At 37.1% G+C, this 144,179-nt stretch overlaps 1 protein-coding gene and 2 long non-coding RNA genes across 4 annotated transcripts; 1 reads left to right on the top strand and 2 right to left on the bottom strand.

Annotated features, from left to right (window-relative positions):
- Positions 1–47,647: 47,647 nt before the first annotated feature.
- LOC149845146 (uncharacterized) lies at positions 47,648–49,203 on the bottom strand. Its single transcript, XR_016430427.1, has 3 exons — positions 49,027–49,203; positions 48,422–48,559; positions 47,648–48,345 (listed from the first exon to the last, which is right to left on the bottom strand). It is a non-coding gene; the product is annotated as an uncharacterized LOC149845146 (long non-coding RNA).
- Positions 49,204–49,361: 158 nt separating this feature from the next.
- LOC149845145 (glucomannan 4-beta-mannosyltransferase 1-like) lies at positions 49,362–54,438 on the top strand. Its single transcript, XM_089997488.1, has 9 exons — positions 49,362–49,589; positions 49,691–49,789; positions 50,130–50,382; positions 51,094–51,204; positions 51,294–51,430; positions 51,537–51,650; positions 52,759–52,958; positions 53,043–53,237; positions 54,279–54,438. Exons 1-9 carry the CDS (start codon positions 49,380–49,382, stop codon positions 54,436–54,438), a joined length of 1,479 nt encoding a protein of 492 aa, XP_089853614.1. The 5' UTR covers positions 49,362–49,379.
- On the bottom strand, positions 51,751–123,789 carry LOC149845144 (uncharacterized). Of its 2 annotated transcripts, XR_016430426.1 has the most exons (3): positions 123,665–123,784; positions 51,935–52,498; positions 51,751–51,848 (listed from the first exon to the last, which is right to left on the bottom strand). It is a non-coding gene; the product is annotated as an uncharacterized LOC149845144 (long non-coding RNA). The 2 variants fall into 2 exon arrangements; XR_016430425.1 differs by having other exon boundaries at positions 51,751–52,498; positions 123,665–123,789.
- Between the last annotated feature and the right edge of the window lie 20,390 nt (positions 123,790–144,179).

Here is a 144,179-nt window from a genome sequence, read left to right as displayed (position 1 = left end):
ATGTAACTCTATTACCTCATGGCTATTAATACATTGATGGGCAGAAAAAATAGTCACCCTCAGACACAAAATTGGCAAATAAAAGACCGACTTGCTTTATAGATAACTGCATTGCAAACTTTAAAAGACAACAAGACACCCCTCATTTTAAAATATTCATTGAAGAACACTCCTTCCACAGTCATGTTATAGACAATTGTTAAAAAATCACACTCAGACACAGGTTACTGCAACTTCAAATGAAAATAAGAAACTATGCACACGTTCAAACAGAAGAGGGTGTGATGCCACTTCTTCGTAGCCATGATTCTGTTTCAAAGTTCACACCAACTTGTAGTAAATTTTCAAAACATCAATTCAGATGCATTCTTTTACATTACGCCTCAAAATTTTCAACTAGTATGGGATAACAAGTAAACCATAAAACCAAATTCATATAAAGCAAAACTCACTCAAATACAAGAGGTTAATCACATTGTTGAATCAATGCATCATCTTTTCTTCACCAGACTGTGCATTAACTCTTTCCAGACTCCCAGAAATCTAAAATCACTATAAAAAATAATAATAACCAAGACCATAGTAGAAAAACTGCATCTTACACTCGGCAAAAAACCGATTTCACCAAAATCACAATTTCAGCACATCCTTTTCTAAGCTAGTAAAAAACAAGCCTCGGCTAGTAAAAAAAATCAGAAATTATGAAACAAGAACACAAACTATATTTTCTTCTCTAATCAAATTGCAAACGAAAAAAAAACAATTGTAGCATCAATAAATAAGGCAATAAACAAGAGATGATACTATTTCATTTTTTTGTTCCTTCTCGAGAATTTGAAGTGAAACTAGAACATCTTAAAGTTTGGTGCTCCAGTGTGTGTGTGTGTGTGTGTGTGTGTGTGTGTGTGTGTGTGTGTGTGTGTGTGTGTGTGTGTGTTTGGGGGTGTGGTGGATAAAAATTAAACAGGATAATGTACAGAAGCATAGGATGCTCCAAACAAGTATATTAGAAACCCAAAACTAACATCATTAGTTCAACACCAACTAGCAGGAAATTGCTCAGAAACAAGAACGATGATGAAGATGAACAAGAAACCCTAATTCTCCACATTTGAATGCACTAACCTCTAAAAGAACGATGAAAGGGAATGAAACAAACGAACGTAAAGGAAAAAGGAATCAGAGAAAACTCACATTGTGGGAAGCATAAACCAGACCAGCTCCCCACCGTGTAGAGCGCCGATTGCGACGACCCCACCTTCTCCAAACCCCCCAAAAACCAATCAACGACAAAATTTCGTAAACGCAGGAACCCAAATCACGGTTTCCCAAAAACAAAGGTACCAATCGAGTTTTACCTTATGTGCGACATCCTTCTCGTTGTCCTCCAGTGTCGAGCGAGGCACACGCTGGGTCAGCCCCGCCATGTAGTCCTCCTCGTCGCTCTTCGAGCTCACCACCAACTTGAGGATGCTGTCGAGGAGCAGCTTGGCGAGGACGCCCCCCGACTTGGTGCCACAGCCGGCGGAGGGGTCATCGCCGTCGTCGGAGATGACATGGACGACGACGGAGTCGACCTGGGGGATGAGGGAGGCGAAGTGCCCTAAGTCACTCTGTAACGAGAGAGAGAGAGAGAGAGAGAGAGAGAATTTAGCACCCTAATTTGATAGTTTTAATCGAAAATTAGCGACGAAATTAGCAAGGGAAACTTTCTGTAGCTAATTAGCGATGCATTCGAGATGAAATATTTCTGCCGCTTATTCATCGCTAAGTTGCGACGGATTTTACGACAAAAATTATTTTGTTACCAATCCATCGCTAATTAGCGACGAATTGGTGACAAAACTTTTTTCGTCGCTAATTTCGCAAATATTTTGAAGGTTAGTGGCAGATAGTTTTCTCTCGCTAATCCAACGCAAATTTGCGATGGACAAAATCTGTCACAAATTTCCGTCGCTAATCAGGATTTTTCTTGTAGTGTCTTGGTTTTGACGCAGTTGGAGCCAAATTTTTTATATTCTTCTTTGGAAGATGTAGTTTTTTCACAACAATATTTCTCATGATCATAAACCGGAATTTAAAAAGCAAAACCACATACTGATAGCCACCATGGACGAAAGTGAGTGAAGATAGCGTTGGCGCAGGCGCTCGATGTTCTCATCAACTTATCGATGCCCTTGATGAGCCCGGGCCTTAAGTCGAGAGGAGAGCAGGACCTTTGAACCCCAGAGAGTGAAAAACAATATCACATATAGTATTGTTGTTGTATAGCACTCATTACACTACCATGGGTCTTTATAGACTTCTGAGACCTCTAATGAGAGGTTACCATAATCATTGGTTACCCTGCATGGATATGATTCATATTCCAACATTCTCCTACTTGATCCATTGACATGGAAAAACACTTTATCAAGGTTTTACTATTATCTCGATTTAATTCTCATATGAATTCATATACTACCATGTATCACAAGAATGAATCATATGAGTCTTGAAGATGAACATCTCTATATGAGATATCATATATTCATGCACTATAATATAATTCATTTTCAGTGCTTTTGCATGTTAAGATTGCCTTTATAAATAGATTGGTCTCTAACCCATTTTATTGGTTCTTTAATATTATTATTTTGCTATTTTCTCTATCCAAATGAGAGATTCTTTATGCAGAATCAACAATACACAAAGTCATATAAAATCAATTTAGCTTCACAAATGTGATCACATTTAACCATAATGTATTGTCATATATCAGAAGCAATCAAACAAACTCATCTCCTTTACATGTTGGGGATATAATCTCAATGCTAGCCCTTTAGTAAGGGGATTCACATTTATTTTTATCGTATTGATTGTATCAATACACACTATATGATTCTCAGTCATTTCTTTAACAACAAAGTACTTTAACTCCATGTGTGGACATGAGGTTGAGCTCTTGTTGTTATTCGAGAAGGATACAACAACTTTATTATCACAAAAGATCTTTAGTGGTCTCTCAATAGAATCCACAATCTCAAGACCCATAATTAAGTTTCTTATCCAAATGGCCTTAGATGAAGTCTTGTATAAATCAATAATTTATACCCCAATGGCTTTCATAAATTCTTTTACTGTCCTGTAGTGAGATATGATACCTCAAATATTTTTAGCCACTCGTGATTGCAAAAGAAATAGACTAAGATTATTTGAGCACTCTCACTTCTCATAAACAACATTTTTAAGCGCTCACACTTCTCATAGATAACCTTTAGAGTGATTGTCCTATTCTCCGTATGAGTGGGAGATTAATCACTCTATATGAGATTTATATTGAAAAAGTAAATCTGAGACCTTTTATTATTTATCTTTTCTAAGACAAGTATAATTGGGTAATTATTGTTTCACTTTTGGTGAAAACAATAATACTCATAGTTTCTTCATCCCTTTAATTTACAAAGAATTGACTTCAATTGGTGAAAATAGTAAATCCTGTAACTAGAGGCAATTCAACATTGTACATTTAGGTACGAACATATTTCATGGGTTGATATATTCACCTACTATTACACCCTATATAAATTTGGAACACAATGACTTACCTTTAGGTAAAATCATTGTTTCATAAAGTCACACACAATCATAATACTGTATTTTACCATGGTCCAAAGAATCTTTAATCAACACAACTCATATCGCTTTGGTGATAGCATGTGTTAGTTAATCGAGATCTTTTACCACAAACATATTCGTATTATGGAGCATGCCTATGCACATATAGTAATGCATGTATATTCAAGATAAAATATATATTATATCATCAAAAATATAAATTCATGCTTCAACTTATATACATGAATAAATTTTAATGAAAATACATTACATATGTTATGAATTTAGTCATAACTCATGCTTAAATATCATGCATAACTTAAATAATATAAAATGCACGTATAAGATATGCAAAAGACATGCTTCCATGATAATACACTTATAAAGCATAAAAAATAGCAAAAACATTCTCTTATGAGTAAAACCTGGGGTCCTCAAGCTGAACCAGTTTAAAAATACTCTAAACTGGTCTTAAACGACTCTGAACCGGTCTTAAACGACTCTGAACCGGTTAACCAAGGGCCTGAACCAGTCCTAAAATAATCGAACTGGTCTGAAACATATACAAAAGCCCATAAACCCATAAAACTGAATGAGAAAAAACTTTGTTCCTTCACTAATTCATGAAAATAAGCTTTCTACATTCAGGAACTAGTGAAAAACTAATAGAAACCGATCAAAAATAGCTTTGAACCGGTCCAAGAATGCCTCATATTGATCATAGAACTGATTCAGTCTTTAAAGGTTTAAATAGTACATGGCTACCCGTCGGGTCGGGTTCCACTGTAGACGACGGTGTTCAGTTTTAAATTGAACACCTTCAGTTTTAATAAAAAAACTGAAGACCCTTCACCGATGCCAGTTTGTTGTCGTGGGGTGGCCTTCGCCAGCAGAACCACCGGTGTCGATGACTAACTGAAGAGGGAGGTGATGTGGGGCTTTCGGTTTCTAATTAAAACCAAAGGTGTTCAGTTTAAAACTGAACGTCGTTGGGTTCCACAGCAGCACCCAACCCAATGGGTGGCCTGATCTGTGTAGATCAAGTATTGGATCTGAGTTTGGGGGACCCGATCCGGATCCAGATTCTCTATTTCGGGTTTCCGCCCATTTAGGGGCAGGCCCAATCCCTGGGATCAGACCCAAATCCATTTGGGGTTCTGGGTCTGGGTCTAACCCGATCAAGACTGGACCGGAGATGGGTGTCGTTGCCGGTGGAGCTATCGGTGCCACTGGCCGTAAGCTGAAATGGGGAGGAGGCAGAGTTTTATGGTGGTCACTGGCTATGGCGTTCGGTTTCTAAGAAACCGAAGGCCATCAGGCCTTATCAGGTGCCCTAATCTGGTCAGATTGGGTATCTCGACCCGATTGCAAGGCCTGATCCAAACCCGTTTTGAGTGGATCAGGTCTCCGTCACATCTCACGGCAGGCCTGATCCACGAATCGAATCCATTATGGATCGGGTCAAGAATCGATTCAAGGGACGGGACCAAACCTAGAACCATTTAGTGTTCCAAGTCTAGGTTTAACCTGATCCAGACTGGACCTAGGATCCAAATTGAAGCCAAAACCATAATACAGCGGGTCCAGGTCTGCACTAGGTCAGGTTCTTGGATTTGACTCATATCCTATTTAGACAAAGTCTAGATATGGATTGAGTTATGGATCCAGATCTGAACCAGATCCTATTTGGACCAAATATGGATCTAGATCAGATCTGGATCATGAGATCCAATTCAAGACCCGGTAATAATTGGGTTCGGATCCAGACTGGATTCGGACTTGGGAGAATCTGACCCGGGATCCAGCTGAATCGGTGGCCCAACGATTGAGTGCCGATATCAATACTGACGACATTGGTTCTGCCATTGAAAAGGATCATTTTGCAAAATATGAATGAGGTAGGGACTAAAATTTAAAGAAAATGATGCTTCTACCCTTATCCAAGGATCATTTTGCAAAAAAACAAATAAGATTGGGATTTATTTGCAAAAAAAAAAGACTAAAATAACCACTTTACCCTTATTCAAGCTAAAAATCCCCAAGGGCATTACTTTGTTTTCTGTAGGTAAAAGTTCCCAAAATTTTCCAGTTTTAAACCTTGTTTTAAAAGAAAGACCATCTTTTATATAACTAAACTCCCGTTCGGTTTCTATCTTTTAAACCTTGCAAACCTTCTCTCTGTGTGTGTGTGTGTGTGTGGACGTTTCTAACACATCAAAGTTTCTCATTGAGTTTGGAATGGGTTGCATGAGAACGTTTCATTAGATTGTAAGAACTGAGCTTCTTTTATATGCAAATCAGAGTGGGAGAGCCAAATCTTGCTTGGATCAACTGATACACTCAGTAAAATTATTAAATCTGAACGGGAAAGGAAGCCTAAAACAAGCAAAATAGTTAGTCCTAAAAAAAATGTGCAGCCAATAAGTGAAAGAAAAGAGGAAAAAGAAAGAAATTTTGTCTTTTCAGTTATTCTCAAATAATTCAACAAAAAAAAGAGCAATCTGATTGCAAACTTCAACAAAGGTAAGGAAAGGAATGAAAGCATTAGCCGAATCGAATATGTGTCATTGACAGTGGTCAGAATTTCACCATGGTTAGTTTGACAGCGTTTCAACGGGAGCACCATTTTTCACTAACGTTGAAAAAGGTGGGGACCGATTTGCAAATTGTCCAAAAGATAGGCACTAATTTGAAAAAAAAACCCAAAAAAAATGTTTAACAGCGCTGTTATATGCCACCGGCCCATTGTGATAAACAAAAGGAATTCAAAGCACCTTGGATGAACTACTATTCAAGGCGGGTTGGACCTCATCTTTCTACCCCTGAAGCCTGAGGATGTCATAGGAGAGGGCTCCCTCTTAACTAGAAAGGAGCCAAAAATGAAGTCTGGATCAAGATGGATAGCAGTCTACATGGATATGATAAATGGATCTGGATCTAGATAAACTTAATATTGCAAAATGAAAGATTAAAAGAAAGAATTTGAAAGAGAAAGCAAAAACAGAAAAAAGGATGGCAAGAAATGTAGAAACAACTATTCTTTCACAAACTGGTAGAAAGAGTAGGCCAAATAGGAGTGAATCAGGTCAAAGTGCGTCACCATCCAAGGTGCATTGGATGCCATTTATCTTGACCAGTTGAAGGGGGGCACCATAGGTATATATAATGGATGAACGGCTACAACAGATGGGCATCTTTTCTAAAGGCCTCAAATGCAGTACCTCTTAAAAATGAATAGCATTCAAGGTTGGTGTGTTCGGTATGCTTCTGACGTTCTCTTTCAGAAAAAAAAATTAAAAAGGAGAGAAAATTTGGTTGGTGGCTTAAAAGGATCAGAATTTTGGTTGGTACAGCGGCCTACGTTTGGTTTTGAAGGTAGGTAGGTGATAGCCTTCAAAGCCAAAGGCAGTATCCTATGCACGTTCTGTGGTTTACATAATTACTGCATTTAAGTATTACCAACGTTCTAAAACGGCTTAAGGACTCTCTCTCTCTCTCTTGGGGTGCACCGCCGGTTCAAACACGTTCGAGTTCTGTTATTCGGGACTTCTTGTTTGGTCCTATGAGTTTACGAAACAAAAAAAAAGGGAGATTATTGTGGCGGGTATAATTATTTTTAGCATGGTGGGTGATATGGACTGAAAGAAACAATATCTTTTTCAGAGGCATCAAATTCAATTTTGGAAGGCTAGTGTATCTGACTCTTAAATTAGATCTACTTGTACTCTGAACTGTGCAGAGTCACCATCTAGATGGTGGCTGTCTTACTCTTATGTTCCTCTCTCATCCAATATTCGGTTGGATGTATTTTGGTAATGTTGAATGATAAATGTTCTCTCTCTCTCTTTATCAATATATAGTAAATGCTGCACTAAAGCAATCCCAACATTATAAGTTATGACACGGGTTAAGGACTTATTCTCTCTGTCTCTCTCTCGGCAACAATAAATACAAGAAGGATTACAGCACGTTACAAACCGGGAAAAAGATGATCCTTGCTCTACACGAGATCTCGCTACCATTATGGATGTTTCATTCATTTATTGTCAAAAAGCTTCTCTTAGAAACTTCATTTCTTGTCAAATGAAACCAATATACTTTCTTGGATGTTCTGTTCTTCTTCACGCTTGGAAAACCTTGATACTGAGTTGTAGATGTTAATTATTTCTTGCATTTACTTGGGCGAGCAAGTCTATCTTGCATTAATTAAATGTAACCTGTGTTGGCTTGATTTGCTCGGCATGCATGACTCACACGTGAAGCTAATAATTGATCTCTTATAAGCTAACTTTACTTTTGAATGGCTTTCTTCTTTCCACAATGACCTCTTATAAATTGGGAGTCTATATGGATTGGGTTTGTTCATTAATACACAACTCGATTGGCAGCCATATGCATTGGCATGAACACCATATATAATGCACGATAAAAACCCACAAAGAACTCAGAAATCAAGCCCTTCATATGTTATTGACACTTGCAATTATAAATTAATGCAAGATGGAGATTAGAATATTGGAGAGGGGTGGAGTTTTCACATGCATCCAAGTGGTAGGATGCCGCTCCTTTGGTAGGGGGAGAGTTGTGAATGTCACCAAGTTCACGGAACGTCACAAGTTCGAAATCTACGTACGGGCGGTATTCCTTCCTGCAAGGTCGAAGCTGGGTGTACTTGGTGAACATGGGACAAACTGGAGACTAGTGAATATGCGGTCGAGGTTTCTTTTTTTCTTGAATTATCGAGGAAGGAAAAAGAAAAAAAAAATGATGAGACTCATGTTTCAAAGCCAACAGTTGGTCAGGCACTCATTTTTCCTTTGGCTGACGCTCAACAGACTCATGTTTCAAACCCTATCTTTTGTAACATGTATATGACGGGACGTTAGGGCAGGTTTGGACACGTGGGTGTTTGGTGACTCGTGGTGATATGACCATCCAATCTCAGTATGCCCTTCTATTGATGTGACATCATTTAAATCTACCAAATCCTTAGGCAGGTAATGGAGTATCGATGTCTCTACCTGTGAGGTGGAGCAATTTTCTCTCTCTAGCCACTTGGTATCTTTTGACCCAATGATCCTCTAATTAAGATGCCCAGCCTATGTCACGTTGCCACTTAATAGTTGCTGTCACGGGCTTAGCAGGTCCCCTCAATGTATAGCTTTAAGTATTTGATGCATTCTCAGGCATACCAGTATTAGATACCCGTGTCAAACTTGTTTCCAAAACTATAAACTGAAGTATCAAACGTTTAAGAAACTGGTCTCAATGAAATATTGTGTCCCATCTTACATAGCAACACATTTTTATTACATTATAAATGAGTATCAAATTCATTTCTATTATTATTTTTTATATTATAAAAATAATTTTATTTTATAAAGGCACTATTTTTATTGAGAATAATAAATATTATAATGTGTAAACAATTATTGTATAGTAATGATTGATTTACATATGTTTAAGCATTTTAATTTATAAGTACTTTTATAAAAAATATTTACTTTGTATCAACTTTTGAAAAACTTGTACAATTCTTTTAGAGACTCGTATTGATCCGTTTTAATACCAAATTCAAACAAAAAACATAACTAAAACTTTTTATGCCCTCACATACCTTACAAGTATAACATATGAGCTGGACAAAATTTTCATTGATCATGATTTTCAAAGAGATTTGTTGAATTTGCGAGTGAGAGTGGTGTGGTGAGTGAGCGTCTGTTTGGCACTCCAGCATTTTTCACAAGTGATGTTTGGAGTTCATGATATGGTCACCTAATGTCAAAGAATATATACCCCAAGAAACCAAGTTACTTATCTTAATTCTTAGGTTATATATGAAGATGGTGTAGCATTCAACTGCTTATAGGATGTGGGCAAGAATAAAAGACCGGGGGAATGCCACTTACTAGGAGCAGACATTGTTGATCTGAACAATGCTTCGTTGGAGGTGAGTTGTCAGTGTTCTCCTCAGCCAATTGACATCTTCGATGAGCCCAGGCTATCAAGTTGAGAGGTGAGCAAGACCCTTCAGCCCCAAAAATTGAGGAAAACCAAAATCACGTAGTCTTCATCACACTACCGTGGTGATTTATTTAGTGAGAGGATTTAGTAGTGGGAGGAGATTCCATGCATGGATAATTATGAAATCTCTTCACATTCTCATAATTGTCATGTAACCAAAACCTCCAAAATAGAAAACCTTTGATGCCCCTGTGTCAATATGGGTCACATCAGGTTGGCACTACAAGAAAAATGCTAATTAGCGACGGATAGTAGCGACGAAATTTTTCCGTCGCCAATTAGTGACGGCTTAGCGACCGTCACTAATCCGTCGCTACGTTTCGTGATATTCACAGATGTAGCGATGGAAAATGGTCCGTCGCTAAGCCGTCGCTACGTAGCGACGGACCAGTTTTGTCGCAACAACACGCTGCGGTTAGCGACGGATTGGGCGACGACATTTTTCCGTCGCTACTTAGCGATGCCGTGAGCGACAGACATATTCTGTCGCTAAGGAGTTGTATATATTTATGTCGGCTTAGCGACAGAATTATTCCGTCGCCAATCCGTCGCTAATTTTCGCGTAAATCTGATCAGAACCCTTTTCCCTCTTTTTCTGTTTACTCTCTCCCGCCCTCCCTACGCAGCCCGACGCCTTCCTCCGCCGCCCGTCGCCTGCCGCCCCGCGTTCCGCCCGAGCCGTCGCCCCGCCGACCGACCGTCGCGTCGCCGGAGACAGGTTCGCCCGCCCTACGCGTTTCAAGAAGGGGATAAACCCCCTGCCTTTCCGGCATGGGGGGTCGACCCCCTGCCGTGCCGTAAAGGGATGACGGCACCGCAGGGGGTTTAAACCCCCCTGCCTTTCCGGCAGGGGGTTAACCCCCCTGCCTTTCCCGCAGGGGGTCGACCCCCCATGCCTTTACGGCAGGGGGGGTCGACCCCCTGCGTTTCCGGCAGGGGGGGTCGACCCCCCTGCCGGAAACGCAGGTGTGTTAACCCCTGCGTTTCTAGCAGGTCAACCCCGACAGGGGGGGTTGACCCCCTGCCGGAAAGGCAGGGGGTTTAACCCCCTGCGTTTCCGGTAGGGGGGGTCGACCCCCTGCCGGAAACGCAGGTGGTTTAACCCCTGCGTTTCCAGCAGGGGTTAAACCCCCTGTCGTAAAGGCAGGGGGTTTAACCCTCTGCCGTGCCGGAAACGCAGGGGTTTAACCCTTGCGTTTCCGTCATGGGGGGTCGACCCCCTGCCTTTTCGACATGGGGTTAACCCCATGCCGGAACAGGCAGGGGGTTAAACCCTTGCATTTCCGGCAGGGGGTCGACCCCCTGCCTTTCCGGCAGGGGGTTGACCCCCTGCCTTTCCGGCAGGTCGACCCCGGTAAGGGGTCGACTCATTGGCGGAAAGGCTGGGGGTCAGTTAACCCCCTATGTTCCGTAAGGGGGTCGACTCTCTACCGGAACAACAGGGGAGTCGACCCCTTGCCGGAAAGCTAATTATTTTTTGTGGCGACTTTTTTTAAAATTGCATTTTTTTGTGCAGATTTTTCAACGGAACCAACTTGTGCTCAGCCACCTGTGGTAAGTAAATGACAAAAACAATGCAAATCGGGTAAATACCCGTGGTGAGTAAGTGATGCAAGCGTATCACATGTTATTTAATTTATTAGATGTAACACTTTATTGTTCGCACACTCACTTAGTTGTTGATATTTAGGGTTGCTTTGTTGGAATTCGGAGATCATGCTGAGCATGATTTTAATGTATGAATATGGAAGTGTTCTTATTTTTAGAGTACGGAGTCCATGCTAAGCATGGTAGTAGTTAGTGAGATATTGAAGTGTGTTTGCTGCAGGTACATGTTTGCCATTTGTTTGATATGAATGATTACGATGTATTGCAATGTTTGATGTAATTGTATCCATGCTTGCATGTGGTTACTTTCAATTTGATTTTGACTTCCATGTGAAATTTTATAATAAAAGCATGCTTCAAATGATTGTATCGTGTCATTAATAGTTTGCACATGAAAATATTAAGTTATCAATGCATGCATCAAAATTCTTGTTATTGTTTGACATAGTATATTGCATGATAAATTTGATATTTTCTTCATCGTAGCATTCTGTTTGTTTTTTTTTTAATTCGTTAGGATACTATTCGTAACATCATACGATAGAATGACTGCAAACCGTGAATGGATGTACCGTATGATAGTGGACAATGAGTTATCGCATGAATATATGGATGGTGTTGACAGTTTTATTGAATTTGCAACGGCAAGTGTCAGTACAGTGGATCCTACAGGTCAGATTAGGTGTCCCTGCAAGATTTGTAAGAATAATTGATTTGTAGAACCTCATAGCGTTAGACATCACCTATACAGGAAGGGTTTTGTGAGTGATTATCAGAACTGAATGTTTCATGGAGAAGAATTTAGAAACGATTTTGATGCACGGGTGAATGTGGTGCACGATAATCCATGTACGGATTTGATATTTGATGCCGCAGGAACAGAACTGGGTTCTGCTATGAGTTCTAGTGATGTAAGAACTGCCGTAGATGAAGAATCACCAAACGATGCAGCTAGTAGATTTTATGATTTACTTAGAGATGCTGATGAACCACTTTGGAATGGTTGTGAGAGTCACACTATCTTGTCTGCAGTTCTTCAACTAATGAATTTGAAGTCCGAGTATAATTTGAGTCAATCATGTTTTGACCGTTTGTGCATGATTGTAAAGAGTATGTTGCCCAAAGATGAGAAATTGCCACAAAATTTCTATCGTGCGAAAGTTATGGTCAACGCTCTAGGTATGGGTTACAAAAAGATTGATGCTTGTCCAAATCACTGCATGTTGTATTTCAAGGATCAGGAAAACGACATATCATGCCTGTCATGTGGGCATCCTCGGTTCAAGCCAAAGACAAGAGGCAATGGTAGCACGAGATCAAAAGAAGTTTCATACAAGTCGCTCCGCTACTTTCCTATCACTCATAGATTGCAGCGATTGTATATGTCTTCAAGGACAACTAAATACATGAGATGGCATGCAAATAAAGTTCGACACGATGAAAACAAGATCACGCATCCTGTTGACGCTGAAGCTTGGAAGCACTTTGATCGTACTCATCAGAACTTCGTAATGGAAGTGCGAAATGTTAGACTCGGTCTATGTACAGATGGATTTAATCCATTTGGGGGTAGATCAACTCCATACTCATGCTGGCCAGTATTTGTAACTCCATACAACCTTCCACCAAGCTTGTGTATGAAACGTCCAAATCTTTTCTTGTCTCTGTTGATCCCTGGTCCGACCTCACCTGGCCAAAATCTTGATGTATATCTAAGGCCATTGATTGATGAACTAAAAGTACTGTGGGATGACGGTGTTACCACGTATGATGCCCATAAAAAACAAAATTTCAACATGAAGGCCGCTGTTCTATGGACAATCAGTGACTTCTCTGCATATGGTATGTTATCTGGTTGGAGCACACATGGGAGGTTGGCTTGTCCGTACTGCATGGAGGATTCCAAAGATTTTAGATTGAGGCACGGAAGGAAGCCTTGCTGGTTTGAGTGCCATCATCGATTTCTACCCAGCGATCATCCGTTCCGACGTCAAAAGAATGCATTTAAAGGAGGCACAACTGAAACGGAAGGTCCATCCTCAAGATTGTCCGCCATAGAGATTCTAAGAAAATTGTGATACTTTCCAGATGTATTAACAGATGCCCGCAGTCCTACACCCTTCTGTGGATTTGGGAAGGATCACAATTGGACGAAAAAATCTATTTTTTGGGAACTACCGTATTGGCCGTCCCTATTGATACGACATAATTTGGATGTGATGCATGTAGAGAAAAATGTGTTTGATAATGTGTTCAATACAATAATGAATATTAAAGGAAAAATGAAGGATAATCCGAAGGCCCGTATGGATTTAAAATTAATATGTAAAAGACCAGAATTGGAACTCAAAGAGTATAATGGCAAAGTACTGAAACCAAAGGCGAAGTACGTACTCGGACCTGATCAAATAAAACATGTATGTCAATGGTTGAGACAACTGAGATTTCCAGATGGATATGTCTCTAACATTGCTCGGGCTGTGAAGATTGACGATGAACAGTTATATGGGTTGAAGAGTCATGATTGTCATATCTTTATGCAACGATTGATACCCCTAGCATTCCATGATATGTTAGACAAACCTATATGGGAGGTATTGTCTGAGTTGAGCGGATTTTTCAGAACATTGTGCGCATCGGAGGTCGTTGTATCAGATGTAAAGAATCTCGAGGACTCTGTCATCACCACTGTTTGTCTACTATAAAAGATATTTCCGCCAGCATTTTTCGATGTTATGGAACATTTGATCATACATCTGCCATATGAACTAAGGGTTGGTGGCCCTGTGCAATATCGATGGATGTACCCATTTGAAAGGTATATGTTTTTTTATATTTGTCTCTTTAATGACAGATATTTAAAATTTGAAATATATATTATTGTCAGATGCATGTTCGACCTAAAAAAAAAGGTTCGTAATAAAGCCAGAGTAGAAGGCTCTATTTGTGAGGCGTACACTTTAGAAGAGATTTCAAATTTCTCATCTATGTACTTCGAACCTCATATTCCAATACGTTACGCATGCTCGTCCCATAACGATGATGGAGAACAAGTAACTGTAGCTGACAAGCTGTCGATATTTCAACCACTTGGGCATGCATTTGGTAGTTGCCGATCAAGGCTATTGACAGATCAAGAGCAAGATGCAACACACATCTATATTCTTTTTAATTGCTCAGTGATCGACCCATACATCGAGTAAGTATATGTATATGCAACTCAATTATAAATCCTTTTATGTTCTATATGTGGATACATGGCTCGGTAATATAAGTATTTGTGGTTTGCAGACGATTTGATCTGGAGTTGCAAAGCGAAGTTTCACATCTCACTAATGCAGAAGTACAAAAAGAACGTGAAACTAAGTTTGTGGAGTGGTTGAAACAGTTGGTAAAGAAGCTAACATAAATTTTGTACTTATAAACAACACTAAGTTACTTAATTGATCATGATCACAATCATTGTTTATGTCTGTGCGTAGGTTCGCCATGGTGATGTTAAAGATCAAGGAATATGTGATTTAGAAAATGGTCCGACCAAAGTTGTGCAATGCTACAACAGGTATATCGTAAATGGTTATCGATTCCATACAAAAGACTACGGTATAAACAAATCAACGATAAATAGTGGCGTGTGTGTCAAGGGTAGCAGCTACGGTGAAAATGAACATGATTACTACGGTGTTATAGAGGAAATAATGGAGTTAACTTACTTAGGCATGAATAACAGGGTTACGATATTCAAGTGTCATTGGTTTGATCCAACTGCAACAAGACTCGACAAAGCTTCAAGCATTGTGGAGGTGAATCATAAATCCAGGTTTGGAACATATGAACCATTCATATTAGCCTCGCAAGCTCAATAAGTTTTTTATACTTCATATCTGAGTATAAAAAAGTCAGATAGAAATGAATGGTGGGCAGTTTGCAAGGTGAAATCAAAACTATACCCCGAGTATGATCAGTTACAGGAAGATGAGTTAGTTGAAGACAGTGATTACTATCAATCAGATGATGTCTATGACTTCGCTTATGGTCACGATGTTGCGCATGGTATGCATGTCATATCTCCATTGGCAGATGAAACATTCATAGAGGAATGTGATCCAAATGATGTACCAAGTGGATGGGCAAATAATGAAGAAGAAGAAGAAGAAGAAGAAGAAGAAGAAGAAGAAGAAGAAGAAGAAGAAGAAGAAAGTCAAACTAGTGACGAGGAAGAATTCTCAAGCTAGTGAGCAAAATCTTATACTACAAACCTCTATTTAAATGCATTGTAATACTTGATGTGAGTTGTATTGCAATACTTGGTGTGAATGATTAAAAATTTTATTTGAATGTATTGTAATACTTGATACGAATGATTCAAATGCATTGTAATACTTGATGTGAATGATTTCAATTATCTGAATGTATTATAATTTATGCAACGAATGATTTGAATTGGTGCAATACTTGATGTGAATGATTTGAATGATTTGAATGCATTGCAATGCTTGATGTGAATGACTTGAATGCTACTTGGTGTGAATGATTAAAAATTTTATTTGAATGTATTATAATACTTGATACGAATGATTCGAATGCATTGTAATACTTGATGTGAATGATTTCAATTATTTGAATGTATTATAATTTATGCAACGAATGATTTGAATTAGTGCAATACTTGATGTGAATGATTTGAATTATTTGAATGAATTGCAATGCTTGATGTGAATGACTTGAATGCATTGTAATACTTGATGTGAATTATTTGAATGTATTGTATGACATATGTTATTTGTTAGAATATGGTTCGTGGAGGTTATAGTGGTCGCTCATCCAGTAGTAGCCAGGCTCAACCTTCATCTTCACGGGCTCCTGTGATAGGTATACCATATAACTAATTGGATGCTTGATTAGTTCAAATGCGCATTCTGAGAATTTCTAATGTATTTTTTTACAGATGATGTTGCGCCTGTACACGACCCACCTACACCAGTTGATCACACAAGTCAACAGCCAACACAGGAAACAGGGTCTTCTCAGGCTGGCACAAGAAGACTCATTCGAATAGTGTATATCGATAATCGACCGTAAGTATTTTGTTTTCAATTATTGCATATCTTTTAAATATTTTATATTGATATTTATTGTGTAACAATTCATGTGCAACACGAGGTTTGAGCCACAAGAAGTAGTACGGGAGATTAGGAATTCACTTCTTCAACATCTACCAGGACCAGTTGCTCAATGGAAAGAGTACCCAAAGGAGGTGTTAGACAGATTGTGGTCCTCATTCATGGTATACAGTTGTTCATCATAGTTAATGTGTTTCATATTTAATTTATTTAAGCAATGTCTACTAACTTTCTGAAAATATTTCTAGGCTTCGAATCGCTTCGCAACTACAGTGGAAGAAAATGATGCAAGGAAGGTGTGGCAGAAGGTGGCTGCCAATCGATTTGCAGACATGCTGCACACTATGATGACTGCAGCAAAAAAAGCATCTGGCGTAGTGTAGTAGATGATCCATTACTGTGGAAGGGCCATGGTCCTATTACTATCAGGAGAGATTACTGGGATGAAATGTGCGATAAGTGGGCGGGAGATGCATTTAGAAATCGCTCTGCGAAGGCTGCACAAAATCGATCGAAGATGCCCGAAGCCCATCTACACACAGGTGGATCTAAGACATTTGGGAGCCACCTAAAGAAAATGGTAACTCATCAATATATAATATTAATTTTATAAGTATTATTGCAAACTTGTGTACTAAATCTTTTGTCATTTAACTTCGCAGGAAGCAGAAAAAGGAGGCAGTGTACCATATAAGGATGTGTTTGTAGAAACACATAAACGGAAGACCACGGGAGTCTTCGTATCAGAGAAGGCGAGAACGACAACGGTATGTATTAATTCTATTAATAATCATTGCAATATATATGCAAGTTATCATAATGTTATCATTAATTATTAATAAATACTTTAAACATTATTTTGTAGGAGGCATATGAGCAACAGATGGTAGAGCGATATGACGATGACGCTACTCAGCATCCATCATTTGATCCTACAGCATGGGTGACTGCAGCAGGTGAACCCAAAAAAGGTCGCGTGTTCGGGTTTGGGAGTAATATGAACACTTCACCAGTTATTGGTTCTTCCAGTTACGGCTCACCGACTTCTTGCGCCGACATAAGCTCCAAGCAGCCGACTATTCTTTCCGGTGATGATGTACGCCAGATCGTTAATGAATCACTGAATAACTACTTCCAATACACCGTCGCCCCCTTTCTCCGAAATAAGATCAAGGCTGCTGTTCAGGATAGGGGATCTTCGATTCCAGGTCCCTCTTAGGTATAATCACATATTCAGTTTTTTGTCTGCCTTAGAACACATATGAGCATAATCGAATCACATATATAACTTTTTGCCTACCTAAGAACACATATGAGCATGTTATAATCACATATTCAGTTTTTTGACTGCCTTAGAGCACATATGAGCATGCTATAATAACATATAGAGTTTTTTTATTGCATTAGAGCACATATGAGCATGCTATAATCACATATAAAGTTTTTTTGCCTGCCTAAGAACAAATATGAGCATGATAGAATCACATATAAAGTTTTTTTGACTGCATTAGAACACATATGAGCATGCTATAATCACATATTCAGTTTTTTGACTGCCTAAGAACACATATGAGCATATTATAATCACATATTCAGTTTTTTGACTGCCTTAGCACACATATGAGCATGCTATAATAACATATAGAGTTTTTTTACTGCCTTAGAACACATATGAACATGCTATATATCATTTATGATAGAATCACATATAATTTTTTTTGCTTTGCTTGCCTTAGAGCACATATGAGCATGCTATAATCACATATTCAATTTTTTGACTGCCTTAGCACACATACGAGCATGATCGAATCACATATATAGTTTTTTGCCTGCCTTAAAGCACATCTGAGCATGGTAGAATCACATATAGAGTTTTTCTAGATGCCTTAGAACACATATGAACATGCTATAATCACATATTCAATTTTTTGACTGCCTTAGCACACATATGAGCATGATAGAATCATATATATATATATATATATATATATATATATATATATATATATATATATATATATATATATATATATAAACTTTTTGTTTGCCTTAGAGCACATATGAGCATGATAGAATCACATATAGAGTTTTTTTATTGTCTTAGATCACACATGAGCACATGATAGAATCACATATAGTGTGTAATTTATTTCATTATATTTTGTTTATCAATACTGACAGTTCTTTTCTTGTGTAGGCTGCTAGCGATAATCAGCGTAGTGGAGCTGAAAGGACAGATAAAGACAATGAACAAGAAGACACACAAAATCTTGGCGATGATTAGAGGACTGTGTTGAAGAAGTTCTATTTTTTTTTATGTTTCCTAATTGTAATTATTGAATTGTAAATAGTTAAACTTCTTAATTTTAAGGTGGAACGATTAATTGTTGTAGATTCTTGTTATATGAAATTTTTTGTGTGGTTTGTTTTTTATTTACAGGAAATATAAATTGTACAGGAAATAGAAATTGTACAGTTCTCGGTATTTAATTTTCAAATAAATTTTTTTAAATTTTTTTTTTGTGTTTGCGACGGATTTGCGATGGAACCATCCGTCGCTATTCATATTAATCTAGCGACGGCATAGCGACGGAAGTAAATCCGTCGCCAAGCTGTGGTCGCCGTTTAGTACCAGCGGATTGGCGACGGAATATAGCGCTCGTTATTCCGTCGCAATTAGCGACGGACCTGGCGACAGAATAATTCCATCGCCAGTTAGCGTCAAAATATTCGCGACGTAAACATACTGTCGCCTCGTTGTCGCTAATCCGTCGCTAACCATGTTAGCGACGAAATGTGGTCGTCGCTAATCTATTGCTTTGTTGTAGTGTGGATTCGATCCAAGGTTTAACATTCTCCCACTTAACCCATGACACGGAAAAACTCATTATCGAGGTTCTTTATTGTTATTTTGATTTAAGTTTCATGTGGGTTTACATGTTGTATTGAATCATACGAATAAATCATACGAGTCGTGGAGATGAATATCTCTATATGCGATGTCATATTTCTATGTACTACAATATCATTTATTTTAAGTGTTTAGCATGTTAAGAGTACATTTATGAATAGGTTAGGCTCTGACCCATTCTTTTTTGTCTTTTTAATATTGTTATACAATTATTCTCTCTTAAAAAAATAAGAGGTACTTTACACTGAATTCAATAATGCACAAAACATAGAGAATTAATTTAATTTTAAAAATGTGATCACATAAAACTATAATGTATTTGTCATATATAAAAAAAAATCAAATAAACACATCCTCATTACATGTTGGAAATACAATCCCGGTGCTAGGCCTTTAGTAAGAGAATCCACAATCATTTTCTTTATACCAATTGTATCAATACACACTAAATGATTCTTTGTTCTTTATTTAATAACAAAGTACTTTAACTTCATGTGTCTACATGAAGTAGAGCTCTTGTTGTTATTAGAGAAAGGCACAATAACTTCATTATCATAAAAGATCTTCATGGGCCTTTTAATAGAGTCTACAATACCAAGATTCGAAATAAAAATTTTAATCCATATGGCCTGAAACAAAGTCTCATATAGAGTAATAAATTCTGCCTTCATGGTGTAAGTTGTAGTTGCAAACTGCTTTCTCCTTTTTTATGATACGACACCACCTGCTAACAGGAAAATGTATCCTATAGTAGACTTCACACTATGGAGACATCTTTCAAAATCTGCATCTGAGTATCCAATGATCTCTAGGTGGTCTACCTTTCTTTAGGTCAACTTATAGTCTTTTGTTCTTTGCAAATAACGCATGACCTTCTTTGTTGCATTTCGATGTGCAATGTCTGGATTAGACTGATATCTACCAAGCATCCCAACAACAAATGTGATGTCAGGTCACATGCAAGTATGCATATATTGCAAACTCTCAACCGCCAAAGCATATGAAATGCTTGTCATCTGAATCTTTTCATTATCATCTTAAGAACAATCCTTTAAACTCATTTTATCCCCTTTTATTGTGGGTGTTAAACCTCGAGAGCAATTCTCCTTTTCATATCTTTTAAGAATTTTAAGGATATAAGATTTTTAAGAGGGGTCGAGTATACTTTTAGTTCTATCATGATGGATCTCAATTTTAAGGATATAAGCGACCTTACTCATGTCCTTCATATCAAAATAAGAGAAAATAAATTCTTTTGTCTCATATAGTAAACTCAACTCATTAGTTATAAGAAGAATATCAATATATAAAATAAAAAATATGAACTTACTCTCACTAGCCTTAAGGTATATGTACTGGTCAACGATGTTTTCATTGAATCTAAAAATCAAAATCACCTGATTAAACTTTTTATACTACTCATAGGAGGCTTGTTTAAGTTCACAAATTTATTTCTTTAATTTGCAAACTAAAATATTTGAGTCATCTACACTGAAACCGGGAGGTTGTTATATATATAATTCCTCTTCCAAATCCCAATTTAAGAAGGTTATTTTCACATTCATTTGAATTAGCTCTAAATCAAAATGAGCTACGAGAGCCATGATTATTCTCAATGATTGAATCTCTTTGTAATGATTCTAGCCTTGTACCTCTCTACTTGCTATTTAGAGCCTGTTTTGGTCTTAAAGACCCACTTACAACCAACATGTCTGATTCCATCAAGTTGAGCTACATAATTCTATACTAGGTTCTTTGCCATAAAGTCAAGTTCTTCTTTTATGACATTGATTCAATGTATCAATTTATCACTTTCAATGAATTATGCAAAAGTTAAGGGATCATCATTAATATCTATGCAATCATTGAGCTCTTGCAAATACACCACATAATCAGGGTGGATAACAGATTTCTTGGTCTTCGTGGACCTCCTTAAAAGTACTACTGGTGGTTCAATTTGAACCTCTACATTATGTTGTTATATACTCTCATTAACAACTTGTTCTACTTGGAATTGATTTTCATTAACTGAATTTTCTCTAGCATCAACCAAATGAACAATGATCAGGAAAACTGAGCATTTTTTCTTTGCAGATAAAGAGAAAGAATATTGTAATTCCTTAAATATAAGACTTTGAGATACAATTATCCCAATAGAACTATATTCAAAAAATCTCATTTTATCTGTTTTCACTATTTATGTTGTATGAGATAAACAATAAAACTTAAAACCCTTTGATCTTTCTGGCTAACCAATAAAAAATTCACTCGTCGTCCTAGGATCAAAGACTTTTATATGTGAGTTATACAATTTAGCTTCAGTCGGACATCCCCATATGTGTATATATGACAAAAAAGTTTCCTACCTATCCATAACTCATAAGGAGTCATTTGGACAACCTTTATAGAAACATTATTCGATATATGCACTGTTGTCCTAAGAGCTTCACCCCATAAGGTCAAGAAAATGGTTGAGTGATTTAACATCGCTTAAACGATCTCTTTATGTAACAACTGTGTTTTTTTAAAATTATTAAATAATAAAAATATAGATTTTTAATATTTAATATCACACGAAATTTAAAATACATGTTAAATTATCATTTGAGTAAAGTTTAAAAAATTGCTAGATACAAAATTAAAATAGATTTAAATTTCATGAAGCCAAAAGTGCTGCTTACCTTCTCATTATAAGCCCAATAGAATTAATGTTCACATGATTATTTTCTTAATTCGTTAATATTAAAATTTAATTCAGTTTCAATAATTTAAATTTTATATCAGAGTATTTTTAATACAAAATAACAATAAATATTTTTTCAAAACTATCCTAAGAAAGAAAAAGCCTGGCTCTCGATGTCGCCTAAGCATCCCGCATATGCTCTACAACTATATATCATGTTTTACCTGAAAACCTATAAAATGGGTCAGACTCGTGAAAGCCTAGTAGGAAATACCAATACAGATAAACTAAAACCAATATATATATAAGACATACTACAATGTATTCAATCATCAAAACAGATAAACATACAATTCATGTATAATTGTTATAACAATTGCATAACAAGATTATATTTCAGAAGCCAATAAATATTTTATGCATGAACAATATGCACTTACCATTGCAGAACATGAGAACTTTCATGCATGAATGACTTTAATTGTCTTAGATTTTCTTTTTACATGATGAATGTCATGCTTATCTAAATACACAAATAATTAAGGTTCTCATTTTTTGGGGTACTACACATACACTACTTGGATCAGGACCACGACTCAAAATGTGTATTCATACAATTTGTAGCTTTACCTTGGTCAGGCACCTTTCACCAAGCGGGATGCTCGGGCAACGTCGAGAGCCAGTCTTTTTCTTTCTCGGTGATAGTTTTAGAAAAATATTCATTGTTATTTTGGATTAAAAATACTCTAATATAGACTTTAAATTATTAGAATTGAATTAAATTTTAATAGTGAATGATATTTGTATTTTAATTCAGTTATAATGATTGATTGTATTGTAACCCGCTCAAAATGTTTAATGCAAAGTGAAAGGTTGCTTCTGCTAATTTTAAAAGAAAAAAAAAGTAAAAAAAATTTAGGTTGAAATTTTGGGGCATTAGACTTTAAGCATACAATTTCTCCTTCTAGCTACACCATTATGGTAGCTACTACCAGACATGACGTATTGAAGCACAATGTCTTCTTTTTTAAAATCACGCTAATGACCATTTCTTTTGCCTCATCTCAATTAAACGATCATAGTATTCTCCACCTCTATCAGATCTGACAACTTTAAAAGTGCATCGATATGTTTCTCTACTTCTCTCTTGAAGTCCTTAAAAATTTTAAAGACTTCAGATTTCTCAAATAGCAAGTAGAGATATATATACCAAGAGTAGTCAAATATAAAGGTGACAAAATATTTTTCACCCCTGCAAACATCCGTATGCATAATCTCTAATTTATCATTGTTGTGTTTGACATCTTTTTTATATGTGGTCTACTTAGCCTTTATGCAGTGAACATATGGTTCTATATTTATGAAGTCAAGGGATCCCAAAATTCCTTCTTTTACAAGTCTTTTGACTCTCTCTTTTGAGATATGTCCTAATTTTTTATGTCAAAGCAAATAGAATTAATCATTACTTAAACCACGTTTATTGCCAATCAACGCATTCTCAATGGAGTAAGATTCTTGGATGTGGAGTTTGGTTCTCAAACGATACAAACCATCACACATATGTCTAGAACCAATATGAATTAAATTTTTAATAATAATAAGTTTGGAGTTTTTAAAGCTGAAAGTAAAACTAAACTTATCAAGTCTTGAAAGTGAAATAAGGTTCTGACTGAAATATATCGACCAAATCTAAAATGAATCCAGACTCTAAAACAACTTTGCAAGTCCCAACATTCTTCACATGCAAACACATCTCATTTTCTGAGAAGATATTTCTTTTATACTTTGTTGGTTTCCTTTTGTTTAGAAATGCTTACAAAGAGTTGGCAATGTGTACAGTGACCTTAGAATCACTCTACCAGTTATTCAATGAAACATGGATTAAATTGCATAAATGATAAATGAATGACTTGTTACCTTTCTTCTTGAGCCATTTCTTATGTTTCACACCATTCACCTTCTTATGTTCCTTCTTCTTACAGAAAAAGCACTTTATAGATGAATCGTCAGTCTGAAATTTAACATTCGCTTGAGAATTAGAACTCTTCCCAAAATTTGTATTCTTGAAGAAACGTTTTTTTGCCCCAGGCCTAGATTTTGCATGATGAGAAGCCATATGTGTATTTTACACCTTCTCACCCTTCAATCTTTTCTCCTTTTCAACACACTTAGTTAAATGGTCATTAAAGGACCACTGATCATTGTATGTGTAAGAGATTTTGAAGGTTTCATATTCTATAGGCAATGAGGTCATGATTTGAGCCTCAATGACTTTTAGAAATTCCTTTACTATCTTGCAGTGAAGGATAACACCTCGAATATTCTTAGCGACTCGTGATTACAAAAGCAACAGGCTAAGCCTATTTGAGCGCTCACATTTCTCATAGTTAGCCTTCTGATCGACCGTGCTATCCTTTGTAGGAATGAGAGCTTCAATAGTTTTTAAAGCTAAATCTAGGTTCATGTATACCAAAGTAAACAATACAAATTTTTTCAATCTAAAAATTTTGATCCGTCAAAAATAAAGAGATAGCTAGAATCATCAATAATTAAAGAACTTGATATTACAAGAATAAAAGGATAAGTCAAATAAATGCTCATACAAGATTCATATTGAAAAAGTAAATATGAGACCTTTTATTATTCACCTTTTCTAAGGCAATCATAATATGGTCATTATGGTTTCACTTTGGTGAAAACAATGATACTTAGAGATGCTTCGCTTGTCAATTCTTAAGAAATTGTTACTCAATTGATGAAACTAATAGATCATGTAATCAGAGACAATTTAGCAATGTATATTTGAGTACGAACATGCTTTATGGACTGATGATGTACATACCTACTATTACTCCCTGTATGAATTTAAAATGCAATGATCTGTCTTTAGGTAGAATCATTGCTTCATAAAGTCACACAATTGCAATACCAAATTTCAATTTCAACATGGTCCAAAGAACCTTTATTCAACACAACTCAAATCACTTTGATGATTATAAGAGTGAGTTGATTGAGATCTTTTATCGTAAGTGTATTAATATTGTAAAGCATGCCACAACACATATATTATGAATTCAATCATAATCAAAGGCAATTTGGCAATGTACATTTGAGTACAAACATGTTTTATGGACTGATGATGTACATACCTACTATTACACCCTGTATGAATGTAGAACACAATGATTTGTCTTTAGGTAGAATCACTGTTTTATAAAGTCACACAGTCACAATACCAAATTTCAATCTCAACATGGTTGAGAACCTTCAATCAACACAACTCAGATCTCTTTGGTGTTTATAAGAGTGAGTTCATTGGGATATTTTACTGTAAGTGTATTCATATTGCAAAGCATGCCACAACACATATTATGAATTCAATCATAATCTCATGTTTAAATATTATGGACAACTCAAAAAAAACATAAAATGCACATAATATCATGCTAAAGTTCTGTATCCATAATAAAAAATACCATATAAAAGTATGAGAGAAATGATAAAATCATGCTATTAAAGACAATAACCGGAATTGGTATGAAAATGACTTCGAATGGATCCTGGAAGACCCTAAACCAGTTCTGGAAAACCTTAAACTGGTCTTGGAAGACCCCAATCTGGTTCTGCAGTTTTAAAGGATTAACAGGGTTCAGTTATGGACCTGATTTGACCCTCCCATGGATCCATACCCAATCTGCCAAAATAGACCTCCGACTCAGGCCGAATCCAAGGAACCAGTCTCGATTTGCCAACCCGGACCCCAAACTCAGGTCAGATCGAAAGATCTAGACCTGATCTAATAGGAATATGGGTTCTGAGTCCGAGTCCTGGATAGGGCCCGGACATTTCAGGCTTAGAATTGGTCCACCATGAACTCCGGTACTGGGTCGGGACCGGCTTACACCTGGTCAGGCTCAGACTCAGTCCACTCAGAACCCCTATACAGGGTTCGAGTCCTGGACTAGGTCCATTGGGTCATCCTCAGACTCGGTCCACCTAGAACCCCTATATTAGGTTCGGGTTCTGGACCGGGTCGGGTTGATGATTCATTGTAGCTACAGTGCTACAGTGAATCCTGACCCCCACTGAGGATTAGTGTTTTTTTTAGGATTACGCCCCCTCCCACTTCCCTTTACCGCCTCCACCGCCAACAGCCGCTGTCAGTCTCAATCGTTCATCGATGGCCAGTCACTGTCGGTCTCAGCCGTCTGCTAGTGACTGTAGCGGCAGAAACAAAAAAACTGAAAAAATGGATAAAATGTGGAGGGTAGGGCTGACTCTGACTTTATCTTTGCTCTCGGTGACTCCTAACCGGCAGCGACCAACCCCCCTCCTTGTTGGGTCGTCAGTCGACACCTCTCATCTTGTTGCCAACTTTCAAATTCGTACGAGAGTTCAACAAGGGAGAAGAATCTGCCGATGATTCTTCACCCCCCTCTCTCTCTCTTATACGTTGGTGGTCTGCATTGGTTACTGACGTTGATGTCCAGACCCAACTGGTCATCGATGGTTAATGCTGGCTCAAACTCGAGCAGCATGGACTCAATAGGAAATGAGAGAAACGAGAGAGATATTATGGCACGCACGACATGGACGTCGACACACCCGCAACCATTACACGCGCAACGAAAGCAATGTGGAGTGGGCCCATAACCCATTGTTAGAATAAACAACCAAGGAAACACCACTTATCGAAAGCGACCATTGTCGATCGAACAATGTTTCAATGGAGGTGGGTTGTCGACGTTCTTCTCAGCCGATTGATGCCTTCAATGAGCCCAGACCGTCAAGTCGAGAGGTGAGCAGGACCCTTGAACCCCAGAGATTGAGAGAAACCAAAATCACGTAGTCCTCATCACACTGTCATGGTGATTTATATAGTGAGAGGATTTGGGAGGTTTCCATGCATGGACAGTTGCGAGGTCTCTTCACATTCTCATAATTATCTTGTAACCAAAACCTCCAAAATTGAAAATCTTTGATGTCCCCGTGTCAACAGGGGTCACATCAGGTTGGATCGGATCCAAAGTCCAATACTTTCATCTCAATGAAGGAATAAGATTGATGTCATAACGATGTTCTATGCCCACAAATCTCGTTGGGAAAATCTTTCATTATCTTCAAAAATTTGGCTTTTCTTGGAAAAGCATTGGATATAAAATTATAAATATGTAAAACTATCATAAACGATAATATGAAAAGTTAAAAAGATCAATTATAATATGTCAATCTTGCGTTAAAATTACCGTTTTTTAACAGCAGAGTAATGGCCATTGAAAATATCATGTTAACATTGCTATATTTTCAAAATATCAACAATATTTGTGACCATGAATTCTAATAACCACCATTAGTAACCAATTTTGCTGTAGTGTAATCCATGTCAGTTGTACAAATCCTTTTGCCTCTAATCATGATTAATATGAGCCTCACGTTCATCATCGCTTTAAAGGTGACTTATTAGTGTCGAAGTATTAAGATAAGCAAAAAAAAAGAGTTCCAAAGGCAATTTTTCTTGATCTAATTAAACTAGCTAATTACCGTTCCTACTTCTTTGAAAATATCTGCGTATATTAAAGGTGAAAGTGAAATTTACGCATGCACCAAAATGGAAGGCATCTTACTATTTGTTCTTCTCATCTGTTTAGCCCCCCTTGAGAAAGCGACGTGCCACTTGCCTACGCATAGTTTAATGTTAACTACATAAACCAAATTGTGCCAAACACTGCTAATTTCCAGTTGTCAAGATACTATACCTCTCCTACTACGTTTACTTGTATTCCATGCCCTTAATATCTCTCACTTGATTTACCATATCCTTTCACCTTCTTCAACTTCTTGGTGGCAGGAGAGGAAGAAGCTATATATTGCATCTACACCACGTTTGGATCTAGGGCACCATAGAAAATGGTCATGGGTAGTGATGATCAAGAATGCTATGACTCGGATGAGTGTCAGACTCCTTTGCGCAAGCATAATCGCGAGTGCCCGCCGGCACCTCGAAAACCGAGGCCTGCACCTCTGCGGAAGATAAAGGACATGTCAAAGCTTCGATTGATTGATGTCAGTTTCGACGAGCTTCGGAGTTTGTTCCGGCCGCTGCACCTTGATCATCAGCCGGGCGCTTGCCAGAAGCAGAAAATAATGAGATGTGCCGCAGAATAAGCGATTGGTGTATCTCTAACATGTGATGTAAGGGAGTTGCATTGTTAATAAATCTGTCACTAGATATTTACTGCAATTTCCTTGTCCATTAATTTGCTGGTGTTGTTTGAAGGGATTGAAACTGAGCTCTATTTTTTGACGTGCCAAAGAAGTGATGATGATCTTGATATATCATACCCAGCTAGGTTTTGACCCTGTGTATTGATCTCCACAGGTGGCATATATGGTGTTCTTAAAAGGGAGTGGTATGGTTTCAGAGCTTATAATTAGATAGCTGTTGTAGGCTAGCCACTTTTATGGGGTACAACATAGTATTGTTGAGCATGATTGTGGAAGCACTGCAACCATAGTCACAAAATATGACCTTTTCAAGGATTGGTATCATACTAAAAAAAATACAAGAAAAATCATAATATTTGCTTATTTTGAAAATATCATGTTTTTAAACTGATATTAATATTGTAAAATCATTTTTGCCTAGTCTTTCTTGTTAATTATATTTTCATTTTTACTGTTATTTTATACGTATTAAATATTAAAAATCTCATTTTCTTTCAAAATATTGCAAGCGCTTCCCTAGTTTTTGATGGGTTTCGATTAATGGTCTTAATTAGGGTTTTTTAATTTGGGGGCTCTAAAGCTAATATGAAAGGTTCTGGTCCAAAAATGGTCAAGTTAGGTTAGATGGGTCATGTAAATCGGGAAGGAGAAAAGGGAGGCTCAAGGCTGGTTTGTAGAACAGGTTTTTGTTGCTGTGGTAACAGTAACAGAAATTGCAGCAAGAACGAATGAAGGTAGGTGATAGGGTTAAGTCAAAGGCCATGGATGTTAGGATGATAGGACCGAGTTAAAGCAGCCATTGGATATTATGATGCTAAGATGTTAGAAAGATACAGCGGGAAATCTCTCATTTTAAATGAGTTTTTCAAATAAGTCCTTATATCATGTATCTTTTTTCCAAATCATCTCACTTTCATGGGCAAAAGTATCATTTCACTAAGCATAAACGGTTTGCGTCACCTACTTTGACGAGAGTTCACCTCAATGAAGAATTTGACAGGGATATGCAAACGGCAAGGGTTGTTTTGAGATTAGGGATAAAAATAGAGACTAATATGGGATTAGCCCATAAGGCAGGGATGGATTTGAATTTTTTTTTTTAAAAACCGGGCTAGGAGTGTATTTTGAAAAACCTGGTGGGGCAGTTATTTCAACCATAAACCTGGTTTATTGGGGGCTATCCCCACCCATTGCCGTAAACCCTCTCTTCCACCCTCTTTCCCATACTATCTCCTATCTCACCAGCATCGCAATATTCCACTGTCATAGGGACATGCCATGTTGGGTGTGTGTCCCTAGTGACATGAACAGACATGCCTGGACACACCAACGCAGACACCTACGCGTATGGCCACTAGTTTAATATTTTTAACAATATTTTAATACTTTTTTTTATATTTTCAATAAATTTGTGTTTTGTTGTGGGCAATTTAAAAAACACACCTTAAGTTTGGGTATTAACCTAAAATGTACCTAAGTTTTAGAAATTTTAAAAAAGAGACCTAAATTTTTGCATCGTTAATAGAAAAACCAATTTCTATCCATCTAACCTAGGTTATCACTAACCCAAAATGAGCTAGTTAACCCTTCAAAGACCTCTCTTTTCTAGGTGCATTTATGAAAAGATGCATATTGTGGGTAAAATAGCAATTCTACATCACATTTTAACAACAAACTTGATGATAGTACCACCGTGGGGATTGTCCGCATGGCCAACATGTAGTTACAAGGGTGCTGAGATGAAGACACCAGATCAAACCCTTCTGGGGCACGGGTGTGTCCATAGCTTTTAGAGGTGGGCCACATAAGACAGGGTCGTCGTGGGGCCCCACTCGGGATTTTCCTTGCTTCAGTGAGGGTTCCTCATCATAAAAAAAAATAAACTCGACGATAGTAAACTCCTAGGCCTTTTTAATTAACCATGATATTTTTTTATTAATGCCCAAGCTTTTTAAAGACGTGAGGTGAGGCGTAAAGAGGCTTTTTTCAAATATATTAGCAAGGCATAGCGAGGCAAGTCTCAATATTTTTCAAAATTAAAGTTTAAAAAAAATTAATAAACACACAACTACTGAAATAACCAGAAAAAATTAAACAAAGAAAATATTGTATCAAATTAAAAAAAAACTTAAAACATAAACTAATTTTTGGTGTCCCTTTTGTTCTTTTTAAGAATTTTTTTTTGAAAAATGACCATATTGTACGACAACTATGACACATTTTTTCTAATGCCTTAAAATTTCTGAAATTCGGCATTGTCCAAAACCACAAATAAAAAACTTTTTAGGACCTTTTTACCCTTTGCACAAGTGAACCTCACAAAGTTTGCACGATATATATTTTTGCCTTTTGGCTAAGGCAAAACCTCATATTGCACATATTTTTTGTGGTCCTCAAGAAGCAAAAAATTATATTATTTATGTGGTCTTTTCTATTAGTCATAAAATCACAAATATCTTAGCAAAATCACATATTTTATACCAAAGTCGTGAGAAACTGTGTGAACCTACTTTCTCATTTCTTTAAACATCACTTAAATGTATGTTTATACCTATTTTTTATGGTATTCACAAAGCGTGCAAAAATAAGTTCCGTAAACTTCTTTATGATTGTAACTTTGTAAATAATGAAGTAAAATCATATATTTTATACTAAATTCATTGGATATTGTGTGAACCTCATTTCTCTTTTCTGTAACCGTCACTTAAATATAAAATTACACCTATTTCTTTGTAGTCTTGATGAAGTGCACAGATATAACTTATAAAAACTTATTTTAATCGTAACTTCAACATAATAAAGTAAAATTGCATATTTTATAAGATCACATATCTAATTGTGCAAAGAGGTGCAAATATGTTACTAACTATACAAATACCATAATAAGACCTTATATCTAAATGTGTGATATTCTTTCATGTTTGCAGTTTTTCTACAAGAATAAATGCGACTCTTCGAAGTATAAAAAGCAATTTTCCGCTCTCCAGAGCTATTTTTCATATTCAAGGGCTTCTCTGTGTTCTCCAACTTTCTTGATATTCTGCAAAAAAAAATGGTGACTTTTTCAGCAACTATTTTCGGCCACTTTTTTGGTGATTCATTGATTGCACTTTATCGTTGAGTTTTTCAGATTCATCAACAACGCGTTTTCTGATAAGCACATTCTTAACGATGAGTTTTTTCAGTAAGCACAATATTTCTGACAAGTTCTTTCGATAAACACATTCTTAATACGATGGGTTTTTCGGTAAACACAATATTTTTGATGAGTTTTTTTATAACCCTTTTTCTCAATGTTTATAAAATACTGATAACACTAAGCCTGCATATTTCAACATTTTTTTATATTATTGCATCTCCTCTCTTGTACCTCTCTTTATCCTCCATAAAAAAATATCCCTATATTCGATGCATTGAAAAATGTAAGAAACTATAGCAATATTAGTTTACCCTTATAAATGTTGGGTTTTATTGACACAATTGAATAGTGGTTCAACTGCTTGGTTTAATGGCTTCAGGATCTCGCTTCTACCGTGAGACGACTTAACCACACCTTGGTGATGGCTATGAACTCTTTCATCTTCTAATGACTAGAGGCATCCCCAATTTCCTTTTTCTTATTTGATACAATTAAACATTGTTTGATGATTTTTAAGCATATTTTTTAATTAGCTTTTCTGGAATGCTTGATTTTCTCTAAATTGCTTTATTGACAGTGGTGGTGTTGCTAATTAATGAATAAATTTTGTACTTTTTAGTGTTTTGTATATTTTAATGTCAAAGGTAATAATTTTATATCTATTGCAAGATATCTTTTTAAAACTTCTTAAAGGTCAATCTATTACGAGAAAGGTTTTATGAGTTAGCTTCTATTACAAGTAGAGTTTGCAAAATTTGACACAATATGGTGACTGAGATGTTAGTATCTGAGGGGCCAACACCCACATCATCTGCTAGTGTTGGAGTATAACATGAACAACCAAAGAAGAAAAACTATATACTAGGTCATTCTATGTACTATAATATATGTAAGAAGCTTGACGTATGGGTAGAGAGGAAGCATGCACTATGACCAAAATACTAATTGTCCGACATTTACCAAAAAAAAATGCAAGTTCAATTATCAGTCACCCATAAAAGACCAACATAAAACACTTGAAATATTGGCCAAATTGAAATTAAAAACTCTCGCCTGGCTTAAAATTGATGTAGAATGTGCAAAAAATGCTGAAAAGTTTGTTGCCACAATCATGTCTCTCATCCCGAAAGTATATAAGGATGGAGAATTGAGGGGGGGACTCAATAAATAATAAGTTTGACCCATGTGCTCACTCTAAGATTATTGTTAACTTCAATGACTTGATAGATGAAGCTGGAGATGCGACCACGAAGAATGTGCATGATAAAGGGGCAAAAGAGGCACTTCAGCAAGAGGAGGAGGCACTTCAACAAGGAGAGGATGTGAAGAAGAAAGTGCAAGCTCTTAGAAAGAGATTTGAGTGGGAAAGAAGGTATGGTGCTCCTAGACATGTACTTTGGTCAATTATTATTTTGTGTATACATGTTTCTAAGATATTTGCAATCATTTTCTATTTTATATTCAATCATTCATTAAATTATCATATATATTGTATAAGCTACAAGGCAAGGAGAGTGATCTAACATGCCACACCAGTGGTTCATATCTCAATTAGAGAATGCAAAGGATGGGATTAATCATATGCATTTTCAAAAATTTTTGTAGATCACACTATGGAACTTCAATCACCCCCTCTTAGAGGTCGTTGTGCAGTTCTGAAATGTTGCAACCAACACATTCCAGTTCGAAGATATTAAGATGAGGATTGCGTTGGAGTACATGACACAAATCATTGAATTTAAATGTCATGAGAAACTAGTAAGTGGACATCGGTGAAGAGATTTCAAGTACATGTGTGATATTTATTTGAGAGTGAAGGGTAATGCATTCTTAGGAGAAGGACTGAAGTTATCATGGTTGAGAAATCACTTTGACCCCAGCATCACGAGGAGAAACTATCGTGTGTTGGATAGAAGGCCTATATCGGTAATATCTAAGATAAGGATCTAAGAGCATTCCTACTCTACTTCTTAGGCACATGTGTATTCATTGACAGTGGTGGAAAGTTGATTCATAGTTTGTATATTTAACTGGTGAGAGACTTGAATTGTGTCAACCAATACATATGGGGAGGAGCTGCAATTGCATACCTCTATGCAGGTCTAGGTAACATGAGGACTGAAAGAATAAAATCACTGACATGTTGTTTGAGGTAGTTATTCCTTCATTTGTATATAAACTATTGATTTAAACTAAAATATTATTTAACATAGATGATGTAATATACTATGTATTAATATATGTTAATCCTTGTATGAATCCCTGCATGTTTAGATATGGGAGCACATATCTATTAGAAGGCCCCTAAGAGGTCACACTCCTAAATTTTCATGTATTGTAATGTAAAGTCAGTTAAGCAACAAAGAGGGGACTGACGTCTAGTAATCACATTATCAATAGTGCCCATTACTTGAATTGAGAAGGCTGGCTAGGAAAATATAAGTGTTTTTTATAATATTTCATACTTGTTTATAAGGAATGCATTATAGGACTAACCATGAATGAAAATTTTTTATGCAGGTAAAGTGGTGGCCCAATGAAAATACAGAGGAAAAGGAGAATCAGAATGTGGTTGTGCAATCAAAGGTCATCGCGAGGATGAACATTTGGTTGCACAACATGAATGAAGTTGAGCGCAAAATGGCCAACTAAGTGGTTCGATAATTTGGCTTTGTTCAGCAACCAACTGATCGCCCTAGCACAGTTAGCAAAATCGTTCTGTTGACAATAAGGGATAGGACAAAGGATTACCCCATCTTATTCTTCTTCGAACTTGAAGACTAGAGTGATGATAATGAAGACATCAACTTTTTCTCCATGGTACTTGTCAATGATAACAAGGGTGTAGCTGCTTAATCCCATTATTTTATAGGCAGACCCTCTAGAAAGAGGGTCATTGAGGAGGAGGAGGAACATAAGTTGATGAGTCAAAAGCACAAAATGACTACAAGTAGAGCAAATGCAGTATTGGCTCTTGCACATAATGAAATTCGCATGGTGAAGGATATGCTTGCTATAAAGGAATCCATTATACATAATCAAGTTAAGTTTATCGACAACTATGCTAGGGTCAACGATAAGCTACGAGCATGCCTGAGGCATGTACAAAAGTGAATAATGTTTTGTAATTATAAATCATTGTAATTAAGTAAACAATGTTTTATAAATGTTTGTAATATAATTGTAATTGAATTTTGATTTCACAGTTTAACTTTGAATAACTATAATTGTTTAAATGTATGTTGAGAATGAATGTATGTAGTTTTGAATATTACATGTGAATTATATATAGTTTTAAAACATTTTATAAATGTATGTTGAATTATAACAAAAATGTATGTTGAATCATAACAGGTGAATTGTAACGGAAAATGATAGAATTGCGATTTTAGAGAACTCCACAAATAATTGTTGTGAACAATAACCAAGAGTTGCGATTTTTTGAAATTCTATGATAAATAGTAAGAAAATATGCACTCTTCCTATAAAATATGTAATTTTACTATATTATTTGCGAAGTTATGATTAAAAGAGGTTCACATAAGTTATATTTATGCGCTTCATGAGGACCATAAAAAATAAGGTGTGAATATACATTTAAGTGAGGATAACAGAAAGGAGGTTCGCAAAATTTATTTGTGTGCACTTCATGAAGACTACAAAAAAATAGGTGTGAACATATAGAAAAGAGGTTCACACAACATCCAACAACTTTGGTATAAAATATGTTATTTTACTTAGTTATTGGCGAAGTTAATATCATAAGGAGGTTCACAAAACTTGTTCAGAAAATAACCGTACCGTATGACAAAAATGATGCGTTTCTAGAAATGCCCAACAATTTTCACTGTTATCCCCATGTCCAAAATTGTAAATATTGAGTTTTCAAAAGTTTTTTTTACACTTTGCACATGCGAACTTTCTAAATATATGTGAATTTCCTCTCAAATATGTAATTGTTTTTTTTATAGAATAGTCTATGTTCTTAGATCTTTATCCCTTTGACCCAACATCGAATACTTGTATTTTTATAGTCATTGGAAAGCTGAAAACATGGGCCTATAACATTTTGTTTTGAATCAGAACTGAAACTTTCTAGGTTTCCCATTTATGAGTTCTAATACCGGAAAATAAGCTTGGTCTGCAAACTGGACCACCCAAATATTCTATCTTTCAGTGGACGTTTTTGACCCAAAAAAATAAAGGATTTTATAAACACAGAAAATAACAAAGAAACTAGACAAAAATACTTTTCCAACAATATCTAAATTGCTAGAAAATGATGAACAAGTGCTGAGATACATCCCTGATAATGTTCCAAAAAAAGAAGATAAACGGGCATAGTTGTGCCAAACTCAGTTATTGTATATTATTTTCGGCCACCTACATCAAAAATCCAGAAAAACAATAAAAAGAGCAAACAGATCAACACATTAGCTTTCCAACGTGACCAATATCGTCTTGTTCTAATAGCGGTTTGAGAGAAGCGTCCTCTAGAAGATAGATTTTTTGACTGTATCACACCCACTCACTAAAAGGTAGATTTTCATGATTTTTTTGTGAACCTCATGAAGTCTGCATAAAATATAAAAAAAACAATATTTAACAGAATAAGGAAGTTCACATATATTTTATGCGAGGGTGAGAAAGTTCACATATATTTTATACAAATATGAGGAAGACTGCATATATTTTATGTATACTTCATGTAGTCTTCTTCATAAAATATATGCAAACTTTCTCAAACATGGATAAAATATATGCTAACTTTCTCATCCTCACATAAAGTATATGTAAACTTCCTCATCCATGCATAAAATATATGCAAACCTACTCATCATGCATTAAATATATGTGGATCTCCTTATTTACGTATAAAATATATGTGGATCTCCTTATCCACGCATAAAATATATGTGAACCTCCTCATCCACATATAAAATATATGTGGACCTCCTCATCCACGCATAAAATATATGTGAATCTCCTCATCTACGCATAAAATATATACGAGCCTCCTCATCTATGCATAAAATATATGCGAACCTCCTTATCCACACAAATATTGATTATTTTTTGCTTATATTTTATGTGAACTTTGTGAGGTTCGCAAAAAAAATCATGTGCATCTACTTTTTAGTTAGAGGGTGCAATACAATTGAAAAGTCTTTCAGAGGACATTTCTCCCAAACCGTTCATCAGATCAAAGCAATCTCGGTGGCATTGGAAAGCTAAAGTGTCAATATATTAGCTCTTTTTATTGTTTTTTGGATCTTTGATGCAGGTGGCCAAAAAATAACAGAATAACTGAGTTTGACACAACCATGCCTATTCATCTTATTTTTTTGGAACATTCTCGAGGATGTATCTTAGCACTCGTTCATCATTTTTCATCGATTCAAATGTCATTGGAAAGATATTTTTGTTTACTTTCTTTGTTTTTTTCATGTTTCTCCAGAATTCTTTAATTTTTGGGTCAAAAAACAATAGTAAAGTCTATCATAGAGAAAATTTGCATATTCTTAGGAGGTTCAAACTTGCGAAAGTTAAAATAGTTATTTTGTTACCTAACATTTGCGATTTTGGTCATTGGGCAACTTTTGGCAAATATTTAGTTTTTTTGAAAAACATGTTATTTTTTGACATATAGTACAATTATTTTTTGAAACTTGTTTTTTGTGCACTTTGTGAAGACTACAAAAAATAGGTGTGAACATACATTTAAGTGACAGTTAAAGAAAGGAAAAATAAGGTTTGTGCGGTTTACCATGACTTTTGTATAAAATATGTGATTTTATGATTAACAGAGAAGACTGCATAAATAACATAATTTTTTGAATCCTCCTCTTCTCGTCCCTTCCTCTTTCCCCCCTTCCCCTTTGCATTCTTCTTCTCCACCACCACCTTCTCCTTATCCACCATCGTTGTCATCCCCTTTTTTTTTTCTCCATCCCTAACCACCCCATTCGCCAGACAATCGTCGCCGGCCACCTTGGCTGCTGGCTGGCAGCCCTTCCTCCGCCCCCCAGCCCATCTGCATCTCACTTGCCCCTCTCAACCGGTCAACCACGACAAGGCACTGGCCGACAGGATCCAAGCTGTAGTGGTGAGTTTGTGGATGAGGGCACAATGTAGGGAAAAGGTAAAGGAAAAAAAAAGAGGTCCACCCTCTGTCTCTTTCATCTTTGAACATTTTTTTCACTTTATTTTTCTCTTGCTACACAAATAAGAGGACTTTTTATTTAGAAAAGTTATCATATCAATTTTTTTTTCCTATGAGAGTTTCTCACTTCCAATCATGCTGTAAGCAAGAATTGTCCATCCTTTTGCAATCATTCGCTTCGATGAAATTCTTTCATGGATGGGAGAAAAGTTAATGAATGAATTTGGTACTATCATACCAGACATCTGTTAGGTTTCCCTCCTTATGGGACCCATCTATCTTGGAAATGGATCGTCTGATAACTGATCATTTATGGTATGATCATTAGATCGATGCACATTCATTATCGCGGCAGAATTCCCAAGCAGGATGCTTGATCTTCTCAAGGATGATTTTTTATATTCGCTAGATAGCGATTTATAGAAGTCCTCTCAGCTGAATGAAAATTCAGTTGTTCAGAGTTTTGAGGATCAACGATTTGTTGATGGCAATTTTTGGTTAGTGTTTCGCTGGATAGCTATTTGTGGCTTCGCTAGATAGCGATTTGTGATAAGGTGTTTAGACGCACTGTAGCTTATGGATGACGTTTAGTCTTCCGCATTAAATGCGGGTCTCGTTCTCTATTTATAGGGGATATAAGAGAGAGAGAAGAGGTGAGCGGGAATATAGCAGGAGAGAGTGTGAGATACAATTTTAGGGCACCAAAAGGGTGTGTTGTGAATAAAGGCAAGAAGTGCTATTACACTTCTTTCAGGACAACTTCGTGAGGCTGGTTCTTCAGCACATTTGTTCTTTGTTCTTTGTTCTTCCGTGAGGTATATCCTCTTTGTTTATTTTGTTACATCTTCGTGTGTTTGTAAGGACTTATGTTCTTTGGCCACTTTGTAAACTCCATTTGAAAATAGTGGAAGGTGTTGACCTATTTGTCGTCGTGGACATACCTCAGTTTGATAGGAAACCACATAAATCTTTGTTTGCTTCTTTTGTTTCCGTTGTTGATATATTTTCTTCCATTGTCATCAATATATTGTTTTCATCAGTTCACACCTGTGGTAAAGCCAAAGGTTTTTTTTCTTTTCCCAACATCTGGTATCAAAGCTTTGGTTCATTTAGTTTTATTTCGTTATATTTGTGTGTGAGCCATGGAAAGCAACGTCAGGCGTATGATTAGTTTGAATGGCACAAACTGGATGACCTGGAAAACAAAAATGGAAGACCTCTTAGTTTGTAAAGATTTGGATGGACCTATAGAGAGTGATAGCGGCAAACCAGAAGAGATGAAAGATGATGAGTGGAAAAAGCTAGACAGGAAAGCTGTCGGTTTCATTCGGCAATGGATTGATGATAGTATTTTTCATCATATATCCACAGAAATTTCTGTGCATGGTCTTTGGACCAAACTTGAGAGTTTTTATGATAGAAAGACGATAGTGAATAAGGCCTTTCTATTTCAAAAGCTTGTGAACCTCAAATATAAAGAGGGCAACTCTATTGCAGAGCATCTAAATGAGATAAAAAGCATTATAAATCAGTTGGCTACAATGAAAAACACTTTTGATGATGAGTTGCAAGTCTTGTTGCTCCTTAGTTCCCTTCCTAAGAGTTGGTAAACCTTGGTGGTCATAGTTAGTAACTTTGCACCTGATGGAACGGTAACGATGAGCCAAATTACTAGCAGTCTGATGAATGAAGAAACAACGAGAAAATCATTAGGCCTTTCTCTCTCCGAGGCACTTGTGATTGAAAATCGAGGGAGAAGGAGTAAGAGAAAAACTTCGTACTATCGTGACAAATCCAGAGGTCACTCACACTCGAGTTTAAAGAAAGACATCGAGTGTTATTATTGCCACAAGAAAGGGCACATGAAGTGGGAGTGTAGGAAGCTCAAGTTCAAGGAGCAGAACAAAGAGAAAAGCTCAGAAGAAAAGCAAAGTGCTACAACCGCAGTCACAGATGGAGAGCTCATGGTTATCTGTGATGGTACTAGCAGCAATTTGATCAATCAAGATACTGATTGAGTAATTGATTCTAGAGCTTCATTTCATGTTACCTTGCGGGTTGATTTCTTCACTTCCTATTTGCAAGGTAATTTCGAGAATGTTCGAATGAGAAATGAAGATGTGTCAAAGATTATTGGCATATGTGACATTTGCTTGGAAACAAACGTTGGTTGCAAATTGTTGCTCAAAGATGTTAGGCATGTACCAGACATCCAACTAAATCTGATCTCTGCCAGAAAGTTGGATGATGAAGGTTACAACAACACCTTCAGTGATAGAAGGTGGAAGCTAACCAAAGGTTCCATGGTGGTAGCAAAAGGAATGGAGACCTGATCTCTCTACACTTTGCAAGCAAAGATTTGCAAGAGTGTTGTGAATGATGTGGAGAATGGCTCGTCCACAGAGTTATGGCATAGAAGGCTCGGGCATATGAGTGAGAAAGGACTGCAAGTCTTGGTCAAGAAAGAGCTCCTAGAGGGGGATGAAGGTACATCCTTGAAACCATGTGTTCATTGCTTTCATGAAAAACAAAATAGAGTATCATTTCATAGAAGCATTACATCTAGAAAATCTCATGTTCTAGATCTGGTACATTCTGATGTGTATGGACCTTTAAAGGTTAAGATACTTGGTGGTGTATTATATTTTGTGACTTTCATTGATGATCACTCTAGAAAAGTATGGGCTTATACACTGAAAACTAGAGACCAAGTTCTAGATGTATTAAAGCATTTTCAAGCTATGGCTGAAAGAGAAACTGGTAGACAGTTGAAATGTGTTTGCTCGGATAATGATGGCGAATATATTGGGCCATTTGATCAGTATTGCATCAATCATGGCATCAAGCATGAAAGGACAGTAAGGATGACACCTCAACAAAATATGTTTGCTGAGAAAATGAATCACACCATTCTTGAGAGAGTTAGATGTTTGTTGTCACACTCAAAGTTGCCAAGATCCTTTTGGGGTGAGGCAATGAGGACAACAGTTGATCTTATCAACTTGTCTCCTTCTTTTCCACTGAATGGAGATGTTCCAGAGAAAGTTTGGACAGGGAAAGAAGTTTCCTATGATCACTTATGAGTGCTCGGTTGCAGAGCATTTGTTCACATTCCAAAGGAAGAGAGGTCTAATCTTGATCCAAAAGCCAAGTAGTGCATATTTCTTGGTTATGGCCATGAAGAATTTGGTTACATATTGTATGACCCTATTGATAAAAAGGTTGTCGAAAGTTGAGATATTGTCTTCTTGAAAGATTAGACCATTGAAGACATTGGTAAGTTTGAGCCATCAGAGTCCAGTACAGAAGATCTTGTTGATTTAGATCCCCTTGATGCATCAGCTATTCATAATTTTGTGGAGGAGATGCCATCATCTCATAATGATGCAGAGGAAGGAAATGTTGAGTCAGAGATTGAGGGGGAGCAGACACCCCAAGAGCCACTTCCTCAGACTCTGATAAAAAAGTCTACTAGAGAGAAACAGTCATCTAGGAAATACTCATCAAATGAGTATGTGTTGATTACAGATCAAGGTGAGCCAGAAACTTTTCAAGAAGTTTTGGAGAATGAAAATAAATCTCAGTGGTTTAAAGCAATGAAAGAGGAAATGAATTCATTGCATGAGAATTACACCTTTGATCTGGTAAAGCCACCTAAAGGGAAGAAGGTGTTGAAGAACAAATGAGTCTTCAAGCAGAAGATTGATGGGAATAACTCTCAACCTAGATTCAAGGCACGACTTGTTGTGAAAGGTTTTGCTCAGAAGAAGGGAGTTGATTTTGATGAGATCTTTTCACTAATTGTGAAGATGTCCTCCATCCGAACTGTGCTCGGTATAGCAGCAAATATGAACTTAGAAGTTGAGCAGCTTGATGTAAAGACTGCATTTCTGCATGGTGACTTGAAACAAGAAATTTATATGAAGCAACCTAAGGGCTTTATTGACAAGGATGAAGAGCACCTTGTCTGCAAGCTGAAGAAGAGCTTGTATGGATTGAAGCAAGCACCAAGGCAGTGGTATAAGAAATTTGATTCTTTCATGAATGAGCATGGATATTCAAGAACCTCCACAGACCATTGCATGTTTGTGAAAAAATTTTCAGATGGTAACTTTACCATCCTCTTGCTTTATGTTGATAATATGCTCATTGTGAGCCAAGACATCAATAGGATTAACAAGCTGAAGTTAGAGCTGAGCGAGACCTTTGTCATTAAGGATTTAGGTCCAGCAAAGTAGATTCTTGGAATGAGAATCGTTCGTAATAAATCACATGGGTTGATCTGGTTATCTTAAGAGAATTATATCAAAAAGGTTCTTGAGAGGTTCAATATGGATAAAGCAAAGCATGTTAATTGTCCTCTTGCAGGACATTTCAAACTTAGCTCAAGTCAATGTCCTGCAAATAATGAAGAAGAAATCGAGATGCAAAAAATTCTCTATGCTTCGGCAATAGGTTCTTTAATGTATGATATGGTCTGTACTTGATCAGATATTGCTCATGTTGTTAGAGTTGTTAGTCAATTTCTGTCAAATCCAGGGAAAGAACACTGGGCAACAATGAAATGGATTCTAAGGTATCTTCAGAGCACTTCGAAGATGAGTCTGTGTTTTGGAAATGGTGAACTTATTCTTGATGGGTTCACAGATTCTGATATGGTTGGTGATGTTGATAGTAGAAAACCTACTTCTAGGTATTTGATTACTTTTATAGGGGGAGCAGTTGCATAGCAGTCAAAATTACAGAAATGTGTAGCTCTCTCCACCACAGAAGTTGAGTTCATCGCCATTACAGAAGCAAATAAGGAATTATTGTGGTTGAAGAAATTCTTGCAAAAGTTGAGCTTAAAGCAAGAAAGGTATGTTCTTCATTGTGATAGCCAGAGTGCAATTCACTTGAGCAAGAATTTCACATTTCATTTAAGATCAAAACATATTGATGTTCGATACCATTGGATTCGAGATGTCTTGAATGACAAATTATTGCAACTTGAGAAAGTTCACACTGATGATAATACATCAGATATGTTGACTAAGGCATTGCCCAAGAACAAGTATGAGAAGTGTCGGTCTCTTGCAGAGATGGTTGAAGCCTCCACATAAGTCGGGAAGGGGGAGAATTATTGGGTTTCCCTCCTTATGGGACCCATCTATCTTGGAAATGGATCGTTTGATAACTAATCATTTATGGTATGATCATTAGATCGATGCACATTCATTATCGTGGAAGAATTCCCAAGCAGGATGCTTGATCTTCTCAAGGACGATTTTTTATATTCGCTGGATAGCGATTTGTAGAAGTCCTCTCAGCTGAATGACAATTCAGCTGTTCAGAGTTTTGAGGATCAACGATTTGTTGATGACAATTTGTGGTTAGTGTTTCGCTGGATAGCTATTTGTAGCTTCGCTGGATAGCGATTTGTGGCTTCGCGATTTGTGATAAGGTGTTTAGGCGCACCATAACTTATGGATGATGTTTAGTCTTCCACATTAAATGTGGGTCTCGTTCTCTATTTATAGGGGATATAAGAGAAAGAGAAGAGATGAGCGGGAATATAGTAGGAGACAGTGTGAGATACAATTTTAGGGCACCGAAAGGGTGTGTTATGAACAAAGGCAAGAAGTGCTATTACACTTCTTTCAGGACAACTTCGTGAGGCTGGTTCTTCAGAGCATTTGTTCTTTGTTCTTCAGTGAGGTATATCCTCTTTGTTTATTTTGTTACACCTTTGTGTGTTTGTAAAGGCTTATGTTCTTTGGCCACTTTGTAAACTCTGTTTGAAAATAGTGGAAGGTGCTGACCTATTGGTCGCTGTGGACGTACCTCAGTTTGAGAGGAAACCACGTAAATCTTTGTGTGCTTCTTTTGTTTCCGCTGTTGATATATTTTCTCTCATTGTCATCGATATATTGTTTTCATCAGTTAACACTTGTGGGAAAGCCAAAGGTTTTTTTCTTTTCCCAACAACATCTTCGTAAATGACAATGTGTAGTCCAGAACTAGTTGATTCAGAGACACCTGCTAACTGTTTGACGGAATACCTCAACGGAATTATTCTGCTAGATGACGAAAACCGATGCTCAGCCTGATAGTTGCTTCTTCTCTGACATGATTATTTCTTGTTTTCTTCCATTTCTTGATTGTGGCAAACAAAAATCATGCTAACGTCACAAGGAATCAAAGTGCTTTAGATGCTTTGGTAAATAATTTGATTGTTGATATGTATTCAGTGTTTGGAAAATTGAGTATTGTAGGTGAATTATTCAGTCACATTGTTAGGAAAATTGTCTCATGGACTTCAATGATCGTTGGTTGCACGCGGAGTTTGTTTTAGGTCAGAAAAACATAAAAATCATAAAAATCATAAAATCAAGTTAGTTGTCACTCAAACAGTGATTTAATTAGGTTCTCCACTTCACCCAAACAACAAAACCGAGCCTTCAAGGTTTACAAAAACCAGGTTAAAAAACAAGTAAAAAAAGGTTTTCAGAAAACTATGTCTTTCATGATGTCATCCAAACTGGGCCTAAAGAAACTACTCTGGTGTATTGCAAACATTTAGATGTTCACTATTGTTCCTTTCCTTCTCCCAAGTAATTTAAGTTTAGATTAGGGATGCAAATGGGTTGGACTCGGGTCAGATCTTGGTAATACCGAATCTGACCTAATCGGATTTGGATTCAAGATTCAAAGTCAGATGATCAGCTAAAGCCTAATCTGGATCTCACCAGCTTAAAATCTAACATTTACATGTATTTGGATTTGGTACTTAATTGGACTCGAACTCGGATTCAGATAAAAAAACCAATACGAGTCTAGATCCGATTATTAATCAGATCCTATTTTGGCTACCAGATCCAACTAATTGGATTCATATTTGGGTGGAATGTTGGATATTATCCGACCCGTTGACATCCTTAGTTTCCATGATAATTCCACCTATTCTTGGACAAGGTGTGATTATATGTAATCACTATGTTTTAGCAAGAAGCATTAAAACACTTATATAAACACCAAAAGTACCTTCTTAGTGTTAGACAGTAAAAAGCAAATTGTATACCTTGGTTTTCTTCCGATAGTGCATCCTATTTGGCACGTGGAATCCTTTAGATCAATCCAAATTTTTTGATGTGAGAGTATTTTCTGAAAATGATGGTACTGTATGAAAAATATGATTTGTTTAAAAAAATGCCCTGCAATTTTTACTATTCCTCCGATGTTTAAAATCGCAAATACCCAAATTCACTATGACCTTTCTAACACTCATGTGTGAAACGGGAAAACTTCTCACGATATATCGCTCCACTCCTCGGGTAATGCAAACAACCACTTAAAAAGAGTTGCACACTTTTTTTTGTGGACATCACAAAGATAGCATAAAATTTATATGTGAACTTTCTATTAATCTCGAACTTTGGAACATCACATATATGTCACGAAGTTCACAAATACTTTTATATGAACCTCATTTTACTCTCAATCTTTGGAACATTGCAAAAAACTCACAAAGTTCGCACATATTTTATGCAATTTGCAAATAATTTATGTGTGAACTTTGAAACATCGCACATATTTCACAAAGTTTGCAGATAATTTATGTGTGAACGTCATGAGTATAAAAACTGAAACACCGCAACCAAAATATTTTCGCAGAATTTGTTAGGGTTATCTGTGGTCCCCAACCCGTGGTCTCCAACCTGCTTGTCGACGGTGACTTTTCTGGCAGAACTTTATTCTCAAGTATTCTGGAATTTTCGACAGAGTTTTTTTTGGTAAGCACATATTTAACTACTGAAACAGTTAAATTTTTTTTAACACAAATTTTTGTCATTTGTTTCAACGATTCGTATGCTTTTATTCCATCATCTAATTTTGTTGTTTATATTTTGAGGAACTTGTACAATAAACATGGTATATTGGCACAATGGGTTGTTTTTTTTTATTTCATCCTCTACTAATTAATTGTTCAGTTGCACAAACTAAGTCAAGATTCATTATATTTATCGCTTTCAACCCATCCATGCATTCAACATTCTTGCATTTTCAACATTCAAGATTATACATATATGCAAAAATATAATAATTACACCTATATCTCAATCATAAATTAAAACTTGTACCTAGCTTTATCATTGACTTGCCGACATGATTCTCCATCTTTTGTAATGATTTTTTGATCATGCACAATATCAATTATTTGTTCTTCATTGCTTGTATGTTAAAGATCCATGTTTTTTAAAAAATTGAGCTTGATCGATGGTGCTTGAGATAGATGTATGTTCTCTAAAAGATCATTATTTTATTCATTAACTGCTTCTTGATAAATAACCTTTCTTCAATTTTGCAAACAACTACGTAAACATTACCACTAAATAATATGGATTCTACATCATCATCATCATCCAAGACATCTATCCATAAATGTTGGCTATCTAATTTGGCATCTTTGCTAAACCGAAGGCTAATTGACTCTTTCACATATCTAATTTTAAGAGACATCAAAGTTACAAATATCTTATAACTATTATTTTTTGAGACCAATATAGATCCCAAAGCAGAGTGATCATTGCTACAATAGTATATTGTAATCCTTTCGGAGGCCATCGTTACGTGCCTATAATAACTACACATATATCATTTATCTTCAGAAACTAACATATGAGAAAAGGACATCCATATATATATAAATCATAAACATAGTAAACCCTAAATGCTAAACACACATGAAAATACAAAAAAAAAATGAACAACAATAACCAAACACAAATAAATATATACATATAAACATTCACACATGTTATTGTTAAATCGTGTTTCAAAAAAATTGTGCTTAAAAACATTAATTGGTTCAACAGTTAAATATGTGATTACTGAAAAAAAATGTTGTCAAAGATTAATACTTGATGATGAAGTCCCGCCGAAATAGTTGCCGAAAAAGTCACCGCAGGAAAGCAAGATGGGGACCACTGGTTAGAAATCACAAATAAACCTAAAAATTCTGGGTTGCAGTGTTTTGGTTTTTATACTCACGATGCACATAAATTATCTGTGAACTTTCTGAAATATGTGCAATGTTCTGTAGTTTGAACAAAGTTCGCACATAAAATTATTTGCCAACTTCATGATATATGTACGAACTTCGTGACATATATGCAATGTTCCAAAGTTCGAGATTATCAAGAAGTTCACACATAAATTTTATGGAACCTTTGTGATGTCTGCAAGAAAAAAGCATGCAAAACTCATTTTAAGTGCTTGTTTGTGTTACCCAAGGAGCAGAGCGATATACCGCAAAGTTTTTTAGTTCTACACATGAGATGATTAAAAAGGTCATAGTGAAGTTGGGTATTTGTGATTTTGAACATCAGAAAAATGGTAGAAATTGCAGGGCATTTTTAGGAACAGGTCATATATTTTGTATAGGTCATTTTCACAATTATTTTCATGTTCCAATTTGTTACAACAAAGGTTGCATAATTTGACGATCATAAGCAAGCATCTTAGAGATGCAAAAAATAGTCACTTCCTTGATTATTCTTACTATTCTTATTGTACCCAATTATCTTTTAGGCATCATTCTTTAGGGTAGATTAGAAATACTTGATCGTTAAGTTATTGTTAGGATGTTCTCTTATGAGTGGAGTTTGCATCTATTATGAGATTAATAACACTTCTATAATAGCAACCATAGAGAAAAGCAAATAAAACTTCTACTATTTGCCTTGCACTTGAGGCTTTTTGAAGTTGGTCATAAATGTTGTTTCGGATTCATAAAATTTAAGCACTTAAGAAAATCTGGACGCACAAATTGCATAAATCCAAAACGACAATTATGACCAACTTCCCAACTAGTAGTTCATGTAAATTGCGAAAAGCAACCAAGCCTACTAGATCATAGATGCAAGAGAATAGCTAAGAAAGAGGAATTCATCATCTGTATTGAATAGAAGCGACCCTTTCTTGGCACAATTTAGTGCATTATGATTGGAGGTCATAAAGCAATTAGTTGCTTGGATCTATCAAGTATTGTGTTTAAGACATTTTTTCTCTCTAGGTCTTCAAGGTCCATATGATGGGTCTAAGCAGTTTGGGTAAATTTTGGATTTAGGGATGTCAACAAATAGGATGCTATCTGATATCAGAACTGAATCCGATTTCAATAAGTCAGATACTGTAAAGCAAATGGAACATGATTAATAATTAAACACGGCTGACGATTTTCAGTCCGAGTCTGATGGATATCTGAACCCGATTACATAAAAAGTAGGATTCAAAACTGTCCTTGCCCATCTGAATCCGAATAGCCAATGTCTTTCGGTAAATGGTACATCCAAACCGAATCCGAACTGCTTTAAATGCCTAACCACCTTCATTCCTTGAACTAGAACTTGATGGTCAAGACCACTCACATGAGAGAGCAGATCCGCAACTTTTTATGTAAAACGCCTAAAACAGAAAGCTACACCTGCCCTGTGTTGTGGGACCCACAGCTACTTTTGAGTATCAAACAAGATGTGTCATAGCTTTTGTTGGCGTCTCACATGAACATTGTGTAACCCACAGTTTTACCTGATCGCTCTCGACAGGATGGTCAGAAAAAGCAGCTTTATTCGAGACCATCCCCACCCTTCTAAGCAGCGTTATTGAACAATTTTCTAAATTTGATACAAAGCCTCTAAGTTCTGAATTCCCACTTTCTTTCTGCTCTTCACTTTTTTATTTTCTTCAAGTTTTATGCTGCTTTCCACGTTGTAACACATCCATTCATCTTTGCATGTTTCTTGAGCTGTTGGTATAAGTTCACAGGCTTCCAAGTGCGCAGATGGAATGCTTTTAATCCCATCCCTATTTCTGGAATGCATATCTACCAACCTGTAAGCATTTATTGTACATTAGACCATAAAATGGTATGCAATACCTACACCCCCCAACCAACCATTAAACACACCTTAGCATATTAGCAACATCATGCTCTGTGCTTCTTAACTGGCATCCATGGTCTCAATTCTTTCTTTTTTCTCATGTAAACATGCACATACTTACACGTAGAAGGCAAGGAATATCCTCAGGAATCAATCTTCTGGCACTAGAGTACAAAAAGAGATGATTTAGTCTACCCAGATGGATGAAGAGGAAGCCAGTGCATCAAGGCAATTCATGTAAGGACACAAGGGAATAACTCCATATGCCAACTTAACAAAAGTAGCAAGACTCCTCTATCTTTGACATCTATGCCTCGGATGACACCACTTTAATTCAAATTGTAACGGTCGAGTTCAGGATCATACCTATCCTCATAAAACCCAGGGAAGACTTTTACCCAATGACCATCAATAGAGATTGTCCAAGAGATAAAATTAAAATATACAAATAGCAACTATATCTGCACAACACAACGAAGTCAAAACTTATTTAACACTATTAAGACAGTGAAATGCATCTGAAATTCGGTATGAAAATCGATGTCGGTGGGACAAAATGGCCATTTGTTTAGCACTAAGAACTCGCCCTCTGCATGTCGAACATGTGTCTCATTAAATTCACAATCCTCACCTTCAGACAGTCTGCCACCTGAGTGCATCAATTTGCGTGCAATCGTCGTGCCAGCTCAGAACCCTCCTGGCCATTTGTCTATTTAAACAAATCCTATTCATCCTTCAGATTTCTCGGCACCGGTCTCTGAAGCATTTTAAGGAAAGAAGAAAGGAAGAAGGAGAATTCTGTGCAAGAAATTTCATCAGCTTTAATTTGCAAAATTAGCAGTTCCCTTGCTCCCCTTAAGCATTGAAAGGATAAACATGGGTAGGCTATTTCCAGCCACCAACTTGTTGCCACATGACCAGGGTGATGCTGCAGAGAATTTTCGATTGGTGTGGAGAGAAATTCGAGTGCCACTCATCGTTCCAATGTTAAGGATCGCCATATGGATTTGTGGAGTGATGTCTGTAATGCTGTTTGTTGAGAGGGTCTACATGGCTGTAGTGATTGCTTGTGTGAAATTGTTGGGCAGAAAAAGGTACACCAAGTATAAATTGGACGCTATAAAAGAGGATTTAGAAATGAAAGGTTCCTACCCAGTGGTTCTTGTTCAGATACCTATGTTTAATGAGAAAGAGGTAAAAAACATTTTTACCTTTTAAGTTTGCTATTATGGAGTTCTAATTTTAATTACTCATTTGAATCACAAATATATTATTAACAATTTCACTATTTTCAGGTGTACCGGCTATCAATTGGAGCTTCATGTGGACTCTCATGGCCATCTGATAAAATCATAATTCAAGTTCTAGATGATTCAACTGACAAAATGACTAGGGTATGACTCCAATCTTGACTCAACCCACACAAATAAATGGAAAAGATCTCCCAATTTGAGGCACTTGGCAAAGTTCACTAAAGGCATGTACTGACCCATCCCCAAGCCCATTCATAATGAACAGAGAAAGCACCCAAAATCCCTTAAACACAAGCTGAATCAACTAAGTCAACACTAAATCAGTTCAATTGGTGATCTGGTTTCTCTTTCAACATCTTATTTTGCTAAATGATTAGTTTATACCTAACTTTTAACAACATCATGGCTCATAAACTTCTTTGATCAGAAACTATATTCCCTTTTAACTACAAATAACTAGTTGTATTTTGACATTTAACAGGATTTGGTAGAGATGGAATGCTTGAAATGGATGAGCAAGGGAGTGAATATCAAGTATGAAACGAGAAACAACAGGAATGGTTACAAGGCAGGGGCACTAAGGGATGGACTTAAGAAGAATTATGTTAAAGATTGTGAGTTCGTAGTTATATTTGATGCAGATTTCCAGCCAGAGCCTGACTTTCTCTCTAGGACAGTTCCCTTTCTTCTTGGCAACCCAGAACTCGGCTTGGTTCAGGCACGATGGAGATTTGGTAAGTAATATATAACTATGGTAAAGATGAAAGCTGACCCCAGTGAGCAGGTTACTAACTAAGATCAGTCAAATAGTTTCTTGTAGCCAGCATCAGAACAGGCCAATAAGAATCAATGTTGTGAAGATGGTTAAGCTATGAGCTTTGCTGAATCATCTTCAAACAGGTCAGAGTGTCACAGTGACCAATCTGAAGTCCAGTAGCAACACCAAGCCTGATAAATAACCAAAGGACATTAGCATCATAGAAAAATGGACTTAAACACATGGTAATGCACCATTACCGAAATCTAGTCACCATTTCATTACTGAAATTCACTTAGGCAGCAGTATAATTGACACAAACCATGAAACCTACTTTAGTAGTTGTAAACTGCAGCCAGCTAAGTCAAATTAGCAACATTAAACCAATACTCATTGGGCTACTTAATTGCCACAAAACTAAACACTAACAGTGGCAATTCTGGAATTGTACTCAAACCTATAATGACATAGTCTACTGACTATGATTTTGGTTAGTTCTGTACATTATATCTAGGTTCCATATCAGGCATTTTCAGGTTTAGTTTCACTAAAAAAGAAGCAGGCGTTCATCACCTTGCTAGAGTTTCATATCCCATATCTTTAATGTATAGAACTTTGAATAAATCATTATCACAATAACCACCACTATCACTGATAAAAATTGTCAATAATGTTACTTTAAATGCAGTGAACTCAAATGAGTGCTTAATGACACGTCTCCAGGAGATGTCCCTAGACTACCACTTCAGTGTAGAACAGGAAGTAGGGTCCTCAACATATTCCTTCTTTGGCTTCAATGGTAAATGAACCAACAAGCATATTGCACAATTCCTCGTCATTTATGTTTTTCATGTCAAAGCCATAAATGCAGAGAATAAGCAATTGCAGGCACAGCAGGAGTCTGGAGAATTCAAGCCCTTGTCGATGCAGGTGGATGGAAAGAAAGGACAACTGTGGAAGATATGGACTTAGCAGTTAGAGCCAGCCTCAAGGGTTGGAAGTTTGTCTTTGTGGGTGACCTCTCTGTGAGTTTGTCTTTTCAACTTCTTTTACTTTATTGCTCTTCAATTATTTGTTTTCCCTTATTAATGCATTTATCAGATAGTCCCATAATTAAGAACAAAATGGCAGGTTAAGAATGAACTACCCAGCACATTTAAAGCATATAGATATCAGCAACACCGATGGTCATGTGGGCCTGCCAATCTCTTCAGGAAAATGATGAAGGAGATCATCTTGTGTGAGGTATGTGCTTAAACATCTGATGTTGCCATATGTTTATAGTAAAACCTTTATAGCCTTCCGAAACATTTTATTGATAAAATATACTAAGATAGACAACAGATTTGTTCAACACAAGTTTACTTTATCAAACAGGGCCAACAGGGGATTTAGTTTGTCACATGTTCATCCCAGTTGCAAAGTAATCATGTGGTTGGCTGCCTGCATCATGAAGTAGCAACTAGTTCAGTTTTTATACAACTGAATAGAGAAATTCTCAGCATAGAATCAGTTCAAATGAACCTGACGTAGCTTTGATACTAAAACTTCCAGAATTGTGTAGGACATGAGCAATTAACCCAAGAACGCTTAGTGCTGCCTCCACTGAGCTGACTCATGACACAGCTTTGTGGTGACACTTAACAAAAATCCCATGAAGAGGCGTGACTCTTCGAAAAGAATTTAAGTATCATCCAAGATCAAAACAATGGTGATGGATCCATGGGCTATCATCACGAATCTATCATGTGCATCTCTGGCTTTAGTAGTACTGGAGTTGGATACATTGTAAAGGACTTTGCTGAAAGATATTCATTCTCTTTTCTTCTTTTCTTTCTTCCCTTTACCACTTACTGTGTTATTTACAAAATACTATGTTATACAAACATTCAAATGCAAATTAGGTGATTTACATTGTTACAACTAATACTGAACTTGACCAGGAACCCAAGCAAGTCTTGCAATTGTAGATTTATCTTCTTTAGACATCTTCACTCCAAAACAGCCCTTTACCACTCCTTGCCTTATGTAAGTTTGGAGTTTGATCCAGATCAACTGCAGTCATAGTGTGAGTCCGAGGACCTTGAACCAAGCTGCAAGGATACCAAAAACTGGCTCTTGCAAGTTGTAAAACTCTCAAGGTAAAAGCTGACTTAGGTAAGATAGGTCATAAACTAACCTACATAAGGGTATAGAATAATAGTTCTATGGAAAAAAAATTATGCTAATGCTTTAATGAACAATAGTAGCAAAAGTAAATTATCAGAATAAAGTAGATAAAGTTAGGTAGAATTATTTCCTCCATTTGAGATGAACAGCATTAATTTCTCAAATTTGTTATTTGGAAAAGCAGAAGGTGTCCATGTGGAAGAAATTTCATGTCATATATGCATTCTTCTTCATACGGAAGATTGTGGCCCATCTAGTAACCTTCTTTTTCTACTGCATCATCATCCCATTATGCGTGCTGGTTCCTGAAATACATCTTCCCAAATTTGTTGCAATCTACATTCCTTCAACAATCACCATTCTGAATGCCATATGCACCCCAAGGTATGCACTCAACCTCACTCAGATAATAACTATATTGTTTTCCAAGAAAGAGGCATAACTCTCTGCTCTTTTGGATCTTAATAGATCACTTCATTTGGTTGTATTTTGGATACTCTTCGAAAATGTAATGTCACTGCATCGAACAAAGGCAGCCATCATTGGACTAATAGAGGCAGAAAGAGTGAATGAGTGGGTGGTCACAGAGAAGCTTGGAAACACAACAAAGCAGAAGACTAGCATCAAGACAAACAAGAAGCCCCGATCACGAGCTGGAGAGAGGTATCACTAGTTTTGGAACAAATTTTATTGAAGGGTGCATTACGCCAGTGTGTCCCACATTGATAATCAAGTAATTCTTAGGTGTATTTATGTTGGATTTTGTTGGAAAAGACATGATTGACTATCAGCATAACCCACTGAGACCACATAGGTACATACCATGTCATCTAAGTCAAATTAATCTCATGAGTCTTCATCAAGTGGACCCAAGTAACTAAATTGAATAACCAAACAAATTTTCTTATACCAAGTTTTCGATTACAAAACCGCTATAAATGTATGTATCCTTTCCAAAAACTTGAAGGATTTTTAGACACTGGGTCAGCAGCAGTTTCTGCAATGTGTTAGCAGAATCAGCTTAACAACAAACTCTAGTGGGTTCAGCTGCTTCTTCACATAGATATGACCAATGTGCAGCAGCTGAGAAACAAAGAAAGATGAGATACAGTAGTTCAGGGTCTCTTCTCTCCCACTTGATATATGTAATATATATATATATATATAATGGGTTTATCTAACATTAAACTAGTTATATTTAACATTAGATGAATTCAACCTTATTAAAATGACAAATCCTCCTAAAAGAATGGCACTTTTGAAAATGCACGGTTATTTTTTGAGGTCAAAAGGTTAACTTTAGATTCATAAAGTTACTTTTTTAAAAAGATGTTTGACTTTTCATTTCCCTCCAAGTTCAAAAGACCTATAATGCCCAAAAAAGTAGCCATGCATTTTAAAAAATGTCATTTTTTAAGGGTAAATTTTAATATGGTTGAATGTAGCTAATGTTAAACACAACTAGTTTAATATTAGATAAAACCTACATTATATATATATAGAGAGAGAGAGAGAGCAACTCAAAAGACAAAAGGCAATCTGAAGGGCTCGATAAAACCTTGCCAGCTCACAAGCTTTTCTCAAGTTCTGTAGTGGGTGCAAAAGTCTAACCACTGACTTAACCCTAGGAATTAATTCTTTATGTTTCAGAGAGAACGTAGTTTTTAAAAACATTGTCTAACATTGGTGGTGTTCAATTATCAGGATTCATACACTGGAGATCCTGATGGGACTACTCCTCTTCTACTGTGCAATCTATGATCTCTTGTTTGGTCGTGATCACTTCTATATCTATCTATTCCTACAAGCTGCTGCATTTCTTATAATTGGCTTTGGATATGTTGGGACGTTTGTGTCCAACTAAGTAGTAACTGTGCCTAACCAACATTGATCCTTTCAGAGATAGACCTCAAGTGTGTATATTGCATGTCTCTGGCACTTGTATGTAAAAGCTTCCAAGATATGCGAAGACAGCGACCTTGACTTAGAAATTTTGTGTATCTATACACAAGATAATGAAACATCAATGCTGTATGCTGTCTGAAAATGAGAAATGTATCCTTGTATCCATCTCTATGTGACGAGCAGAGTCCATATGTGGGAGCATGTATTTCTTGTGAACAGCTAATCCATGTGATTGTATTACCCCTTTGTGAATACCCTAGTGCATGCGTTTTGTATCACCTCTTTGTGAATATCCTAGTGCAAGTGCTTGTATTATTCTTCCATGAATACCCTGAACCCATGACCGATTTTTTGTGTGTGCACATACACATGTTTTGCTTGCAGGTGTCCATGTTCATACGCTAGCGCATGAGAAATGTGTCCATGCCATAGAAACAATGACAGCATTAGAAGCAAGAGATACAGTAGATAAGGTCAAAAGTGCACCACCATTAGCCATTGGCACAAAACCAATTGCTGGTTCTCGAAAGGAGGTCAAGAGAAGGTTCCATGATACTAGATAAGCAGGCTCAATCACATACCAATCATGTGTGCATATAGAAGGTAAAGAAGACATAGAAAGAGATACAGCCAAGTCAAATAAACAAAATCTTAGTGGAGATCCAAGCACAAAATGTGATATCTAACATATCAACTATGGAAACTGATTGGTGCAGCAAGAAAGCTAGAAAAGAAAAAACTCATAATATTAAATAAATGTTTATCGAGCCTAAACACAATAGACAAAAGAACATGAAAGCATAAAGAAAAGAAAACTGCCTGGCAGTAACACATACAAGACCACACAACAGAGTGCATTGTAATACACTCACTCTCCTATGTGTGATCAATAAGAGTTTGTGAAGGAGAGGCTTCGTGCGCGCCACAGAGAGAGAGAGAGAGAGAGAGAGAGAGAGAGAGAGAGAGAGAGAGAGAGATGAGTTTTTCCATAATCATCCCTACCTTATCTGATTTTCCAAAATCGTCCTTACATTTCAAAAGGTTAGGACAAATGCATTCTTCCATCATGTGACATCTAGTTACCTTAAGGATGATTTTGCCATGGTTGGTAAAAAGGGACGGATGATTTTGGAAAATAGGATAAGGGAAGGATGGTTTTGGTTTTGCCTTATGAGGGACGATCATGGATAAAGATATATACTACAAAGAAGGGAGAATTGTTCCAAGATATTTTCATTAAGAAAATGAAAATCCAGATTAATGCCTTCAGCAATCACATGAATATGCAAAGCATATGGTGCTTATTACAATATAATGCATTACGATTAGCCAAAAAAAAACCAAGGTTAGCAAGTAAATGAAACATCTTTAGCAACATTTTTCCTAGCTATATAGTCTACCTCAATTCACAACTTATTGTTTCTTCGACCATCATAATACAAATGAATTATTTTGATGTTACTTGCAGATGGAAAGCCAATCAGGAATCAGGGGTCTTGGAACAACCAAAAGAGAAGAATAGCTAGACTTGGTCTCAGGCATGGACAAGAAAGCCTATTATATCAGGGTTAAAGGGGGAAAAGAAGAAGATATTCATGGTCATTTACAATTCATAATGGCTGAAGGAGTGACCGATGATAATCAAAATTTACCAATTCAATCCTTAGTTGGGAGTTGGAGATCCATTTGTTGATGATGTGATGTCAGTGTCACCATCCATCATATCATTCTGGGCAGCTATGCAATGCAAATGAATTTGCAAATACTTGCAAATCCTTTAGCTAAGTTGATTTTGGAACACAACAATACAATTTCAGTTAATAATCAGTTGCCCCTTGCTCCTGACAAAGTTGCGGACTTCATCGGGTTGCACATTGAAACTCACCTCTTAGATGATATGTAGTTAATGGCTGATAAATTTGGGAATCAGTCTTAAATCAGCTCAAATTGATGTAGCAACTGGTGATTAGAGGCAAGTCATCATCTTCTTTTTTATACATGAAATATGAAAAATAGCTATAGATTTAAACTCCATAAGGTATCTTGTGCAAGTTACTAAACACTTACCAGATTAAGTAGCTTTAAACTTTAAACCTTGGTAAAGAGTCTGATAACTTTAAATTACAACTTAGGGCTCACTAAGTTATCCAAGTTGAATGAACATGAGTTGATATGTGATTCAACCTAATCACAGTTGGCTCGCTGTTTCATCCATGCTTCCAGCCAGTGAGAGCAGTCTTAGTAAAACTCAGCTATATCTTTGTTAAAACAAGTTTACCATGACATGTGGCCAAGAGGATAGCCAACATGAGGAAATCAGCCAATTCAATTGAGTGGCTGAATCCTACCTCCTCTTCTCTATTTTCTTATATTTACTATCATAATAGCTGGCATAGTCGCTTTCTCCTCCTGGCAAAGCTCCAACTGGAAAGAAAAGGAAAGAACAAAGCATAAGGGAACACCGTGAGAAGACCAAGATCCTTCATGTAAAACTTATGACAAAGGAAGGTCTTGAGATCTTTGATACGTGACTGACTACCCCTGTTGTAATAATGTCGTCAACATAGACAAGAATCAATGTCATATCAGAATTATCAACATGAGTGAATAAGGAGTAATCACATTGACTACATGTGAAGCAAATAGATTGAATTGTTGTACTGAATGTCTCAAACCATGCCCTGGATGCCCGCTTGAGCCCATAGATGGCCTTTCTTAATCTCAAGGTTGTCTTTGCAACACCACCTTCGGGATAATCGGGTGGATGCTCCATATATACCTCTTCATATAATCTTCCGTGAAGGAATTCAAAAAATATAAATTTTCAATTATATATATAATTAAAGTGATAAAATTGTGAAAAATATATTAAAATATAGGTGACGTCAGCTGGGTCTGGGCGTGGCCCAGAACCCACTGGCAAGAGCTAGATGAGCCAAATATAATTTGAATTTTTTTTCATTTTTAACCTTTAAATTCAAGCAAAATTCAAGTTAAATTCAGGTGAAATTCGAAGGCAAAAATTAAGGTGAAATTCGTAATTCTGAGCATGTTAGTGACCTGTCTTTCTGAAATCGGGTTATGATTCGCCCAAAAATCGCATTTTTCAAAAATGACTCACCTTTATTTTTGCCTCTTTCTAGATTGGATCAGACTGAATCCGCTCCATTTGATTCAAATTAATATGAATCTGGACCCAGTCTAGGACCCATATTAACTAGAATCTGGTTGAGGTAGAGTCCATATAGATTTAGATCTTGGATCAAGATCTCCATCTAAAATTCATACATGGTCAATTTAAAACTTTAATATCAATTTAAAATTTAAATTGGATAAGGTAGAGTTCTACTTGGAGTAGAACTCTACTCTATGGAGTTTTCCAAAGGGGGGCAACACCCTATGGAATATTCTTTTGAATATTATATTAAATATAATAATAAATAAGTAACTTAATTAATTAATTAAAAAAAAAAAGATATTATCTAGAGGATAATGTAGAGTTCTATATGAAGTAGAACTCTACTTAATAAGGTCTTCTCTAGAGGGGACGCCACCTTATAGATAAAAATTTAATTAGAAAATAAGAAATAAATAAATAAGAAGATAAAGTATTAATATAAAAAAGGGTTGGTCTCCCCTCTCTCCAGAAAATCGTGTTCTAGAGTGAGAGGGAGAGAGTTAGAGAGAGAGTAAGCTAGAAAAAAGAGGAAACCCCAAACTCATGTGAGGAGAGAGAAAAGAAAGAAAGAGAGAAAAGAAGCGAGAAGGACAAAAAAAAAAGAAAGAAGAGAAGAAATCCAGTTTTTTTATACATTGGTCTTTTTTCTACGATACGATTGAGGTACGGGTTTCTCTCTAAGTTTTTACCGGAAGGAATAGGTAAAAATATGATTCGTGTATAGGTTTGAGGGAAAAGAAAAAATCTGATTTTGAAACAACATATATTTATGTATATGTGTTGTCGATTTTGTTAGATTAATGTATTTGTATCATTATTCACATATATGTCGATTTTCCTAATTCATGTGTTTGAAATTATATATGCAAATACATATTCAGACCATCAATTTTATTTGTTTTTGTACATGCATATTACCATGTTCATGATTCATGCATCAAAAGTATGTTTATGCCATAGATTCAGTTGGTTCTATCGATGTATTTGAGATATACATGAAATTTTAGACTGTTGATTTTGTTGATATGCATATAGCTAAATATACATGTTTGTCTATTGCGCTGATGTATAAATATGAAATTTTAGACTGTCGATTTTGTTGATATGCATGCTTACTGAAATTTTGCAAAAGATGCATAAATCACCTTTGAGATGTGTTGGTGGTCATATGTGAACCACTATGAGCCGTATAGGCCAGAAGCATGTGTTGCTCTACATATTATTGATTTTATTTATACATAGCAAAATTTATTTTTGAAAAGTTAATAGTTTTTTCAAAATTAATTGCACTATTATATTTTATGGGCCAGAGCTTGAATTTGGTTTTGCATGTTGATTTGCAAAACGGTTCTTTTGTAAAGAATTTGAAAATATTTGAAAAGGTAAAAGACACCAAACAGTGTAATTAATCTCTTTCTTGATGTTTCTTCCACAGTGTGCGAATCTTGGATGACGATTTTGGAGAACCATGAAGATACTAAAACTGCGTATGTGATTGTGTCTCTAAACCTAATATGGTGGTTCAGCTCCCGGCCACGGTTTTAGGAAGATTCAGCCACTTGCCTATAGTGTTGTTGACTCAGCTGTAGTTATTGGTATACCAAGAAAGTTGCGTCAATAGATGTTAATTTCTCTGATGTCTCGACATTAAATGTTGATTTCTAATGTTCTGATGGATGGTGTTGATTCCTGCTATCGGTCGAGGAACGAGTGTGAAACTTATTAATAAAATACAAATTGTGTGTTAAGCTACAACTGAGAACCTAACTTGGACTTCAAGAATTTATACACGTTTTAAGTATCTACGGGTTTAAAGAAAAATAAAAATTAAATTTGTATGCATTTAATAGAGACATGCATGCAAAAGCAACTCTGATAAATAGCCTAATAAGTTATTCATGCATGTACATTGAATCATGTATATTTACTGTTAAGCATTAGTTCATGCATTCATGCTTATTATGTTTCGCATGATATTTGTTATTGCATGATATTTGGTTAAATGTTTGAATGGTAAGTTGATTGTGATAAATTGTTGTGATACTCTTTTGAAATTTATGCATGAGTTTGGATTATACTATTTCCTTTACTCTTTAGATTTTTAGAAGAATTCGTATAAAAGACTTTAGTTTTTACCCGTTTTCATAAAACTGTTTTACTAGTTCGGATGCTCGGTGATGTCTTGACTTGCTGGATGGAGACTGTGAGTCTTATGACTCGTTTTTGGTTCTCTGACAGAGTGGCTCATTATGATATAGACGATTTTTTGTCTTAGTTTATTTTAGCATTATTTTTATTAAATAAATAAAGCTGATGCTTCTTCTTTTGATTCAATGCACTGGTTTGTGATTTGGAATATTAAATCTATGATGCCCCAGATCTTTGGGTTTGTTTGGACAATTGTTTTTAAAAAAATATATATTCTATTATTTTTATGAGGGTCAGTTGGGGTCGTTTTTTAACTCCGCCTGGGTATAACTGTTTAGTTATACACCATCGGTCCTAAGCCCGGATAAAGGAGGAGGGTTGCGGTAGGCCAGTGACAGCCAACATTAAAACTTGTTGAGATTAAGAGGTTTTTAAGTTTAAGGTTTCTTAAAAGTAGGTTATTTGATATTTCTTGCTTAATGAGGGACTTGTATGTAATTTTTTATAATAGCCTCTCTCTATTTAACATAGAGATAAGCCCTAATAAAGGTTAACGAGTTTTCTCATCTCTCTCTCTCTCTCTCTCTCTCTCTGCCTCAGTTTTTGTGCATCTCATCGGAATTTTTACATGGTATCAGTGTTGAATTATGTATATATAAATATATATATATACTTATATATATATACATTTGTATATATATATAAGTATATATATGCATATATGTATATATACATAATTATATAGCTTTTTCCTGTTTTGTATAAACCAAAAACCCGATAGGGGTGTTTTGGTAATTCCATATGTATTTTTTGTTTTTTACTTTTCTTTCTTTTTCGCCTTTTTCTTTTTCCTTTTTTATTTCCTGTTTTTGCTTTTTGGAACCATAAAGGGGCCCCACCCATCTAGTCGTTGGGGCCCCAACAGTCATATTTATGACCGTTGGGGCTCCCAACGACTAGAAGGGAGCCCCCTTTATGGTCCTTCTAAAGTGCTCTCCTCCTCTATAAAAAGAGTAGGTTCCCCCTTGTAAATGTATGGGTTTTTACACCCTTCTCTTACTTTCTTCAATAAATCCAACTTATGACTTTAAGTCATTTTCTATATTCTTGAGTTTTTGTGTGTGCACATTTGGTGTTTGTGTTCTTGGCTCTTGTAATCACTCTTAAAGAGTGACTTTTGCCCTATTGGTGCTTCCGCCTCTTTTCATTACACGGTATCAAAGCTTGGTTGGTGATTGGGCTTCTCTTTTGTCATCTTGGAAAGCGTGCCTCTCAAAGTTTTGAAGAAAGGAAGTATATTTGGTGCCGATAGAACGTGACTCTAAAGTGGAGCTCTCTTTCAAGCTAAATGGGTCCAACTATCTCATGTGGGCCTCCGCTATGGAAAATCATCTAAGAGGTAAGAAACTTTGGGGCTTTGTTATGGGAACTACTCCCGAACCCTCTCTTGTTCTTACCAAAATTGAAAATGAAGTTGAAAAGACTTTAGATGGCGATGAGCGCATCAAAGCCATTAATGAACATCAATCCAAAATCGAGGATTGGGAAAGTAACCATGCCAAAATTTTGGCATGGTTTATGAACAATGTAGATCTTAAAAATTGTGCTAATATTGCCAAGTTTAGAAGGGCCAATAAGGCTTGGTTTTTCCTTAAGGGTATGTATACTCAAAAGGATCTTGCTCGGCAATTCTTTTGTCAAGAAAAAATTTGTTCCACCAAACAAATGGATATGAGTGTCCGGGACTATTTTAGCTCTCTAACCCCTCTTTGGGATGAGCTTGCCCTTCTTGAGCCCAAATGGGTTGCTCTACAAGATATTGAACTTAGAAGGGAACAAATTGAAAAGGAGCACTTTTTTCAATTCCTTCATGGACTTCGCCCGGAATTTGAACAAGTGAGGGCATCTCTTCTCCATAGAAGCAAAGCCCTACCTATTGAAGATGCTCTTGCCGAGGTATGTCAAGAAGAAACTCGACTTGGCTTGAGCATTAGGAATGATGAGGTTTTGGCCGTTAATAGGTCCGGATCAAATGTTAAAGCATATAGACCTCCCCACTTTAACAAAAATATCAATGGGCCTAGAAAGGGGATCATATGCCACTATTGTAATGAACCGGGGCACATTAGACCGGTTTGTCCAAAGCTTAAAGGAAAGGTTGTCGCGGTTGGAGAAAATTCTCCAAAGAAGGAAGAAAGTACCAAAGAAGGAGATATCAAGGAAACTCTTAATCATATCACCGAAGTTCTCCAACACCTTCTCAAGTCTTCTCCTTCAACATCCGGAGCCGCCATCGCCTACTCTTCATCACCTCCAGGTATGTGGATACTAGACTCTGGTGCTTCTTTTCATATGACATCTCATAAAAACTCCCTTTCAAATGTTTTTTCCGAACCCATGTCCTCCTATGTTTCAACGGCCGATGGAACGTCATTAAAAATTGAAAGCATTGGAACACTTGACTTCAAAAATTCTCAATACTTTTTTGTTCCTAAAGTAAGAGTTGTTCCAAAAATTAATTTAAATCTCTTTTCCGTTTCCCAAATCACCGACCATGGATGCCAAGTCTCTTTCTCACCTAAAGATTGCATCGTGCAGGATCTCCAGTCAGGGAAGCTGATTGGGCAAGGCCATAGAAGGAGTGATCTCTATTTTATGGACTTTTTGACGCTTCCATCTAAGTCATCTTGCAATCTTGTTAAAGACAAAAGTATTGGAATTTGGCATGAGAGACTTGGTCATCCAAATTTTGTAAAAATGTCTCTCTTCCCTTTTTTGAACAATACTTGTAAAGACAATCACATGACTTGTAAAGATTGCATTTTTGGGAAATCTAAAGCTACTCTGTTTCCTCAAAGAAGTTATTTTACCACTCGGCCATTTAAACTTGTTCATTCCGATGTGTGGGGACCTTCCCCAATTTTATCTAAAGGAGGTTTTTCGTATTATGTGGTCTTTATTGATGACTTCACTAGATTTACGTGGATATACTTCCTAAGTCGCAAATCTGAAGTCTTCTCTTTCTTTAAAGAATTTCATGCAATGGTTAAAAATCATTTTTTGGGAAATCTATCTATTCTTAGGTCCGATTCGGGAGGTGAATATATGTCTAATGATTTTCAAAATTATTTAAAAGAAAATGGAATTTATCATCAACGTTCTTGTCCCAACACTCCGCAACAAAATGGTCTTGCGGAAAGAAAGCATAGGCACATAATAGAAACTACAAGAACATTATTGATTTCAAAAAATATCCCAAAATCCTTTTGGGCCGAAGCGGTTCTAACTTCAACATATCTCATCAATAGAATCCCTTCATCCTCTTTGAAAAATCTTTCTCCATTTGAAAAACTTTACAATATGTCTCCCGATTATAAAAGATTAAGAATTTTTGGATGTAAATGCTTTGTTTTAACTCGCAAAAATGATAAACTTTCTCCTAGGGCTATTGAATGTATTTTTTTGGGATATGGCGAAAAACAAAAAGGATATCGATGTTTTGACATAATTAAGAATAAACTTTATATCTCAAAAGATGTCACATTCCTCGAAGAAGAAAATGGTTTTTCGCATCAACCAAATAAAAATATTGACTATTCCTTTTTATTTGACTTGTTACCTCAAGAAAACATCATAGATGATCATATTGATCTTAATGAAGATCTTGTTGAACATCCAAATAATGATCAAAACTTAGAAGAAAATGATTCAAGACAAATACAAGTCTACTCTAGAAGGAATGAAAGAAATCCTCCTTGTGCCCTTGAAAGATTTTCTCAAAGTGAGTCGATAGAAGAAACCTCTCAAAGAAGATCAAATCGCATTCCTAAGATTCCAAATAGATTTGTTTCTTATGACTCTTTTTCCCCTAATTATCGAGCATGTCTTCTTGCTCTTTACTCCTTTCATGAACCATCTCATTACAATGATGCTAAACAATATGTTCATTGGAATGAAGCTATGGAGCTCAAACTTAATGCCCTTAAAAAGGCGCAAACTTGAGAAATCATTCATCCTCCCAATGACAAGAAACCCATTGGATGTAGATGGGTGTTTAAAGTAAAAACTAAGAGTGATGGTTCATTAGAAAGATATAAGGTTAGGTTGGTAGCCAAAGGTTATGCCCAAGAGTATGGGGTAGACTATGATGAAACTTTTGCCCCAGTTGCTCGAATGACTAGTGTTCGAGCCCTTATTGCCATAGCTTCTGTTAAAAAATGGCCCATCTTTCAACTTGATGTTAAAAATGCCTTCTTGAATGGTAATTTAAATGAAGAAGTTTATATGGAACCACCTCCAGGTATGAATTTAAATGGAAAAGTTTTAAAATTAAAAAAGGCTTTATATGGACTTAAGCAAGCTCCTAAAGCTTGGTATGACAGGTTTAGTAATGTATTAATCAATTTAGGTTTTTCTTCTTGTTATACTGACACTGCTCTTTTTGTCAAAAGGACAGGTGACTCCATTATTATGCTTTTGCTGTATGTTGATGATATGATCATCACTGGGAATGACAAAAAGGGAGTAAATGATGTTAAGTCTATGTTAAAAGATACTTTTGATATGTCTGACCTTGGTTATTTGAGATATTTTTTAGGAATTGAAGTGGCTTATTCAGCGCGTGGGTACATCTTATCTCAAATGAAGTTAGCTGCAGAAATTTGTACCAAATCAGGAATATCTGATGAAAAGAAAGTGGAGACTCCTGAAGTTATCAATGCGAAACTAAGACTTGAAGATGGTGTTCTTCTTGAAGATCCAACCCCCTACCGTCAATTAATTGGATCCCTCACCTATCTATCCATCACACGTCCAGACATAGCTCATGCGGTTCATGCAGCAAGCCAATTTCAGCACGCTCCTACTACGGTTCATATGGCGGCCGTAATGAGAATTGTGCGATATATCAAAAATACCATCTCCAAGGGACTCTTCTTATCCTCTTCCTCATCTCTTGAATTGACTGTTTTTACTGATGCTGACTGGGGAGGAAATCCCAATGATCGGATCTCAATTACGGGTCTTTGCATTTTTTTAAGTGAATCCCTCATCTCGTGGAGATGCAAGAAGCAGCAGAAGGTCTCCTTATCATCTACTGAAGCTGAATATCGGGCTATGGCGATGACAACTATGGAGATTGTGTGGCTCAGAAGTCTTCTTGGTGACATGGGCGTTCCCATTTCCACTCCCACCAAGCTCTGTTGTGATAACAAGAGTGCGATATACATTGCCAGCAATCACACCTTTCATGAGCGGGCCAAGCATATCGAGATGGATTGCCATTATGTTCGAGACGAATATCTCAAAGGGACCATCACATTGCCATATGTCACTTCAGAGTATCAACTAGCTGACTTCTTCACCAAGGCGCTCCCAACTCCACGATTCATGTTTCTTCTTGGCAAACTTTCGGTCTTTTCCCCGTAAAGTTTGAGGGGGCATGTTAAATTATGTATATATAAATATATATATACATATACTTATATATATACATTTGTATATATATATAAGTATATATACGTATATATGTATATATACATAATTATATAGCTTTTTCCTGTTTTGTATAAACCAAAAACCCGATAGGGGTGTTTTGGTAATTCCATATGTATTTTTTGTTTTTTACTTTTCTTTCTTTTTTCCCCTTTTTCTTTTTCCTTTTTTATTTCCTGTTTTTGCTTTTTGGAACCATAAAGGGGCCCCACCCATCTAGTCGTTGGGGCCCCAACAGTCATATTTATGACCGTTGGGGCTCCCAACGACTAGAAGGGAGCCCCCTTTATGATCCTTCTAAAGTGCTCTCCTCCTCTATAAAAAGAGAAGGTTCCCCCTTGTAAATGTATGGGTTTTTACACCCTTCTCTTCCTTTCTTCAATAAATCCAACTTATGACTTTAAGTCATTTTCTATATTCTTGAGTTTTTGTGTGTGCACATTTGGTGTTTGTGTTCTTGGCTCTTGTAATCACTCTTAAAGAGTGACTTTTGCCCTATTGGTGCTTCCGCCTCTTTTCATTACAATCAGAGCGATAGATCTCGGGAGCGTGATCGATCGTGATCGATCCACACCAACAAAAGGCGAAAAAAAAAACAAAAAGGGTTGGAAACAGGTGTGCACATTTAATTTTTCTTTGCATAGATATGATAACAGATCTGGTGTCTGACTAAAGTCATGACACAGATCTAAGGGACACGATGACTGCGTGTCATCAGGATCGGGATATGGCAGTTTTGAATGGTGCGCAGAAGAAACAAAAGTTTTTTTTTTGTTGGCAATTTTGGATCTGGATGTGAAAGTTGTTCTCTTGCCGTAAATCCTGTGTTGTGAAGTTTTTTTTTTTGCTGTCGTGATTTCTGTGTCTGGGAGCAGCTGTCGTGATTTCAATTTTTTTTTTTTTTTGCTCATATTATCTTTGATCGTGAATCTGGGTGCCGAGTTTGACGTGGTTCTATTCTTCTCAAATCTCATTTCCTGTGTTGTTTTTTTATTACCTGTGGTCGTGAACCTGGATGTCGAGTTCGACGTGGTTCAGTTTTTTTTTGGATCTCATTGCCAGATCTGATCTGATCTCTGTTTTGGGTTAAATAACCCTGTGTAGTTGTGAAAGAGGTTATCATATGAGAGTGAAATACATTGGTTTTCTTTGCTGACATGATTTTATCCCTGATGTGGGTTGAACAACTTTGAGTGGTCGTGGAAATTGACTGACACAAGACTATGAAATATGTTGCTCCTGTGTTAGTTGGCTTGTGGTTGATGAACATTAAAAAAAAAAAAATTAATCATAAGTGATTAAGAGAGTGAATCTGTTTTTCTTTGCAGCAGTATTAGCATCAAATATCTCTCATTCATTATGGGTGACGTTTCAAAATTTGATCCCAAAAATGAGAATATTGGGGAATATAAGGCATTTGCAAATCCCTTTGCGTATGGTTCTTCTGTGAGATTGAATGAAACAAACTATGTCAGGTGGTCTAGAATGTTTATGATGTGGGTATCTGGACATCGTAGAAAACATATTTTGTTGGAAACTGAACCAAATGAAAAGGTGGGAAAATATATTACTTGGGACGAAGATAATGACATTGTTATGTCATGGATCATGAATAGTGTCGAACCTTATATTGCAGATGGTCTAATTTACTATAATACAGCCAAACAGATGTGGGACAATATTGGGACAATATTCAAGATACGTACTCACAAGAGACTAATGTGAGTCGTATCTTGCAAGTCGAACAGGAAATATATAATTTACAGCAGGGAGATAGACCTTGGCCCAGTACTATGCCTCCGTCAAAGCTGCGTTTGAAAGACTCAATGCTCACAGACCTCTTTGTTGTTCGAAACACAAGGATCATCAAGAACAGACTATAGTTGCTCGGTTTCTCACTGGTTTATCTTCAGAATTTTCTGTTGCAAAAGTCCAAATGCCGATTGGATCCGCTGTACCTACTCTTGCTGATGCATATAATCGTCTGAGTAGACTTGCGATCTCTCTTCCCCAATCTCATCTTGTGTCCCAGTCATCTGCTCTCGTTGTCTCATCTGGTTATGGGCGTGGAAATATTCAGAATATCAGAGGACGAGGTCGTGGAAGAGGTATAGGAGGCAGAGGAAAACTTCGATGTACATTCTGTGGAAAATCTGGACATTTAGAAGATCGCTGCTGAGATAAGCATGGCCGACCTACTTTTTTCTTCATCAAAGTCAAATGCTCCAAAAGCAAATGTTACTACACTAGAGGTAACAAATGCACATGATAATATCTCTGCAAGCGACAGTATCACCCTCAGTCGAGCAGAATATGATGAGCTGATAGCTCTTCGCCCTTCAAGCTCCTCCTCTCCTATAGCTGGTGTTGCCTACTCAACAGGGAATGCTAGTAAGTGGATTATTGACTCTGGTGCATCCAGACATTTGTGTGGAAATTCGTTTTTCTTTTCAGATCTAAAAGATATTAATGTTCATCGAGGAGTCTCATTAGCCGATGGGAGTTCCTCACCAGTTGTTGGTCAGGGAAATGTTTCTATATCTTCCTCCTTACAGTTGAAAAATGTTCTGCATGCTCCAAATTTTCCTCAAAGTTTACTCTCTGCTAGTTGTCTTACCAAAGAACTAAACTGTAGAGTGATATTTGATACGATGGGTTATTATTTTCAGGATTTATTGACGGGGAAGAAGATTGGTGGAGGCTATGAAGAACATGGAGTCTACTACCTACATCATCCAGTGGGTAATGTGTATGTTGCAGTGGACCACTACTCCAGTCCTGTTCAGTGGCATCGTCGTCTTGGTCATCCTTCATTGTCAAAGCTTTATTATGTCTTTCCTCAAATTCCTTCTACTACATCATTGCAGTGTGAAGCATGTCAGTTGGGCAAGCATCATCAAAGTTCGTTTCCTTCGAGTCAGAGTCAGTCCAGTCATAAAGTTTTTGAACTTCTTCATGCAGATGTATGGGGTCCTAGTAAGATTCCTACTAGGACTCAGTGTCGATATTATCTTGTTATTGTTGATGACTTTTCTAAGTTGTCGTGGGTGTTCTTAATAAAAGAAAGATCAGAAGTTCCAAGTATTATCAAATCCTTAATTCTTGAAATAAAAACTCAGTTTGAATCTGTTGTCAAGATTGTTCGCATTGATAATGCTCTTGAGTTTAAATCAAAATCCCTGTTACAATTTTACCAAGATCATGGCATTCAACCCCAAACTACCTATGCCTATTCATCTCAACAAAATGGTGTGGCTGAGCAAAAACACAGACACCTACTTGATATTGCACGGACCCTTATGATGCAATCCAATGTTCCTGCAGTATATTGGGGTGATGCGATTATCACTGCTTGTTATCTGATCAACCGCATGCCTTCATCTTCTGTGGGAGATCAAATTCCATTACATATCCTAAAACCTAATGCCCCACTCTTCTCTTTCTCACCTAAAATATTTGAATGTGTTTGCTTTGTACACAAACTTGGCCCTGACCGTGATAAACTAGCTGCTCAAGCTACAAAATGCATATTTATAGGTTATCCAAAAAATCAAAAGGGATATCGATGTTATGATCCAATTTCTCGCCGAGAGTATATCAGTGCGGATGTATCTTTCTTGGAATCCATTCCATATTACTCTAGCACTGGTTCCCAGATGCAAGTTGATCCAACTGAGTCTTTTCCATTACTTATACCTCCTTTTTCTTTGGAGTTTGTGCCCTCATTACCGAACCAAACTTCATCCTCTTCACAATTTAATAATCCTCCATTGGTATATGTGCGTAGAGCTCCATCTCCTCCAGTGCCTTCATCTTCTTCTTCTCCTAAGGTAAGTACTACTGACAACAGTGATCTTCATAATGATGATAACAGACCAATCGCTCTACGAAAGGGGACTCGACAATGTACCTTATATCCCATATCTCATTTTGTGTCCGATGTCAGAATTGGAAATCAGATGAAAACATTTATTTCAGCCTTATCTGTTGAAACTATTCCTCTGAACTATCAACAGGCAGAACTAGATAACAGGTGGAAGCTAGCTATGCAAGAAGAAATGGATGCTTTATTGTCTCAGCATACATGGGATCTAGTTGACTCCTCAGTGGAAGCTGACATTGTTGGATGCAAATGGGTCTATACAATAAAGTACAAATCGGATGGTTCTATTGAAAGGTACAAGGCCAGATTAGTAGCAAAAGGGTATACTCAGACTTATGGTATTGATTTCTTTGAAACCTTTTCTCCTGTTGCACGGATGGGCACCATTCGACTTGTTCTCTCAGTAGTTGTTCATCATGGTTGGAGTTTGTGTCAATTAGATGTGAAAAATGCATTTCTATATAAGGAGACAGTTTACATGCAACAACCTCCTAGATTCGAGGTTGAGGGGAAGTGTCAGAAGGTGTGTAGATTGAGAAAGGCGATATATGGCTTGAAACAAAGTCCACGCGCGTGGTTTCAAAAGTTGTTTGAAGTGATGTCGAGTTTTGGCTTTAATAGGTCAGCGGCAGACCATACATTATTTATCAAGAAAACCAACTCAGGTATAGTTGTTATGGTGGTATATGTGGATGACATCATTCTTACAGGAGATGATGTGAAAGATATTGAAGCCACAAAGGCTCATCTTCAAAAACAGTTTGTTACAAAAGACCTTGGCTCACTTAGATATTTTCTGGGTATAGAAGTTGCCAGGAGTCGTGAAGGGATGGTTTTGTCCCAAAGGAAGTATGTTCTTGACTTATTAAAGGAAACTGGAATGTTGAGAGCTAAACCAGCTAATATACCCATGGACCATAAAGTTCAGTTGTTTGAAGAAGGGTCGAAACCCGTTGACAGCAAAAGCTATCGCTCACTAGTAGGGAAGCTACTATATGTAACTGTGACCAGGCCTGATATTGCTTTAGCAGTAAGCAAAGTTAGCCAATTTATGGACAAACCAACTAAGATACACTGGAATGCAGCTATAATGATTCTCAGGTATTTAAAATCCTCTCCTGGAAATGGGTTATTATTCAAGAAAGGTGAAACTCTGGAGATAGTGGCTTACTTTGATGCTGACTATGCAGGATCTGTAGTTGATAGAAAATCTACCACAGGATTCTGTGTGTTTTTAGGAGATAACCTAATTTCATGGAGAAGTAAGAAGTAAAATGTGGTTGCTAGGTCGAGTGCAGAATCAGAATATAGGGCTATGGCCCAAACAGCTGTTGAATTAATGTGGGTTTGTACGGTTCTGAATGATCTTCAGGTGAAGGTTTCCTCTCCTATGACCATGAAATGTGATAACAAGGCTGCCACATATATAGCGAACAATCCTGTCTTTCATGAGAGGACAAAGCATATTGAGGTTGATTGCCACTATGTAAGAGATATGGTTCAAGCTGGTCATATCACTACCAAATATCTAAAGTTTGAGGACCAAGTTGCATATATGTTTACAAAGCCTCTTGCTAGACCAATTTTTTCAAAATGATGTGACAAGCTGAGCATGATCGATATCTATGCTCCAGCTTGAGGGGGAGTGTTGAGATTAAGAGGTTTTTAAGTTTAAGGTTTCTTAAAAGTAGGTTATTTGATATTTCTTGCTTAATGAGGGACTTTTATGTAATTTTTTATATTAGCCTCTCTCTATTTAACACAGAGATAAGCCCTAATCAAGGTTAACGAGTTTTCTCATTTCACTGCCGTCTCTCTCTCTGCCTCGGTTTCTGTGCATCTCATTGGAACTTCTACAAAACTTACTCATACCCTATGAATATGAACCAATATGAGAATTTCGTTGGGGCGTTCTGTTAAGACATATGTAATAATACATCTATATATATATATATAAATATAGATGTATTCACCATAATACCCGATAGGGGTATTATGGTCTTTTCACAAGTACCCAATAGGGGTACTTGTTTTATTCCTTTTATTTTTCTGTTTTTTATTTTTTGTTTTTTTTTATTTTCTAGAATGTTTATTGGGATACCAAAGGGGCCCCACAATGGAGTCGTTGGGGCCCCCAACGGTCACAATTGTGACCGTTGGGGGCTCCCAACGACTCTATTGGGAGCTCCCTTTGGTCTCCCTTTGCTTATAAATAGGGGGAACCCCCTTGTATCTTGTATTGCTTTTAGAGAGCTCCTCTCCAATAAAAGGGATATTATTTTTATGTGTGTAGCCTTGTTATAAGGCCCTTCGTATATCCCTTGGTGGATTTCCTCTCTTATGCTTGTTTCGTTTGTCCGTGTTGGACATAGTGAATGCATTAGCATTCTTGGATTCTTCCGCATACTTCATTACATGGTATCCGAGCCATACGATCTTCTAAGGTGAAATCGTGTCTCTCTCTGCTTCCTTTCTTTTTCACATCTTCATTTTGTAGCAATGGAAGTCAAGATCGATCTATCATTCAAGCTCAATGGGAAAAATTACATGATGTGGGCATCCCCAATGGAGAATAATCTCAAAGGCAAGAAGCTTTGGGGTTATGTTATGGGAACCGTTCCGGAACCCCAACTTAAGCTCACAAAGATGGAAGAAGATCAAGAGAAAGCACTTGAAGGTGATGCTCGTCTCAAGGCCATTGAAGATTATCATCACCAAATGGAAGATTGGGAGGGCAACCATGCAAAAATCCTAGCATGGTTTATGAATAATGTCGAACTTAAGGTATGTGCAAATATTGCAAAATTCCGTCGAGCAAATGAAGCTTGGTTTTTTATGAAGGGTATGTATACCCAAAAGGATCTTGCAAGAGCTTGTTTTTTGCAAGAAAAAGTGAGAACCACAAAACAAGGCGACATGAGCATACAAGACTATTATAGTGCTCTAAATCCTTTGTGGGATGAATTGACTCTTTTAGAGCCTAAATGGGTGGCTACGGAGGATGTGGAACTAAGACAAAAACAAATGGAACAAGATAAATTGTTTCAATTTTTATTTGGGCTTCGTCCCGAATTTGAACAAGTTAGATCCTCACTTCTCCATAGATCTACGTTTCCTCCTTTAGAAGAGGTTATTGCCGAAATTACTCAAGAAGAGACTAGGCATAGCATGAGTAAAAGCATAGATGAAGTTCTTGCCGTATCTAAACCCGACAATCATGTTAAAATATACAAGCCACCTCATTTTGGTAAGCAAGGGAGTGGTGGAAGAAAAATGATTATATGTCATCATTGTTATGAGCCGAGACATATTAAACCCGTTTGCCCAAAGCTAAATGGGACATTCAAGCCAAAGGTGGCTTCCGTTGAGGAATCCTCCACCAAAAAAGATGAAGGCAAGAACGGGGATCTCAAAGATACTCTTGGTCAAATTTCCTTGGCTCTCCAACAAATTCTAAAGGCTACTTCTTCCACCTCCGGTGCCGCCATTGTCTCATCATCACCTCCCGGTACGTACTCTTGGATTTTAGATTCTGGAGCCTCTTTTCACATGACTCCTCATGAAAATGCATTAACCAACGTGCACACCAACTCAAAAATATCTTGTGTCTCTACGGCCGATGGAACTTTTCTTAAAATAAATGGTATTGGAACTCTCGATTCTAAAAATGTTCAAAATTTTCTTATTCCAAAAGTTAGAATAGTTCCTAAATTAAATCTTAACCTCTTTTCCGTTTCCCAAATTGCCGACCATGGATGTGAAATATCTTTTTCATCCCAAGGGTGCTTTGTGCAGGATCTCCGGTCCGGGAAGCGGATTGGGCAAGGCCATAGGAAGGGAGATCTTTATTTTATGGATAACTTAATGCTTCCAAATACCTCATTTTGTATTTATGTCCAAGACAAAAATATTGAAACTTGGCATAAAAGGCTTGGACACCCAAGTTACTCTAAAATGTATCTTTTTCCTTTTGGAAACAAGTTTTGTAAAGAAAAAGATATCAATTGCAAAGATTGCATTTTTGGAAAAATAAAGTTTATTCCTTTTCCTGTTAGAACCTTTGTGACAACAAGACCTTTTGAATTGGTGCATTCCGATGTATGGGGACCATCTCCGATTCTATCCAAAGGTGGTTATTCATATTATGTTACCTTTATTGATGATTATACTAGATATGTATGGATTTATTTTCTTAACCTTAAATCGGAAGTTTTTAACTTCTTCAAAGAATTTCATGCAAAAGTTCAAAATCAATTTCAAAGTCACATATCCATTCTTAGATCCGATTCGGGTGGAGAATACTTATCAAATGAGTTTCAATCATATTTAAAACAACATGGCATTTGTCATCAAAAATCTTGTCCAAGAACTCCTCAACAAAACGGCCTAGCGGAAAGAAAACATAGACATATTTTAGAAACCACTAGATCATTATTCATTTCTAAAAATATTCCTAAAAGTTTTTGGGCCGAAGCCGTGTTAACCTCCACCTATTTAATCAATAGAATGTCATCTTCAAAATTGAACAATATCTCTCCTTATGAAAAGCTCTTCAATATGACACCCGATTACAATCGTCTTCGTATTTTTGGGTGTAAATGCTTTGTTCTTTTACATAAAAGAGATAAATTGTCACCTAAAGCAATAGAATGTGTATTTTTAGGATATGGTGAAAATCAAAAGGGCTATAGATGCTTTGACTATAAAAACAATAAGTTATTTGTCTCCAAAGATGTGACCTTTTTAGAAGATGAAAATGGATTTGAAATATTGAAAAAACCAAATGAAATTGATTATATGTTTATCAATAATCTTTTAGAAGATTCAAATGATGACTCCTTGAGTCATCCAGAATTTTTAGAAAATACTCATAATAATGATTCTCATGATAATGATGTATCACCAACTAATGGTGACAATCTCCAAGTATACACTCGGCGTGAGGAAGCACAACCTATTGGTGCTTTAGAAAAATTCTTGCGGCTTAATGAACCCCTAGAAGAAACCTCCCTTAGGCGATCTTCTAGAAAATCAATTCCACCTAATAGGTTTGTCTCATATGAAACTCTCTCACCTAACTATAGAGCTTGTCTAATAGCCTTGCATTCTTACTATGAACCTTCCCATTATAATCAAGCAAAAAATATTCCTCATTGGGTTGAAGCAATGAAAGTTGAACTAGATGCTTTAAATAAGGCTAAAACTTGGGAAATAGTTCAACTTCCTCCAAATAAAAAAGCTATAGGATGTCGGTGGGTCTACAAAGTCAAAACAAAAAGTGATGGTTCCCTAGAACGTTATAAAGCTAGATTAGTTGCTAAGGGATATTCACAAGAATATGACATCGATTATGAGGAGACTTTTGCCCCCGTGGCTCGCATGACAAGCGTTAGAACTCTAATTGTTGTAGCATCATCTAAGAAATGGCCTATATTTCAATTAGATGTTAAAAATGCCTTTCTTAATGGTCAGTTGAATGAAGAAGTATATATGGACCCTCTGCCGGGAATTAGTGTTAACCAAGGTCAAACTCTTCGATTATTAAAAGCTTTATATGGCCTTAAACAAGCCCCTAAGGCTTGGTATGATAGATTTAGTGCTATCATGTTACAATTGGGATTTCGTTCATGTTATACTGACACTGCTCTTTTTGTTGAACGTGCAGGTAATAGTATCATCATCCTTCTGCTTTACGTTGATGATATGATCATCACTGGCAATGATGAAAGTGGTATTCTTAATGTTAAAAATATGTTAAAACATAATTTTGATATGTCTGATTTGGGTTTTCTCAGGTACTTTCTTGGTATAGAAGTAGCATACTCTCCTCGAGGGTATATTTTGTCACAGATGAAGCTTGCTGCAGACATATGTTCCAAATCTGGGATTTCAGATGACAAAAAGGTGGAGACTCCCGAGTTTATCAATGCTAAACTATGATTGGAGGATGGAGTTTTGCTGGATGATCCTACGCCCTACAGGCAACTCATTGGCTCCCTCACCTATCTGACTATCACCAGGCCTGATATTGCTCATGTTGTGCACCCTGCAAGCCAATTTCAGCATGCCCCTACATCTGTGCATATGAGTGCTGTGCTTCGGATCATTCGATACATCAAAAATACTTTGACTAAAGGGCTATTCCTATCCTCACTCTCTTCCTTAGATTTACTCGCTTATACTGATGCTGACTGGGGAGGAAACCCAAATGATCGAGTCTCAACTACTGGCTTTTGTGTTTTCTTAGGAGATTCGCTAATTGCTTGGAGATGCAAGAAACAACAGAAAGTCTCATTGTCTTCTACTGAAGCAGAATACAGGGCTATGGAAACTACTACAATGGAGCTTGTGTGGCTTCGAAGTCTTCTTCAAGATATGGGAATCAAAATTACCGGTGCTTCGAAGCTTTGTTGCGACAACAAAAGTGCAATCTATATTGCCAGCAACCACACCTTTCATGAGAGGACTAAACATATTGAAATGGACTATCACTATGTACGCGATGAATATCTTCGTGGGACAGTTACACTGCCATATGTCACTTCGGAATATCAACTTGCAGATTTCTTTACCAAAGCAGTTCCTGCTCTTCGCTTCTTGTTCCTTGGCAAACTTTCGGTCATCTCCCCGTAAAGTTTGAGGGGGGGTGTTAAGACATATGTAATAATACATCTATATATATATAGATGTATTCACCATAATACCCGATAGGGGTATTATGGTCTTTTCACAAGTACCCAATAGGGGTACTTGTTTTATTCCTTTTATTTTTCTGTTTTTTATTTTTTGTTTTTTTTTTATTTTCTAGAATGTTTATTGGGATACCAAAGGGGCCCCACAATGAAGTCGTTGGGGGCTCCCAACGACTCTATTGGGAGCCCCCTTTGGTCTCCCTTTGCTTATAAATAGGGGGAACCCCCTTGTATCTTGTATTTCTTTTAGAGAGCTCATCTCCAATAAAAGGGATATTATTTTTTTGTCTGTAGTCTTGTTATAAAGCCCTTCGTATATCCCTTGGTGGATTTCCTCTCTTATGCTTGTTTCGTTTGTCCGTGTTGGACATAGTGAATGCATTGGCATTCTTGGATTCTTCCGCATACTTCATTACACGTTCCCTACTAAGCGACGCGTTGTACTCTATAGGCCCGGAGGCAATGATAAATGGGCAAGGGTTGCTAGGTCGTCGCCCGGAAGCGACGCGTCACACCGGCGCCCGCGTGTGGTGTCAAATAGGCAAAGGTCCCTCACTTTGTTGGACGGGTGGGGGTAAAGAAGTTAGTCTAAGACCATAAAATTAGGTTAGCCACTTGGAACATAGGGTCTTTAACTGGTAAGTTGGTAGAGTTAGTAGATGTTATGTGTAGGAGAAAGATGGATATTTTATGTCTACAAGAGACCAAATGAGTAGGTGAGAAAGCAAAAGCGATAGAACCTTTGGGATATAAGATTTGGTATACAGGAATAAATAGGAATAGCAATGGAGTAGGGATTGTTATTAGTCGTGAGTTTATAGATAATGTAGTTGAGGTCCGTAGGAAGGGTGATAGGATTTTACTTATTAAATTAGTATTAGGTACGGATATTATTAATATTATTAGTGTTTATGCACCTCAAGTAGGTTTAGATGATTCCATTAAGCATCAATTTTGGGAAGATTTAGATGTAGTACAAGGGATATCTTATGGAAAAAAGCTTTTCATCGGCGGTGACCTTAATGGACATGTAGGCCTTAGTAGGGATGGATTTGAGAGTATCCATGGAGGCTATGGTATAGGAGAAAGAAACGAAAGTGGAGAAAGGATTTTAGATTTTGGTTTGTCCTATGATATGATCTTAGCAAACACTTGGTTTAGGAAGAGGGAGTCTCAACTAGTAACATTTAAAAGTGGGGTTAATACGAGTCAAATAGATTTTTTCCTACTTAAAAAGAGAGATAGGGGTTGTTGCATCGATTGTAAGGTTATACCGGAAGAAAGTGTAGCTACACAACATAGAGTCTTAATTTTAGATCTTAGAATTAGAAAATGCCGCAAAAGGGATAAACATAGGATAGATCCTAGAATTAAGTGGTGGGCACTGAAAGGAGCTAAACAAGGAATGTTTGTAGAGCAGGTAGTTAAGGAAGCTGATTGGTGTCTCGAGGAGGATTCAGAATCAATGTGGAATAAGATAGCGAGTGGCATGAGAAAGGTGGCTAAGGAGATATTGGGTGAGTCTAAAGGCGGTGCTCCGCTAGGTAAGGATACATCATGGTGGAACGATGATGTCAAATTAGCTATTAAGGTTAAAAGAGAGTGTTATAGAAATCTAAGTAAGAGTCGTGATAATGAGAATTTGGAGAAGTATACGATAGCAAAGAAGGAAGCTAAAAAAGTAGTTTGAAACGCGAGGGATAAGGTATATAAGGAGGTTTATGACAAGTTGGATACCAAAGAGGGCGAGAAGGATACTTATAGGCTTGCAAAGATGAGAGATAGGAAATCGAGAGATCTAGGTATGGTTAGATGTATCAAAGATGAAACGCAAAGGGTTTTAGTCAAAGATGAGCAGATTAAGAAGAGATGGAAAGATTATTTTGATAAGCTATTTAATGGAAGTCATGCTCAGGATCTTGGAGACTTGTCCATTCCTTTTCATGAGATGAATCGTGACTTCATGCGCAAGATTCAAAAGAAAGAAATTGCAGAGGCTTTGAAGAAAATGAAATCAAGAAGGGTAGTTGGCCCAGATGGTATACCTATCGAGGCTTGGAAATGCTTGGGAGAGAAAGGTTTAGAATGGTTGACAAATTTTTTTAACAAGATTTTGGGGGCAAATAAGATGCCTAATGAGTGGAAGAAGAGTACGTTGGTGCCTCTATATAAGAATAAAGGTGATATACAAGATTGCACAAACTATCGTGGTATAAAACTCATAAATTATACTATAAAACTTAGGGAGAGGGTGATTGAGTCTAGGTTGAGGAAGGTTGTCATGATATCGGAGAATCAATTTTGTTTTATGCCTGGAAGATCAACTATGGAATCTATACATCTTCTTAGACAACTTATTGAGAGAAATAGAGAGAGGAACAAAGATTTGCATATGGTTTTTATTGATTTGGAGAAGGCATACAATAGAGTACCTAGGGACGTTCTCTGGTGGACAATGATGAAGAAAGGTGTTTCTCTCAAGTACATTAGTATAATTAAGGATATGTATGAAGGAGTAGTAACCAAGGTCCGCACTTCTGGAGGGGTGACAACCAATTTTCCTATAACAGTTGGGTTATATCAAGGATCTGCTTTAAGCCCTTTCCTATTTGCTATAGTGATGGATGAGCTTACGAGATCAATTCAAGAAAATGTGTCGTGGTGTATGTTGTTTGCCGATGATATTGTTTTGATTGATGAGTCTAGAGCTGGGGTTATTGCTAAGTTAGAATTAAGGAGACAAACATTGGAAGCAAGAGGTTTTAAGTTGAGTAAGAGTAAGACAAAATATATGGAATGCCGGTTTAGTAAGCAACGAAGTAGTGATGGGAGTGTAGTGAAGCTTGGTGAGCAAGAAATATTGGTGGATGATTGTTTCGAATATTTGGGATCTATCATTCAAAAGTATGGAGATGTAAATCATAGAATAAAGGTTGGGTGGATGAAATGGAAAAGTGCAACTAGAGTGTTGTGCGATCGTAGAATGCCATTGCGGTTGAAGGGAAAGTTTTATAGGAGGACTATTAGGCCCGCTTTACTATATGGTACAGAATGTTGGGCTGCCAAGAGACATCATATTCAAAAAATGAGTGTAGCTGAGATGCGTATGCTTAGATGGATGTGTGGAAATACAATAAAAGATAAGATTCGGAACGAGGAGATACGTAAGAAGGTAGGCGTTGCACCCATTGAAAATAAGATGAGAGAGAAACATTTACGGTGGTTTGGACATATTCGACGAAGGTCTAATGATGCTCCAGTTAGAAGGATGGAGAAATGGAAAAATATATTAGTTAAAAGAGGTTGGGGTAGGCCTAGGAAGACTTGGATGGAGATGATAGGAAAGGATATGAATGCTTTGAACCTCACCGAGGACATGGCATTGGATAGAAATGATTGGAGGAGAAGGATTCATGTGGAAGACCCAGAATGATTTTCTTTGTTGGTTCATATCGCCGACCCCAATTGTTTTGGGATGAAGGTGTAGTTGTTGTTGTTTGTTGTTGTTGTCAGTTGGGGTCGTTACAGCCACAGCTTGCACCATTAGCAACCAAATGTGTAGCAGCTGTAATAAAACAAGAAAAGTATAGAAGAGGGTACCTCTAAGGGCTACAAGAACACAAACACTGCCACTTATGAGAAAAATGCAAATTCATAATGAATCTCACAAACACAAGCCACTAAAGGGTCATAACATAAAAATAAATAAATGATATTAAGTGTGAAAAATGCTTAGAAAAGCATTACTAATACATGGGCAAAGATCCCCTTTTATAGAGACAAAAAGGAGACAAGAGGGCTAGTAGTTGGACTAGCCATTGGGACTAGTCCCAATGGCTAGTTGGGCTGTCCCAACAGATATAATATACAAACAATAAAAATAATAAAATCATAAAAATAAGTTTACAAATCTGCCCCTATTAGGCAGTCCCTATTATATTCTAGAAAAATCTAAAATGCCCCTAATGTGCATAACCTATTACATGCATATCTAATATAATCACGGTTACCGAAAACGCTATAGGACTCGGTAAAGCGTGCTTCCCTGAAACGCCTTTCGGAAGTACAAAAAGCTTTGCTTCTAAAACGTGCAAGGAAACAACCCTTTTAAATGGGAAGCACGCTTCCCACTCACTTTTCACTCGCTTCCCAATATCAAGAAGTGATTTTTTTGGGGGGGAGGGGCCTTGGAACCTTTAACAATTTTTTTTGCCCAATATTGGAAAATTTTGATTCCTATTCACTTCCCAATATCAAAACGTGCAAGGAAACAACCCTTTTAAATGGGAGGCACGCTTCCCACTCACTTTTCACTCGCTTCCCAATATCAAGAAGTGAATTTTTTTTGGGGGAGGGGCCTTGGAACCTTTAACAAATTTTTTTGCCCAATATTGGAAAAACTTGATTCCTATTCACTTCCCACTCGAATCCTAGGTTGTTTCTCTCTTCGCTTCCGGTTTGCTTCCGAGACGATTTCTGGTTCTCTTCTAAGTTGTCCTGCGTTTTTCGCTTCCACTTCCCAAATCTCTTTTCACTCCTGCTTCCTCGACTGACAACTCTAAATATATATATATATATGTATTACAAGTACATTAACACTCCCCCATAAAGTCAGCCAACTGATATTCTGAAGTGACAGGGCAAAGTGGTAGTCTTCTTAAAAAAAAATCACGTACATAGTAGCAACCTATTTCGATATGTTTAGCCCTATCATGAAATATATGATTGTCAGCTATTTATATGGCACTCTTATTGTCACAACATAGTCATGAGAGTGTCTGCAAATGAACCCCCATGTCTTCACGCAGTCTTATTAACCATACAATCTTTGATATTGTAGTTGTCATCGCACGATACTCAGCTTTAGTAGATGATAATGACACTTTATGATGCTTCTTGTACTTCTAAGATAGATCATTATAGTATTTCCTAATAGTTTTATTCCCTTGGATCATAGTCTGAGCTCTATTTTGCACATTGCATATATGTGCAATATCCTTAAGAGAAGACATTCTCTTAAGATAATCTCAAGCCTTGTTAGCATGCTTAAATTCGGTAAGGCTTGAACACTTTCTAACATACACCCTACTAATAAGCCAAGACAAGATCTGGCATGTCCCATCATCCATTCCTTCCACTTCTCGTAAGTGGTTATAGCTTTAGTCTTTTTATTTTCAGTTAGAGGTACATCTTTCTCACCCTCTACCTTAGTGAGAACTAGCTTAGGTTTCAGATCGGATCCATCTACTAGTCCCCACAACCTTTTTCCCCAAATAAGGTGTTTCATAATAGAAGCCCATGTTACATAATTGAAATCATTAAGTCTTATGGGTTTAATGGTGGCATTATCATTGTCATTCATTTTTACAAAGGCTAAGAGAAGAGGAGAGACAAAAAAGACAAGAAGAGAAGAGAAAAGAGAGGAGGAAAAAGAAAAAACAATATGAGGAACATGAGCACTCCTCCACCAATGATTCACACGATCACTCGAGCACTTGCAAAATCACCAACACTTTTGAAAAAGAGTTTTCAAATAAGCGTTAATACTTCCAAGCTATGATACCATATAAAGATAGGTGGAACACCTTCAAACGTGAACAAAGTATCCACCAACAAGTGCAAAATGCATAATCACAAGTGCTAGAAATATCACAATCACAAGTTCCGCCAAGGGATACACAAAGAATAAAAGTAATGTTTTTATTGAAGAACAATATGCAATAAGTATAACATTACAAGTGGGATGGACCAAGGTTGCTAGACTAGGAAGCAGAAGCGGAAAACAATACAGGAAACATAAGCGAGAAGCGATGCATTTTAAAATGTATAGGAAGTGGGAAGCGAGGAATAAAAAAAAACAATATAAGAATTGAATTGTAACTGAAACGAAATGCAAATAAAAACTAAAATAAAAGTGACTTCTTAATTTTTATAATTTTTTAGTGTAAGAATTAAATTCTTAACAAAATCTAAAAGCAATGACTGTTAATTTAGAGAAAGCACATGGAAGTGAGTGAGAAGTGTGAGAGAAAACAAATAAAAAACATGAAAAGTAGAGTGAGAGAACATATAAAAAGAATAAATAAAGTGTGTGGAAAGCATAGGAAAAGCATAGAAGAATCGAGATTCTCATCAAGTTTCTGAAACGAAGAGTATCGCACTTCCGAAGAGAGTTTCCGGGAAGCGGGCTTCCCACCTATCTAAGAAGCTTCCAGTAACTCTGGGATAGACCCATGTTTATATACACAAGAGGGAGAGAAAAGAAGGCCAAAAGAGAGAGAGAAGACAAGAGGAACAGAGAGGACCAACCCAACAGGTAGATTTCTAGATGTTGGATTCAAGTCAACAAAGGTTGACTTGGTCCAACCTTTTTATATATATATATATATATATATATATACAGTTTTATGTATATATATGTACAATTTAACACATAAAACACAAAATAGATAGGAGGAACTCCAGATATTGCAGATTACATACATGACATGTCAAAGGGGCAATGCCCACAAGCTCAAGAGCAATTGGAATTAGCTTGCAAGATTGCCAGATACTTGTCAACAGCTACTTGTACATCAACTTCATTATCAAAACAACAATACTAAGCTGGAGTAGGACCAAAAGTGATCAAATCAGATGGGGAGTCAGGAGTGGGTAACTTAAGGAAAGACAACAAAAGAACACAAAGTATCAGAGTTGGAAGAAGAAGATGGGATGGAAAAGAATAATGCTTTCAGAGAAGCTAATATGGCAAGAAAACTTGTTCCTTATAGGAAAGAACATTTTCCTTTTTTATTAGTATGGTAGTCAAGAAATGTACATCCAGTAGCCTTGTGTAAGAGTTTGTCTCTCTTATGACTAGGCAATAAAATCTATATATACATAGAAAAACATGCAATAAACAGTAACAAGTGGACACCAAATTGCTTTTTCACAAGCAAAATATTTCTAAGATATGTAAGGAGTGTCCTATTAGTCAAGTAAATGGTTGTAAGCACAACTTCAGCCCAAATTGCTGAGTAGACATGGGAGGAGGTGCAAACAGTCTCCTTTACATGGAGATGCTTCACGAAACAACCCCATTTAACTGGGAAGTGTTAAGCATAACTTTGTGAAAATAAGACAAGAAAGATTGGAACTCAGCCAACATGTACTTTCCTGAATCAAATCATGGGTTAGCCATCTCAGTACCAAACTGAATTTTCATATAAACATGAAATACAAGTGTAGATCATATGAATCAAATGCTTCAGGCTCTTTTTTTATTGACAAGCATAACTGTTGAGCACTGTCACATAGGTGTGGGTGTGGATGCAGGTGTTAAGTTATATATATATATATATATATATATATATATATATATATATATATATATATATATATATATATATATATATATATAATGGTGTAAAGGAGTATTTTGGTTATTTCAGTCTTTGTAATAGGTTGTGCCCATTAAGGGCATATTAGTATTTTTACTTTATTCTTTTATTTTTGTCCCTTTCTGCTTTTATAAGGAGTATTTGGTCAAATACCAAATAGAGTTTTGGGGTTCTTTTTTTACTAGTCAACATAGAGTTGACTAATCAATAGAGTTGTTGTAACAGTCCAACAACTATATTGAGGTCTCTCTCTCTCTCTCTCTTGTTCGTGTATAAATAGGGGGCTTTTATCCCATTTCATTTCCTAATGCATCTTTTAGCATTCATGCTCAATAAGATGAATATTTTTTATGTTTTGTGTTCCTCTTTAGCTCTTGTGTTGTGCGTTTGTGCTCTTGTATTGTCCCTTAGTTGAGGAAGTGGATCAGGTCATGCTGAACATGAGCGTTTTTGCTCATGCTGACATCATGGCCATCCAATTTGCATTTTAAAAAGCTCAAAAGTCAACAAAACCATGTGGCATTCATCCAAAATGCAAACAGAAGGCCATGATGTCCGCATGAACAAAAACGCTCGTGTTCAGCATGACCTGATCTGACTTAAGATCTTGTAAGCCCTTAGAGGCCCTCATTTTGTATTTCTGCATATTTTATTTTATGATATCAGAGACAAGAAATCATTCTTGGTATTTTGCCTCTTTGGGGTCTTGGGATTCTTTGGTTTGAGTTCGTGCTTCGTGATCGTTGTGTGGCTTGGATTCAAGGAAATTCTGTTAGAAATCATGGGTTTTGTCATTCAATCACAAGAACGAATAAAGAATAGAGAAAGAGAGAACGTGGTGGCTACAGAAAATCCCAATTAGGGTATGCGGTATCTGGCCTATCATTATATATAGGCTGGTACAAATATTAGGGTATGAAAATACCCATTACACAACAAGCAAAATTACAATAGGCCATTAATGAACATGTGACTAAATAAACTTGAGTTGGGTCTATGATCCGAGATCCAAACCCAGTCATGAATGACGACTCATTTTCATCCTCCCTCAAGTTGTATATGGTTTTGAACCATGAACAACTTGCCTTTTAACATCCAAAATTGGTCCTTGATAAGCCCTTTTGTAAACAAGTCAGCAACTTGATCAGCAGTCTGAACAAATTCGGGTTCAATTTCCTTCTCTTCGACCTTTTGTCTTACAAAATGTTGATCAATTTCAATATGCTTAGCACGACTGTGGTAGATAGGATTAAACGACATATTGATGGCACTTTGATTGTCACATAAGAGAATACATCTAGATATGGAGAATCTAGATACAGATTCTCCTACTTCTGTCAACAGGTGTCTAATCCATGTTACTTCGGCTGTAGCAGCTGCCATTAATCTATATTCAGCTTATGTTGCTGAACCTGGCAATGGCCCTCTGTTTCCTACTGCTTCATGAGACAAGATTTAGGCCAATGAAAACACAGTATCCTGAGACTGACCTGTGCTCATCTGGATCTCCTGCCCAATCTGCATCTGTGTAAACAAGTTCATGCATGTGATGCCCATTCATACTCTTTTTGTACAGAAGACCACCCCCAATAGTTCCCTTCAAATATCGAAGAATGTGTTTAACAGCTTCCATATGCCCAATATGCGGTTCATGCATAAGCTGAGATACCTGATTGACTGAATAGACAATATCAGGGCGAGTGAAGGTGAGATATTGAAGCATCCCTACTATTCTACGATACCCTGTAGGGTCCTCATACAAATTTCCATCTTGGGAGTTGAGTTTCTGATGAAGTACACTGGGTGTGCTTAGAGGCTTGCAATCTTTCATACTTGCCTTGCTGAGAACATCAATGGTATACTTATATTAGGTGAGTGTCATACCTTCCGTAGTCTTGTCAACTTCTACTCCAAGAAAATATCACAATTTACCAAGATCCTTCATCTTGAACCTGTGGTTCATGAGTTCTTTGACCTGCTTAATATGTTCATTAGAGTTACCTGTAATGATAATGTCATCTACATATATCAATAACAGGGTAACTGTATCTTTGCATTTGAATATGAAAAGAGAATGATCAAGAAGAGACCGATTAAAGCCATATTTCTCTACTTCAAGAGAAAAACTGTCAAACCAAGATCGAGATGCCTGCTTCAAACCATATATAGCTCTCTTTAACTTGCACACATATTCTTTGGAGTTTCCTTCTGCGTACTCAGTGGGCTGCTCCATGTACACTTCTTCCTTCAGAGTTCCATGAAGAAATGCATTTTTCACATCCAGTTGACTGATAGTCCACTGATGCTCAATAGCCAATGATAGTATGATAAGGATAGTTCCAATTTTCACAACCGCACTGAAGGTCTCATCGTAGTCTTGTCCTTGCTCCTGTGTGAAGTCTTTGGCAACCCGTCTAGCCTTATATCGCTCAATAATACCATTCGGCTTATACTTTATTTTATACACCCACTTTGACCCAACCATATTTCGATCATATGATCTGAGAACAATATCCCAAGTGTCACATTCATGAAGGGCCTCCATTTCTTCATTCATAGCTTCAATGCATCTCTTAGAATTCGCTGCTTGATAAAATGTTGTGGGTTGATCTTCCTTACCTAAAGAAGTTAAGAAGAGTTGAAAATCCATAGAGAAATTCTCATAACTAACCCACCTATCAATAGGATGTCGAGAGCGAGTAGATCTTCTGGGAGCAGAGGAATCAATAAAAGAAGAATTCATCTCTTGATCAGAGTTGGGGAGGGTCTCTTTCTCATGTCGAGAGTAAACAATGTCTTTATACCTTTCGGAAGCCAAAGAGTGGTTCTGAAATCACATTGTCCTAAGTCTTTTAGGCAGCATCAGACATGTTTCCCTCATCTCTTTGATTACATTCTGAAGGACAAACATCATCAACACTAGAAAAGAGATCAGAATTCAATCAGGGGTGATAAACTTCAATTTCAGAAGAAGTGTTAGTATTGTGGTCAAAATTTAATTCATCAAATACAACATTCTTGGATATCTTAATACGCTTACTCACGGGATCATAACATTTGTATCCCTTATAATCATCAGTGTACCCCACAAATCTGCACTTCAAAGCCTTATCCTGAAACTTGTGTTGTATTGAACTATCAACATGAACATAATATACACACCCGAATACATGCAAATCAAGATAACTTGGATGAACACCATGCAAAGAAAAATAGGGTGATTTGTTTTCCAAGATATTCATGGGCAATCGGTGAAAGTTTTCCTCTGCACCTGCATTGAGAAAGAGAAGAGAGAGAGAGAGGGAGAGAGAGAGAGATTTCGGCTGTCACGATTTCAGTAAAATGAAATCGTGACCTAACTTGTGTATTTAAGTTACATTACAGTATGGGTCCGGGTTTGGTGTATCCAGACCCGATAAATGTAAAAACAGTTACATGGTCATTACGTGAATCAAGTACATGGATCGGGTCAGATCCTATGCACCTTTTTCACCCCCCCTCAAGTTGATTATGGTTTTGAACCACGAACAACTTGCTTTTAAGCATCCAAAAGCGGTCCTTGGTTAACCCTTTGGTAAATATGTCTGCAACCTGTCTTTCAGTGCTGACAAACTCAGGCTCAATCTCTTTTTCTTCAACCTTCTGTCTCACAAAGTGTTGGTCGATCTCAATGTGCTTGGCACGACTTTGATGTACTGGATTGAAAGACATGTTGATGGCACTTTGATTGTCACAGACTATGTCACAGGGATTCGGCTAGCAGGGTGCCGCACCCGCGTCGACGCGACTCGACGCGGGTGCGGGTGTGGGTGCGGCACCGGGTGCGGTCAACCCGATCCTGGGTGCGTTGACCGCACCCAGGATCATTTAGGTCCTTTTTTTGGATTTTTTTTTTTTTTAAATTTGCCCTCTAAAATGGGCTGCGAAATTTTTTTTAAAAAAAATCAGCTGACAGCTGTTGATGGGCTGCAAATTTTTTAAAAAAAAAAATCTGCTGACAGCTCCTGTCAGCTGCTGACAGGAGCTGTCAGCAGAGAAAATCGGATTTGAAAAGCAGCTCCTGACAGCTCCTGCGATTTTTTTTTTTAAAAAAAAATCTGCTGACAGCTCCTGTCAGCTGCTGACAGGAGCTGTCAGCAGAGAAAATCGGATTTGAAAAGGCAGCTCCTGTCAGTCCTGGCAGGAGCTGTCAGCAGCTGGCAGCTCCTATCAGTCCTGGCAGGAGCTGTCAGCAGCTGACAGCTCCTGTCAGCTGCTGCCAGTCCTGGCAGGAGCTGTCAGACAGCTCCTGGCAGGAGCTTTTCAAATCCTTTTTTGCGTAAAGGATTTTCTCTCTCCCCTTTATATATATATATATATATATATATATATATATATATATATATATTACATTTTTGCCCCTGCCGCACCCCCGCACCCGGGTTTTTTGGAAGTGCCGAATCCCCGCACCCGCACCCGCGCCCGCACCCGCGCCCGCACCCGCACCCATGTGACATAGGTCACAGAGCAAGGTAGTGTGGGAGATCTTTTCTCCTGCTTCAGTTAAAAGATGTCTGATCCATGTGACTTCGGCAGTGGCAGCAGCCATGGATCTATATTCAGCCTCAGTGCTTGATCTAGCGACAGCTTTTTGTTTTCTATTGCTCCAAGAGACTAAATTTCTTCCAATGAAGGCACAATATCCCGATGTAGATCTTCGTTCGTCAGGATCTCCTGCCCAGTCTGCATCACAATATACAGTAATTTCGTGCTCGTCGTGGCCATATGACTGTGGTAAATATATCAATCCATCCCCAATAGTCCCTTTCAGATATCGAAGGATCCTCTTGACTGCTTCCATATGTCCAGTACGTGGCGCATGCATAAATTGAGACACTTGATTGACTGAATAAACAATATTAGGTCTAGTGAAAGTGAGGTATTGTAACATTCCCATTATGCTACGATACCTGGTGAGGTCATCACACAGATCTCCATCATGAGCGCTAAGTTTTTTATGAAGTACACTCGGAGTTCCCATCGCCGACCCCAATTGTTTTGGGATGAAAGCGTAGTTGTTGTTGTTGTTGTTGTTGTTGTTGTTGTTGTTGTTGTTGTTGTTGTTGTTGTACACTCGGAGTTCCCAGAGGTTTGCAGTCTTTCATGCCTGCCTTGCTGAGAACGTCTACGGTGTACTTGTGTTGAGTGAGTGTCAAGCCATGAGCCTGGTTATCAACTTCTACACCAAGGAAATAGCGTAGAACTCCAAGATCTTTCATTTTGAACCTTTGACCTAATAAGTCTTTTATTTCTTGGATGTGGTCCGCAGAGTTTCCTGTGATGATAATATCATCGACATAAATTAATAATAGAGTGGTCACAGGCGGGTTTTTAAAAATAAATAATGAGTGGTCCAGCATGGAACGTGAAAATCCATGTTTCTGAATCTCTAGCGAGAAGCTATCAAACCAAGAGCGAGATGCTTGCTTCAGGCCGTAGATGGCTCTTTTTAGCTTGCATACATGGGTTTTACAATTTTGTTCTTGATATCTAGGGGGTTGTTCCATGTATACTTCTTCCTTCAAATTCCCATGTAAGAATGCATTTTTTACATCAAGCTGACTCAACTTCCATCCATGTTCAACAGTCAGGGAGATGATGATTTGAATCATTCCCATTCTTACAACCGGACTAAAAGTCTCATCATAGTCTTGCCCTGCTTCTTGAGTGAATCCTTTTGCTACAAGCCTTGCCTTATATCGTTCAATGGTTTCATCTGGCTTGTACTTGATTTTGTAGACCCATTTGCATCCGACAACATTTTTATTAGGTGGTCTGGGAACAATTTCTCATGTTTCACATTCATGCAAGGCTTGCATTTCATCATTCATGGCTTCTACCCATTTCATAGAAGCGGCTGCCTGATAATACATGATGGGTGCTTCGTCCTTATTGATGGCAGTTAAAAACAGTTGAAGATCCAAGGAGAAGTTGTTATAACTGACCCACCTGTCAATAGGATGTCGTATGCGGTTTGATTTTCTGGCTGCAAGAGTATGAGAAGGCGCAGGATTGGCGACTGAGACATGATCTGAATGGCTTGATGTTGTTGGTCTCTGTCTAGAATAGACAATACCTTTGTATCAGCCCGGTACTTCCTCTGCATTCTGTGACCCCGACGTCCCAGTGTTCTCAAACATCTCTCCTTCTTATTGCACACAATCTGAGGAACATGCTTCATTGGAGCCAACAAAAAGTTCTGAGCTCAGCCAAGGATGGTAAATTTCAGTTGGCATATTCGTTGTGTCAGCTCCGTGATCAAAATTTTGTTCATCAAAGACAACGTTTCTTGAGGTTCTGATGCGTTTGTTGGTGGGATCATAACACCTATATCCTTTGTAGTCATCTGCATATCCCACAAATCTGCACTTTTGGGCCTTGTCTTGAAACTTGTTTCTCAGGGACTGATCGATATGCACATAGCAGACACATCCAAAAACACGCAAATCATAATAACTAGGATGAGTTCCAAAAAGACAGTGGTAAGGAGACTTATTTTTCAGAACAACCATAGGCAGTCTATTTATCACATGCACGGCAGAATGGAAAGCTTTTGTCCATAGGTTGATGGGAAGATTGTTGTCATGAAGCATACTCATGGCACTTTCAACGATATGCCTGTGTTTTCGTTCAACAATTTCATTTTGTTGAGGGGTGTGAGGACAGGACACCCTTCTTCCTATTCTGTTATTTTGAAGAAAAGAAATAAAATCACGGGATGAGAATTCCCCACCTCCATCACATTGGAAAAATTGAATGGACTCAGAAAATTGATTTTTGACAAGGGAAAGAAAATTTTGAAACAAAGAGAAGACTTCCGACTTATTTTTTATGAAATATATCCAAGTGTATCGAGAATAGTTATCAACAAATATTAGATAGTATTTGCTTTCAGATCCAGAGGCAATTGGGGCGGGTCCCCATACATCAGAACAAATTATCTCAAAAGGTTTTGAAGCTCTCTTATTAATGGAATGAAAAGGCAATACATGACTCTTGCAGGAAATACAACTGGAACATTTGTGACTGTTCTCATCCCTATTGAGACTTTCTTTTGGAATGAGATTATTAGATACAAGTTTCTCAATAAAATGACTCCCACAATGTGCTAACCGACTATGCCATAAGAATGACTTATTACATTCAGAAATACTAAAAACATTAGCAGAAGAGGATGAACACGACTCTAATGAGGGCTTTGAATTCAGGTGGACAGGGCGAACAGCATCACAAGGAGCTTCTTCAAAGACATACATATTGCCTTGTCTCTTTCCTTCAGCGAATGTTTCCCTCGTACGTAGGTCCTTGACCTGCACAGAGAAGGGAGTGAATTCAACTGAAGCATTATTATCATCAATAAGTTTGGAAACAGAGACAACATTTTTCTTAATGTCAGGAGCATGAAGAACGTTTGAAAGAGTAAGAGTGGAATATGACATGGGAATGACAGTTTTTCCAACATGAGAAACAGGATGGTGGGATCCATCTCCAGTGACAATCTTACTTTTTCCAAAATAAGGAATGGGATTAGAAATCTTACCTGCATCACCTGTCACATGAGTCGCTGCCCCTGAGTCGACAAACCAAGTGCCTTCATCACTCTGCTTCAATTTCAACTCTGACAAGGCAGATATCAGCAAATCTTTAATCTCTCCACTATTTGATAACTTCCTTTTGTTTTCTGTCTGTGGACCCTTTCCTTTATTCTCTGGATTATGCCAACAATTCGCCTTTATATGCCCCTTTTTGTTACAAAGGAAGCAAGTAGGAATGGATCTTGATCCCTGCGCATGAGCTAACGTATTTGGAGTGGGTAGCAGACCACGCCCTCCGTGTCCACTGCGCCCTTGTCCTCCTCGTCCTCGTCCTCTACCATAAGTCACTCCTGTGGCAAAACTTCCTGAGAATTTGTGTGAATGTGAGATTCCTCAGAGAACCCTTTCAGAGTCATCTCATACTGAATCAATTTTGCTCGCAACTCATCAAAGGTAGGAAGGGCAGGGAGACACAATAGTGAAGTGACGATCATATTGTAGTCGGATCCCAATCCACTCAGAGTCTGTTGTACCATATCACTGTCACTCACCGTGCATCCTATAACTGTAAGTTGGTCTGTGATAGTCTTCATCTTGTTCAGATATTCCATGATGGTCATGGAATCTTTTCTCAGCATTTGAAATTCCCTCTTGAGAAAAACCATTCGTGCCTGCGAAACTTGTGAATATGTTTGAACCAATTTTTCCCAAAGTTGAAGAGCAGTACAATTGTCGGGAATCGCAACAAGGACCTCTTGGGACAAGGTGGAAGTGATATATGCAACCACCGACTGATCTCTCATTTCCCAGTTGAGGTACTCTACATTCTTGACATACACAATTGAACTTACTCCTTTGTCATCTTTTTCCTCTCTCATAACAAATTTGAGTGGAGCGGGAGTGGTTTTATCAAGGTGACCTAAGAGACCTTGACTCCTTATAAAAGGAATGATTTGTCTCTTCCAAATCAAGAAGTTTGAGGTAGTTAACTTTTCAGAAACGAGTTGAGTAAGAAAACTTGAAGAAAGATTGGATGAAGAGGAATGAAGATCCATGAAGAAGAGTTTTAACAAGAAAAAGGAACCCCTTTTTGTGTTACCAGAGTATCCACAGAGTGCTCAGTCTGCAGCCAAAGAGGTTTGTTGATCATTTTTTTTTTTTTTTGCGGCTGTGAAACTCGAAAATTGGCGACCAGAGTCTGTCAAAAGAAATTCAGACTGTATTCCAAGACTGAGTTTTCTCTTCTACTTTTGTAAGGTCGGATATTTAAGCAATGAAAAGAAATTCAGACTGTATTTTCAATGTGGAAGCAATGAGGAAAGGAAAAAAAAAGTCAGACTGTATTTTCAATGTGGATCTCACTCGTAACAGTCAAAAGAAATATAATACGAGAAAGGGGTTCTGAGAGTCGAATCAAAAGAGGTTGTCACACAGCAGGCTGGACATCAAAAGGGTTTAGAATCCCAGATTTGATGTCGCAGGTCTGCCCCGAAATGCACGATCAGACTTGGATATCCAGCCCAGTAGAAGAAGGGATATCGTGAACCAGGTTTCACGTGATTCCCTTCGTGAACAGCTTAGGGATTCACGTGAGGCGTGAATCCACTAAAAAAGAAAAGAAAAGACTGAAGAAAAACAGAAAAAAAAGGGAAAACGAGAGATGGAGATTGGGGATGGAGGTAGAGAAAAAAATCTGAAGAAGAAAAGAAGGGAGATGAACGAATCCTCAAACCTTTGATCTGTCGCACCTTTGGAATCCTCTTCGACCCCTAGATGGATCTACGCTCTGATACCATGAAAGTTTTCCTCTGCACCTGCATTGAGAAAGAGAAGAGAGAGAGAGAGGGAGAGAGAGATCGATTTTGGCTGTCACGATTTCAATAAAATGAAATCGTGACCTAACTTGTGTATTTAAGTTACATTACAGTATGGGTCCGGGTTTGGTGTATCCAGACCCGATAAATGTAAAAATAGTTACATGGTTACATGGTCATTACATGGATCGGGTTACATGTTACATGGATCGGGTCAGATCCTATGCACCGTTTTCAATCGGTTTATGATATGGAGCGCTGAATGGAAAGCCTCTGCCCAGAAAGTAACTGGAAGGTTACTATCATGCATCATGCTCATTGCACTCTAGACAATATGCCGATGCTTTCGTTCAGCAATCTCATTCTGTTGAGGTGTATGAGGGCAAGACACCCGCCTACTTATTTCATTAGTCTGGAGAAAATTAATAGTCATTTGAAGAGAATTCACCCCCTCCATCACGTTGGAAACAAAGGATATTATCAAAGAATTGATTTTGAACAAAAGAATGAAAATTCTAAAATAACTTGAAGGTTTCAGATTTACATTTCATAAAGAAGATCCATGTATACCGAGAGTAGCTATCAACAAAGAGGAGATAATATTGAATGCCAGACATGGAAGAAACTGGAGTCGGACCCCAAACATCAGAACAGATAATTTCAAAGCTATGTCACAGGGATTCGGCTAGCAGGGTGCTGCACCCGCGTCGACGCGACTCGACGCGGGTGCGGGTGCGGCACCGAGTGCGGTCAACCCGATCCTGGGTGCATTGACTGCACCCAGGATCATTAAGGTCCATTTTTTTGGATTTTTTTTTTTAAAATTTGCCTAAATGGGCTGCGAAATTTTTTTAAAAAAAAATTATGCTGACAGCAGCTGTCTGTCAGCTGCGGCAGCTGTTCTGTCAGCTGCAGCAACTGTCTGTCAGCTGCTGACAGCTGCAAAATTTGAAAAAAAAAAACTGCGTTCCCCCGACCCCCTTTATATATATATATATATATATATATATATATATATATATATATATATATATATATATATATATATATATATTACATTTTTGCCCCAACCGCACCCCCGCACCCGGGTTTTTTGGAAGTGTCGAATCCCCACACCCGCACCCATGTGACATAGTTTCAAAGGGTCTTGAAGCTCTTTTATTAATAGAATGAAAAGGGAGAACATGACTCTTATACTGAAGACAACTAGAACATTTTTTATCATTGACACTTAAGCTTAAACTTGACTTAGGAATAAGACTGCTTGAAATAAGCTTTTCAATAAAACGACTATTACAATGACCCAGACGACCATGCCAAAGATTTGGCTCAATACATTCAGAAAGATTAAAAACACTCTCAAGAGGAACTGAAGAAGATGTGAGCTTCAAGGTGGGATCAACAGGCTCAACACGAGTAGAAGGATTCTCTTGGAACATGTACATATTCCCTTGATGTTTTTTTTCATCGAACGTTTCCCTCGTGTGAAGATCCTTGACACGAACAGAAAAGGGAGTAAACTCAACTGAAGCATTAATATCATCTACAAGCTTAAAGACATAAACAATATTTTCTTGATATTAGGAGCATGAATGACATTTGAAAAAGCGAGTGAAGAGTTGGACATAGGGATGACAGAGTTTCCAATGTGAGAAATATGGTGATGAGATCCATCTCCAGTAACTATACTATTTCTACCAACATAAGAAACAAGATTTAGGAGCTTGCCAGCATCACCAGTAACATGAGTAGCTGCTCCGAAATCAACATACCAAGTGCCTTGATCATTTTGCTTCAGATTCAAGTCAGTCAAGGCAGATAATAACAACTATTTGACTTCTCCACTATTCTTCAATTTATCTGTTCCTTTTCTTGTCTCTAATTATTTTCCTCTATTTTGAGGATTAAACCAACAGTTAGCTTTGATGTGCCCCTTTTTGTTACATAGAAAGCAAGTGGGTATTGTCCTTTGCCTCTGCAAATTAGGAGGAATATTGGGTGTAGGCAATATTCCACGAGCTCCTTGTATGTTCCTCTCTTGACCGCCTCTTTCCCGAGATTCATACCTGTCACGTCCTCAACCATAAGTAACTCCTATGGCAAGAACGTCTTGTGCTCCAATGTGAGTATGAGTATCTTCAGAGAATCCCTTCAAAGTCATCTCATACTGTAAGAGTTTAGCACGAAGATCTTCAAAAGCAGGTAAGTCTGGTAAGCGCAATAAGTAACCATCATATGATAATTGGATCTCAGCCCGCTCAAAGTTTACTGCACCATATCTTTGTCATTGACCGCACAACCCACGATGGTCAACTGATATGTGATAGTCTTCATTTTGTTGAAGTACTCCATGATAGTCATGGAATCCTTTCTCAGCATTTGAAACTCTTTCTTTAAAAATAGAACTTTGGCCTGAGAAACTTGAGAATATGTCTGAACAAGTCGGTGCTATAACTGCATGGTTGAGCAGTCATCTGGGATTGCCACAAGCACCTCCTGAGACAAAGTGGAAGTGATGTAGGCAACCAAAGCCTGATCTCAGTTCATCCAGGATATATACTCTGGATTTTTAACAAAGGTAATAGAAGTGTCACCCTCCCCCATTCTTTCCTTCTTATGATATGAACTATGGAGGAACAGAAACAGAGCCATCTAGATGTCTAGAAAGATCCTGACTTCTTATGAATGGGATGATTTGTCTCTTCCAGGTTAGGAAATTAGAATTGTTCAGTTTCTCAGATACAAGTTGACTAAGAAAGTTGGAAGAAAGACCAGATTGAGAAGAGAAAAATGAATCCATAGTCGATTGAAGACGAAAACAAGAAACAAGAGAAAACTAAAAGGAAGAAAGAGTCAAAACCACGTAGCGATTTGCTAAAGAACACCGCAAATCGCATAGCGATTTGTTGAAGAACACTGTAAATCGCGTAGCGATTTGCTGAAGAACACCTTAAATCATGTAGTGATTTGCCCCTTTTTTTTTAATAACGATATGCAGATCTGAGGCAGAAAATCAGTCGATGCAGTAAAATTTGTTCTGAATGAAGTTAACCAATAAGAGGCACGTTATTGAAAATAATGTGTTTTCAATTTTGGAATGGCAAGGAAAGAGACAGAGAAGATCGTGTTCAGCAATGAGAAAAGAAGAACAGAAAAGAAATAGATGAAAAGAAAAGTTGACGTGAACAAATCCAAAACTCGAATTTTAGAAGGAAACATGTTAACTTGAATAGATTTAAGATTGGGTTTAAGAACAAGAGAATAAAATGGAAAATAGATGAAATCGGATTGAGAGATACCATAGAAAGAGACAGAGAAACTCGGCTTGAGGCTCAGAAGGACACGATCTTCAAGATTGGATCTTCTGCTCTGATACCATGTTAGAAATCATGGGTTCTGTCATTCAATCACAAGAACGAATAAAGAATAGAGAGAGAGAACGTAGTGGCTGCAGAAAACCCCAATTAGGGTCTGCGGTATCTGGCTTATCATTATATATAGGCTGGTACAAATATTAGGGTACGAAAATACTCATTACACAAGCAAAATTACAATAGGCCATTAATGAACATGTGACTAAATAAACTTGAGTTAGGTCTGTGATCCGAGATCCAAACCCAGTCATGAATGATGACTCATTTTCAAATTCTTGATCCAGTATTATCTTATATGTTTAAGTGTTACTTGTGTTATCTATCTCATGCATTATGCATAAGAAATCACTCATTTTCCTTATCTTTGAAAAATTATTTGTTATTTTTATAAAAAAACTAAAATCTTTAAATATTTAAAAAAAAAATTTATTGCTGAACTTATTTTTTAATAAATTTTTTTTAAGGTTTATAATATTTGTTTGATCTTGTGAAATTATATATGTGTAAGCTTTTATGAGGTTTTGTTTGAATCTTAGTCTTTCAAAACTTGCTTTATTTGATATGTAAGTATATGATCTAGTATTCTTGAGCATGTATTATTGGCATTTAGACGCTTTATTTGAATAATTCATGATTATAAATGTCAAATCATGTTTGTATTTATTATTGAATTTTGTTTTGTTTCTTTTTGAAAAATTATCATATATTTTAAAATAATTTGAAATGGTGTTGTGTGTCTTTCACAAGTATGGTCTTATGAAATTTTGCTTAACTTGTATTTAATTTTTCTCTCTTTACTCTTGTTGTATTCTTATGTAAAATTTAAAGTAGCTTATGAAGTATTAAAAATTATAATCTAACTTATAAATAAATAATTTTTATATTGATATTTGACCCTTGTGCACTTGTAATTGCCTTACATGATGAATGGGATTGTCTATTTGTGCATAAGGTTTGAGCATGATTTCTTATGGGAGTCATCAACTTTAATAAATGCCTTTTGTGGTCCTTTTGTGGGACAACAGTTATGCTATTGGGTATTTCTCTTGTAGGTCCTTATGATTGTGTTATTTTCTTAGTTTCATAGCTTTTTAATGAAAATTATCTTGCATGTTTTTCATGGGATTTAAATATTATGTTTTTATTGCATACTTAGTTTTTTAATAAAATATTAAGTAGAGAATTATGAAAAACTTCTTTGTGTTTGCCCTTTGTGGGTGTTATAAGTGTTTTCCTCATGGTTCACTTTAGTACTTGTTCATTATTGATGGATGTACTTGTCCACTTAGATCTTTGGTAGACATGTGTGTTCTTGATTAAAGACTCTTGATTCAATACATACTTGTTATTTATAAAATATTATTTTTTATATTATGGTATCTTTGGTATATAACTCCACCTGTGTATAACTTTTTAGTTATACACTGTCGGTCCCAAGCCCGGATAAAGGAGAAGGGTTGCAATAGGCCAGTGACAGCCAGCATAAAAACTTAGTCACACCCTATGAATATGAACCAATATGAGAATTTCGTTGGGGTGTTCCCTACCGAGCGACGCGTTGTACTCTATAGGCCCGGAGGCAGTGATAAATGGGCAAGGGTTGCTAGGTCGTCGCCCAGAAGCGACGCGTCACACCGGCGCCCGGGTGTGATGTCAAATAGGCAAGGGTTCCCTTACTTTGTTGGACGGGTGGGGGTAAAGAAGATAGTTCAAGAGCATAAAATTAGGTTAGCCACTTGGAACATAGAGTCTTTAACTGGTAAGTTGGTAGAGTTAGTAGATGTTATGTGTAGGAGAAAGATGGATATTTTATGTCTACAAGAGACCAAATGAGTAGGTGAGAAAGCAAAAGTGATAGAACCTTTGGGATATAAGATTTGGTATACAGGAATAAATAGGAATAGCAATGGAGTAGGGATTGTTATTAGTCGTGAGTTTATAGATAATGTAGTTGAGGTCCGTAGGAAGGGTGATAGGATTTTACTTATTAAATTAGTATTAGGTACGGATATTATTAATATTATTAGTGTTTATGCACCTCAAGTAGGTTTAGATGATTCCATTAAGCATCAATTTTGGGAAGATTTAGATGTAGTACAAGGGATATCTTATGGAAAAAAGCTTTTCATCGGCGGTGACCTTAATGGACATGTAGGCCTTAGTAGGGATGGATTTGAGAGTATCCATGGAGGCTATGGTATAGGAGAAAGAAACGAAAGTGGAGAAAGGATTTTAGATTTTGGTTTGTCCTATGATATGATCTTAGCAAACACTTGGTTTAGGAAGAGGGAGTCTCAACTAGTAACATTTAAAAGTGGGGTTAATACGAGTCAAATAGATTTTTTCCTACTTAAAAAGAGAGATAGGGGTTGTTGCATCGATTGTAAGGTTATACCGGAAGAAAGTGTAGCTACACAACATAGAGTCTTAATTTTAGATCTTAGAATTAGAAAATGCCGCAAAAGGGATAAACATAGGATAGATCCTAGAATTAAGTGGTGGGCACTGAAAGGAGCTAAACAAGGAATGTTTGTAGAGCAGGTAGTTAAGGAAGCTGATTGGTGTCTCGAGGAGGATTCAGAATCAATGTGGAATAAGATAGCGAGTGGCATGAGAAAGGTGGCTAAGGAGATATTGGGTGAGTCTAAAGGCGGTGCTCCGCTAGGTAAGGATACATCATGGTGGAACGATGATGTCAAATTAGCTATTAAGGTTAAAAGAGAGTGTTATAGAAATCTAAGTAAGAGTCGTGATAATGAGAATTTGGAGAAGTATACGATAGCAAAGAAGGAAGCTAAAAAAGTAGTTTGAAACGCGAGGGATAAGGTATATAAGGAGGTTTATGACAAGTTGGATACCAAAGAGGGCGAGAAGGATACTTATAGGCTTGCAAAGATGAGAGATAGGAAATCGAGAGATCTAGGTATGGTTAGATGTATCAAAGATGAAACGCAAAGGGTTTTAGTCAAAGATGAGCAGATTAAGAAGAGATGGAAAGATTATTTTGATAAGCTATTTAATGGAAGTCATGCTCAGGATCTTGGAGACTTGTCCATTCCTTTTCATGAGATGAATCGTGACTTCATGCGCAAGATTCAAAAGAAAGAAATTGCAGAGGCTTTGAAGAAAATGAAATCAAGAAGGGTAGTTGGCCCAGATGGTATACCTATCGAGGCTTGGAAATGCTTGGGAGAGAAAGGTTTAGAATGGTTGACAAATTTTTTTAACAAGATTTTGGGGGCAAATAAGATGCCTAATGAGTGGAAGAAGAGTACGTTGGTGCCTCTATATAAGAATAAAGGTGATATACAAGATTGCACAAACTATCGTGGTATAAAACTCATAAATTATACTATAAAACTTAGGGAGAGGGTGATTGAGTCTAGGTTGAGGAAGGTTGTCATGATATCGGAGAATCAATTTTGTTTTATGCCTGGAAGATCAACTATGGAATCTATACATCTTCTTAGACAACTTATTGAGAGAAATAGAGAGAGGAACAAAGATTTGCATATGGTTTTTATTGATTTGGAGAAGGCATACAATAGAGTACCTAGGGACGTTCTCTGGTGGACAATGATGAAGAAAGGTGTTTCTCTCAAGTACATTAGTATAATTAAGGATATGTATGAAGTAGTAGTAACCAAGGTCCGCACTTCTGGAGGGGTGACAACCAATTTTCCTATAACAGTTGGGTTATATCAAGGATCTGCTTTAAGCCCTTTCCTATTTGCTATAGTGATGGATGAGCTTACGAGATCAATTCAAGAAAATGTGTCGTGGTGTATGTTGTTTGCCGATGATATTGTTTTGATTGATGAGTCTAGAGCTGGGGTTATTGCTAAGTTAGAATTAAGGAGACAAACATTGGAAGCAAGAGGTTTTAAGTTGAGTAAGAGTAAGACAAAATATATGGAATGCCGGTTTAGTAAGCAACGAAGTAGTGATGGGAGTGTAGTGAAGCTTGGTGAGCAAGAAATATTGGTGGATGATTGTTTCGAATATTTGGGATCTATCATTCAAAAGTATGGAGATGTAAATCATAGAATAAAGGTTGGGTGGATGAAATGGAAAAGTGCAACTAGAGTGTTGTGCGATCGTAGAATGCCATTGCGGTTGAAGGGAAAGTTTTATAGGAGGACTATTAGGCCCGCTTTACTATATGGTACAGAATGTTGGGCTGCCAAGAGACATCATATTCAAAAAATGAGTGTAGCTGAGATGCGTATGCTTAGATGGATGTGTGGAAATACAATAAAAGATAAGATTCGGAACGAGGAGATACGTAAGAAGGTAGGCGTTGCACCCATTGAAAATAAGATGAGAGAGAAACATTTACGGTGGTTTGGACATATTCGACGAAGGTCTAATGATGCTCCAGTTAGAAGGATGGAGAAATGGAAAAATATATTAGTTAAAAGAGGTTGGGGTAGGCCTAGGAAGACTTGGATGGAGATGATAGGAAAGGATATGAATGCTTTGAACCTCACCGAGGACATGGCATTGGATAGAAATGATTGGAGGAGAAGGATTCATGTGGAAGACCCAGAATGATTTTCTTTGTTGGTTCATATCGCCGACCCCAATTGTTTTGGGATGAAGGTGTAGTTGTTGTTGTTTGTTGTTGTTGTCAGTTGGGGTCGTTACAGCCACAGCTTGCACCATTAGCAACCAAATGTGTAGCAGCTGTAATAAAACAAGAAAAGTATAGAAGAGGGTACCTCTAAGGGCTACAAGAACACAAACACTGCCACTTATGAGAAAAATGCAAATTCATAATGAATCTCACAAACACAAGCCACTAAAGGGTCATAACATAAAAATAAATAAATGATATTAAGTGTGAAAAATGCTTAGAAAAGCATTACTAATACATGGGCAAAGATCCCCTTTTATAGAGACAAAAAGGAGACAAGAGGGCTAGTAGTTGGACTAGCCATTGGGACTAGTCCCAATGGCTAGTTGGGCTGTCCCAACAGATATAATATACAAACAATAAAAATAATAAAATCATAAAAATAAGTTTACAAATCTGCCCCTATTAGGCAGTCCCTATTATATTCTAGAAAAATCTAAAATGCCCCTAATGTGCATAACCTATTACATGCATATCTAATATAATCACGGTTACCGAAAACGCTATAGGACTCGGTAAAGCGTGCTTCCCTGAAACGCCTTTCGGAAGTACAAAAAGCTTTGCTTCTAAAACGTGCAAGGAATATCAAGAAGTGATTTTTTTGGGGGGGAGGGGCCTTGGAACCTTTAACAATTTTTTTTGCCCAATATTGGAAAATTTTGATTCCTATTCACTTCCCAATATCAAAACGTGCAAGGAAACAACCCTTTTAAATGGGAGGCACGCTTCCCACTCACTTTTCACTCGCTTCCCAATATCAAGAAGTGAATTTTTTTTGGGGGAGGGGCCTTGGAACCTTTAACAAATTTTTTTGCCCAATATTGGAAAAACTTGATTCCTATTCACTTCCCACTCGAATCCTAGGTTGTTTCTCTCTTCGCTTCCGGTTTGCTTCCGAGACGATTTCTGGTTCTCTTCTAAGTTGTCCTGCGTTTTTCGCTTCCACTTCCCAAATCTCTTTTCACTCCTGCTTCCTCGACTGACAACTCTAAATATATATATATATATGTATTACAAGTACATTAACACTCCCCCATAAAGTCAGCCAACTGATATTCTGAAGTGACAGGGCAAAGTGGTAGTCTTCTTAAAAAAAAATCACGTACATAGTAGCAACCTATTTCGATATGTTTAGCCCTATCATGAAATATATGATTGTCAGCTATTTATATGGCACTCTTATTGTCACAACATAGTCATGAGAGTGTCTGCAAATGAACCCCCATGTCTTCACGCAGTCTTATTAACCATACAATCTTTGATATTGTAGTTGTCATCGCACGATACTCAGCTTTAGTAGATGATAATGACACTTTATGATGCTTCTTGTACTTCTAAGATAGATCATTATAGTATTTCCTAATAGTTTTATTCCCTTGGATCATAGTCTGAGCTCTATTTTGCACATTGCATATATGTGCAATATCCTTAAGAGAAGACATTCTCTTAAGATAATCTCAAGCCTTGTTAGCATGCTTAAATTCGGTAAGGCTTGAACACTTTCTAACATACACCCTACTAATAAGCCAAGACAAGATCTGGCATGTCCCATCATCCATTCCTTCCACTTCTCGTAAGTGGTTATAGCTTTAGTCTTTTTATTTTCAGTTAGAGGTACATCTTTCTCACCCTCTACCTTAGTGAGAACTAGCTTAGGTTTCAGATCGGATCCATCTACTAGTCCCCACAACCTTTTTCCCCAAATAAGGTGTTTCATAATAGAAGCCCATGTTACATAATTGAAATCATTAAGTCTTATGGGTTTAATGGTGGCATTATCATTGTCATTCATTTTTACAAAGGCTAAGAGAAGAGGAGAGACAAAAAAGACAAGAAGAGAAGAGAAAAGAGAGGAGGAAAAAGAAAAAACAATATGAGGAACATGAGCACTCCTCCACCAATGATTCACACGATCACTCGAGCACTTGCAAAATCACCAACACTTTTGAAAAAGAGTTTTCAAATAAGCGTTAATACTTCCAAGCTATGATACCATATAAAGATAGGTGGAACACCTTCAAACGTGAACAAAGTATCCACCAACAAGTGCAAAATGCATAATCACAAGTGCTAGAAATATCACAATCACAAGTTCCGCCAAGGGATACACAAAGAATAAAAGTAATGTTTTTATTGAAGAACAATATGCAATAAGTATAACATTACAAGTGGGATGGACCAAGGTTGCTAGACTAGGAAGCAGAAGCGGAAAACAATACAGGAAACATAAGCGAGAAGCGATGCATTTTAAAATGTATAGGAAGTGGGAAGCGAGGAATAAAAAAAAACAATATAAGAATTGAATTGTAACTGAAACGAAATGCAAATAAAAACTAAAATAAAAGTGACTTCTTAATTTTTATAATTTTTTAGTGTAAGAATTAAATTCTTAACAAAATCTAAAAGCAATGACTGTTAATTTAGAGAAAGCACATGGAAGTGAGTGAGAAGTGTGAGAGAAAACAAATAAAAAACATGAAAAGTAGAGTGAGAGAACATATAAAAAGAATAAATAAAGTGTGTGGAAAGCATAGGAAAAGCATAGAAGAATCGAGATTCTCATCAAGTTTCTGAAACGAAGAGTATCGCACTTCCGAAGAGAGTTTCCGGGAAGCGGGCTTCCCACCTATCTAAGAAGCTTCCAGTAACTCTGGGATAGACCCATGTTTATATACACAAGAGGGAGAGAAAAGAAGGCCAAAAGAGAGAGAGAAGACAAGAGGAACAGAGAGGACCAACCCAACAGGTAGATTTCTAGATGTTGGATTCAAGTCAACAAAGGTTGACTTGGTCCAACCTTTTTATATATATATATATATATATATATATATATATACAGTTTTATGTATATATATGTACAATTTAACACATAAAACACAAAATAGATAGGAGGAACTCCAGATATTGCAGATTACATACATGACATGTCAAAGGGGCAATGCCCACAAGCTCAAGAGCAATTGGAATTAGCTTGCAAGATTGCCAGATACTTGTCAACAGCTACTTGTACATCAACTTCATTATCAAAACAACAATACTAAGCTGGAGTAGGACCAAAAGTGATCAAATCAGATGGGGAGTCAGGAGTGGGTAACTTAAGGAAAGACAACAAAAGAACACAAAGTATCAGAGTTGGAAGAAGAAGATGGGATGGAAAAGAATAATGCTTTCAGAGAAGCTAATATGGCAAGAAAACTTGTTCCTTATAGGAAAGAACATTTTCCTTTTTTATTAGTATGGTAGTCAAGAAATGTACATCCAGTAGCCTTGTGTAAGAGTTTGTCTCTCTTATGACTAGGCAATAAAATCTATATATACATAGAAAAACATGCAATAAACAGTAACAAGTGGACACCAAATTGCTTTTTCACAAGCAAAATATTTCTAAGATATGTAAGGAGTGTCCTATTAGTCAAGTAAATGGTTGTAAGCACAACTTCAGCCCAAATTGCTGAGTAGACATGGGAGGAGGTGCAAACAGTCTCCTTTACATGGAGATGCTTCACGAAACAACCCCATTTAACTGGGAAGTGTTAAGCATAACTTTGTGAAAATAAGACAAGAAAGATTGGAACTCAGCCAACATGTACTTTCCTGAATCAAATCATGGGTTAGCCATCTCAGTACCAAACTGAATTTTCATATAAACATGAAATACAAGTGTAGATCATATGAATCAAATGCTTCAGGCTCTTTTTTTATTGACAAGCATAACTGTTGAGCACTGTCACATAGGTGTGGGTGTGGATGCAGGTGTTAAGTTATATATATATATATATATATATATATATATATATATATATATATATATATATATATATATATATATATATATATATAATGGTGTAAAGGAGTATTTTGGTTATTTCAGTCTTTGTAATAGGTTGTGCCCATTAAGGGCATATTAGTATTTTTACTTTATTCTTTTATTTTTGTCCCTTTCTGCTTTTATAAGGAGTATTTGGTCAAATACCAAATAGAGTTTTGGGGTTCTTTTTTTACTAGTCAACATAGAGTTGACTAATCAATAGAGTTGTTGTAACAGTCCAACAACTATATTGAGGTCTCTCTCTCTCTCTCTCTTGTTCGTGTATAAATAGGGGGCTTTTATCCCATTTCATTTCCTAATGCATCTTTTAGCATTCATGCTCAATAAGATGAATATTTTTTATGTTTTGTGTTCCTCTTTAGCTCTTGTGTTGTGCGTTTGTGCTCTTGTATTGTCCCTTAGTTGAGGAAGTGGATCAGGTCATGCTGAACATGAGCGTTTTTGCTCATGCTGACATCATGGCCATCCAATTTGCATTTTAAAAAGCTCAAAAGTCAACAAAACCATGTGGCATTCATCCAAAATGCAAACAGAAGGCCATGATGTCCGCATGAACAAAAACGCTCGTGTTCAGCATGACCTGATCTGACTTAAGATCTTGTAAGCCCTTAGAGGCCCTCATTTTGTATTTCTGCATATTTTATTTTATGATATCAGAGACAAGAAATCATTCTTGGTATTTTGCCTCTTTGGGGTCTTGGGATTCTTTGGTTTGAGTTCGTGCTTCGTGATCGTTGTGTGGCTTGGATTCAAGGAAATTCTGTTAGAAATCATGGGTTTTGTCATTCAATCACAAGAACGAATAAAGAATAGAGAAAGAGAGAACGTGGTGGCTACAGAAAATCCCAATTAGGGTATGCGGTATCTGGCCTATCATTATATATAGGCTGGTACAAATATTAGGGTATGAAAATACCCATTACACAACAAGCAAAATTACAATAGGCCATTAATGAACATGTGACTAAATAAACTTGAGTTGGGTCTATGATCCGAGATCCAAACCCAGTCATGAATGACGACTCATTTTCATCCTCCCTCAAGTTGTATATGGTTTTGAACCATGAACAACTTGCCTTTTAACATCCAAAATTGGTCCTTGATAAGCCCTTTTGTAAACAAGTCAGCAACTTGATCAGCAGTCTGAACAAATTCGGGTTCAATTTCCTTCTCTTCGACCTTTTGTCTTACAAAATGTTGATCAATTTCAATATGCTTAGCACGACTGTGGTAGATAGGATTAAACGACATATTGATGGCACTTTGATTGTCACATAAGAGAATACATCTAGATATGGAGAATCTAGATACAGATTCTCCTACTTCTGTCAACAGGTGTCTAATCCATGTTACTTCGGCTGTAGCAGCTGCCATTAATCTATATTCAGCTTATGTTGCTGAACCTGGCAATGGCCCTCTGTTTCCTACTGCTTCATGAGACAAGATTTAGGCCAATGAAAACACAGTATCCTGAGACTGACCTGTGCTCATCTGGATCTCCTGCCCAATCTGCATCTGTGTAAACAAGTTCATGCATGTGATGCCCATTCATACTCTTTTTGTACAGAAGACCACCCCCAATAGTTCCCTTCAAATATCGAAGAATGTGTTTAACAGCTTCCATATGCCCAATATGCGGTTCATGCATAAGCTGAGATACCTGATTGACTGAATAGACAATATCAGGGCGAGTGAAGGTGAGATATTGAAGCATCCCTACTATTCTACGATACCCTGTAGGGTCCTCATACAAATTTTCATCTTGGGAGTTGAGTTTCTGATGAAGTACACTGGGTGTGCTTAGAGGCTTGCAATCTTTCATACTTGCCTTGCTGAGAACATCAATGGTATACTTATATTAGGTGAGTGTCATACCTTCCGTAGTCTTGTCAACTTCTACTCCAAGAAAATATCACAATTTACCAAGATCCTTCATCTTGAACCTGTGGTTCATGAGTTCTTTGACCTGCTTAATATGTTCATTAGAGTTACCTGTAATGATAATGTCATCTACATATATCAATAACAGGGTAACTGTATCTTTGCATTTGAATATGAAAAGAGAATGATCAAGAAGAGACCGATTAAAGCCATATTTCTCTACTTCAAGAGAAAAACTGTCAAACCAAGATCGAGATGCCTGCTTCAAACCATATATAGCTCTCTTTAACTTGCACACATATTCTTTGGAGTTTCCTTCTGCGTACTCAGTGGGCTGCTCCATGTACACTTCTTCCTTCAGAGTTCCATGAAGAAATGCATTTTTCACATCCAGTTGACTGATAGTCCACTGATGCTCAATAGCCAATGATAGTATGATAAGGATAGTTCCAATTTTCACAACCGCACTGAAGGTCTCATCGTAGTCTTGTCCTTGCTCCTGTGTGAAGTCTTTGGCAACCCGTCTAGCCTTATATCGCTCAATAATACCATTCGGCTTATACTTTATTTTATACACCCACTTTGACCCAACCATATTTCGATCATATGATCTGAGAACAATATCCCAAGTGTCACATTCATGAAGGGCCTCCATTTCTTCATTCATAGCTTCAATGCATCTCTTAGAATTCGCTGCTTGATAAAATGTTGTGGGTTGATCTTCCTTACCTAAAGAAGTTAAGAAGAGTTGAAAATCCATAGAGAAATTCTCATAACTAACCCACCTATCAATAGGATGTCGAGAGCGAGTAGATCTTCTGGGAGCAGAGGAATCAATAAAAGAAGAATTCATCTCTTGATCAGAGTTGGGGAGGGTCTCTTTCTCATGTCGAGAGTAAACAATGTCTTTATACCTTTCGGAAGCCAAAGAGTGGTTCTGAAATCACATTGTCCTAAGTCTTTTAGGCAGCATCAGACATGTTTCCCTCATCTCTTTGATTACATTCTGAAGGACAAACATCATCAACACTAGAAAAGAGATCAGAATTCAATCAGGGGTGATAAACTTCAATTTCAGAAGAAGTGTTAGTATTGTGGTCAAAATTTAATTCATCAAATACAACATTCTTGGATATCTTAATACGCTTACTCACGGGATCATAACATCTGTATCCCTTATAATCATCAGTGTACCCCACAAATCTGCACTTCAAAGCCTTATCCTGAAACTTGTGTTGTATTGAACTATCAACATGAACATAATATACACACCCGAATACATGCAAATCAAGATAACTTGGATGAACACCATGCAAAGAAAAATAGGGTGATTTGTTTTCCAAGATATTCATGGGCAATCGGTGAAAGTTTTCCTCTGCACCTGCATTGAGAAAGAGAAGAGAGAGAGAGAGGGAGAGAGAGATCGATTTCGGCTGTCACGATTTCAGTAAAATGAAATCGTGACCTAACTTGTGTATTTAAGTTACATTACAGTATGGGTCCGGGTTTGGTGTATCCAGACCCGATAAATGTAAAAACAGTTACATGGTCATTACGTGAATCAAGTACATGGATCGGGTCAGATCCTATGCACCTTTTTCACCCCCCCTCAAGTTGATTATGGTTTTGAACCACGAACAACTTGCTTTTAAGCATCCAAAAGCGGTCCTTGGTTAACCCTTTGGTAAATATGTCTGCAACCTGTCTTTCAGTGCTGACAAACTCAGGCTCAATCTCTTTTTCTTCAACCTTCTGTCTCACAAAGTGTTGGTCGATCTCAATGTGCTTGGCACGACTTTGATGTACTGGATTGAAAGACATGTTGATGGCACTTTGATTGTCACAGACTATGTCACAGGGATTCGGCTAGCAGGGTGCCGCACCCGCGTCGACGCGACTCGACGCGGGTGCGGGTGTGGGTGCGGCACCGGGTGCGGTCAACCCGATCCTGGGTGCGTTGACCGCACCCAGGATCATTTAGGTCCTTTTTTTGGATTTTTTTTTTTTTTAAATTTGCCCTCTAAAATGGGCTGCGAAATTTTTTTTAAAAAAAATCAGCTGACAGCTGTTGATGGGCTGCAAATTTTTTAAAAAAAAAAATCTGCTGACAGCTCCTGTCAGCTGCTGACAGGAGCTGTCAGCAGAGAAAATCGGATTTGAAAAGCAGCTCCTGACAGCTCCTGCGATTTTTTTTTTTAAAAAAAAATCTGCTGACAGCTCCTGTCAGCTGCTGACAGGAGCTGTCAGCAGAGAAAATCGGATTTGAAAAGGCAGCTCCTGTCAGTCCTGGCAGGAGCTGTCAGCAGCTGGCAGCTCCTGTCAGTCCTGGCAGGAGCTGTCAGCAGCTGACAGCTCCTGTCAGCTGCTGCCAGAAGCTGTCAGCAGCTGACAGCTCCTGTCAGCTGCTGCCAGTCCTGGCAGGAGCTGTCAGACAGCTCCTGGCAGGAGCTGTCAGACAGCTCCTGGCAGGAGCTGTCAGACAGCTCCTGGCAGGAGCTTTTCAAATCCTTTTTTGCGTAAAGGATTTTCTCTCTCCCCTTTATATATATATATATATATATATATATATATATATATATATATTACATTTTTGCCCCTGCCGCACCCCCGCACCCGGGTTTTTTGGAAGTGCCGAATCCCCGCACCCGCACCCGCGCCCGCACCCGCGCCCGCACCCGCACCCATGTGACATAGGTCACAGAGCAAGGTAGTGTGGGAGATCTTTTCTCCTGCTTCAGTTAAAAGATGTCTGATCCATGTGACTTCGGCAGTGGCAGCAGCCATGGATCTATATTCAGCCTCAGTGCTTGATCTAGCGACAGCTTTTTGTTTTCTATTGCTCCAAGAGACTAAATTTCTTCCAATGAAGGCACAATATCCCGATGTAGATCTTCGTTCGTCAGGATCTCCTGCCCAGTCTGCATCACAATATACAGTAATTTCGTGCTCGTCGTGGCCATATGACTGTGGTAAATATATCAATCCATCCCCAATAGTCCCTTTCAGATATCGAAGGATCCTCTTGACTGCTTCCATATGTCCAGTACGTGGCGCATGCATAAATTGAGACACTTGATTGACTGAATAAACAATATCAGGTCTAGTGAAAGTGAGGTATTGTAACATTCCCATTATGCTACGATACCTGGTGAGGTCATCACACAGATCTCCATCATGAGCGCTAAGTTTTTTATGAAGTACACTCGGAGTTCCCATCGCCGACCCCAATTGTTTTGGGATGAAAGCGTAGTTGTTGTTGTTGTTGTTGTTGTTGTTGTTGTTGTTGTTGTTGTTGTTGTACACTCGGAGTTCCCAGAGGTTTGCAGTCTTTCATGCCTGCCTTGCTGAGAACGTCTACGGTGTACTTGTGTTGAGTGAGTGTCAAGCCATGAGCCTGGTTATCAACTTCTACACCAAGGAAATAGCGTAGAACTCCAAGATCTTTCATTTTGAACCTTTGACCTAATAAGTCTTTTATTTCTTGGATGTGGTCCGCAGAGTTTCCTGTGATGATAATATCATCGACATAAATTAATAATAGAGTGGTCACAGGCGGGTTTTTAAAAATAAATAATGAGTGGTCCAGCATGGAACGTGAAAATCCATGTTTCTGAATCTCTAGCGAGAAGCTATCAAACCAAGAGCGAGATGCTTGCTTCAGGCCGTAGATGGCTCTTTTTAGCTTGCATACATGGGTTTTACAATTTTGTTCTTGATATCTAGGGGGTTGTTCCATGTATACTTCTTCCTTCAAATTCCCATGTAAGAATGCATTTTTTACATCAAGCTGACTCAACTTCCATCCATGTTCAACAGTCAGGGAGATGATGATTTGAATCATTCCCATTCTTACAACCGGACTAAAAGTCTCATCATAGTCTTGCCCTGCTTCTTGAGTGAATCCTTTTGCTACAAGCCTTGCCTTATATCGTTCAATGGTTTCATCTGGCTTGTACTTGATTTTGTAGACCCATTTGCATCCGACAACATTTTTATTAGGTGGTCTGGGAACAATTTCTCATGTTTCACATTCATGCAAGGCTTGCATTTCATCATTCATGGCTTCTACCCATTTCATAGAAGCGGCTGCCTGATAATACATGATGGGTGCTTCGTCCTTATTGATGGCAGTTAAAAACAGTTGAAGATCCAAGGAGAAGTTGTTATAACTGACCCACCTGTCAATAGGATGTCGTATGCGGTTTGATTTTCTGGCTGCAAGAGTATGAGAAGGCGCAGGATTGGCGACTGAGACATGATCTGAATGGCTTGATGTTGTTGGTCTCTGTCTAGAATAGACAATACCTTTGTATCAGCCCGGTACTTCCTCTGCATTCTGTGACCCCGACGTCCCAGTGTTCTCAAACATCTCTCCTTCTTATTGCACACAATCTGAGGAACATGCTTCATTGGAGCCAACAAAAAGTTCTGAGCTCAGCCAAGGATGGTAAATTTCAGTTGGCATATTCGTTGTGTCAGCTCCGTGATCAAAATTTTGTTCATCAAAGACAACGTTTCTTGAGGTTCTGATGCGTTTGTTGGTGGGATCATAACACCTATATCCTTTGTAGTCATCTGCATATCCCACAAATCTGCACTTTTGGGCCTTGTCTTGAAACTTGTTTCTCAGGGACTGATCGATATGCACATAGCAGACACATCCAAAAACACGCAGATCATAATAACTAGGATGAGTTCCAAAAAGACAGTGGTAAGGAGACTTATTTTTCAGAACAACCATAGGCAGTCTATTTATCACATGCACGGCAGAATGGAAAGCTTTTGTCCATAGGTTGATGGGAAGATTGTTGTCATGAAGCATACTCATGGCACTTTCAACGATATGCCTGTGTTTTCGTTCAACAATTTCATTTTGTTGAGGGGTGTGAGGACAGGACACCCTTCTTCCTATTCTGTTATTTTGAAGAAAAGAAATAAAATCACGGGATGAGAATTCCCCACCTCCATCACATTGGAAAAATTGAATGGACTCAGAAAATTGATTTTTGACAAGGGAAAGAAAATTTTGAAACAAAGAGAAGACTTCCGACTTATTTTTTATGAAATATATCCAAGTGTATCGAGAATAGTTATCAACAAATATTAGATAGTATTTGCTTTCAGATCCAGAGGCAATTGGGGCGGGTCCCCATACATCAGAACAAATTATCTCAAAAGGTTTTGAAGCTCTCTTATTAATGGAATGAAAAGGCAATACATGACTCTTGCAGGAAATACAACTGGAACATTTGTGACTGTTCTCATCCCTATTGAGACTTTCTTTTGGAATGAGATTATTAGATACAAGTTTCTCAATAAAATGACTCCCACAATGTGCTAACCGACTATGCCATAAGAATGACTTATTACATTCAGAAATACTAAAAACATTAGCAGAAGAGGATGAACACGACTCTAATGAGGGCTTTGAATTCAGGTGGACAGGGCGAACAGCATCACAAGGAGCTTCTTCAAAGACATACATATTGCCTTGTCTCTTTCCTTCAGCGAATGTTTCCCTCGTACGTAGGTCCTTGACCTGCACAGAGAAGGGAGTGAATTCAACTGAAGCATTATTATCATCAATAAGTTTGGAAACAGAGACAACATTTTTCTTAATGTCAGGAGCATGAAGAACGTTTGAAAGAGTAAGAGTGGAATATGACATGGGAATGACAGTTTTTCCAACATGAGAAACAGGATGGTGGGATCCATCTCCAGTGACAATCTTACTTTTTCCAAAATAAGGAATGGGATTAGAAATCTTACCTGCATCACCTGTCACATGAGTCGCTGCCCCTGAGTCGACAAACCAAGTGCCTTCATCACTCTGCTTCAATTTCAACTCTGACAAGGCAGATATCAGCAAATCTTTAATCTCTCCACTATTTGATAACTTCCTTTTGTTTTCTGTCTGTGGACCCTTTCCTTTATTCTCTGGATTATGCCAACAATTCGCCTTTATATGCCCCTTTTTGTTACAAAGGAAGCAAGTAGGAATGGATCTTGATCCCTGCGCATGAGCTAACGTATTTGGAGTGGGTAGCAGACCACGCCCTCCGTGTCCACTGCGCCCTTGTCCTCCTCGTCCTCGTCCTCTACCATAAGTCACTCCTGTGGCAAAACTTCCTGAGAATTTGTGTGAATGTGAGATTCCTCAGAGAACCCTTTCAGAGTCATCTCATACTGAATCAATTTTGCTCGCAACTCATCAAAGGTAGGAAGGGCAGGGAGACACAATAGTGAAGTGACGATCATATTGTAGTCGGATCCCAATCCACTCAGAGTCTGTTGTACCATATCACTGTCACTCACCGTGCATCCTATAACTGTAAGTTGGTCTGTGATAGTCTTCATCTTGTTCAGATATTCCATGATGGTCATGGAATCTTTTCTCAGCATTTGAAATTCCCTCTTGAGAAAAACCATTCGTGCCTGCGAAACTTGTGAATATGTTTGAACCAATTTTTCCCAAAGTTGAAGAGCAGTACAATTGTCGGGAATCGCAACAAGGACCTCTTGGGACAAGGTGGAAGTGATATATGCAACCACCGACTGATCTCTCATTTCCCAGTTGAGGTACTCTACATTCTTGACATACACAATTGAACTTACTCCTTTGTCATCTTTTTCCTCTCTCATAACAAATTTGAGTGGAGCGGGAGTGGTTTTATCAAGGTGACCTAAGAGACCTTGACTCCTTATAAAAGGAATGATTTGTCTCTTCCAAATCAAGAAGTTTGAGGTAGTTAACTTTTCAGAAACGAGTTGAGTAAGAAAACTTGAAGAAAGATTGGATGAAGAGGAATGAAGATCCATGAAGAAGAGTTTTAACAAGAAAAAGGAACCCCTTTTTGTGTTACCAGAGTATCCACAGAGTGCTCAGTCTGCAGCCAAAGAGGTTTGTTGATCATTTTTTTTTTTTTTTTGCGGCTGTGAAACTCGAAAATTGGCGACCAGAGTCTGTCAAAAGAAATTCAGACTGTATTCCAAGACTGAGTTTTCTCTTCTACTTTTGTAAGGTCGGATATTTAAGCAATGAAAAGAAATTCAGACTGTATTTTCAATGTGGAAGCAATGAGGAAAGGAAAAAAAAAGTCAGACTGTATTTTCAATGTGGATCTCACTCGTAACAGTCAAAAGAAATATAATACGAGAAAGGGGTTCTGAGAGTCGAATCAAAAGAGGTTGTCACACAGCAGGCTGGACATCAAAAGGGTTTAGAATCCCAGATTTGATGTCGCAGGTCTGCCCCGAAATGCACGATCAGACTTGGATATCCAGCCCAGTAGAAGAAGGGATATCGTGAACCAGGTTTCACGTGATTCCCTTCGTGAACAGCTTAGGGATTCACGTGAGGCGTGAATCCACTAAAAAAGAAAAGAAAAGACTGAAGAAAAACAGAAAAAAAAGGGAAAACGAGAGATGGAGATTGGGGATGGAGGTAGAGAAAAAAATCTGAAGAAGAAAAGAAGGGAGATGAACGAATCCTCAAACCTTTGATCTGTCGCACCTTTGGAATCCTCTTCGACCCCTAGATGGATCTACGCTCTGATACCATGAAAGTTTTCCTCTGCACCTGCATTGAGAAAGAGAAGAGAGAGAGAGAGGGAGAGAGAGATCGATTTTGGCTGTCACGATTTCAATGAAATGAAATCGTGACCTAACTTGTGTATTTAAGTTACATTACAGTATGGGTCCGGGTTTGGTGTATCCAGACCCGATAAATGTAAAAATAGTTACATGGTTACATGGTCATTACATGGATCGGGTTACATGTTACATGGATCGGGTCAGATCCTATGCACCGTTTTCAATCGGTTTATGATATGGAGCGCTGAATGGAAAGCCTCTGCCCAGAAAGTAACTGGAAGGTTACTATCATGCATCATGCTCATTGCACTCTAGACAATATGCCGATGCTTTCGTTCAGCAATCTCATTCTGTTGAGGTGTATGAGGGCAAGACACCCGCCTACTTATTCCATTAGTCTGGAGAAAATTAATAGTCATTTGAAGAGAATTCACCCCCTCCATCACGTTGGAAACAAAGGATATTATCAAAGAATTGATTTTGAACAAAAGAATGAAAATTCTAAAATAACTTGAAGGTTTCAGATTTACATTTCATAAAGAAGATCCATGTATACCGAGAGTAGCTATCAACAAAGAGGAGATAATATTGAATGCCAGACATGGAAGAAACTGGAGTCGGACCCCAAACATCAGAACAGATAATTTCAAAGCTATGTCACAGGGATTCGGCTAGCAGGGTGCTGCACCCGCGTCGACGCGACTCGACGCGGGTGCGGGTGCGGCACCGAGTGCGGTCAACCCGATCCTGGGTGCATTGACTGCACCCAGGATCATTAAGGTCCATTTTTTTGGATTTTTTTTTTTAAAATTTGCCTAAATGGGCTGCGAAATTTTTTTCAAAAAAAAATTATGCTGACAGCAGCTGTCTGTCAGCTGCGGCAGCTGTTCTGTCAGCTGCAGCAACTGTCTGTCAGCTGCTGACAGCTGCAAAATTTGAAAAAAAAAAACTGCGTTCCCCCGACCCCCTTTATATATATATATATATATATATATATATATATATATATATATATATATATATATATATATATATATATTACATTTTTGCCCCAACCGCACCCCCGCACCCGGGTTTTTTGGAAGTGTCGAATCCCCACACCCGCACCCATGTGACATAGTTTCAAAGGGTCTTGAAGCTCTTTTATTAATAGAATGAAAAGGGAGAACATGACTCTTATACTGAAGACAACTAGAACATTTTTTATCATTGACACTTAAGCTTAAACTTGACTTAGGAATAAGACTGCTTGAAATAAGCTTTTCAATAAAACGACTATTACAATGACCCAGACAACCATGCCAAAGATTTGGCTCAATACATTCAGAAAGATTAAAAACACTCTCAAGAGGAACTGAAGAAGATGTGAGCTTCAAGGTGGGATCAACAGGCTCAACACGAGTAGAAGGATTCTCTTGGAACATGTACATATTCCCTTGATGTTTTTTTTCATCGAACGTTTCCCTCGTGTGAAGATCCTTGACACGAACAGAAAAGGGAGTAAACTCAACTGAAGCATTAATATCATCTACAAGCTTAAAGACATAAACAATATTTTCTTGATATTAGGAGCATGAATGACATTTGAAAAAGCGAGTGAAGAGTTGGACATAGGGATGACAGAGTTTCCAATGTGAGAAATATGGTGATGAGATCCATCTCCAGTAACTATACTATTTCTACCAACATAAGAAACAAGATTTAGGAGCTTGCCAGCATCACCAGTAACATGAGTAGCTGCTCTGAAATCAACATACCAAGTGCCTTGATCATTTTGCTTCAGATTCAAGTCAGTCAAGGCAGATAATAACAACTATTTGACTTCTCCACTATTCTTCAATTTATCTGTTCCTTTTCTTGTCTCTAATTATTTTCCTCTATTTTGAGGATTAAACCAACAGTTAGCTTTGATGTGCCCCTTTTTGTTACATAGAAAGCAAGTGGGTATTGTCCTTTGCCTCTGCAAATTAGGAGGAATATTGGGTGTAGGCAATATTCCACGAGCTCCTTGTATGTTCCTCTCTTGACCGCCTCTTTCCCGAGATTCATACCTGTCACGTCCTCAACCATAAGTAACTCCTATGGCAAGAACGTCTTGTGCTCCAATGTGAGTATGAGTATCTTCAGAGAATCCCTTCAAAGTCATCTCATACTGTAAGAGTTTAGCACGAAGATCTTCAAAAGCAGGTAAGTCTGGTAAGCGCAATAAGTAACCATCATATGATAATTGGATCTCAGCCCGCTCAAAGTTTACTGCACCATATCTTTGTCATTGACCGCACAACCCACGATGGTCAACTGATATGTGATAGTCTTCATTTTGTTGAAGTACTCCATGATAGTCATGGAATCCTTTCTCAGCATTTGAAACTCTTTCTTTAAAAATAGAACTTTGGCCTGAGAAACTTGAGAATATGTCTGAACAAGTCGGTGCTATAACTGCATGGTTGAGCAGTCATCTGGGATTGCCACAAGCACCTCCTGAGACAAAGTGGAAGTGATGTAGGCAACCAAAGCCTGATCTCAGTTCATCCAGGATATATACTCTGGATTTTTAACAAAGGTAATAGAAGTGTCACCCTCCCCCATTCTTTCCTTCTTATGATATGAACTATGGAGGAACAGAAACAGAGCCATCTAGATGTCTAGAAAGATCCTGACTTCTTATGAATGGGATGATTTGTCTCTTCCAGGTTAGGAAATTAGAATTGTTCAGTTTCTCAGATACAAGTTGACTAAGAAAGTTGGAAGAAAGACCAGATTGAGAAGAGAAAAATGAATCCATAGTCGATTGAAGACGAAAACAAGAAACAAGAGAAAACTAAAAGGAAGAAAGAGTCAAAACCACGTAGCGATTTGCTAAAGAACACCGCAAATCGCATAGCGATTTGTTGAAGAACACTGTAAATCGCGTAGCGATTTGCTGAAGAACACCTTAAATCATGTAGTGATTTGCCCCTTTTTTTTTAATAACGATATGCAGATCTGAGGCAGAAAATCAGTCGATGCAGTAAAATTTGTTCTGAATGAAGTTAACCAATAAGAGGCACGTTATTGAAAATAATGTGTTTTCAATTTTGGAATGGCAAGGAAAGAGACAGAGAAGATCGTGTTCAGCAATGAGAAAAGAAGAACAGAAAAGAAATAGATGAAAAGAAAAGTTGACGTGAACAAATCCAAAACTCGAATTTTAGAAGGAAACATGTTAACTTGAATAGATTTAAGATTGGGTTTAAGAACAAGAGAATAAAATGGAAAATAGATGAAATCGGATTGAGAGATACCATAGAAAGAGACAGAGAAACTCGGCTTGAGGCTCAGAAGGACACGATCTTCAAGATTGGATCTTCTGCTCTGATACCATGTTAGAAATCATGGGTTCTGTCATTCAATCACAAGAACGAATAAAGAATAGAGAGAGAGAACGTAGTGGCTGCAGAAAACCCCAATTAGGGTCTGCGGTATCTGGCTTATCATTATATATAGGCTGGTACAAATATTAGGGTACGAAAATACTCATTACACAAGCAAAATTACAATAGGCCATTAATGAACATGTGACTAAATAAACTTGAGTTAGGTCTGTGATCCGAGATCCAAACCCAGTCATGAATGATGACTCATTTTCAAATTCTTGATCCAGTATTATCTTATATGTTTAAGTGTTACTTGTGTTATCTATCTCATGCATTATGCATAAGAAATCACTCATTTTCCTTATCTTTGAAAAATTATTTGTTATTTTTATAAAAAAACTAAAATCTTTAAATATTTAAAAAAAAAATTTATTGCTGAACTTATTTTTTAATAAATTTTTTTTAAGGTTTATAATATTTGTTTGATCTTGTGAAATTATATATGTGTAAGCTTTTATGAGGTTTTGTTTGAATCTTAGTCTTTCAAAACTTGCTTTATTTGATATGTAAGTATATGATCTAGTATTCTTGAGCATGTATTATTGGCATTTAGACGCTTTATTTGAATAATTCATGATTATAAATGTCAAATCATGTTTGTATTTATTATTGAATTTTGTTTTGTTTCTTTTTGAAAAATTATCATATATTTTAAAATAATTTGAAATGGTGTTGTGTGTCTTTCACAAGTATGATCTTATGAAATTTTGCTTAACTTGTATTTAATTTTTCTCTCTTTACTCTTGTTGTATTCTTATGTAAAATTTAAAGTAGCTTATGAAGTATTAAAAATTATAATCTAACTTATAAATAAATAATTTTTATATTGATATTTGACCCTTGTGCACTTGTAATTGCCTTACATGATGAATGGGATTGTCTATTTGTGCATAAGGTTTGAGCATGATTTCTTATGGGAGTCATCAACTTTAATAAATGCCTTTTGTGGTCCTTTTGTGGGACAACAGTTATGCTATTGGGTATTTCTCTTGTAGGTCCTTATGATTGTGTTATTTTCTTAGTTTCATAGCTTTTTAATGAAAATTATCTTGCATGTTTTTCATGGGATTTAAATATTATGTTTTTATTGCATACTTAGTTTTTTAATAAAATATTAAGTAGAGAATTATGAAAAACTTCTTTGTGTTTGCCCTTTGTGGGTGTTATAAGTGTTTTCCTCATGGTTCACTTTAGTACTTGTTCATTATTGATGGATGTACTTGTCCACTTAGATCTTTGGTAGACATGTGTGTTCTTGATTAAAGACTCTTGATTCAATACATACTTGTTATTTATAAAATATTATTTTTTATATTATGGTATCTTTGGTATATAACTCCACCTGTGTATAACTTTTTAGTTATACACTGTCGGTCCCAAGCCCGGATAAAGGAGAAGGGTTGCAATAGGCCAGTGACAGCCAGCATAAAAACTTAGTCACACCCTATGAATATGAACCAATATGAGAATTTCGTTGGGGTGTTCCCTACCGAGCGACGCGTTGTACTCTATAGGCCCGGAGGCAGTGATAAATGGGCAAGGGTTGCTAGGTCGTCGCCCAGAAGCGACGCGTCACACCGGCGCCCGGGTGTGATGTCAAATAGGCAAGGGTTCCCTTACTTTGTTGGACGGGTGGGGGTAAAGAAGATAGTTCAAGAGCATAAAATTAGGTTAGCCACTTGGAACATAGAGTCTTTAACTGGTAAGTTGGTAGAGTTAGTAGATGTTATGTGTAGGAGAAAGATGGATATTTTATGTCTACAAGAGACCAAATGAGTAGGTGAGAAAGCAAAAGTGATAGAACCTTTGGGATATAAGATTTGGTATACAGGAATAAATAGGAATAGCAATGGAGTAGGGATTGTTATTAGTCGTGAGTTTATAGATAATGTAGTTGAGGTCCGTAGGAAGGGTGATAGGATTTTACTTATTAAATTAGTATTAGGTACGGATATTATTAATATTATTAGTGTTTATGCACCTCAAGTAGGTTTAGATGATTCCATTAAGCATCAATTTTGGGAAGATTTAGATGTAGTACAAGGGATATCTTATGGAAAAAAGCTTTTCATCGGCGGTGACCTTAATGGACATGTAGGCCTTAGTAGGGATGGATTTGAGAGTATCCATGGAGGCTATGGTATAGGAGAAAGAAACGAAAGTGGAGAAAGGATTTTAGATTTTGGTTTGTCCTATGATATGATCTTAGCAAACACTTGGTTTAGGAAGAGGGAGTCTCAACTAGTAACATTTAAAAGTGGGGTTAATACGAGTCAAATAGATTTTTTCCTACTTAAAAAGAGAGATAGGGGTTGTTGCATCGATTGTAAGGTTATACCGGGAAAAAGTGTAGCTACACAACATAGAGTCTTAATTTTAGATCTTAGAATTAGAAAATGCCGCAAAAGGGATAAACATAGGATAGATCCTAGAATTAAGTGGTGGGCACTGAAAGGAGCTAAACAAGGAATGTTTGTAGAGCAGGTAGTTAAGGAAGCTGATTGGTGTCTCGATGAGGATTCAGAATCAATGTGGAATAAGATAGCGAGTGGCATGAGAAAGGTGGCTAAGGAGATATTGGGTGAGTTTAAAGACGGTGCTCCGCTAGGTAAGGATACATCATGGTGGAACGATGATGTCAAATTAGCTATTAAGGTTAAAAGAGAGTGTTATAGAAATCTAAGTAAGAGTCGTGATAATGAGAATTTGGAGAAGTATACGATAGCAAAGAAGGAAGCTAAAAAAGTAGTTCGAAATGCGAGGGATAAGGTATATAAGGAGGTTTATGACAAGTTGGATACCAAAGAGGGCGAGAAGGATACTTATAGGCTTGCAAAGATGAGAGATAGGAAATCGAGAGATCTAGGTATGGTTAGATGTATCAAAGATGAAACGCAAAGGGTTTTAGTCAAAGATGAGCAGATTAAGAAGAGATGGAAAGATTATTTTGATAAGCTATTTAATGGAAGTCATGCTCAGGATCTTGGAGACTTCTCCATTCCTTTTCATGAGATGAATCGTGACTTCTTGTGCAAGATTCAAAAGAAAGAAATTGTAGAGGCTTTAAAGAAAATGAAATCAAGAAGAAAATGGAAGATCGACTATGGAAGCTATACATCTTCTTAGACAACTTATTGAGAGAAATAGAGAGGAACAAAGATTTGCATATGGTTTTTATTGATTTGGAGAAGGCTTACGATAGAGTACCTAGGGACGTTCTCTGGTGGACAATGATGAAGAAAGGTGTTTCTCTCAAGTACATTAGTATAATTAAAGATATGTATGAAGGAGTAGTAACCAATGTCCGCACTTGTGGAGGGGTGACAACCAATTTTCCTATAACGGTTGGGTTACATCAAGGATCTGTTTTAAGCCCTTTCCTATTTGCTATAGTGATGGATGAGCTTACGAGATCAATTCAAGAAAATGTTCCGTGGTGTATGTTGTTTGCTGATGATATTGTTTTGATTGATGAGTCTAGAGCTGGGGTTAATGCTAAGTTAGAATTATGGAGACAGACATTGGAAGCAAGAGGTTTTAAGTTGAGTAAGAGTAAGACAGAATACATGGAATGTCGATTTAGTAAGCAACGAAATAGAGATGGGAGTGTAGTGAAGCTTGGTGAGCAAGAAATACCGGTGGATGATTCTTTCAAATATTTGGGATCTATCATTCAAAAGTATGGAGAAATTGATGGAGATGTAAATCATAGGATAAAGGTTGGGTGGATGAAATGGAAGAGTGCAACTGGAGTGTTGTGCGATCGTAGAATGTCATTGCGGTTGAAGGGAAAGTTTTATAAGATGACTATTAGGCCCGCTTTACTATATGATACGGAATGTTGGGCTGCCAAGAGACATCATATTCAAAAAATGAGTGTAGCAGAGATGCGTATGCTGAGATGGATGTGTGGAAATACAATAAAAGATAAGATTCGGAACGAGGAGATACGTAAGAAGGTAGGCGTTGCACCCATTGAAAATAAGATGAGAGAGAATCGTTTACGGTGGTTTGGACATATTCGACGAAGGCCTAATGATGCTCCAGTTAGAAGGACGGAGAAATGGGAAAATATATTAGTTAAAAGAGGTCGGGGTAGGCCTAAGAAGACATGGATGGAGGTGATAGGAAAGGATATGAATGCTTTGAACCTCACTGAGGACATGGCATTGGATAGAAATGAATGGAGGAGAAGGATTCATGTGGAAGACCCAGAATGATTTTCTTTGTTGGTTCATATCGCCGACCCCAATTGTTTTGGGATGAAGGCGTAGTTGTTGTTGTTGTTGTTTGTTTTTGTATTATGGATGCTTATAATTATGTTTATTTGTGATGGCTATTTATTTTTTAAACCATGGTGCTTCAAAAGGTTGTAAAATTTAATATTTTTGCCTTGATTTGTAAATTTTTTTATTACCTTCTTGATGACATTAGCTTGTTTTCAAAGACCAAAAGAAACGCTCACTACAAAAACAAAATCATAATCCAATACACAAAATACAAAAAAAAAAAAGAATAAAATACAATAAAACATTACACTAGACATTGGTGGAACACCCTAAGGGCCTGTTCTTGTCATGATAAGCCATTGAAGATCCTCACAAAAAGGTGTAATGAGCTTTGAATTTGAACCAGAAATGTGTGAATATCTCCCAGTATATCATTAAAAATTCTCCTATTTACTCCTGCCATAAATACGACCATGGGACTGTCAGCCACCACATATGTGTTGGAGTGTTCAAAATTACATGGCTGAAGCCGAGCACCAACCGATAAAAGCACATCCATTATCATAATAAGAAAGCACGAAAAGTCACTAATAGCACAATCTATCTGAAGCATTGACCACATTTGAAATCTCCACAAATAACAACTTGAAAACTCCAATGACATTGTAAGTACCTAATAAGTATGGAGATGTGGTCTCAAGCACTTATGATTAAACCAAGACGGAAAAAAAGAACAATAACTCAGCAAGGCCAAAATTTAGTCACACAACCAATCAAGGCTTACCTAAGCAAACTTTTGTAAGGCCATACGTTTGTACCCTTAAATAGAATAAAAGCTTCAAACAATACCTATAAATTTTGTTTCTATTCACTAGGTTTAGACAGAAGCATGTTCACTTAGGTCACCAGTGGCAGATTGTGGATTTTCACTATGTTTAGCGCCTAGTGACCCTGGTACACTAGGGTAGCTTCATTTCATTTAACATGAAAACCAGCTATGAAATGTTTGATCACCAAACTACCACCACTTCTGCCCCACCACGAGCAATTTCAAAATCACATTCACCACCACTTTCAAACTATAAACCCACTGAATTTTGACAGTGACTTCTGTCCATACACCAATCCACCACCATATTCTATATGCTGCCTAATGCCACTTTCATTGCAGTGCAAGAATAACAATTATACAGACCACCCACAGGAACCTCCACCACTAAAAACATAACCAACAATTAATCTATCACCTAACCAGTACCATCACCGCTTCCACGGTCCCTCCCACTAACATCACTAGATCAGAACAACCTTGGCCATGGATATTGGTCTCAGACCCTAGATTCAACACCAATGCCAACTACTACTTCCATCATCACCAATAACTACTTCACTACTAGCGCTAATGTCATTGCAAAGCCACTCAAGCACTACTACGGTACTACCATCACCATAAAAAAATCCTGCTCCCCCCACAACCACAGCTTTCAGAAAAAACAATGCATACCAATTACATGAACCTAACGCGATTTATGTGAAACCCCAGTGCCAAACTCACAGAATCTAAATATTGGTAGGCCAAAAATGAGGATGGAATAAAAGAAGAAATGCAAATTTGAAATAGATCCAAGGTTCACAGGCTCTACAGGCAAGTCTTTCAGTAACTAAAACCATTTCTTCGTCTCCAAGAACATTGAGACACACGAGAAAACATCTTTAAAAAGAAACATACTAGTGAAATGCAATCCAAAACTAACAGAACAAACATTAACGGGCAAACATCAATATCCATTAGCATGAAACATGATCATTGACAAAGTTAATCATTTAACATTTCTACAAGATTGCATGATTGCCAACCTAGGCAAGGAAACGAAAGGCCATCAAGTCTCAGCTTTTCCAATGGAGTCCAAACATGGATTTTAACTCGTGCTTCAACCGAGATTGAGCAACATTGCTTCACATGTAATTCTTTCGAAGTTTTTCTCAAAAAAATTGCTTCATATATAAATGGTGACAGATCAAGAACCACCCATTCAAGGAAGGAAAAACTTAAAAATCCTTACGGGAGGAGAAATCGTCGACCACCTTCTTCAAATTAGCCATCCATTGATCCGAAGTCGCCGGTGACTCGATTCTTCTGCTGCTAAGGCCTTAGACGACTGCCAAGTAGAGGTGGGGGGGTGGGGGGAGGAAACCCACAGAGAATTCTAACCCCAACAGAATGAAGAAGAGAAGAACAGCTGAGTCAGGATTTGGACATCCACCGGGCCCGATAGCCAGCCACGAGTTGGTCAGGGCCAGGCCGTAAGAGGCGGCGGCGGTCGAGTGGCCCGTGTCTCGGCTTGCCTTCATAGGGTGTCAACGGGTCGGGTTTGGTTCGAACTCAGGTGGGACCAATTCCGGATCTGATTTGAGATGTTGATACCGGGTTCAGACTCGGGTTTAATCTAACCCACCATAAGAGAAACCACACCCAAATCCTACAAGGATTACATGAACCAAACTCAGATCATACCCGGTAAAATAACAGTTTTTTATTTTTGCTTACATTAACAAATTGTGGATCCTTGTTGGAACTCGGGTCTGGTATGAAATTTTATAAACCATACCCGGCTCCATATATTAATTGAACCCTTTGAGCTGCCCGGGGATTCTAATCGGACATTTTTTTTATCACCAAACCCTGACCCTATAGGGTTTAGTATAGATTGAGTCTGGGTCAAACCCAACCCGTTGACACCCTAATAACCATAATGACAAAACGATTTTTTATATCGTAAATATGGCCAGCCAAAACCTCATGAGATTTTGAAACTTTTTATAAATCTTGCATTTTTTGGGTAAAAAAGGCCAAATTTTGGAATTGGAAATAGAAAACCAATTTCCAGTTAATTTTTATAAAGGAAAAATAAAATATAAATTAAAAAAAATAGAAAATCAGAAAATTTTATTTATTCCGAGTACCAAAAAATGGCCGACTAAATTTTTCACGATTTCTTTTACATATTGCCAATATTTGTCACATTGTTCGTAAGGTCCAAATTTCATATGTAACACCCCCAAACCTTTGAATGGCCACAAATGCTAATCCTCCTTTTATAATCAAGGCAGAACGACTCTCATTTGCTTCATTTCGCACGTACAAATAAATGTCAAAAAAATGGGTAGGGAGTAGGTTTTTGTAAATGAGCTGAAAGAACTGAACAGAGGGTGTTCGAATCAGCTCTTTCTTATGGCAAGCCAAGCCCAACTTGAGCAATAGGATTTGAACCTTAAACTTGTTACTTGCAAGCCAAACACTTCGACCATCTACATGGACTCCATGATATGAAATATAAACAAGTCTACACAAGCCCAACTGAACTATGCATTCATGACTCATGTTTGGTTCGCAAGCCTATTTCACAAGTTTGAACCAGCTCTTTATGAGCCGAACACATGCTCAGCCACGAATGGCTTGCGTTGTTTCCTAAACCTAGCAAAAAGATTCAAAACTTGATCAGTGGATTTTTCAACTTCCTATCATTACAAATTACAGCCACAACACTTTAAGGTTTTTTTTTAAAGGCAAGCTGGGGTTAGGCAGACCTAGGGTTGGGCATCAGGCCGGGCCGGCCTGACCCACTAATGGACCGGGCCGACTTGACCGTCGGCTGGCCCATTAGTAAATGGGCTGGGTTTTGGCCTGGTTCTTAACGGGCTCAGGTTTGAAGAGAAGCCCATGGTTCGGCCCATTGGCTCAATGGGCCAGGCCCAAATCCATTTATTTTTCTTTATTTTCATGATATGACACAAAAAGCTAATTCTTAATTAGTGCAACTAATTAGGTAAATAGTAATAATTAACAAATAACAAGTTATCATGCAACTAATTAGGTAAATAGTAATACTTATTCAAGTTACCAAGTAATAGTTAAGTTCTTAACTTTTTATATTATTAAAAATTAACAAATAACTCAAGCCCCATTAGGCCCACGAATGTAATAATCCCGGGCCTAAAATCATGGCCCAAACCCGGCCCATGGCAAGCTGGGTCGGCTTCGCCCATCGAGTTGTTGCCCACACCTAGGCAGACCCCACCAGTTAGGGTTTTGAACCTACAATGTCCCACCACATGGAGATGCAATGTCCCACCACATGGAGATGTGCACTGACAGCTCCTACCAAGAGCCCCCGTTGACACGAGAAGGTGCAAGTTGTGATCGTGATTCTCACTTGATTCATTGAATTTTGTGAAAGTTGTCACAAGACTAACCTTGTGACTAACCATCATAGTTTTTGGCTTTTAATTTTGATTACTCATCTAAGTAGTGACCAAAGCAAACTTGCCCCTCTCGTGATTTAGAATCACGCTCTCCACCTGTGAGTTCGAAGGACGTGATCTTAAATCACACTATCAAGCAAAATTGCCTGTGATCATGAAAGCCTAAAGGCATAAAGGGGGCGTTTGCTTGTCACAAAATAGGGTGTTGGGCACCCCTTCTCTGGATTCATTTGCCACTGAAACTGAATCAGACCATCTCCTCCTACAGAAACCATTTTCACAAAAAAGGGATGTCAAGCGTATAAAATGGTATACCCGTCGAGGCGTTTCCACGATGCCATGTTTGTTTTGGCATTGTGGGCTCCACAAAAATGCATGCCCGTCGATGAGTGTAGGAACTTGGATGCTCGAATGCAGAATTCAGCGAGGGTGAAGAACATGATGTTATGCTCAAAATCACCAAGGAGCTCCACACTCTCAACTCTTTCAGAGTTTGAATGTCTTTTTGTAACTGTAATTGTTACTTTTTTGTGTGTGTATCATACTCTTTCACTATATTTATAGTTGTGTAAAAAGTTCAAGTTTGAGACACATCCCTAAGAGAAATCTCTTCATCCCCCAAGAGACATGTTTCTTTGTATTTAAGCATTGTGACTATTGGAATAGCCCCTACCAGTCACCGAATGCAGAATTGCAGCGAGGGTGAAGAATACGTTGTTACGCTTAAAATCGCCAAGGAGGTCCACACTCTCAACTCTTTCACAGTTTGAATACCTTTTTGTAACTGTAATTGTTACTTTTCTGTGTATATATGTGTATGTATATCATACCCTTTCACTGCATTTATAGTTGTGTAAAGAGTTTAAGTTTGTGATACATCTCTAAGAGAAATCTCTTCATCCCCCAAGAGACACAACTTTTTGTATTTAAGTATTGTGACTATTGGAATAGCCCTCAAGAGTCACCTTATGGTCATATATCTCTCACTTGGCCATAAAGGATTTCATGTGTTTATATGTTTGTTCTCAATTGAAACCTTGTGTACACACTTTCTAAGTAGTCTTTACACACTCACCAGTTAGACATATCTGAGTCACATCTGACACACATGTTTAGTGAAAACATCCTTAGTGACTGTCTTGGTTAGCGGATCTGCTACCATGTCACTTGAAGGAATATAATCCACTGTTATTTCATTTTTCATAAGCCTATCATGAATATATTGATATTTAACATCAATATGCTTACTTTTAGAGTTATTAGCGCCTGTTTGTATTAATCTTATAGTAGCTTTATTGTCACGATAAAGTTGAACTGGATTCTTTGGAATGTTCAATTTTAACTCATTTAAGAAACGATTTATTCACACCAAATGTTGTTGTCATGTTACTGGCAATATACTTAGCTTCCTAGGTATTTCTGCCACGCACCCTTATTTTTTGCATGACCATGCAATTTCTCCACCTCCTAACATAAATACATAACCAGAGGTGAACTTTATTTCAGCTCTATCACTAACAAAGTCAACATCTAAGTAGCCTACAAGCTTTAAACTATCTGACTGATAGAATATAGAATAACTAGAATTCCTTAGTTCCCTTTAGATATCAAAAAAAAAATCACTACTTTCCAGTGAGAGAGCGTAGGATTACTTTGATATCTACTTATTGGACTTACAGTAAAACTTAAATCAGGTCTAATACAAAGCATTGCATACATCAAGCTTCCAATTGCCTGAGCATATGGAACATTCAACTTTTCTTGTTCATCTTTTAGACAATCATTCTTAGTTTTTTGCCTTTTACTACAAGAGTACCCTTTGCCTTGGTACTTTTCATTCTGAATTTCTTTAGAATGTAGTCAAGATATTTTTTTTACTTAGACATAGTAATCTCGATTTTCTCTCTCTGTATCTTAATTCTAAGGATAGATGAAGCTTCACCCATATCTTTTATTTCAAATCGAGAACTTAATCATGATTTAGTCATATTTATCATGTCTATGTCATTTTTTGTAATTAATATATCATCAACATAGAGGGATAATACAATAAACTTACTCCCACTATTCTTGGCATATATACAGTAGTTCAGACTATTTGCCTCATAACCCAATTTGGTTATAGCATTATGAAAAGTCAAATATCACTGTCTTGGTGACTGCTTAAATTCATATAAAGATTTTTTTAACTTGTATACTTTATCCTCTTGACCTTCAATTTCAAAACCCTCTGGTTGCTGCATGAAAATAATTTCATTTAATTCACCATTTAAGAAGGTTGTTTTTACATTCATTTGATATAAGTCAAGATTAAAATAAGCTACCAATACCAAGATGATGTGAATAGATGCCAGTTTGGCTACAGAAGAGTAAGTTTCTTTATAATCAATCTATTTTCGTTGAAAATAACCTTTTGCTACTAGTCTTGCCTTGGATTTATCAATAGATTCATCTGCCTTGAGTTTTTTCTTAAAAACCTATTTACTACCAATTGCCCTATATTCATTAGGCAAAGTGGTTAGTTCTCAAACTACATTGTTTTCTATGGAGTCCAACTTATCTTTCATTGCTTTCTTACATAGTTTAGACTCATTGGAAGCAATTGCATCTTCAAAACTCAAGTTGTTAAGAGTTTCATCCAAATCTATGGAATAACATAATTCTTCACTTAAGAGTGTATAATAATCATTTAAATAGGATGGAAGAGTTCTTATTCTTTTTTGTCCAATTACTGGTTATGAATTTTGCTCAATATTTATAACTGGATCGTTATACTCTAACTCTTGATTTTATACTTTATGATTATTTATGATATATAGAAAAACATCATCTTTAGGATCAAAATTATTTTCTTTAGTTTCTAGGAATTATACCTCTCTACTCTCCATAAATCTCTCTTAAGGATTATATAGACGATATCCTTTTGATCATTTTGGGTATCCCATGAAGACGCATTTGATAGTTTTACTATCTAACTTGTCTCTCATTTGACTAGGAATCAACACATGAGCAGGTAACCCCTACTTTCGCAAATGACTCAAGTCTGGCTTCCTATCAGTCCATAATTCATGGAGTGTAAGCTCTACAGCCTTAGAAAGAATCTTATTTAGGATATACATGACAGTGCAAATTGCTTCTCTCTAGAATTTTTTAAGAAGATTTGCATGTGCCAACATAGACCTTGTCATATCCATCAAGGTTTTATTCCTTTATTCGGCTACACCATTCTATTGTGGTGTATAAGACATAGTTGTATGAAGAGTTATATTATTATCATTACAAAATGTCTTAAACTCATTAGAGTTATATTCACCTCCTCTATCAGATCTAATAACTTGGATTTTTCTTCCTAGTAATCCTTCAATTTCATGTTTATATGCCTTAAGCTTTTTTAGAGCTTTAGATTTCTTAGAGATTAGGTACATATATTCATACTTTGAGTAGTCATCTATAAATGTAATGTAATACGATTCTTTTTCATGTGTTTCTACTATTAAAGATCCACATATATTTGCGTGTATTACAACTAGTACGTCACATGATCTACTTCTCTTAGGAAAATGTTTTTTAGTTATTTTACATGATATGCATTATTCACATCTTTCAAATTCTATATTTTTAAGAGAAGGTAATAATCCCATGTGAATTATTCTTTTCATTTTATTGACATTTACATGCCCTAACCTTAAATGATATAAATATGCATTGACATTAAATGCATAATCAATATAACCAAAAATATCCATTGCATTATTTATAGGAGTTACATTTAGACAGAAGAGACCATGGTCAGCATCATAGAGACCCCCGAGCTTCATTTTTTCATCTTTCTCAATAGTGACATTGTCACCCTAAAAGCGGATTTTGAAGCTTTTTTTAGCAAAATCTTTTACTGCTAAAAGATTCCTTCTCGTGGAAGGTATATAAAGTGCATTTGTTAGTAGGAGACTGATCCCTTCTACCTAAAACCTGTAGGTCCCTATCCAAATCATATCACTATAGGTTTTATTTTCTATATACACCTTATGATCTTCAGGCTTCAACTCCTTCATATTCACAAGTCCTTCACATATTGTGTCACTTCTGAATCAATCCACCACCCTAGGAGATCACTATATGTGATTAATGATTTAGATACAATGCATACTAATTCTCGTTCTCCATTTACTTGCTTTCCTAGATTCTCTTTCTTGGTTCTATTTGGGCAATTATTCTTGAAATGCCCAACTTTTTCACAAGAAAAATATGCTCTCCTGGTTGCAGTCTTGGAGTTTTTGGTTTGTACTGAACGCTTCTTGTTGAATTTATTCTTCTTAAATTTCTTCAAAAACATGCCTTTAGGCTTGAACTTATAAGAGGTTGATGGGAAGGATTCTTGGGCATTCATACCTTCCCCCTTCCTGTCTTTTGACATGTGATTTTGCTCAAGAGTTAATTACAGAGGGAGCTTAGTTAGAGTAAGACTTTATGGTATAATCTCATGGCAATTGACACCATCTTCTAAGTTAGAAGAAGATTGTTTAGTAGGGTGGAGATTTGCATTTATTCAAGAATATCATTTTCAGTTATGGCTAAGTCCTTAGCCATTACCAACATTCGATTTACATGATCGACTACGTTGTTTGACTCTTTCATCATGCATGAGTTGTATTACTTCAGAAGAAGTTGAATGTGGGTTTCTAAAGTTATATCATACTTCTTTCTGACTTCTTTCATTATTTTCTTTACAGTGTCAAAGTCTTCAAACACTTGAATGAAATCATCTTGCATAAATGTTAAAAGAGTTGCTCGAGCAAGTTGATCATCTTTGATAAACTTATTATGAATTTTCTTCTCTTCTTCACTCGATTTATCAGTTAGTGAAGATTTACATTACTAAATACATATAAAGTATTGTCATGTGTTAATAGATATTTCATCTTCCTTCTCGACATTCCAAAATTTATCCTTTTGAGTTTTTCAATTTTGGACAACTCAGCCATGACTATTCGATTTCCCATATTCTTAATTATGAACAAATATTAGAATTAATAAAGCCTATTACAACTAATATTTATAAATATAACTAGTTTTGATCCTTTCAAACTAGTTTAGCATGCAATATGGTCTTTAAGTGTGTAATAAGTCTAAAATTTTTATTAAATATTAAGCACTATTTGACAAAAATAAGTAGTAGGTGGCTTTTAGAAACTTAGGGCCACTTTTCTGCAATTTTAAAAAAATAAAATAAGAGGTTCTATGTAAACAAAAATCACAGAAACTAGTTTCTACAACTTTTTGAGTTTAACAGAAAGTTCTGATCGTCTTTCTGTAATATAAAAAAAGATCAGATGCTCTATTCTGCAAAAAATCAATAAAGCAGAACACTTTCTAAAAATTTTGAGTTTACCAAAAAAGATAAACCACCTTTTTGCAATTTTCAGAAAAGCATAAGCCTTTTTAAGAAAAAACAAAACAGAAACTTCAAAAAAAATCTGAGTAAAACATAAAGATTCAACTCTCTTTCTGTAATTTCAAAAAATATTAGTAGCCTTTCTGTATATGAAATTTCCTGAGTTTAACAGAAAAGAAAGGAACCACTTTTCTATATATGAAATTTTCTGAGTTTAATAGAAAAGAAAGGAACCACTTTTCTGTAATTTCAAAAAAGTTGGTGTACTGATTTTCTATTTTTTTTAGAAAAAACGAATTAACAGGACCCTTTTTCAAAATTTTCAAGAAATTTTAGTTTCAAATTGATTTTTTTTTAAAGAAAGGCTTATACTTTAAAACGAAAGGGAAACCTGATTAGGGTTCCCTTTTCATTTTTTTTGTTCTTTTTGTTCTTTTCTTTGAGAGAGAGGAATGATAGCTGGAGCGACATCAGGTTTTTCGACAAGTGATTTTCTGACAACCTTCTCAGGCTTGTCCGACCATGCCCAGGCAAGGTAAGAGCCCTTTTCCCCCTTCTTCTTCTCCCTTTTTTTTCTATTCAATAATGATGATATGAATATCCCCTAGAATGCCTTGTCGTTGCACACATCTTGTCGTTAAAGACACACACACACACACACACACACACACACACACACACACACATATATATATATATATATATATAATGGCAAGATTATCTGACTGTTAGATATTATCGTTGAAACACTTTAATGGCCAGAAAATCTCATTGTTTTAGATCAATGATGACTATGGATGCATTTGTTGTTGGGTGTGGAGGTTGCCATATATACATAAACAAGCAACATATATTTATTTATTTCTTTCTTTTCTTTTCTTTTTCTTTATTGAGATTTATGATAGTAGAATACTATTAGAAGATGGGTTGTTCTTTTATATATAAGATCAATGGCTTATATGGATGATGCTCGACAGAGTTTAGACATGAGCTACACCAGGAATTATGAAGATAGTGGTAAATATTGTTGCTTTATTAGTATGTTTCCATGAAATCTTGGCATGATTTAATTTCCTAGCATGAGTCTATGGTTTGAAGTTGCTACAGTTGTTGTTGTCGTTGCTCCACCAATGAAAATACCTGCTAAAAATGTTCTTAAATCTATATTGGCAGGTGGCCTTGCTTAAGTAAGAGTTTCAAGGATATGGGGCCTTCTAGGTAGCAAAAGTTGACTCAAATCATGAGAGACTTTATCCATATGATCTCTATCTTTCACCCTGCTCCCCAATTGTAGCTTTTGTTTTTACGCTATGATTTACATTCTTCATTTCTAGTCATTTATGAGAATTGTGTCTTTAAATACCCTAGCGACTATATTTTGTTTCAATGGAAAGGTCTCTGTTGTCAAAATTATTCTCTTTTAGCACTCAAGAATTTCTTTTTTATTTTCTCCTTTTCCATGGGCGTGAAGTATGTGTTGTTGATGTTTGCCGAGAAACCCGAGTTTAACATATGTTCACTTTATTCTTGATGACAATATGGCTTTGATTTGATTGTCAATTATGGATACTTATTTTTTGTTTTTTGTTTGCAGGTTTATAGCTTATAATGGCGAGATCTCTGTCTCAGCGTTATAGGCGACATCTCTGTCTCGCTGTTATATCCTATAACAACATGTTAATTCTCGTTGTTATATCCTATCTTGCCCTTAAAACAACCTTGCCATTAAAGATTGCCACATTGCTATTGGTGTTCCCAGTTCTAACGAGATTCTTTACTGATGTTGATTTATCCTTCAACGATGAGTTATAAATGTCATCGTTATTACCCAACAAAGACCATTTTTTTTCGGTAACTTGTCATCGAGAATTCTCACCATTATAGGTCTATAGCGGTGAGCTATAGGTCACTATTTACCTACATCCTTGTAGTGGAATGATGAAAAGATCTATATGATTATGTGAAAAATAACCCATAACATATGTAAAAAACCTCATACTTGAACATAAATGCTGCAAAATTAATATGATTGTGTGGAAAGTAACCCATAATATGTGAGAAAACATTGTAGTTACATCTTGATATAACCCTTGAAATTGTGCATGATTTATTGGGTGTCTGTTTTATCATAAAGTATATGATGCACCAATTGTGATATAATATGGTTGTTTGTCCAGTATGACCAGGTAGGAGATGTTGGATCTAGTGTGGCCATAGGGTCTTACACTAGAATTCAAAAAGCCAAACAATGGTGGACTCATAACTCACATAACATGTGAGTTAAAATCTCATAATAAAGTATTGAATGGGATTAAAATCCCATCCAAGGCTGAAAAAATAGCTGCCAAGGGGAGGATTATAAATCCGCAGCCCCTACACACTGAAGGCTAAGATCCAGTTGGAACCCCCCTAAGCAGGTTGTTTACCAAAAATCTCAATTTCCTTCTCCTATGTCAACTTGTAGCTCACCCTCACTGTGCACACCAAGGTCCCAATTTCCAACACTCCGATGGGCACCTTGCATTTTATGGCGGCCTCTCCAGTTATGCATGAGCTGAACCAGCTCCATCCTAAATAGTGTAAGGTGGGAGTTGGTGAATCCATGGCTGCTCCTCCCAAACAGGCTATGTGGAGCTCTAATTTAGTTATGCACCCGAGACACAGACTTCTTTAATAAAGAGTGAGGCTTATGCTTCTTAAAGAGGCCTAACTCTCTACGTGAAACGAGTCAATGAATCAATCGATCATAGGGTCTTCAAGCTCTCTTCATTCTTATGACGAGCCGAGCTGAGCTTGAGATGGCTCTTTAAAAAAACATTTCTCAAAATTGAAATAATAGAATTTGGACTCTAAACCTACTGATTGAAGCTCAAATTGGCCCATTTACAAATGAAATAAGCGTCGAGATTTGAACTCTAAGTTTAATGCTTGCAAGCCGAACACTTCAACCGTCTACACTCTGATATAAAATATAAGTAAAATATATCTATTACTAGTTAACGATTATATATATGAGCTTAGACGGGCAGAGTCAAACAATCATTATTTGTATTTCTTTTGCCAAACCTATTTCTCGAGTTCAAACAAACACTCCAAGCCACGAATGGTTCATCTTATCTCCAGCCCATAAGCCTCTATTAGAAGCCCATGAATTGAGTTCATCAATTGAACTACGAGTGCCTACTTCAGTGTTTCTATACAATTGAATTTACATGTTTCTGGATGATAAGACAATATAAAAACAATATCATGAAAGCGCAAAAAAAAAAAAAACTGCTTTTCAGCAAATTCTATAGAAGCACTAGAGTTTTTCTTATTATCTTTTTAATTTACACCTTGAAAAATATTGAGGCTTTTGTCTTGCTATGCCTCAAGCCTATGGCACTTTCTTATTTTTGTAAAATGCCTTATTACATCTTATACCTTTAAAACCCATGCCTCGAACTTGCACATGGCCAAAGGCTTATGATCAGGTTGATTGGGATTTTTTAGAAAAATTCATTCTTGTTTTTGGCTTTCATCACTCGTGCGTTCAAAAGATTATGGTGTGTATTTTCACTGTGAATTTCATGATTACTATCATATGAACCACAACCAAGAAACAAAGCATACTACAAGATGAAGAGAAGACACAAGATTTACGTGGTTCGGCACTCAAGCTTATGTTCGTGGGCGAAGGACGAATAAGAAATCCACTAGTAAATGCAAGAAAATATAAAGGCGAGATACAAAGCTCTCAAAAGCCTAATCCCCAATACACCCGAAACTCTCATGTCCAACTTTTAAAAGGAGGCTGCTATAAATACGGCGAAGAGCATAAAACCCTAGCCGGTACAAAGAAAAAATTACAAAATTGGATAGCATGATCCCTCCACTACCATCAATAAACCTCATTTGAAAATCTCATTGTACTGTCACCAAAATATTTTCAGATAAAGTCCTGAATTAGAGCAGGGCCAAAATTCAAGACACTCACAATAGTTACTTAAAAAGAGCCTACAGTTTTACTTGAGTCAATGTTGCTGTTACGTTTGTGCTAAAGTTCATATTTTTCCATTGAAAAAAATGTTAAAAAAAAAAAAACTAAAGAAATTTGAGGGTAAAATAGTAATTCTATCCTCAAATTTCAGCTTGTGTGCACAACAACAGGAGGTTTTCCTTTTCTTGAGATTTTTCATGGCATGCACTGGGCAAGGTTGCTAGCTTCTCTAGCCTCTAGAATTGAAAATCCTACATTCTTGCGGTGAGTTTGCTATGAGAATTGCATGAAACAAGGAAATCACTTTCAGGGACCAATTGAAGGTGGAAGTTCATGGGCATCGGTCAGGCTGGAAAATGAGACAAGCTGCTCGTGGTTCAGCTTGAGTTTGGATAATAAAGAGTTGTTCAAACTCATGAAATAGGCTCGGCAAGCCAAACATGAACAATGGGTGTTGGGCTTGGCTCGGCTTGTATATGCACTCGATAACCAGTAATAACTATATATATTTTATATATGATACAACGTACATGGTTAAAGTGTTCAGGCTGCAGGCGACAAGTTTTAGAGTTCCAATTCTATTGCTTACAGCTTCCAAACAATGTACTTGTTCTCTCGGTAGGTTTAGAGTCTAAAATATTCTATTATTTTCAAATTTTAAAAAATGCATCCCTTCTTAAACGAGCAAGCTTGAACTCAGCTCATTTAACTCGATCTCGCCAAGAGCATGAACTTGGCTCGGCTAGCCACAAGAACAACCCTAGCTTGAACGTCCTCTGTTGAATTAGTTCAGCTCGTCTACCAGCCCTGCCGACGGCAAAGAGGAACGCAAACAAACAAACACACCTGCCTCATTTTTTTTGCGCATCAATAATGCGGATTACCATGGATGGAAACAGTTTGATTCCGAGGAATCTATCTACCATGGATCAGTTGAACCAAACATGTGAATGTGAAAACGTTTTATAACCAATATGTACAAAACCAAACCCAAGAGTGATAATCACCTGATGCCTACCATACCTACGCATAGTTCGCAGAATTTGGCCCCACGTCCGACTCAAAGTCCTTAGGACTGGAATCTTCATGATTAAGGCTGGTTATGAGCAGGTGGGACCCAACAGTGTAGCAGGTGGGGCCCAACAGTCTTTTGGAGTCGCTTGCTGCTATAATTACCATGTAAATAAAAAAAAAGAAAAAAAAAGGAAAAACCAAAAGGTGGTGGGTGATGAAATGAACGTGGCGTGGCAGATATTCAAAGCCCAAATAAATGCGAGTCGTGGTCCTTTTGGGCTTAGTTTTTAGATTACCGAAGCTTGCGGATGGGGGGGAGGGGTTAAGAAAAGGGGGGCCCACAAGATAGATCTCGCGACGTGTTAGATTTTGGAATCCCGCGTCTTCATTATTTCTCTCGTGATCCATCGAATTCTCGCATTCAATTCCTCTTTCGTTTTTTCTTTCAGCGGTTGGCCCCACAAGATATGGTGAGAAATTTTTTGACTATTTGAATTATTGGGACTAGTGGTTAAAAAAATTTGTTAATAAAAAAAAAAAAGTGTATTAAAAATTGCCACCGAGTAGACCTGGTCACTGGCTCAAACTCCCACGGAACTTGTTTTACGGAGTGTGAGTTCGTTTTTTTTAGCCAACCCTGCTTTTTTATTCAAACCCTGTGTCATCCCCTATCATCAAAATATCTTCTGGGATCTCATTAATGCACCAATTCTGTCAACATGATTGATTTAATAGGAATTGGTTTTTGGATTGTATTTTTTTGGTACGCCTAATCTGTAAAGAGATTAGGTTGGAAATTATTCAAAGACTTATTTACACGAGAACAAGAAATTGTTTCTTTCGTCTCTTCTCAATAAAATATCCCAACCCGAACCCGAACCCGAACAAATATGATTTTCCAGATCACAAAATTGTTGTGTTTTTTTTTTTGTTATTATTATAAGTAAGATAAAGGCGGATAGGTACAGATACTGACAACATTGCATAAAACCATGCAATTTGCTTTTTACACTTATGAAACTTTATAAAGATTGCTTTCAAAAGAGAAAAAGTATTTCTTCTTTTTTTTTTTTTTGTTAGTGATTTTTAACTTTCTCGGACGTTGGAAATATCTTTTTTGGCTTTTTGTTGAATAGGCAATTCTAAAGGGATAATCAAGTGGGACTCAAATCGGGATGTAAAATTATTTGGATTAGAGTCGGATGCACCATTTACTGAAACCAACCTGATCTGAAACTGACTATTCAGATCTGGAGTTGGATTCAAATTCAAATGGAAAATAGCAATAATACCAAGTCCTATGTAATCAGACTCAGATATGCATTGGATCTGGAAATCCATCTTATCCAATAATAAAATATCAAACCAAATCGAGTACTAATTAATTGGATTTGATTTAGCTTACTGAATCCAACTGATGGGCGTCAGATTCAGGTCAGATCTCAGATAACATTTTGATAATGTGACCTAACCATCCAGCTATCTCATTGGATCCCTTTGAAAAACTCTTTTAATAATAAAAGATTTATAGCCTTTTGGTTGGAAGAGGTTAAAGGCTGCACTTGATTAAAACTTTATTTACTTTTTATATCACTACTACAACTGATAGTCAAAGGACGCTTGAATAGGCAGTTTGGAAACATGGTAGCCCCCAATTCCTGGATTTAGTAGCTACCACCTAGATCATCATGTGGGAATTACCAAATCCAATTTTTAGTGCAATCCAAAGGGGAGACAGTCTCACATCCTTTCCCAAAATGAGTAAACTACCTCCTCAACTTCATTCTCCCAAGCAGACACTACCAAGGTGGTTAGACCTAAAACGCATAAATTCCCATCCCAACTGCCTGTTCCCAAACAGAACCTTACACATTTCTCAAATACTCTATTCTTGGGACATTGTTTCTTGCATCAACTTCTTACTCTGGTAACCATGGTTCTATATGCTAAGAGCGGATATTCAGAAAATAACCGAACCGCATTTTTGACCGAACTCTAAATGTCGACCGGATAAGCGGCATGGAACCTACATATCAAGTCCAGGTCAGAGTCTGAAGTCGTCGTTAGTTAGGGCATAGGCCCACTGACATGGGGGCTTCCCTGCTTAATTGATAAGGCAATATATCTTTGCCCTATCCTTTCATGGCAACCCTAAAAACAACACCAAAGGGTTTTCCATTATGACGGCTTGAATGAATAAAAAACAAATTGGGTTGGGGGAGGAGGCCAAGTCTTACCCGCATGCATAGCAACCATGTGATGTGTTAAAAAAGATAAGGGTGGGCTTTCACTTATCTAATATTGCAGTCTGGCTTCTAGCAGCCCTAATTAATGTGATCAAAAGTCATTTTGGTTTGGTCCCATGCATGCTTTTGTCACTTGGACGTGACAAAAAGGGACACAATTTCTTACGTGATTTTTCATACAATATCTAAGTAAATATCTTACGTGATTTTTCATACAATATCTAAGTAAATATCTTACGTGATTTTTCATTGAAAATATATAGCATCCCCCGGAAGTTGGAACACAACATCGAAGTAAATCGTCGTAGTGTCCTTGAATTGTCACGTAGGTCGCAAGGCATTCACGAGTAACGAGCGTGTCTGTGACGAGTACCGGTGTTCTTTGTTTTTTTTTTGTGTGTACAGGAGATAAAAATGTAAATATCAATGCAAATTATTTTTTCAGATTTTTTTTTCATCACTTCCATTGTTGATATTTTTTACCAATAAAAACTTGAAAATATAAAAAAATCAATTTCCCACGAGAAAATGTTGGCGTTATATTTTAGTTTTAGACTTGTTGTCACTATATATGGTCTCCACTATATAGGCTCGGGTCCAGCTCTTTAGGCCTGACCCAGATATTGAGCTAGACTTGTTGGCACTTGTGTGCATTTTACAAAGTGGGCCAACCTGATTTGGGCCCAATTATTTTATCTGGTGAGGCTCGGCCAGAGTTTTATAGGGCAGGACTCAAGAGCTTGGTTTTGCAGCACGAGCTCAATATGGGCCGGGTACCTGGCAGCTCGTCAAGTACCCAGCCCGATGGCCACCCATAATTGGACCCTAACGTGGTTTTGTACGCCCCTTATCCATTAATTAATGGGCTGAGTAGTTAAGATTGAAACCATACAATACAACAACTTTGGCATCCTAGGAGAGTCTTCACATTTCTTGAGATGGATTATCAATGGACAACGGGTCGGGCAGGTACAGCGGAACAGCCTGTCATGGGCCAAGATTTTTGACCCACACTTGTTATTTTATTTAACAAGCCTGACACGGACCAGCGGGCCAGCCTGTGAAACTCAGAGTCGGATCATGTTGACCCAAACAGATTCTATAAATATAAATAACATGTTCCAAATAGTAGAAGTCGCCTCTTGAGTTTCGTTTTTTTTTTATGTAAGAATATATTCAATGGGCTGGCCCAAACTGGCCCAGGAGCTTAATAGGCGGACCGTGGGCCAATTATCCAGCAACAGGTCAGCTCGAACCAGACTGTTGACCTAACTGGCCTGGTCAACTGCCTATGCACCCATCAAATTGATGTGCTGCACGGCCGGCTTGTTGCCCAGCCCTAGTTATCTTTTATAAAAGTTCTTTTTTTGTTTTTTAAAATCTAGCTGGGGTTAGGCAGACCCTTACCAGTTATACAACTGTACCATTGGTTTTGAACCTGCAACGTTCCAACACACGGTAACGTGCACTAACTGCTCCTACCAGACAAGCGGAGCCCCCACCGGTATCTTTTATTAACTAGAGTAAGAACAAGCACACACACACATGCACTGTAGCTACAGTGCACGTTTGGGTGTCCTGACTGAGCGCCGCGTGGCGCTCAGTCGGGTGTACGGGATTCCCCGTACACCTGCAGGTGAGTGTACGGGAGGCCCGTACACCCAACTGAGAGTCATGCAGAGCTCAGTCAGGACCCCGAACACGCACGGTACCTAGAGGAGAACACGCAACACCCTCTCGTTAGGCAGCCCCTACCAGTTATACAACTATACCATTGGGTTTTGAACCTGCAACATCACGTGAACTAGTTGCTCCTACCAGACAAGCGGAGCCCCTGTTTATTTGAAATAACAAACAATATTAAATAGTAAATGCATGATTTAAAAAGGTTTAGCGAAAAGACAAATAAAAATGAGTTGCACAAAAAATGGTGAACAGTTTAATTCCGTTTGATTTTATAAAACCAAATAAAAAAACGAACTTATATGTGACATTTTCTATCGAAATCAAGTTAAGATCAATGTTGGTAAAATCGGTTATAGGTGAATCGATTTCTTTAAAAAACTGAAGAATCCAATCGATTTGAATCATTTTCGAATAGGCAGATTTTTTTTATTAAAAAATCGTCAATGTAGACAACATTCATAATGATGATATTTCGATAAAATGTTCATAAAGTAGTATTACAATTCGCGGCCCATTAAATAAAACACATTTTGCACTTTACATAAAATGTCCTAGGCCGATTCCGATCTGATTCTACTTCAAATCGACCGGTTTTGGTTGATTCAGATGATTTGAACCAAAATTAGTCTATTTTAGATGGGGATCAAATCGACCCCTGTTTCAAATTGGCTAAGGATCAATTCGATCCAAATACCAGATTCAGATCAATTTTGTTGACATTGGTTAAGATCTAAGAACTATATGATTCAAATTCAATTCAAGATTCAACGTGGTCCTTATTCAAGATCCGATAAAATTAGATCCACAATTGAGTTTTTTTTAATAGTATTAGTCTAAATGTATTTTTTATATTCTAACATTCCTCTCATATTCTTGTTTTTGTTTTAAGGTTCTCATAGTTTCATTGAGAAATGCTTTAAACAGAGTTTTTTCTAATTAATGGTTCTACAGACAATATGTCAAAGTGTGTGAATTTGAATGAAGCAATAATAATTGAAGGGAGTACAAAATGAAATAAGAAAAAAAAAACGAAGGTAAACAATAAACCCGTGATCGGGTTTTTTCTATAGACCACGGGGAAACCACACATTGGCTGGCCTTGAGGTCCACCTGAGAGTACACCTAGCTTTGACCTTGGGGCAAGGGATGCTACAAGTGGGCTTCGAACTTGTGACATCTCATCAACTTCGTGACATTCACAATTCACTCCTTCCAGATGAGCAAAGCCCTTGTGGGCCGTGATCAGGCTTGGTAGTTTGGGGTTGTCAGCCATGTCGATCAAGTCAAGCCCAACCGTCCCATTCAAAGAAAGCAGGCTCCTACACCCATTTGTGCTAAGATCCTGGATTGAGGAACTCTAAATGGATCAGATATAGTTAGGTGTTAGATATCTGATATAAATCAGACATATTATTTCTAGATTTGGATCCATCAAACAAGATCCAAATGTGCATTCAGATAGGATTTAGATTTGCATATTCACATTATTTTCTTATTAGGATCGAATACGAGACTGTATTTGAAATCAGATCTAATTCAAAGTCATATAACAATCCAATCCAATGACAGTTCTAATGTAAAATACTTTTTCTTAATCTTTTTTTATGAAATCGGCAAGACCCACAAAATTTCAAGAATTTTAAAAAGAATTTATTGTGTAAAGTCTGAAAGTTTTTTTATCTCTCCTGTTTGACTTGTGTGAACGATTTGTGTTAAATTCCTAAGTTCTGGGTTTAACTTAGGTACGATTGACAATTAATCACTAATTAATAATTAAATAAAAACTTTTAATTAATTAGAAATTTAATATAGTTATTAGTTTATTATTAAATAAATTAAGTTTGTGGCTAATTATCATGTTAAATTATAATTAATTATGCAAGTTAATTAAACTATGGTTATTGGGAAATTAATACTAAGTATTGAATAAATAAAGTTAATTAGATTAATTGGATTTGGATCAAATCCAATTGAATTTAGATCGAACCCAATTGGATTAGATCCAATTGGGATCCAATGTGAAGTTGTGTGGGAGTTTAAAAAAATAAAATAAATAAAAACATGAATAAAATTTTTAATAAATAAATAAATAAAAATAAAAATATTACATTTTTAGTCGATTTTTAGTTGGGATTGGACCAACTTGCTCACAAGGGGGTTGGAGCGATTTTCCATGAGGATGCCTCTTGCGAAACGTATGAAAGGGGTGAAACCTAAGGGTCCTTTTCTCATTAAGATTCCAAGGTGGTTTTAGAAGGTTCTCTCTCTCCTTCTTCGGGGCTAAACACAAAATGAAAACCATTTTTTAAGGCTTTTTGCAATGTTTTTATTTTGGTGAAACTTTAAAAAGGTAATTTTTGGTTTCCTATAAAGGAGGCCATCTTAAAGAAAAATGATTTTTTGAGAGGAGGGCTTGACCTCATCTCAGCCCTCCATCTCCCTCAATCACTCTCAACCACTCATCTCACTCTAACCCTAAACTTGCTTTATAGAGAGCTCCCAAAAAGGTGAAGAAACTCATAACTCCCTTGAGAATTTTCAAAAATCCCTCTTCTCACCATCTTTCTTTTCTCTACTTTTATTGGTGTAGGATTGAGTGCCTCTTGAAACTTCATTATACACACTTTTGAAGAAGAGAATCCTAGTGCCTTTTGGTGTCTCTTCAAAAAGTTCATTGTGCTTGTATGGATTTGTCTCCTAAGGTAACTAAAAATCACTAGCATATAGTTTGTAAGCATTATGACATTTGTCCATCATATGTACATATATTTTTGTAATACATGTATGTATGTATGTATATATATATATATATATATATATATATATATATATATATATATATATATATATAGCATTGTCCATGCAAAAGTCTTTAAATGCTTTCACTAATCTTTGTATAAATTTACATGCATTTTCAATGGATAAATTTCTTCTAAAAATATTTTTAATGGTTAGAATTGATTTTAATTCATGTTTTATGGTTAGAATCTATTTGTATGCATGTTCAATGGTTGTAATTGATTTTAATACATGTTTCATGGTTAAAATCTATTTTTATACATGTTCAACTGTTAGAATCGATTTTAATATATGCTCCATGGTTAGAATATATTTTTATACATGTTTAATGGTTAGAGTCAATTTTAAATATATATTCCATAGTTAAAATCTATTTTTATATATGTCCAACGGTTAGAATCGATTTTAATACATGTTTCATGGTTTGAATCTATCTTTTTTAAATATTCAATAGTTAGAATCGATTTTAATACATGTTCAATGGTTAGAATATATTTTTATACATGTTTGATGGTTAACATCGATTTTTATACATGTTCAATTGTTAGAATCGATTTTAATATATGTTCTATGGTTAAAATCTATTTTTATACACGTTCAATAGTTAGAATTGATTTTAATAAATGTTCTATAGTTAAAATCGATTTAAAATACATATTCCATGGTTAGAATCTATTTTTATATATGTGCAATGGTTAGAATCGATTTTGATACATGTTTCATGGTTAGAATCTATTTTTTATATGTTCAATGGTTAGAATCGATTTTAATACATGTTTCATGGTTGAAATCTATTTTTATACATGTTCAATGGTTATAATCAATTTTAATACATGTTCAATGGTTATAATCTATTTTAATACATGTTCAATGGTTATGATCTATTTTTAATATATGTTTGATAGTTGGATTTCATTCAAATATATTTTTTATGATTGAAAATCTATTTTTGGATACATGTTCAATGGTTAGATTTCATATAAGTACATTTAGAATAGTTAGTTTTCATGTAAATGTATGTATTAACTTAAAAAAAAATTATATGCCTCTTAGCCTAAATCTGGACCATCCATAAGCTTTTCAATGGATAAATATATGTGGCGTTTAAAAAAAATGGTTTGTCTCAAGGTTTCAACAAAAAGATGAATTTTAGTGTGTAATGCACATATACGCCCAAATTCGATAATGAACTACGTGTG

Source organism: Nuphar pumila, chromosome 2 (assembly GCF_984573655.1).
Source record: "Nuphar pumila chromosome 2, dmNupPumi1.hap1.1, whole genome shotgun sequence".
NCBI classification, from domain to species: domain Eukaryota; kingdom Viridiplantae; phylum Streptophyta; class Magnoliopsida; order Nymphaeales; family Nymphaeaceae; genus Nuphar; species Nuphar pumila.
Note: the sequence above shows the minus strand (reverse complement) of the source record. Positions and strands in the feature narration are given on the sequence as shown.

Bases quoted from the DNA above. Each gene is read 5' to 3' on its own strand.
- LOC149845145 (XM_089997488.1), top strand. From the start codon at position 49,380: ATGTTAAGGATCGCCATATGGATTTGTGGAGTGATGTCTGTAATGCTG. The intron at 51,431-51,536 runs GTGAGTTTGTCT...ACAAAATGGCAG, and splicing joins TCTTTGTGGGTGACCTCTCT to GTTAAGAATGAACTACCCAG. The intron at 52,959-53,042 runs GTATGCACTCAA...GGATCTTAATAG, and splicing joins AATGCCATATGCACCCCAAG to ATCACTTCATTTGGTTGTAT.